Below are 144,179 nucleotides of genomic sequence, written 5' to 3' on the forward strand. Positions count from 1 at the left end.
AAGAATCAACATTGTGAAAATGACTATACTACCCAAAGCAATCTACAGATTCAGTGCAATCCCTATCAAACTACCAGTGGCATTTTTCACAGAACTAGAACAGAAAATTTCACAATTTTTATGGAAACACAAAAGACCCCAAATAGCCAAAGCAATCCTGAGAACGAAAAACAGAGCTGGAGGAACCAGGCTCCCTGACTTCAGACTATACTACAAAGCTACAGTAATCAAGACAGAATGGTACTGGTAGAAAAACAGAAATATAGATCAATAGAACAGGATAGAATGCCCAGAGATAAACCCACCCACATACGGTCACCTTATCTTTGATAAAGGAGGCAAGAATATACAAAGGAGAAAAGACAGCCTCTTCAATAAGTGGTGCTGTGTAAACTGGACAGCTACATGTAAAAGAATGAAATTTCAGCACTCCCTAACACTGTATACAAAAATAAACTCAAAATGGATTAAAGACCTAAATGTAAGGCCAGACACTATAAAACTCTTAGAGGAAAACATAGGCGGAAGACTCCATGACAAATCACAGCAAGATCCTTCTTGACCCACATCCTAGAGAAATGAAAATAAAACCAAAAATAAACTAATGGGTCCTAATGAAACTTAAAATGTTTTGCACAGCAAAGGAAACCTTAAACAAGATGAAAAGACAACCCTCAGAATGGGAGAAAATATTTGTAAACAAAGCAACTGACAAAGGATTAGTCTCCAAAATATTCAAGCAGCTCATGCAGCTCAGTATCAAAATAACAAACAACCCAATCCAAAAATGGGCAGAAGATCTAAATAGACATTTCTCCAAAGAAGATATACAGATTGCCAACAAACACACGAAAGGATGCTCAACATCACTAATCATTAGAGGAAGGCAAATGAAAACTACAACGAGGTATCACCTCACACCAGTCTGATTGGCCATCATCAAAAAATCTACAAACAATAAATGCTGGAGAGGGTGTGGAGAAAAGACAACCCTCTTGCACTGTTGGTGGGAATGTAAATTGATACAACCACCATGGAGAACAGCATGGAGGGTCCTTAAAAAACTACAAATAGAACTACCATATGACCCAGCAATCCCACTACTGGGCATATACCTTGAGAAAACCATAATTCCAAAAGAAGCATGTACCACGATGTTCATTGCAGCACTATTTATAATAGCCAGGACATGGAAGCAACCTAAGTGTCCATCGACAAATGAATGGATAAAGAAGATGTGGCATATATATACAATGGAATATTACTCAGCCATAAAAAGAAACGAAATTGAGTTATTTGTAGTGAGGTGGATGGACATAGAGTCTGTCATACAATGTGAAATAGTCAGGAAGAGAAAAACAAATACCATATGCTAACACATATATATGGAATCTTAAAAAAAAAAATGGTTCTGAAGAACCTAGGGGAAGGACAGGAATAAAGATGCAGATGTAGAGAATGGACTTGAAGACACGGGGAGGGGGAAGGGTAAGTGAGAGAGTGGCATGGACATATATACACTACCAAATGTAAAATAGATAGCTAGTGGGAAGCAGCCGCATAGCACAGGGAGATTAGCTTGGTGCTTTGTGACCACCTAGAGGGGTGGGATAGGGAGGATGGGAGGGAGGCACAAGAGGGAAGTGATATGGGGATATAAGTATATGTATATCTGATTCACTTTGTTTTACAGCAGAAACTAACACAACAGTGTAAAGCAATTATACTCCTATAATTTATTTTTTAAAAACAAAATAAAGAGCTATCAAAGAAAAAAAGAAATCTGGATCTATACTAAGGAAAAAAGAGCACCAGGAATGGTAATTATGTGGGTAAATATAAAAGGCTTTTATTCCTATCTTTTTTTAAAAAATAAATTTATTTATTTATTTACTTATGGCTGTGTTGGGTCTTCATTTCTGTGCGAGGGCTTTCTCTAGTTGCGGCAAGTGGGGGCCACTCTTCATCGCGGTGCACGGGCCTCTCACTGTCGCAGCCTCTCTTGTTGTGGAGCACAGGCTCCAGACGTGCAGGCTCAGTAATTGTGGCTCACGGGTCTAGTTGCTCCGCGGCATGTGGGATCTTCCCAGACCAGGGCTCGAACCCGTGTCCCCTGCACTGGCAGGCAGATTCTCAACCACTGTGCCACCAGGGAAGCCCTATTTTATTTTTAAGTTTAAAAAAGAAATATCTGTCCAAAGAAAAAACAGAAATACATACTGAGATTTATAACATATGTGGAGCATATGCACAAAGTCTGGGAGGGGAAAATAGAAGTATATTGTTAAGGTTTTTATACTACACATGAAGTGGTATAATATTAACTGAAGATACACTATGATAAGCTAAAAATACTCCAACTCTAAAGTAAGCACCAGAAGAGATAAAAGTTACAGCTAATAAGCCAATAACAAAGAAAAGAAAACGGAATAAATTAAATACTCAATCCAAAAGAAGAGCAAACAAATAAAAAGAACACAAAATAGATGGGACAATTGAAAAAACAACTGGTGATGACTCTTAAACCCAACTGGATCAGTAATCACATCAAATGGAAAGGGTCTAAACACCTCAATTAAAAGTCAGAGGTTATCACATTGGCAAAACTAAGCAAAACCCAACTATATGCTACCTGCAGTTGATGCACTTTAAATATAAAGACAGAAATAAATCAACAGTAAAAGGATGGGAGAAAATATGTTAACACTAATCAAAAGAAAGGAAGAGTGGTTATATTAATAAGAAAGTAGATTTTGGAGCAAAGATTATTACCAAGGATAAAGAAAGACATTTCATGATGTCAAAAGGAACAGTTCATGAGGAAGACACAACAGTCCTAAATGCTTATGTGCTAGTTAACAGAGCTTCAAAATGAAAGGGAAACAAAGACTGAAAGAACTGCAAGAAGAAACAGGAAAATCCCTAATACATTCAGAACTGTCAATATTTATTCCTCTCTCAATAACTGATAGAACAAGTGACTGAAACTCAGGAAAGATGGAAGACTGAACAACACTATCTAACAGATCAACCTAATCAACATTTATAGAACACTCCACTCAACAACAGCAAAATTGTACACAGAATGTTTACCAAGATAGACCAGTTTCCTACCCGTAAAAAACTCTCAGGCTTCCCTGGTGGCGCAGTGGTTGGGAGTCTGCCTGCCAATGCGGGGGACACGGGTTCGAGCCCTGGTCTGGGAGGATCCCACATGCCGCGGAGCGACTGGGCCCGTGAGCCACAATTACTGAGCCTGCGCGTCTGGAGCCTGTGCTCCGCAACAAGAGAGGCCGCGATGGTGAGAGGCCCGCGCACCGCGATGAAGAGTGGTCCCCACTTGCCGCAACTAGAGAAAGCCCTCGCACAGAAACGAAGACTCAACACAGTCATAAATAAATAAATAAATAAATAAATAAATAAATAAATAAAAGAACGTGAATTTCTTTAAAAAAAAAAAAACTCTCAAAAAATTTTAAGAGATTATGCTCTCTGACTACAATGGAACTGAATTAGAATCAACAACAGAAAGGCTTTTAAAAAATCCCCCCGCGACGAAGAGTGGCCCCCGCTTGCCGCAACTAGAGAAAGCCCTCGCACAGAAATGAAGACCCAACACAGCCAATAAATAAATAAATAAATAAATAAATAAGGAAATCAGTGGATTAACATATTAAAAAAAAAAAATCCCCAAGTAACTGGACACTTCTAAATAATCTGTTTGTCAAGAAGAACTCAAAGGGGAAATTAGAAAGTACTTTGAACTGAATGAAATTGAAATCACAACGTTTCAGAGTTTGGGGGATGTGGCTAAAAGCAGTACCATGGGGGAAATGTATATTGCTAAATGCCTACATTAGAAAAAGAGGAAGGTCCCAAATTAATGACCTTGGGCTCCATTGTAAGAAACTGGCTAAATCAGAGCAAATTAAACCGAAAGTAAGCAGAAAAGAGTAAACAATAAAGATCAGAAGGGAAATCAACTAAATAAAAAACAGAAAAACAGTTGAGAAAATTAACGAAACCAAGAACTGGTTCTTTGAGAAAACCAATAAAATTGATAAACCTACAGCCACATTGATCAGGAAATAGGATAGAAGACACAAACTGTCAATATTAGGAATAAGAGAAGTAACAATACTACAGATTCTATAGACTGAAAGGATAACAAGGCAATATCATGAACAACTTCATGTCAACGGATGAAATGAACAAATTCCTTGAAAAACACAGGCTACTAGAGTTCACAGCTGCCGCTTCTCCAGAGCATTGTTCTTGGCAGAATGGGACCTGTCTACCTGGGGGCTTATGTCTCCCTAGGGGGCAACCTGCAAATAATAACCGATACATGGGTTTAAAAAAATCATTCTACCCCACCTCACCGTTGCCTCAAGTTGGGACCAATTCTGTGGTGCAATTCATGCTGTAGAGGCCCCTGTGGGATGAGACTGAAGGTAGTCTCCAGCTTACATCCTTACTTAGCTTTGTTCTCTTGCCTTATCCTGCCTCCCTCACTCTCCTTCCCTAAGAGTACTCTTTCAATAAATTATTCGGCCAAGGATCTCTGTCTTGAGCTCTGTGTATTGGCAGCCCGACCTAAGACAAGGCACAGGAGGGAGGCTGGAAGGCAAAATGATGAGAGAAGGGACTTGTTCCTTCCTCCTTCCTTGCCATTCCTGTCTGTATCACCCCAGCGATGACCCTTTATCTTGTGTTATGAATTAAATTGTGTCACCCTAATAGATGTTAAAGTCCTAACCCCCAGTACCTCTGAATGTGGCCTTAACTGAAAATAAGGTGTTGGCAGTTGCGTGAGTTAAGATGAAGTAGACCTTAATCCAACATGACTGGTGTCCTTAAAAAAGGGGGAAATATGGACGCAGAGACAGACATGCTTGGAGGGAATATGATGTGAAGACACAGGGAGAACGCCATCTACAAACCAAGAAAAGAACTCCCGAGCTTTCCAGAACTAGGAGAGAAGCCCAGAACAGATTCTCCCCCCGAAGGAGCCAACTCTGCCCATGCTTTGATTTCAGACTTCTGGCCGCCAGAACTGTGAGAGAAAACATTTCTGTTGCTTTAAGCCCCCTAGTTTGTGGTACTGTGCTATGGCAGCCCTAGGAAACTAATGCATCCTGTCAGTGGCAGTTGGTTCCAGCCTTGTTTTCTCCCAGCACGCCCATAATCAACTTCATGTCACAATCTGGGTGGTATCCACACCAGCTGGGCAACGACTGCATCTCCACAGTTCCACCAGGGCTCTTTAGTCAGCTTCTAGGTTTTGGTAACCCCGACTCCGCTGGTTCCCCAATTCCCAGGGATGGGAGCTGCTTCCTGCAGTGGCTATTTTACTTCAATCATCTTTTTTCCCTTTTCCTGTTTCCCAACACCCATTTATCTAATTCCTTATGTTTAATTTGCTCTGTGGAAATAGGAAATAGCTACTATTTATTTAATAATTAATTAATAAATAGAATTTCTTTATTCCTGACAAGACCCCAGAGTGATAACCATTTCATTCAGAGGAAAAGCCAAAGTCTGTAACATAGTTTATAAAATCCTAAGCAATGCGGACGCCGGCTACTTGTCTGCCCTCATTTCTTGTCATTTCCTCTGTCACCCACTCTGCTCCAGCTGCATTGGTCTCTCTGCTAATCCTTAAACATACCAAGCATGCTTGCTTTGTGGCCTTTGACTTGCTGTTCCCTGTGCTTACAGACATTCGCATGCATTTATGTAAGTGAACAGAGGCTCACTGCTTCAAGCCTCTGTCCAAGTATCTATGCCCCAGTCTCTGCCCGTACCTCAGGAGACTCCTTTCCTGACAATGTACAGTCACCCCTGGTATCCACAGGGGATTGGTTCCAGGATGCCTGGATACCAAAATCCATGGATTCTCAAGTCCTTTATACAAAATGGCATAGTATTTGCATATAACCCATGCACATCCTCCCACAGACTTTAAATCATCTTGATTACTTATAATACTCAGTATAATGTAAATGCTATATAAATAGTTGCCAGCATGGCAACTTCAAGTTTTGCTTTTTGGAACTTTCTGGAATTTCTTAAAAATATTTTCAATGGCAATTAGTGGAATCCCTGGATGCAGAACCTGCAGATACGGAGGGCCAACTATATATAAAATTACTATTTCTCTCAACCCCTGCACTCTTTCCCCATGACCCCCTTTCTCTACAGCACTCATCATCTTCTGGCATACTCTATAGCTACTTGTTATCTGTCTCTCCAGTGGAACACGAGCTCCATGAAAGAAATTTTGCTCTCTGATGTGTCCCCAGCACCCAGAACAGGATCTGGCACCCAGCAGGTGCCAACTTTTGAAAGAAAGACTGAATAACTATAGGAAAACCCCTACAAGCAGCCCTACCATTGTCATCAGCGTACCTTAACTGTAACCAGTCTTTAGTTTTTAAAGGATGTGTATTTATTCTTTAGCTTTATTGGCGGCCCTTTCCTTGGTGTACTCACACTTCGGTAACAATGTCTCCTGAAATTCCTTGGTGAGAGTGCACTTTAAGTGTGTCTCCTCTTCTGTTTAACAATTAAAAAATTTTATAATGCAAATGTTTCCTCTATTTAAAACCTTTAAAAAGTATTAATTCAAACAGAATTGGACAGTCAGCAGCATTTATCGAGAGGTCGGCACTATACCATGAGACTGAACGAGATTGTTGAGATTGTGCTGGAGTGACCAAGAAGGAAATGTAATTCCTGGCCGCATGGAGTTTACAATTGCATGGATATTCAACTCCCACGGATGAAAAAACCTCAATTCCCGTTAACAACGCACAAATGAAAACAAACAAACAAAATAAGTGCTGATGAGATGAGAATCAATGGCTGAAATGCCATTCGAGCTAAAATCCCTAGAAGTTGAGTGAAAAGCCAGGATTTAAAGAAAGAGACAAAGATCAATGAGGATAAGTTATTTGCAAAAGGAAATGACAAATGCATGAATATAACTTCATTAATTTCCTAGAGTCTATAAACTACCCTATGAGTTTGGCCTGTAACCTCTCCTTTCTTAGTTATCTACTTTATCCTGTGCTTTCCCTTAAATGTATCATATTCTATTCTGAATTCGATTGTTTCTGTACTTTAATTCTTTTAATTGAAGTATAGTTGATTTACAGTGTTGTCTTAGGTCTGGGTGTACAGCAAAGTGATTCAGTTATACATAAATATATATGTGTATATATATATATATATTCGTTTTCATATTATTTTCCATTAGAGGTTATTACAAGATATTGAGTATAGCTCCCAGTGCTATATAGTAGGTTCTTGTTGTTTATCTATTTCATATATAGTAGTGTGTATCTGTTAATCCCAAATTCCTAATTTATCCCTCCCCTCTTTTCCCCTTTGATAACCATAAATTTGTTTTCTATGTCTGTGAGTCTATTTCTGTCTTGTAAATAAGTTCATTTGTATTATTTTCTAGATTCCACATTTAAGTGATATAGTATGATATTTATCTTTCTCTCTGTCTGACTTACTTCACTTAGTATGATCATCTCTAGGTCCATCCCTGTTGCTGCACATGGCATGATTTCATTCTTTTTTCTGTACTTTAAATGGCAGAGAGGAGTCACTTCATACACTCCTTCCAGTGCATCCTTGGGTCCCAGCTGAAATGTCATTTTCACAGAGAGGCTTTTTCCAGTCACTTAATCTGAAATCGATGTGCCTTGTTATTCTCCATCTTAGCATTTCTTTCATAGCCTTAGCCTTTACCGTAATTATTCAATCATAAGTTTACTTGTGACCTTACTAGATTGTCTTCCTTACTAGATTATTAGCTACCTAGAGGCAGGGTGTTTGTACTACTTTTCATTACCGGGTACACATCACTTAGCACAGTGGCTGGTGCTTAATATATGTTTGTTGAAATAGAATTAAATAGCACATATTTCTGTGAAGTCCAGAAATCCATATATAAAACCGATTCGAATACCCAAAATAGTTTTATTTTAAACATTTACCAAATTTAAGTTTTGCTAGCTTCTGATACACAGACATGTATATCTACATGACTGTTTATATATGCGTATATAAATACATATGTAATTCACATCTATGGTAATATTTTGAGCTTTACCTATGAAATTAATTTCAATTTGGGTCAAATATTTCATCTGTTGCAAGAAACCTAACTTGTTCATGAAAATCTTGAATCCATCCGAGGTAAGGAATAGAATCCCGGGTAGGACTGGGATATGGGAGTGGGGTGGTCAGACATGCCACTAGCCCATACAGGGGGCATTGGTGCAAATTAGAAAAAGGAGGCACATCATCTGGGCAGACACGGCCATGCACCAATAAACTCGGCTTGGTGAGTGGAGCAGGACTTCAGCTCCCATTCCCTGACACAGCTGGATGCCTTGCACTGAGTGCAACCGGCATGCAGGTGGCAGTCCTAGAGGGACGGCTCAGTGATGGTGCAAGCAGAAGATGATGTTCTGGCCACCCTTGTACAGCTCCATTCCTTGCTAGACTGATTTAATTTGTCTGGAGGAGGTTGGTCGGGCAGGGGTCTTTTCTTCTCACCACTTCTGATGATTTAGCTGAAGGAGATCTCCCCGATTGAAAAAGTCCATTTTTCAGGTTCAAGTGCGCAGATGGCCATGCAGCCTCCAAGTGGGCTTTCATGGTTTAATCTTAGGAAATAGCCCAATGTTGATTCTTGATTCCTAAAAAAAAAATATGCTGTGATCTGGCTGTAGATGAGCTTTGCAATTTCCCTCTGCAAAAAACGAATCAGAAGTTAGTTCACTTGTATAACAACACTGCTTAGTGACTATTTGGAAATTCTATCAGTGGCGCTGAAAATAAATGCAGCTAACTCATCAGTGACCCGATTTATGGACTGTCGTGACTAAGAGCAGATGGGATCAATTCTAGCTCCCATGGATCAAGAAGGAACAAGTCTGTCTCATTTCAGTAATCGTTCATAAACTCTATATCTTTAACTTAGGGGCACAGTTTATAACATCTGCATAATCTTTTAAAACCAAAATTAATTTACCTTTAAACGTCCTTAGTCTTTAAGTACGAACCATAAGGAAGGCCTGTTCCAAAACTAAGATGAATTCATCACTTGGGGTGGGAGCTCACAGCACTGAAATAGAATTTTTAAAGGATTTTTTTATTTTGGAAAAACAACATAAAACTGGTGTTTGGGAATAAAGCTTTAGATTGTGGAAAGCAACCTAGATTGGATCCCTGGTTTTTAAACTACCTAATTAGATGAGATTGTACAAGTGATATAATCTCGATGGGATTCGTTTATAGATTCGTTTATTAAATGAGAGTTTAAAGTCTTAAAGTCTTTATAGCTCTATGATTTTCTTTATATTAAAAAGTCTTCAAAGCAGGAAGAATGTCAGATAAAGCAGTCTATGGGATCAGAAGAAGCATTTGTGATCACAAGCATACAGAAGTCTTGTGTATACCCACAGCCCCTGGGAGAAACGTTAAGTAAGTCATAGGGGCCCTCCAATGAATGAGCTCCGGTCTGGACTGAATATCTCAGCAGATTCTTCTCAGCTATTCTAATCTGTCACCTCTTTTGGGAAAAACCTAGCTCCACTAGTAAATCCGGGCCCCGGAAGAGAAAGGGGCCGAAGCCTTCTCTAGCCACTGCGACCATTTTAACAATAATTAGTTTAATCAGCTATCCACACCCACCGTCACCAACTTTTACATTAGCTTGGCGAAATCTGTGCCTGAAGAGTGAAGCAAATCCAAATATGGTGAACGTTCCTCCATTGCCCAGATGAGAAAACTGCCTTATCTCCTCTTCAGAACCCATCTACCAGAAAATCAGCTCCCCTGTTAAATACTCAAGTGGGCAGAAAGCACATTTTGTGACGCAATCCCAAAGAGACTCCTCTTGATGCCAACTTGCGGGGATCCAGTCAATGCCAAGTCACCACTCTTGATAAGGCACAAATCACTTTAGAAACACCTTCTTTACGCAGACTTTGTCTAGCGGGGGTGGCGGGAGCGATTTAACTTATTTAGGTACCAGGGATACGTAGCGCACCCCACTCATAGACGCCTGCAAACCCACTACTAATTCATCCTCCGGAGCTGATGCCTCTGTGCTTACACCCCTACGGAAATCTCCCCAGGATTTTTTTTTTTTTTTTCCCATCTAAAATGAATGCTGATTCCAAGGCCAGCTTCTTCTCCGTTCCTCCACCTGGGGCAGGGGAACCTGCGTTCCTGCGTTCCCGGGGAGGCACCAGCGGGGCCCGGCTAAGTTCCAGGGCACAGGTGGGGCCCTCGAACGGGGCGTCCGGGGCCAGCCCACCCAGGACCCAGGCGAGAGCAACCCTTCCAGGAGGCCCCGACACCCCACCTCACGCACACGCGCTTGTGCCACTCCAAGAGCGCGCAAGACTTAGGCAAGGATGGCTACATCTTCTCGGCACAGTCTTCAAACCACCTCCACATACTCAGCGGCTTGCAGCATCTGGGCTGTTCCCCCCGTCTCTCAATCAGACCCCCAGGAAGATTTGTACCGGCTCGAGCTTCACTTTGGAAAACACCGGGGTCTGGGGGAGCCCAAGCGGGCCAGGGGAGGGAAAGGGGCCGGAGAGCTCCGTCCCGCCAACTCCAGCCCACTCGGTTCATCTTCCCTCCCGGGAGAGGCGCGGACCGGGACCGGGGCAGGGGAGGCCCTGGAAGGGTGCCCCCCCCCCCTTCTCGCCTCCCGCAGCCTCTCTTACTCACTTTCTCTCGGCGCCTCAGCTCGGCCGCCTCACGCCCGGGGTCGTACGGAGGGGCTGCGCGAGGAGCGAGCAGCGGGCGGGGAGCCACCGGGCCGCGCCCCAGTCCCAGGCGGGCCGGCCGGGGGACCGGGGCCGTGCACGCCCCCACCCGGACGGCGCGGCCAAGCGGGCGCGCGGCGTCCCGCGCCCTCCAGGCCGGCTCCGAGGACTCGCGCCGGGCCCTCCCCCTCCGCCGGCCGCCGCGGCGCGCGGCCCCTCCCCGCCGCACCCCGGAGGCCGCCGGGGCCGCCCCCTCCCCTCCCCCCAACCCGGGCGGGGGCGCGCGAGCAGCGGTGACGTCAAGGGGCGCGCGGTGGCAGCACCTCCCCGCGCGCTAGTTAAAAAGAAGAAGAAAAGAGGGAACGAAACATGAGAGGCTGTGTGAGAAGCTGCAGCCGCCGGCAGAGGAGACCTCAGCATCATCTAGAGCCCAGCGCTGGCCCTGCCTCCGCCTGCCCCGCCGCCGCCGCCGCCGCCGCCGCCGCTTCTGTTCCTGCTACTACTGTCTCACCTAAACAACTCCCGTTACACGGACAAGTGAACCTCTGTGGCCGTCTTCTCCTCCTCTTCTACCTCCTCCTCCTCCAACTCCTTCTCCTCCTCCCACTCCTCAGCCGCAGCAGAAAGCCCCCCACCCAACTGACACTGGCACCACCGCAAACGGTGTCAACCGCACTTTATCTCGGTCCTCGGGCTCCCCTGAGGCACTGGGCCCGTCGCCTCGTCTTTTATTTTTTGCCAAGTTGCATCGCTCTACATCTTCTCGCCCCCGCCACCTCTCTCTGCCTCTCGAGTGTCCCGCCGCCCCGCAGCCTCCTCCTGGAGCTGCGCCCTAGTGCCCCTGCTGGGCAGTGGCCTTGCGCCCCCATCCTCCCGCGCCCAGCCCCTGCCGCGCGGGGCAGGCGATGCTAAAGATGCTCTCTTTTAAGCTGCTGCTGTTAGCCGTGGCTCTGGGCTTCTTTGAAGGAGATGCTAAGTTTGGGGAAAGAAGCGAAGGGAGCGGAGCGAGGAGGAGAAGGTGCCTGAATGGGAACCCTCCGAAGCGCCTGAAAAGGAGAGATAGGCGGATGATGTCCCAGCTGGAGCTGCTGAGTGGGGGAGAGATGCTGTGCGGTGGCTTCTACCCTCGGCTGTCCTGCTGCCTGCGGAGTGACAGCCCCGGGCTGGGGCGCCTGGATAGCAAGGTAGGCACGCACCCGCCTCGCAGCTGCGAGATTGGCACACTGGCTGGGTGGGGTGCCTTGTGGCTCCGGCAATGCTGGTGACTGGAAGAGGGGCGCAACTTCTGTGGGGAGTTCTTTTTGCTAACTTTTCTAAAGCGCTAGCGTGATTCGTTTGTGTGGTCCTCTGGGGTGCGCAGATACCTACCTCCGCCCCCAAGAGTCCCCGGTCGGGATGCTGTGCAAAACTGCCTGTCTCAGAAAAGAGGAGCTTCTGTGGTACCCGCGTTCTGGGCTGGGTAAATATTTTATGAGAATCGCGATTAACAGTGTGTTTTGGATCGAATCGGGCATTGGTTGCGGTAAAACTGTAAGTGAAGGTGGCTGTGGTTTCTGGTTTATTTTTCTAGGGTAAAAAGATTTGTGCAGTTTTCTCCACGTGCTCGGTTAGAGAGAGGATTGAATCGTAAAGGATGTTGAAGCACGGTTGGTTTATGATCCCCAGCCCCGTCAGAGGGGGGGGGGTGTCTTGCATTACAGTAGTTAAACAGCGAAAAGGAACTCCTGGTACTCCAGTTGAGAACCCCAAAATTGGCGAAAGATTTTGCTGGGGCATGTTTATCACGTAAAACCGAGGCGATTCTCCTCCTGTCACGTTTTGTAACATTATAAATTCGGGTTTTCAATGGTAGTTAGTTGTGTAGGAAGATCTTCTCCAGAAACTTGTTTTAGGGGTAATGGCATTTACATTTTCCCGATGTTAATAAGTTTAAACAAATATGAAAAGAGTGTTGGTTGGGTGTAAAGACATGCTTATATTTGAGTTTGCAACAACTTTCTTGCCCTGGGTTGCAGTAATGTGTGTTCTCTACTGCATTCCAAGGAAAGACTCCGGGGATCAGTCATTAACAATCCCTGCGCGTGAAATAAACAATCAGGTGTCTTTGCCCACCCCCCCTCGCTTCCCCCATTTTAGGTTTAATTAAGAATTCCTCTGTTACAACACTGCAGTTGTCAAGGTCTGAGAGACTCGTGGAAAACTTGTGCTTCAGTCTTGCTGGCCCAGGCATTAAAAAAAAAAAAAAAAAAAAACCCAGGCTGAATCTAATTTTTATGCTCAGTTCACGGTAGATTTCACTCTATTCTCATGTAAACAGCTCCTACGAATCAACATATGTGTCTGGGTGGTATCTCTCACTTTGTTTTGTAACAAAAAGCCATATTGCATCATTTAATTTGCTCAAGTCATGCAAATAGGAAAAAATCAATAGGACAAAAAGGGGTCGACTTATCCTCCTCCCCACTAAACTGCTGCCCACACACAGAGTCCTGTTGCTTATGGCAAAAGAATAACAACAACACCATTGTGTTTGTTAGTTGGTTCACTAATGGGTGAAACTAGAGAACATCATTCTCTTTCAGTCCCCAGCTCTGTCCAAATGTTCATGCCTTTTGAGGGAGCATTTGTCCAACTCCCTCTATTCCCAGCTGAGTGAGAACTGTCTTGCTGCAGGTTTTCAGCTGTAACTCTCTCTTTATTCTTACCACATGCAGCAGTAGTCTGAGATTCAGGGAACAGATATTCCAGCATTTTGTTCCAAACAATGTCATTAAGCTCCTGTGTTGTAATTGAATTAAAGTACAAAATCGCTACGTTCACATCAGCTCCAGGGTTTTTACCAGGAGCCGGACAGAACCAGGAAATTGAGAGAAAGGATTCGAAATATTTGGCATTAAGCCTCCCCGTGTGCAATATATGCTATGAATATACCAATGATCCGAAGACCCCTGCGATACTGAACTCTTCCAGGTACAGGAGGAGTGAAAACTTTTTCTTAACTAAATGTAGTGGGGAGCTGAGGGCGGGGGGGCGCTGAGGCTGAGGGGAGTTATAACCCTTAAGAGAAGTTATATAAATTTTTTTAAAGAAATCATTCTTTAGGAATCATTCTGCCACGTTAGCTATCCACATTCCTTTCCGTTTTATGTGCTTCCAATCTCCAACAAACCCCTACTCATTTGGAAAACGTGTCTGAATTAAATTTGGTACACTAGACTTTGCTGGTTCCATTACGAGTGGTTTATAAACCAACAGTACTCAAATTGTTCCAATCAGGGATTTGATATAGTTATGCATATGCATTCTTGACCCATGTTAGTTCTCAAGTTTTAATAGTTTTTAAAACATGTTATTTTATAATAAACTTCAGTGTTTCCCTTTTTCCCGCCTAAGCCTTCCTGGCTTATAATATATGTTAGGGTCTTATTTCATAATGTGTGTGCAGGAGAGATGATGGCTATTTGAAAGGGCCCTTTTTTGTTCATGAAAAAAAAAAAATTTTCCCCAGAAAGATTTCTGCAACTTTTCAAGAAACTACAGGAGTAGCTTTTTCCTAAGTGAAGAAACTTCATAGACAAATAGATAGTCGCAAACTGGGTAGAATATTGATCATGCTTAGCTGTGCGATTAAGTCCAGTTTCCAGGCTAACCCATTTTCTTTAATATGTAATGAACTATTGAATGTAATTGAGTTCAATTCTTTAGCCATGGTATTATTCTTCTAAGTTATTCTATATTTGCATTTCTTTGTATATTTTAATAGTTTTGTGTACTGTAACGAGATGGTTAACTACTGTTACAAATAAGTACTGCGAATATCTAGGAAGTTATATGGTCTTAGCAATATTTTTGCAGCTCCTAAATACAAGATGCTAAAAGGATCTAATTCCCATTAGCCAAATTGAATCTGCAGCCAAATGAAATACCCCCATTTCTAAAACTTAACTTGTAGCCACAGAGGCATAGAAGCTCTCTCTACCTTGGGTGGTTTCACAGCCAAAGCTGTCAAGGAATGGGTGAAAAGTAATTGTTTTCAAGTGTGCCCTTTTACAATCATTTGTTTGCTCTGGCTCTTTCAGGGACAAAGGCTATTGTTGAACACATCCAACTAAACAAATAACTCATCCTGGGGTCCCTTTAACAGCTGCCTTAGTACAATGATCTATTTACATATTAGCCTAAAATTGAAACTGAACTCTTTAATGACATAATCCAGCACTACAGTCCAGAGACGCATGTGTTCTACCCAACAGCTGAACAACCTTGTAGGCATATGAGTTTTAGAAATAACTTTTTGTGTACCAAGTGATCTTAAGGCGTCATCTTAATATACTGTCCTGTATTTTCTCCTTTTGTCCCCTCATCGAACCCATGTGGGTGCCTTTTTATCCTCTCTGTTTAGTTACTTGATAAATAAAGAGAAATACAGAAGGTCTCTGTCACCCATTTTACTATTTGTTGATAAACTGTAGTTGTAGGCCACGCTTCACTGTGTATTCCAGGATTTATCTTACCTTCCTTGTATGGATTTTACTTTCATGTGGCTGAAGATTAGAGGATGACCTGCCAGATGTTATAAATTAGTCAGCAACAGCCACAATCATTACTAGGCACACTGTAATAATGATTCGAAGTTTTACATGATTTCCAAAGTATATTTAGTTTAAACCGCTATAATTTGATGGTTTCATATATGGCTTTTAAAAATTGAAACAGGATATTAGCTTAAATTTCTTCTTAAGATTGATGACATTGTCAGACATAAAGTTAAGGACCTGTATAGACACAGACACTTAGGCAAAAAAGAAGAAAAAAATACCCTACACACAGCAGCACTCATCTGTCTAAAACAGCGCTGCAGCTTGGGCTGAGTCAGTTTAATTGACTTCAGTAAGACTATTGGTTCATTGAAACCAAAGCCAGAATGATGGCTCTATCTATCTTCAAATAGGTATTTACACTGCAGACCTCACACAGAGCAAAATGTTACCATCCTGCTGGGTTGGAACAGCATGAAACTTTACAAAGAATAATATTATACTTGATTTCAGATAATTTATTGAATCCTATTTCTGCACTTTTGATGAGAGATCTTGTGGCCAGGACACATTCCAAAAATTGTAAAAGACAAAATTCTTGAGGCCCTAAAATCAAGCTCTTCCTGGATAGCAGCTGGGAGAGTATATGGGGATCATTTTGTTTCAGCTATAAAAAAATCTAAGCATGCATGTTCTCCATGAAACCAAAGGTAATTACATTCCAGTTTTTCAGCCAGCAAAAGCGGTGGCTTGAGCATCCTGCAGTTGTTTTGTTCTTAGTGGACTGCCGTATGATACACAAACAGAACAAAGTTGAACAGTATTAATATTGAATAGATCTGGTGAGGTCTGCCAGAGTATGGACAACAAAAGACATTTAAAACATTCTTGGAATGCAAATTCTAAGTGTCTGGTGTATGTTTCCCCTTAGAAAACTTTAACCATTTAAGCCATTGTCATTTAAATAAATTGATAAAAATCAAAATGCAAACATAATTGTGATTAATAATAACTTTTCTGAATATTGTAGATAGTTACGACTCATCATATTTATACACATATATTTTTTTTCCTAAACAGGGTAGCTTCTATTGGACTTTTAAAATTTCAGCATGCCTTGTATTCAACGATTTTTTTTAGTTGCTTTGCTCTTTCAGATCCAAATTTTGTGATCACTTAGAGTATCTTTATCCTAAAAAGTAGAAGCCATATGATTCACTCAATTTACTCAAATTAGAATCTCAACTGAAGAATGAAATATTTGCTTTAAGCAGTGATCTAGAGTTTAAAATGTTAATTTCAGTTCATAGTTCTAAAGAAATAATTAAGTATAAACATAGTTGTATAAACTGGGAAAACATAAAATTCAATCCCATTATGGTGTTTTTTAACACCATATGGTGTTTTTTAATATAAAAAATTAATGCTTAATTTAGACAGCGCTACATTTCACATCTCAATTATTGTGCTGATATTCTATATTTATATTTATTAGAGGAGGTCCTGAAGTCAGTTTTTAAAAGTTAGTTCTAGACACTGAAACCTATTTTACCTGCAAATTACTAACCTCAATGAATCAGTAACTCTCAAATTAGTCTTATTGATATAAAAGACATAATAATACTGTATAAACAAAGATAAAAGTATGCCCTTTTTCATTGAAACTCACTAAATACTATACAAAATCACTTTTATTAAACTCTTGTGTTTTTCGTGCATATAACATACCTGAGGAACTAGTTAGAAAATTTTTCCTGGCTAAAATACAATGAATTATAAAAATTGGTCTTAAACCTGTTTGACTCAGCTTCAGATATTATTTTTATAGAACATGAAAGGGTGATATTTCCCCCACTTTAGAAAACTTTCCCTATGCAATCTGTATATTGAAAATTAATTAAAATGAGAACAATGTAATTCAAGTAATATCTTTGAGAATGTCGTTAGGAATTTCAGGAGTGAAATAGATTTTTACCCAAGACACAAATAAGCCATGTCTTAAAAGTTGCTTTACATACAGTTGTATAAAGGTATTTGGAGTTTTAAAGTTAAATTATCAGTCAGTGTATACTTTGAGGCAGAGTAAGAAAAAGGGTTCAAGAATCTATATATAATTGTCATTTAATTTTTCACACCTGAAGGACAGATAAACAGACTTGGATTTGCAAGAGTAAGAAGCATGTCTGTGCCTTCCTACCCTTTGCCCTCCCATGCCAACCCAAGAGACTGCACTTGTGTCCTTATAAAGACATACTGTATTGTGACTTGGTGATTCTTTGCAGACAACAGCTAAATGACACTTTTCTCTTTCCATGATGACCAAAAAACATAACTAAACCTAACTTCATGGAACTAAAAAGAGGTTTGTTTCTAATTTATGGCTTTCAGATGTTTTCTGTTACCAACAACACAGAATGCGGGAAGTTACTGGAGGAAATCAAATGTGCACTTTGCTCTCCACATTCTCAGAGCCTGTTCTACTCACCTGAGACAGAATCCTTGGAAAGAGACCTGGCACTTCCCCTGCTCTGCAAAGACTATTGCAAAGAATTCTTTTATACTTGCCGAGGCCATGTTCCAGGTAAAAAAAAAAAAAAAAAAAAAAGATACATTAAATCAACTACTGCAGAATAGCTTTCCAAGATACCTGTTCCTAAATGCTTGCTTAGGAGAGTGTAAAATTTATCTGCCTTTCACAGTATCTATTTTTACCTCATAATTAACTGTTCAAACTTGGAACCTTTTATTGCTGCTAAAATTGCTGCTGTCATTTCAGACTACAAAACAATACATTGTTTTGTTGAAGGGTTTAACATCTCTTGTTAAATAGATAATACAGTTGGTAATCTTTACACACGCTGGATTATCAGCACAAATTTCTTGTTGGTGTCTTTAGTCATCAACGTTGATATCAAGACAGCTTCCCCTTCTACACAGCTGATACATAAGGGCAGATTGTCCACCGACTTTTAAGGTATTTCCTTAAATAAAATATAATTCAAAAGGCCCCAAAAAGTAACACCTTACAAAGCACTTTCATATATAATGACTAATTTGCTCCTCATAAACCCTGTGAGGTAGATAGGAAAGGTCTGGTCATTTCCATTTGACAGATGAGGAAAACTGAACCTCAGGAGAAGTTAAATGCCGTAACCAAACTTGTACAATGAGAAAGTGATAGGCTAAAAGAAGTTCAAGTTCTTATGCTTATAATGTCCCAGATATACCTGGTCACTATCGTCTTTTGGACCCTAATAAACATATAGGCTCTCGGGCATTGATTAATTTTACCATCAGCAGCTTGTAAACCTTGGTGGTTGTTGCTTTAGGTTGGAAGAATCAACACAGAGGTAGAAATGAATTTAACGAGACCGATTCCATTTAGTTAGGCAGTGTCACACACAAACAAATCTACTGAAACTAACAGTTTATAAAACTCTATGGCACTGAAGGACAAGACAAGCTTTAAGAACTGTAGGATGCACTTGGAGAATTTTTTTTAACTGCTATGCACATTTTACTTTTTTCTCTGACCCAGAAAAGTGTAGATTTTTGTATTTTTTATAGAGCTCTCTTAATAGCCTAAGAAAACATTTTGACTAGGGTTGCTTGCTTCCTTTGGTGTACCATAACAAGTATCTAAACCCATTCAATGTGAAAATATTATTATTGTTTTTTTAAACTGCAGCCATGTTTCTAAGGCTTTCCTTAAACCAGCTGTTTCTTTCTCTTTATCACATTCCCCAAAGCAAAGTAGAATAGGTCACGGTTGCCTAGATGGCCTGCCGAGAAGCGATAACAGATTAGGTCCAATAAAGTTCTGCTGCAAATTTCCAGTCTGGAAGGTTTGCCTTTACCACTATAAATTGAAAATGGTATTGACCGTGGGCATTTTTATCTACCTTTATCTACTTGCGATAAATACCACCAGGCTGGAATTAGAGACTCATCTGTGGGGTGCTTCCTATATTTGAAGTTATTTTAGCTTCCAGAACAAACAACAAAAAGCAATATCCACTGAAAGAGAGAGCACAGCAAACAACTCAGGAGCCAGAGCTGCAAGCACCTCACTCCCCAGATCAACATATGTGGTGACGAATGACAAATTTATTTTTCTACAAAGTTTGTATATATGTAAAACTGCTGAAGTGCATCAAGATGTCAAGTGCTTTTGGTGGCCACCCAGGCTGCCTTGAAAGATAACCAGATGAAAGCTCCACTCCAGTGGTGGGTGGAGCAACAAGGGTACTTTTCAGGGCCAGGCCAGCAGGCTTTAGCAGCGAGCAGAGGGGGCTTCCTCTGCATCCATCAAATGCTAATAATTGCTCTAAATACTTGTCCCAAAAGTGAGCTGTAATAACACACTCTTCGTGTTACTTAGGTTGATCAATTTGTTAGCCAGACTGATCCTTGGCACGTAGGTTACCATTTCCTAAAGTGTGATGAATCAGATGATAATCCTCCCCTCAGCCCTGGCCCCCAGCACAGAAGGCTCTTTAGAATTCTAGAACACTTGTTTTTCAGAAATTGCCCAAAATCTGTAATAATTTCACCTTCTTAAGTCTATTTAATGACATGGATTGCTTTTCTCCGAAGTTCGAAATTGTGAAAAACAGCTACTTTGTGATTCTTTTATTTTATTTTTTTTTTACTATCCTCATTGTTAGCCTCATCTTTCTACAAATCAAAAACATGAAGAGGAAGGGACCTTAAGGGTTGTAGTTTGCTAAGAGATGGGAACTGCTGAAAGGGGTTGAAAGAGAGAAAATAATTCTAGAGACATCTTCATTTCTTCCCCCACTGCCCAATATGTAAAGAATTAAACACATAAACGGTCTATCCCTTTGCTTCACCCTCTTGGCTTTAAGAAAGTGCCACTCACTTTGGGATACATGTATACCTGAAAGACAGCTACTCTCTAGAAATTTTAATTCATAAACATTCATGGTCTGCTTATTTCCACAAAAATGAAAAGAGGGAAGTTAAAAATCACTACAGTGAGGATACACTAGAGTTTTATTAATCATAATATTCTCCTGTTGTGACTTTACTTAGGGAGATAAACTCTTAAAACTTCTTAAAAAATACCCAAATTTCATTAAAAAAACCCCCACAGGAACTCTTTTCTCAATACCATGGGTCTCGTCTTTTGCCTGAATTACGATGAACAGAGGAGATGCTTTGCTGTTCACTAAATGATGGCCTAATAAATACCCTCTGTGGAAAGGATAGGAAAGGACATCTCTGGGCCTTGCTTCTCCCTTTATACTTGTTATCATAGTGATTTTTATCACTCTTGGACCATCATATCTCAGCTGTAGGTTATGGTAGTGTGAAATATCTGTCTGTACACAATTAGTTCAATTGGTTTAATCCCATTGCTAAAGAGGCCAAGGTCAAGAATTTGATTCCACTGAGTTTCTCGAGTCCACAGCCACTCCTGCCCCAGTCAGATATCTTACACATGTGTCTCATTAGTGCCCAAGAGAGCAAACCAGAGCAGATATATGAATACACCAAAGTCTATTCCCTCTGCTAGAAAATGCTGTCTAGTGCAAGCCTTACAGATGGTAGGGTTTTTCCATTTTTTCCTTATCGTGATGAACAGCATATATAATGAGGAAAAAATAACTTTTCTGTAGCATACATGCTCAGAGAAAAGCTAGAGCTTAGAAGACTGCACAGAGAATATTTATTTATATGTCAGTACTTTATAGGGTGCTTTGTGGTATCGTAGGACGGGGTTTATGATCCAGGAGAAGAGTTACAGTACCAAAACATTTGATAAATTATCAGGAGTTGTAAAAAAATTACAGCTGCTGGAATCATCAGTGGACTTCCATTGTTAGCAGACTTCATCATATTATGATGACCCAGGGTGAGCTGCACACCTTCAGTAAAATGCTCTTCAGTGTTTCCTTCCAAACAGAAGGGTACCATTTGGTAAATTATATCTTCCCTGGCAATAAATGTTAGCCCCATGTCCTGAAACCAGATCTCTTTTAGTTCTTCACAGGAAAATATATCTTACTCATCCCTGCTTATAAAATCGGGTCATTTAAGGTAAAGTACTAACAAAAGTATTAGATGTTTCAATTCAAAGTAACATAATTGTCAGAACAAATGCCCGTATTTTTATGTAAAAGTCTTCTGAGTTGGCTCCCTTCTTCCCACTTAGATTGTTCAGTTTGTCTCAATACTGTAAAAAGCTCGGAATAATTCATTGTTAACATTCTGGTTTTGTTTTGTTTTGTTTTGTTTAATTTGCTAAGAGAGCATAGTATCTCTGGAGCGACAGAGTTTATGAATCTGTACTCATTCATCTTCAGATGTTCCATTTGAAAATGATTTCTCATTTCCTCATGTTTGTCCCCAGCTAATAATTCCTTATAAAATGGAATTAGCCACCGGCATTGTTCATTAATTTTCCCGTAAGATGGTATTGGTTTGCAGACTGTAATGCTGGAAAACAAATATTTTTTTAAAAAGCAAACTCAAGATTTCCTCTGAATTGCACTTTGGAATTTTTCTGTGACCCCTGCAGGCAAATAATCACATTAAAACAAAAGTTCTCCTTCACACATTCAGTTATAAATAGATCCATAGTATGACAGTCTTCCTGCATGCATCAGATTGACATGGAGAACTCCCTACCTGAAGGTTATATATATATATCTACATATCTATATATATTTATATATAAAACACCTAGCCCCCAAAAACTTCTAGCCCCAAACTGTGAAAAGTCTGATTTAGCAACTCAGTTTTCCTTCTCTTCTTTTTACCTCAACCAGAATTATTTCACACTACCGGGCAGTTTTTTTTGTTGTTGTTGTTGTTTTTTGTTTGTTTGTTTTTTATTTTTGGCTGTGTTGGGTCTTCGTTTCTATGCGAGGGCTTTCTCCAGTTGTGGCACGTGGGGGCCACTCTTCATCGCGGTGCGCGGGCCTCTCACTGTCGCGGCCTCTCTTGTTGCGGAGCACAGGCTCCAGACGCGCGGGCTCAGTAGTTGTGGCTCACGGGCCTAGCCGCTGCGCGGCATGTGGGATCTTCCCGGACCAGGGCTCGAACCCGTGTCCCCTGCATTGGCAGGCGGATTCCTAACCACTGCGCCACCAGGGAAGCCCCAACCGGGCAGTTTTCATCTGATGCTTAGCCATTAAAGAATGGAGGAGAAAAGTTATCTTTTGCAAACAGTGAATTGCTGAAGATGAGTAAAAGCTGTTGCAGCCGTCATTCCTCTCCCCAATTTCTAATCCCTGGATTTTTTCAAAGAAAGATAACCTCCTCCCCAGCTGACAGCCTCCTTGCCTCCTCCCCAGCTGACAGCCTCCTTGCCTCCTTATTCTGCCTACCTCCCCCACAACACACACACACACTCCCAAGGACATCTGCTTTTACTTGCCAGTTTCCCAAAGACAAGATGTTTCCCAGTAGCTGAGTCAGATATTGGCCTTGAAGAGTCTGTCTCAGAAATTTAGCAGTGATCCATTTCACCCAAAAGTTAGGTCAAAATGTATATTATGTTTTAACCGTTTGGGACCCACGGATTCCAAGATTAGCTTTAGGTTTGAAGGGGACCTAGGTCAAGCTCACAGAAAATCAACTCTTTAGGGTCTTTCATGTTCCATTGATGCGCCTCACTTGGTTGTCCCCAAATTCTTGTTCTTGCAAATCCTTGCAAACTTGCATCCATTATACAACTTCTAAACCTCACCTGAGTTACCAGGTGCCTTTGTGACAAAACTGATTGGGAGTGCAATAATCTAATTTGTTAGGAAAAAATCAAGACCTTGAGCATAATTAAAGGTATGAAACCAGAAGCAGGAATTTGGGACATCATGTAAAGTCAACTCTAATAGCAACATCATATTTTAATAGCAAAATCATCAGAATATGGAAGTGAATCTGATTAATTAATATGCCCTCCCCCCAATAAAAACCTACCTTATTAATTCAAATTGTAAAAGTAATGTCAAAATTTTTTTTGTAATAGGATCTTCTTTCTTATTCAACTTTTTATTTGATAAAAATCCTTACTATGTAAGAAATAGAAAAAAAAGGTCTTTCAAATCCTTTTAAGTCTACCCTGCATTTTTGTTTTGGCTCGTTTTAATATTTTTTTCATTGAGGGGTAGTATGTCAGCTATTCTGCTTGAGAATATCGAAAGGATATTTTAAAGAAAATTTTTGTATTACAAAATAATCATTGTCTCCAGTAAGTGAGCAAGAAAAAGGCACCAACACATTTGAATATAGAGGCTCTGTTACTGGCATCAATTCATTGCTTGATCATTGCAGAGAGTCAGTCATTTACTGTAGCATATAATGAATGACCTTGGGATAGTAACTAGATTTATTATTTAATCATATATGAGTGACAATACAATAAGAATTGTAAAATGACCCAAACTGGCTCCCGATGGTCTATCTCTTTCCTGATCGCAATTTGTTCTTCTTAGGAAGTTAATAGTACTGTGGGAAAAAAGTGCTGAATAGTAATCAGATGAGCTTGAAAGTACAACATATAGTAACCAGGGAGGCTTGAAAATAGAGTCAATGCAATAACAAGATTAATGCTGTGTTCGTATCAATTCTGTTTCATATGAGCCTTTTAAGACATCCAACACAATATCATTTCACTTTTACTGCAATTTTTAAATTTCGGTTAAAAAAGAAATGGAAATCCCAAGCCAAAAAATATGTTCTTCTTTCCTTTTGTTTGTTGTCTATATATTTCCCTAGAATAGTCATATAGTTCCTAAAAAATTCTTTACCTATATTTTGTCTTTCAAATGCGCTGTTTTTACCATGACACTAAATATTTCTAAGGCGTCCTTTTACATTTTTAAAGGTTTCCTTCAAACTACTGCTGATGAGTTTTGCTTTTACTATGCAAGAAAAGATGGTGGCTTGTGCTTTCCAGATTTTCCAAGAAAACAAATCAGAGGACCAGCATCTAACTACTTGGACCAGATGGAAGAATACGACAAAGTGGAAGAGATCAGCAGGTTCATAAAGATAAATGTTCTTTAATCTTAAAAAAAAAAAAAGAAAAAACCCGACAAGTCTTGTGGTTTTAACAATGAGTCAACTGGCTATGCTCATGTCCAGCAGCTATATCCTCCAGATGCTTTTTGTTTTCTTTTTGGTAGTTTGCTTCTCTAAAATCATATTTGCTTAAATGCTTTTAATGCTGAGACTACTAATCTTCTGTTATGAGCTTGGCTTCTCTCTGATTCATGGGAATTTTATGAGTATAGTTTTAAACTTGAATTTTATGATAGTTGTTAGCTTATGGCACTGTGGAAACATTCAGCACCATTATTAGTAGCAAACCAGAGTTTTATAAATAGACCTTAGAACTTTCTCTCTGAATGCCTTTCTGTAAGGTTTAATTATTATGAGTAAAGTCAGTTTTAATTAGAGTCACTGAAAGATGAGATAGTGAGCTGGTGAAATTTTAAAATACATGTGTTTTGATTCTCTCCTTTACTTCCTAATAGAAGGCTTTTTTGGTTTTTTGTTTTTTTTTTTTTTCATTGAAAAGAATTTAAAAGAATCAGAGTGTGACCTTGGGTTAGCAGCCCTTCGTGATTATCAAAACCGTTGATTCCTAGAGGAAATATATTTTGAAAAGGATGCTAAGTGCATCTCTTACCTCCTTCATCTCAAGAAAAGCTTACTGGTTTTCTTTAATTTGTTTAGAAAGCACAAACACAACTGCTTCTGTATTCAGGAGGTTGTGAGTGGGCTGCGCCAGCCCGTCAGCGCCCTGCATAGTGGGGATGGCTCACACCGTCTCTTCATTCTGGAAAAAGAAGGTTACGTGAAGATACTTACCCCTGAAGGAGAAATTTTCAAGGAGCCTTATTTGGACATTCACAAACTTGTTCAAAGTGGAATAAAGGTTGGCTTTTTAAATTTTATTTATCTTTGCTCTGGCTATGTTAATTTTATTTTAGTGTTCTCCTCACTAAAGGTATTTCTTTGTAATAAAAGAAATAATATAGGAGAAAATAAGGAGACAACATAAGGGAACAATAATTACGGCAACTAAATCGGGACAATGACATTAAATTTTTAATGTGATTTGGTGACTATTAAGCAGTGCAATCAGATTGATATTTTTGACATGGTTTCCCTATGTAATTTACATACTTAAAATGATTATTGGTTTTATAAAGTATTTGTTTAAATATTGTTTAACAGGCATTAGAATTGTATATCAGCATTTGCTAGCAGAAACAAAGAGGTCTTTGGGTTACTTTGGCAATTGCAAATCATTCTTTTACCGCATCTGTGTTCGAGTCTGTGTCATAAAAAAATGCTACTTATACTGTGATTTCCTTGTACACTATTTTTACAGGTAAGTCAGATATTTTTATCTATAATTAGCCACCTTTATAATATATAAGCACATCTATTGCCTTCTTTCCCACTTCTCCAATTTGAATTCTCATGCTCAAATAATCTAGTAGATATATAAATAAAATTATTGTCAAGTTTATTTCACAAGAGAGTAACACAGTACAATATTAGCAGTACTAAGCTATAAGGCAAATTGTGGCAGTCTAAATTAAGACATTTAACAGCTCATGACCGTTTTAGAATGAAACGAATTAAGTATGACTGGGGAAGAACTGGTTATCTTTTTCTAAACTGGAAAAAAAAAAAAATCAAAGGAGGATTTATACTCTGCTACTCATATCGAAATAAGCTCTTCTTTGCTTTGTTAAGCTCTTTTCAAAGGTAAGAACATCAAAACCAGCAGAAACAAATCAGAAAAAAATATAAATATATTCCTCATATCTATCTATGCAATATCTACCACATGAAATAATTAAGGTGACTCAGTTAGAGCACAGAGAATGCCTATTGTTGGGACCACCCAGCCTCAAGGCCATGTTATGACAGCATCACCAAGACATACTGCATAAGACAAGTATTTTATGGTACTTGTGGTCCTTTAAGGAAAAGGACTTTGGCACAAAGACACAGATCATTTGGAAAAGCTGTTTAAGTCAGTAGTTTCAACTTTCTCCCAATAAAATTTTTCATTACAATTCACAGCAAATAGTCCAAAGCCTCTTAAAATAAAGCATTAGTGTTTTGCACATCAGAGTTCAATAAATACATTCTGAAATGTGTTCTGATAACTCATTGCAAGTGGTACCTCATGAGGAAGGAATAAAGATGCAGCAGCAAGTGCATTACTCACTACAAGTGTTTTACTTACCTTGAAAGTTAAACATGCTCTCTATAAAATAAAAAATTGGGGAAAGTAAAGTATTTTAAAAATCATCACCTATTATCCCATCAATTAAAGAATATCACTATTAACATTTTGATATACTTTCTTCCAGTTTTTATATTAAAATTAAATGAATTTTTCCTGACTACAAAAGTAACACAGGTCCATATTAATAAATGTGGAAACACAGAAGAACATGTTTTCTGATAGCTTTTTTCCTAAGAAGTGTTAAAATAAAATTGAAATCAAACCATATATACATCTTTTTAGCCTTCTTTTTTCACCTAACAGTATGTCATGAGTATGTTACCAGATTTGGAAACTTTTCTCAAAAACTTAGTTTTTTATCTTTTTTGAGTGTTCCGTTTCCTCATTATGAGATATTTAGGAAGACCCCCAGTATTTTCTTTTTATCATTGTAAATAATGTTATTTATCATTCTTGTGTATATTATTTAACCTGATCATGGATGATTTCTTTAAAATTCACTGATAGAAAGAGCATTACTGAGTTGAAGGACATATGCCACAATACACATTGCCAATTTGCTCTAAAATTTAATATATCTTTGGGTATTTGAGAGAATAACACATAGTTTTCAAATACCATTTTACTTAAAATGTTGGTATTAAAAATCTGTGTATGATAAAATGTAGGTGAAAGAAATGGGCTCAGAATACTTGAAAATTTTGTTGTAAGAAGGAAAAAACTGATGTTCTTGTTTCTACTTCAATTTAACTGCCTAAAGAATGCCCTGCTTCTAATTAGAGTTACTTCAGACACCCTCTTCATTTACACCCATTCATTGGGATATGAATGAAAGTTTATCTTCTCTGACTTTGAGACATCTCAACATGCAGTAAAATTATACAGACTCGGTTATGACAGTGCCATGATTCTGCAGTACGTTCTGCAGGCCTCTAGGAATTCTGCAGAACCCTTTTTGGGCTTCCTTTCCTAGGAGAGCTGCAGGGCTTCTGGGGCTTAAAATAAACTTCAGAATCCATTCTTCTACATACGTATTGATAGAATACATATTTCTAAATTAAAGACATATTTCAAAGTGTATATTTTGGATTCCCTTAGTATTTGGCACCAGTGATATCAATAAGGTAGGAATCTATCACATGGATATTTGAGTGTATACTGATAAGGGAGTAACAATACCACATCCTTATCACATCGACTAGCTTATACAACAACTGGCCTTTATCTCAGTCTCCAAGGAACTCCTGTCACAAGTCACAGATTGGAAGTGTTAGAAGTGGCTACTGTTGGTTTGATGGGGCAGATGCCAACACATTCATGAGTTGATTAGGATTATGCCATTGATTTCTGTGGTATGCCCCTCAGAGACTTCTGAAGTGAAAACGTTATCACAGTTACTTCACAGTCATTTTTCAGGCTTCTTGACATGTGAATAGTTAGTTGTTCATGTTAGTGTACAGTTAGTGTATTCTGTGTTTGTCAATGATCATTTTGCATTAATAATGCAAATAGGAATTTTCATAAATTATTATGCATTATCACTTCTCTAGTCTTTCAGTTTTAAAAATCCTAAGAGAGGGAATAAAGCTGTTTTAACAGACCAAAGTATTGATTGCAATTTTCAAATCACACAATCAATAATTATATGAAACCCAACCTTGGTATGTTTGAAATAAATACAGGACAAACCACAGTGATGATCCCCCCATGATATTAATTAATGACCAGTATGAGTATATTAAATCAGACATAAAGAGGAATTCTTGATTATAAGAATTTCTAAAAGCTAGTGCTGGCTATAAGGGAATTTGGAATTCCTTTTCTGCTAATTGTCAATTAAGAATTGACAGGGATATCTGTCACCTGGTTAAGGACTGGCCTTTTTTGTGGCAAAAAGCTGGACTTGATTGATCTCCTTAAATCTCTACCAGCCCTGATTCTGATACCACCAGCAAAGAGCCAGTCATTTGGGGTACTTGGAAAACTCCTCCCTAAATGGGTCCTGACTGAAGCTAAAAATATGGCATCTGGTTTTTATCTAACACCCAGACTGTAGGAGATTTCGGTACCCTGTGAGTGTAACTAAGTTGCAGCGAGCAAAAGTTATGTGCAAAAATGCAAAGCACCCGCTAAAGAATTGACTTCTTTCTGCTATAGGAAATAAATTGTGGAGTTGGATTAATGGAGTAAACTCTATGCCATATGAACTTAAACTGCCATTTAGGAAGAGGTGATTCCATTCACAACAGCTCAAATCCTAGAAGACCGAGCTTTGTGAAATTGCCAAGAGTAAGTCAAAAATAGGTTTTAAAACTAGACAGTGGTTTGCTAGATCTTTGGTGGTAGTGCATTGTACAAGCTGACCACTCATACTGATGCTATGAAGAATGGCTCAAGTGTCCAACTGGTGAGCAAACTTTAAAATCTTCATTTTGTGTGTCTAGTGTCGGGGGGAGGGCATATACCTTGTTTGTTGTTGATATTGTTTTGCCCAAAGAGGGAAATTCCAAGATCCTGGTGATTTGAAATCTTTAAATTGAGCTTATATCTGAATTACTAGTCAGAACTTCTGGAAGTACTAGAACCAGCCTCATCTACTTGAAGTCCTTGGGGATGATGGACCAGTGGTTTTCAAAAATGGCTGCAGAGTAGAACCGCCTGGGAGCTTTAGAAAATTCTACTGCCCAAATTAAATCAGACTATCTAGAGTTAGGACTCAGGCATTGGTACGTTTTTTAAAGCTTTTACAGGTAATTTCAGAGGCACTGGTCTAGACTGAGCCAGACCCCTGGATCAGTTGAATAAGGAATGAGACACATTTTCTCTGCCCATCCATGGCCAGGTCATATTACTGAAATGACCACTGGGAGCAAACGGTTGGACACCAGTTGTCATTGTCCTGTACCTTCTGTCACTTACCTGACCTACACATATTACTTGCCCAGTCTGAGTGAGGAGATGAGCAGTTAACTCTGTCAGCATTGTAAGATTCTTGATAGACAGTTTCGGAAAATGACATTTAGAAATCTCAACAATTCATTCTAATTGGACAATTGCTTTACCTATTACATTTTCCTATTTTTGTTCCTTTTGGGAATTTGGTATTCAGCTAGTTGGCAAAACTGTTCTCATTCCTGTTCCTAAAATATGTAGTTTGCTATTATATCTGAAAACCCTTGTTACACCAGAAGTTACTCTAGTCTAATCTTACCAAACTTCCCCTGACCACCAAGGATCTGAAAGTCAGCCTTAGCTTTGCATGTGTGTGGCAGTTAAGACAGGCCTGCGCCTGTCACCTACAGGGTGGACCGCCCCCCCCCACCCCCCGCCCAGGGAAGCTGACACACACCGTTCTCTGCACCCCAGTTCTCAGGGACAGTCAGAAGACCAAGAGGCTCACACCCGCAGCAGACAGAGCTAAAGACTTGTCGATCATTGGAACAAGTGTGCCTGGGCTCCTGTCCCTCTCTATCTGCTTGGATCCTCATTTCAAAAGATGCTTTTCGAAGCAGTCCTTTTACCGAGGGAGGAGAGGACGTAAGGCTGAAAGCTGCTGATTGTCCGGGTGACTGAACCCATTGACTCTGGGGCTCTTGAGAGACAGTGGCCCAGGTGCCCAGGAGCCACAAGAGCATGTGGAGGAGGACGCAGTGTGCGCCGGGGCAGGACCCGGCCGGGCAGCCTCTGATTTCACATGCTTGTAAATCACATGCATAATTATGAGCAGCGAAAGTTCAGTGAAATCCATTGCTCATCATCCCATTGGGATTGATGTCCTACTTTGCTGAAGTTTGTCAGAGACCCTTCCTTTTACATTTTCCTCTATCCTTAACTGGTGATCTTATGGCAGCCCATGCAATGTTAGTGTATTTTTTTTCAAGTGAAATGAGTCAGAACATAAATGAGAAGCAATTTACTTTTCAAAACTGATGTTGGAAACATAGCACGCGTGTGTGCACACACGTACACATGTATATGGCAGTGATTGGGTCCCATATCAAATGCTTCCTCAGGAAAATTGTTAGAACTCCCCTTTAAAGCATGCTTTAGGTTGAAAGAAAGTGTGTGTTCGGTTGAAAGAAAACAGCAATATATTTAATATATTTGATAAATATTACAATACAAGAGTCACCATTCTGCAATTTTTTGTATATGTGATATTTTTTAAGTTGGTGACCTATCAAACTACTGCATTAGAATTTATTAAATCTCATCTGAAAGAGAATTGCTGTAGTGGTAGAAATAACCATGAGATAAATTCATTCTAAAAGTGGTAGAAAGTTAATTGAAGAGTCTTCCCTCAGATAAAAACTTTTAAATGCCTTCTTTTGGGGGGAGTTTAACATTCTGGTTCCAAACCATTAAAATATAGATCTGCAAGTAAAATTTTTTACTGCGTTTTTTTTAAAATATATATCAAGGTAGTAATGATGTGGCATTAAACCCAACTTTATTTTATTGAGTGTTGCTGATCCTACATCAGAATGCCCTGTACTCTGAGATAAATGTTGTTTTCAATTTTTAAATAAGTCTAATCTCATTTTAAATCTAATACAAAAGTCCACAGAGAAATAATATTTTGTCCCTTGGTCATGTGAAATAATCTCAGTGTAATTTCATTTGGTTAAGTTAATTTCATTTCTGGTGCTCTTTTTTATTTTGGCATTTGCAATTCTATTGATAAAGCATTTTAATAAATGTCAATGGACATCGTATGGTGTATGCCAGTATAAACTGGTTTAATCTATAAAGTACTCTCCAGCATGCATCATGTTTTTTTTTTACTGAAGTCGAAACTGCAGTATGCAGGGTCCCTCCAGTTGAGTAAAGAAAAACCTGCTTTCTCCTACATTTCAGGTCCTGTAAGTCACAGCTGAGGTGAGGAAAGCTTTTACATGAATGTCTTTATATTTATCTAAGACTTGAAGGGCAAAGGAAATAGAGCCTATAAATCTCAGAAGTCCTATGGTAATCATTTAAAACAAGTGAAAAACCAAGAAATCTGGACCCTAGAGGAGGTCACTGCCATCTTTCAAAAGCATCTGTCTGGACGTGGCAACCACCACCTCGCTGTATCTGACTAGAAAGAGAACAGAGAAGGGCTGCTGGTGATATCAGTTGGCACGATTTTCCAGTGGCTCTATTATCTAATGAAAAGGAAATCACAGGTGTCCCAAAACTGCCTCTAAATAGTAGAAGGTAGCACAGTACTCCCTTTTAGAGACAGGCAATAGCTTTTCTTTCCCAGTACTAAAGATAGTCTTCAAGCCAGCCATGCTGTTAGCAAGGATACAGTAAGTCCCCTACATACGAACGAGTCCTGTTCCGAGAGCGCATTCATTAAGTCCAATTTGTTCTTTAGTCCAACAGAGTTAGCCTAGGTACCCAAATAACACAATCAGCTCTATATACTGTACTGTAATTGGTTTATAATACTTTTCACACAAATAACACATAAAAAACAAACACAAAAAATAAAGAAAACATTTCTAATCTTACAATACCTTGAAAAGTACAGTAGTACAATACAACAGCTGGCATACAGGGGCTGGCATCAAGTGAACAGGCAAGAAGAGTTACTGACTGGAGGAGGGAGAGGAGGTGAGAGATGGTAGAGCTGAAGGATCGTCAGCAATAGGAGATGAAAGGCAAGCTGCAATTTCACTCACACCTGATGTTGATGGAACGCATGTTTGCATCTTTCAAAATTCGCAGCTTGAAGGTTCATATGTAGGGGACTTACCGTACTCTAGTCGTCTCTCTTACTAATCATAACCACCATTCTTTTAAGCACTTACTTTGCTAAGCCATTACATAGAGTACCTCCGTAATCCTTCTGGTAACCCTGTGAGGCAGGTATGCATACCCCATTTCACAGATGAAGAGACTGAGACCCAGAAGTTAAGGAAACTGCCCGAGAGAACACCACAGAGCCAGTAGCAGAGCCGGATTTGCAAGGCAGTTGTCGGACGCCATGCTGTCAACCACGGTGCTGTGCTGCACTGTGCTTTTGATCGGCAGCCACTGCACAGGAGGAAAGATTGGGTAGCACGTTTAAGAAGCAGAGATGGGTGACGGTTGGTGTAGCCATGCTCAGTGCTGCTCGTCCTGGCTCACAGGACAGTGGGGAGGCTGAGGGCCTAGATCTAACGTCAAGCATACGGACTTGGGTGCTAGTCACTGCATTCATACCACCTGCTGGTTGTTTGACTCTGGACAAGTTATTTAACCTCTAGGCTTGGTTTCTTCATCTGTAGAATAGAGATGACAAAAGGTTGCACCTACGACTTTACGTGTACAATCTCACATGAATCCGAAGTACTCTGTAAGCATTAGCTGTTATCATCATCTATTACACTAACATGAAAAGAAGAGGAAGGAAAGAAAGGAAAAGGTGCCCAGCCCTCAGAATGACTTACAAGCTCCTGTGGTCACAGTTAACTATACTCTGTAGTATTTAACAGTCCCCCCTCAAATGGGATTGGATGACAATTTATGGAAATTCCATGATAGTGTTTGCACCAAAATTATATGGCAGTCTTATGGAAACAAAGTTATACTGATGTATGTATGTGGGTTTTCTTCCATTCAAAAAGATAAACCTAGAATATATTTTTTATCAAAATGTGTAACTGAAAAAAAAAAATGTATAACTGGAGGAAGAGAACATCTTCATTTTTAGATCGTCACCTCTTGGCATTAGGTGTAGGGCGTTGCTACCTACCTCATTATGCAAAACCCCCCAGGTCTGGAGTTTCTCAGAGCACATGCCTGACGATGATTAAGCACAAAGCAGCTGACCCATGAGTACGGCAGCAAGCTTCCTCAGCATTTCCTTGCTTTCAGAGTAGTTTTTCTCAACCTGGATATTATAGTAATGTAGGTCTTTTTGTGTGTTTATTTTGGAACATGGTTTGTGTCACTCTGCCATAGAGTTAATAAGTTGTAGGATTTGCAAAGGAAATATACTGAGACTGAAAACTAAGAAAGCACATATTTTTGCCCACCAGCAACAATTGCTCAAAGCACAGATTAAGAATCTCAGGATTTGGGAGGGGAGCAATTGGGCAAAGTTGCTCTGAAATTAACATGTAATGTCATGATACAAAGAGTGTATTACTCAACAAAATATTTTTGTAAAAGAAGCAGATGAGGTCAGGGAAGAGAGAAGTTTAAAGGAAGGTTTCAGAATTAAACAACATAACAGACATCAGTTAATTTATCATGAAATGTGCTAGAGGTCAGGTGCGAGAATATATAAATGAAATGATCTCAGCTACCTCCCTCTCAGACCCCAGGCTGGAGTAGACCCTTTTCCTATCACATCAACTCAGTATTTTACAGAAAGCTTCCTAAATCTGTAAGCATGTTTGCTCCTTGATTTGTCTTCTTACCTAAGACCAATTTTGGGAGTTTGTTTATGTAGCATTTGCCTTTTAACAGACTTCTTTCATCTTTACATTTATATACTAAATATATATAGAGATTTATGTATATAATATATAATACTTATGTAAAATAAATATGTACGTAAATATGTTATCAATTACTATAATACATTTTAATTTATTTGTTGGTAGTATTCGCCAATTGACATTTAGTTTTGTTTTGTTTTGTTTTTAAAATCTGAAAGTCTGCAATTATGTTGAACTATCATAATATCAAAGTGGCCAGACTGAGGACATTTTGAAAAACTGGGTCACTGACTAGAAATTAAAATCATCTTTGGAAATGCTATTTATTGAGACCATTCTGTAATGTGTTATAATGAGAAAAGTTCGAGAACATCTTTTTCTAAATCATATCATTTTCTGTCCCAGCTTGTCTTTGTGATACTAGGTGACAATACATATGGCCACAGTGGCTTTCGGGAATTACCATCCAAAAGGAGTAAAATTTGACTCTTTTTCCTAGTGAATTTTCATTTTACTCTATCTGGGCATGTTGTATACAACTAACTTTAAATTCATCCATTTACTCATTTTAAAATGTTGTGCAGTTCCACAGGCCTAAATTTCAAATCACAGAAAATCTGTAAAAAATAATTATTTGTTTAAGAGAAAAAAATATGAGCTAATTATTCTATCATACATATATGTAGTAGCACAAAAACAGAAAAAGAGAACATCAATAAATTTGATCTAAACTAATACCATGATTGCTTGCGGTTGACATTATATTTAATCTGCTTGTAAAACTGAACCCAATAAGCTGAAACTAATATAAAAATAAAGCATGATGACAAAGGATCTTAAAGGTTTATATATTGTCACAAAATTCTTGAGAAAAGAATATTCCTTCCAAATATTCAAATATTGAATATTCTGGCTTTCTCTTTAAGAGTAACTAAATTCTGTACTTTAAAAAAAAAAATTCTAATAAGCTGTTTCCAAACCAACCTCTTATCCTACAGCACCTTTGATCCAAATGGATCACACAGTTAAATAAAATGACATCTGTCCTCAGGCTATTTCTAGATAGGGAAAACACATCTGTTCTAAGAACTCTTAGCCAACAGTTTGAAACTGTTCAGAAGAATTCCTTAAAAAAAGAAAAGACTATGTACAGAGAGCGGAGGGAAGATGCTTGAGGTTGGAAAAAATTAGGACAGCACTAACCCTTAAGAGGATAAAAGGATAACCGAATTTAATTCCCATTAAATTCTTAGCCTTTCTATGAAAGATTTGGTGATGAGATTCCCACAGTGCAAACATCTTTGTGGATGGATGTGAACACACCTGTTCAGGAAAAGGGAAACAAAACTTGAACTGACTCCCTTCCCACACAGGTCACCAAACATCTGTCATAAGTTATCAATTACGAGCCTACACTGGACTCAAGCCTGTGACCTGAGGTTGAAAAAGCCACGTAGCTCATTCTGTCTCTTACCTAGTCTGTGGTTTTACCCTGTACCACTGGTAAAGCTTCTGTTGAAATCTCCAGGGGTTTGGAAGACCAGGTTGACCCCGTGACATTAATAATGTATTTACGCCCAGGGTTTCCACGCACACCACCCTGGGGCTGATCTTAGTTAGGATTTTGTGACTTGCAGTAACGTAGGCAGCTCCAAAAAGATTTACCCAATAGTTGGCATAGTTCTTTAATTGCATAAGTTCCTTAATTGCAACCTAAAGACAATGTCTTCTTGTCCAAGGAAGGTTGTGTGTGTGTGTTTATTTTAAGATTTTGACTTTGATTAAATGCCAATACATATAAAACTTCTGCATAAAAGCAGAGAAACGAAACAAAGAAAGAAAAACACCCAAAAAGGGCTTATGGGCATGACTAACTAGGTGAGCTCCTTCCCTTGTAATTATTAAAACTTTGGGCGACAGCAACACATCGTCAATGCTTTTGATCCCTCTTGTGTCTCTTTCCTGTAATATCCCACCTCAGTTGGGTACGTGTGAGAACTAATCTCTGAGTGGCTATGGCGCTTATCCACGGAGTCTGCCAGTGGTTGTGTGATTTGGAGCAATCTGCTTAACCTTCTGTGATTCTCTATGTCCTCATCTTCGAAATCAGAGGACTAGGCTAAATGATACCTTAGGTCTTTTCTAACTCTAAAATTCTGCGAAATAGAAAGCAGTGCAAGTCTCCAACATTTTCCATGAAAATTATGGTAAAGAGAAGTGGTCAGTGTGGTTCAGGCATTGGCAACTCCACCATTGCCCGGGCTCAGAGGGCATGGGGCTCACTTTGCTTTATTCTGATTTTTTTTCCTTTGCACTGATACAGAAACACAGGCAGTGTCTCCCAGTGCAGAGCCCACTGGGCACCCTACCACACTGACAGATAGGTGCACTCAGCTTTCCGGAAGGTCACCATCACTCCAGTTAATTTTTAAAAGCTGCATAACTCAGCGTGAAGTGAGACTTCAGGTTTCAGTTAATGGAAGCATGATGTCTTTAATGTGTAGGGATAACAGGGTGGTAAGTTTTCAAACCTGGGTTCGAAGGTAAAGATACACCATGACCTTGAAGTGGGCAGTACTTGGTGTGCTGGGGAGGACACACTGTGGAGCTGAGTGACGGAAGAGGAGAATCATCATAGGAGATAAGATTGCAGAGCACCTATGTGGTGCTGGCGGGGTGGAAGGTGTACATCAGATAATGCAGGGTCTTACATGCTCTCCTAAGGTCTTTGGCTTTTCCTGTGAGTGAAAGGGGGAATCCCTGGAGGATTTTGAACAGAAGACTGACATGGTCTGACGTAGGCCTTTTTTTTTTTTTTTTTTATAAATCTATTTATTTTATTTATTTATTTTTGGCTGCGTTGGGTCTTCGTTGCTGTGTGCGGGCTTTCTCTAGCTGCAACGAGCAGTGGCCACTCTTTGTTGCGGTGCGCGGGCCTCTCATTGGTGGTGCAGTGGTTAAGAATCCGCCTGCCAATGCAGGCGACACGGGTTCAAGCCCTGGTCCGGGAAGATCCCACACTGCCGCGGAGCAACTAAGCCCGTGCGCCACAACTACTGAGCCTGCGCTCTGGAGCCCGTGAGCCACAACTACTGAAGCCCGCGCGCCTAGAGCCCATGCTCCGCAACAAGAGAAGCTGCCGCAATGACTTAAGCCTTTTAAAACAAGACCAATAGCGGCGGTGTAGAGATAGCCGGCGAGGCGGAGCAGGAGTGGAAGGAGGGACACAGGGGAGAATATCGACTCCTGGTACTAGTTCTGCTCTGAAAGTGCTTTGTGCCAACGGGCAAGTCATTGACCACTTGAGCCTCAATTTTTCTCTGTAAAATGAGCGAATCAGGAATAGCTGAGCTTCCTTTCATTTCCAACTTTCAGTGTGTCAACACTTGGAGAAATATTTAGAAATTTACCCTATTAAAGGTAAGCATTTTTACACATGGTGTTTACCAAATGTATACATTCTTTCCCATAGTTTTAAAGTGCAGATTTTAAAACTCAGTACATGAACAACATAGGACATTTAATTGGTTCCGGTGAAAGGTTGTGAATTACAGGAAAATATCAGTTATGGTATTTAATATAAAGAAGAGGGCTCACTCTATACCAGTCGTAAATGTTAATTCATGAAAATGGTAACCACAACTAAAGACTATCTGTGTACTCACACACACGTTCCTCCTCGGGAAATGTACATTTACATAGAGGAAGGGGGTCAGGTGATTATTTTTTAAAAGGGTAATTATAATTGGATTTAGTATATAAGAGGCCAAAATCCAGGTATCCTTAAGTCAGAGAATATTAAAATAATGATGGAATACAAAACTATGGCCTTCTAATAAGGAGGATACACAAATATTATTGTAAGGAATTTCTAACTATTTAAATTATAAAATAATGACCTAAAAAATAAAAATAAAATAAATAAAATACAATAATGACTTGACTTCTAAAATATCCGTAATTCACTCTCCAAAGCAGAATATTCCCAGATATAGTCAGTGAGTTTCTTTTTTGTTTATGCCAATGGAACCTTATTTAACTCATCAGTCTTTCGTGCTGTAAATTAAGCTGGTAAAAAACAAAAAACAACAAAAAAAACTGGCTCCTTTTCTACCCGAGTGTGAATCTACAAAAGTTAATTTGGTTGTGCACAGAGTAACTAGATGTGAAAAATTGAAAAGGGAAAGAGGGTACGCTGCATCATTTTACTTGCACGTGTAAGGATTTCAGTGCTCTGTGTTTCCTTGAACGAAATCCCATGGTGCCAATTAACCTAACGTATTCCAAAACAATTCTCTGTTTAGAAAGAATAATTTTCATTGTGGGTGTTCCTTGAAATCGTATGCCTCATCCCCTGTTATTACCAAGATGTGTGCTGGGCGATTCAAAGTACCAACTTCACTTCCACGCACTGTGTAGATTAGAGCTGTATCCCACACACAGTGTCAGATAATCTGTTTTAATTTTGTCCAATGCACACATATTTTCACCTTTAGTAATTATTTTAATGTGGAAAATCCCTCTCTACCTAGTATGAAACCAAATATTTCATGTCAAAATTATCAAAAACAAAGCAGGAGATTTGTTTTAATCGGGAAATCGCTTTTTCTTGCAAAAACTTTGCAATAAGTCAACTTTCCTGGCTTGGTTTAAATAGCATCTTCATTTTTCTTTGAAATAACGTGAATACATTTTTCCTCCAGCGTGAGACAAAACTGGACTAGAAAAGGATTTAACTAACTTGGTAAATACATTCTCCATTTTATTAGGCTGTGTTGTCTATTTGGATTTCTGGAGTATTTGTTTTAAACCTAATAAATCAATTAACCAGTATTCATTCTAAGATTTAATTTGGTGAATAGAATATATGTGCTTTTCATCAGGGCACACATCATTTTTAAGTCTGAAACCACCACACACAAAGGATTTAATTCTGACAGACATTTGTTCTCAGCATAAATACTTTAGGGCCAATAGTTGTCCCCACTTAATCATGCTTCTTAAAAGTGAATTCCAGAAGACTTGAGGCCCCAAATGACCCCTGGTAAGGTGAGTTGTCAGTAAATTACTTTTATGATGTGCCCTAGGGAAGCAAGTCTGCTAGAAACTTGGTAGGGAGCTGGCCCCCTCTTGCCTGTAGGGGGATGACCTTTAACTTTATCTAACCTTTGCATTTCTAATTCTAAATTTCTAGGAGGCATTTAGTCACATTGTTGGATATCTTATGAAAAGGGAGGCCTCTCCTGTGCCCATAAGATAGTGTTGACCACACATTTGTTGCTAAACTTGCCAATGAAGCATGCCAGGACGCTTTTTTATTTCTACAATTGACTTTAAATACCAAACATTTAATGAGTTGAAATATAAATGAGTTCAAAACGGACTCATAGTTAAATTATGACTGCCTTGGGAAACACTGTAGAAAATTTAATCCCTGTAATTTTGCTAATTTGAATTTATCGTGGCACTTGAAAATTTATAAGAGCCATTAAGGATGATTGAAGATATTGCATCAGAATACATTTCTTTTTCACGATCTATTTAGTTATTGAAAACAAGTCTTGTCAATTTTTGTGTTGTCTCCATTATGAGAAAGTTTTTATTGTGCTTTGGGGGATAATTACATCAAAATTATCAAATGTAGGAATTAAGATTCAGTTTTAGATGAAAAAATATATATCCTTCTTTGGCTGTCTTATACTGAAAACATTGGAAAATAATGCTCTTTTACAGGATATAAAATACAAAGTGATCATTAATTTCTTGTTAACGATCAGGGCATAAGTTAGGTAGACCCAGATGTCTATGTTTTAGTTCTGTGAATGTCTAATTTTTCTTCTTTTCCCATTAGTTTTGGATGACATTGAAGAGACCAGTATTTTTAATTCTTTCCTGAAGCAAAGTACTTCATTGCTCAGTTTTATTGTTTATAAGTGTATTATACATACATGTAAGTATGTATGTATATACATACATACATATATAATAGAACACTGTGTGGCTGAATGCAATATTGCTAAAGATAAGCTTTTTCCAAAAAATTATACACCTAATTTTTAATCAGACAATGTTTAGGTATTTAAATGCATAGACTAAATGTAGAATATTTCTATAATCTCTCTGACTTATATGTCAGATTGTAACATAAGCAAAGCCAAGTGGTCTAAGCTTTGCATGTGATGTCAGCCCTTCGAGGAGTCCAGCGATATGCAGTCGTAGAAGCAATTAGTGTAACTTCAGTAGTTTTTTAGTGGGGAAGGAAAGAGATCAGCAAATTCTTTCCTGTAAACCAAAGGTTCTGGCTCAAGAGCGTATATAAACAAGATGTAAGTTTTAAATATAGTTTAAATGCCACCCAGGAGAGAAACTCAGTGGTAAAGAAGTTGTCAAGACACAGGGAGCAGTCTTTAAATGGTGAAGAAAATATTAAACCGGTGACAATACTTTAGGAATACATAGGCACGTGCTTCCAAAAACTGCAGCACGGAAGGTCCTCTTCCTCCTACCCTACCCCAGTTGTTTATCTTTGGATGTGGGAGGAGTAGCAACAGTAAAGTAACAGTCAAGCAGGATGTAGATGTAACTTGTTGATAACCCTAAGAAGAGTTTAGCTGAGAAAATGGCCATCAAACTCACAATTTTGAAATGAATTTGGAAGCAATAGTTAGAATACAATAAATGGCACATTATGACACTAAAATTCAAACTATCTTAGGCTGTTCGCTTGTTTTAATCCTACCAAAAGCATTTGTTTGTCATCATGCATGCTCCTACTGAGATATGGCTGGGCGTTTTTTTCTTCGTGTGTGTGCTTGTTTTTGTTTTGTTTTGTCAAAAATTCTGCACGGAAGTATCTTGACGGTTTTGACCGTTACAGCCTGTTCTGCTTTATTATTGCCTGGAGACTTGCTGTTCGATTACCATTGAACATGGACCAGAAGACACATTCATGTGTTAGGTACTGAAAAGGGCCCATCTCTGGAGCCATCTCTGGAACCCGACCAAAAAACACAGGACCTGGTGTGTGGAAGGTAGTTCCGCAAAGGAAAATCAGAGTGCTCTGACCAAAAGGAATGGATGGTGGGCGGGAAAAGCAATAGAGATCTGAGAAACTCAAGTTAACAAGGGAGAGGAAACAGAAAAAATTACCTAGTGCATGCTATAACGAAAGTCTGAGCTGAGTATGGGAGATCCCAGGGGAAAGAACAGGGAACTCCTTCCATCTGAGGATGGTGGCGCCTCACGTAAGGAATGACTCTTTAAGGGTATGGGCAGAAAAGAGGGATGAGGCTTTCATGCAGGAAACATCATGAAAGGATTGAGATGGGGCTAGACATGTAAACTGAGGCAAGAGACAGCCCCCATAAAGGGTCTTGTATACTCAGGGATTCTGAGTTTCTTCCTAGAGTAGACAGCAAGGACAGTTCTGGCCAGCCCCCAGTGATGTATTAGGCTCTCGTGTAACCAGCTGCCTTCTTTAGGCTGCTGTGACCGCCCTACTTCCCCTTGTAGGGGCTCTGGGAGCTTCTCCTTTTCTGGAGGGCAAGGCAGCTCAAGAACTGAATCTAGAAAGAATTTAAAAATGAATGCAAAGGGAGAAGATCCTAGGGAAAACAGAAACTCAATTCAAATGGGCTTAATCAAAAAACAAAACAAAACAAAACAACCCCCGGCTTTGCTTTCCCCTGTGTTAGCTTCATTCTTTGCCAGGCTTTCTTCCTGTGGCACAGATTGTGGTAGTTCCAGGTTCATGTCCTTCCAGTTTAGCAAATCCAGGGGAACAAGAGCTGCTTTCCCATAAGAGTTCCATCAGAAGTTCCCTAAATGATGCTCCCATCTTAGGACCCACACCCACCCTGGGGCCAGTCATGTGCTACCGTGGTTGGCCTGGCCTGGGTCATGTGGCCGCCTCTGGAGCCAGGGGCAGAGATCAGGACAGTCCAAAGCACTACGCCCCAAGTGTGGAAGGGGTAATACCCCAAAGGAAAATCGGAGTATTGTTACCAGAGGAGGAGGGAGTGGATTCCGGGCACTCTACACAACAGACATCCACTACTCATTGGGCAAAGAAGACTACTCTGGATCAGAGTTCAGACTTTTAATATTCAATCCTGCCTTCCTTCCTCCCCATGCTTCCGATTACTGGGCTTTCCTCTGGGTCATATTTCAAGGACATTCGAGCGTTGTAAAGCAGCCCAACTAAAGCTTTCTGTTGGTACAAGATACCTAAGTAGGTGGTATTTTCTTATTGTTCACATAATACTAGTTTCTTGCTTATGTCTATGTTTATTTTTAAGACACGTAGCTCAAGATACCTTCGTTCGATATACCAATAAAATATGCATCAGGAAGCATTGCTAAATCAGCAGAAACAATGAGGCCAAAAAGACTGACTTAATAGCTTTTAAATCACAGAAAATGACCCATCTCCAAAACAGGGTAGCTGAGGCCCCATAAGAAACACATCTACACAACCCACAGTCCTGTCCTTATTTTGAAAGGCTTTTGTGAAATTTCTATTTCAGTTCCATCCATTAATCATATTTATTAGTGAGTCACCGTAGAGTTTGCATCCAAGCCTGCAAGAATTCCAGAAGCGTGTAGGGAACTGCCTTCAAAATGCTTAAATAGAGAATATGAAACATTTGATGATAATGTTTTGTATTTTGGCAGCATGTAATTTTGGAATATTTTGCACCCTATGGCTCTAAAGTTCACGTTTTCTTTCCAATGATGTTGAGGTCATTTTGTGCAATTTAATTAATTTTGGTAAACAAGTATGACATGTTTTAATTTGTCTTTAGTCATAATGGTGTGATTAATGTGCTGTAGACTACTTAAAGAGTAATATTGTCATTCTTTTTTTTATACTCTGAATACTCTCATGAGTCTGTTAGTATGCCTTTGCTAGGTATTTAATAAGCACATTAAAATCTGTTCTTGTTTACTCACTTAAATGAAAGCAAGAGAAAGTTTGAAAAACACAAATCCTGACTACCCAAGAATGTGCATAGTTTTATCTCTAACATTAGGAAAATCTTTAAATTAGTTATTTGTTTTCTTATTGAAAGCCTTTGTCACATTTAAACATGTTCTTCAAATTAATGCTAACTACATGCAATAAGCATTCAAAAATTAAAAGCTAAATTTCTTTTTAATGGAAAAAAACTAGTTTATGTCTCATATATCTGAATTTTAAATAGGAATAGTATTACATAAGTATATGACAGACTTTTCTCTGCCTAAAAACATGCCTATGCACTCATTATCCCTCACTAAAAAAATTAACTTGTTTTCCTTAGCATATATTATACCATTGTCTGTCATATCCATTCTTTCTAAAACCAGTGTTTAATTTGCTTATGTAGAAAGTGGCAATGACTTGACCCTTCTGTTTTATTTCATCACCCTGACCCCTTGTCAGCCTTTTCATTCTGCCATTTGATTATGTCAAATGATGGGAAGGTATTTTTCTTTGAAACTGGCTTTTCACCCATGGAAGGTTCAGGTGGAATCCAGCTAGAGGACTATTACCCAGAGATGGTAATAAAGCTACCTACTGTTTGATCCAAAGGGCGACAGAGTTGTGGAATTCAGCTCAAAGGAATAATCTGTTTTTCGAAGTTCTCTGTGTAGGAACTTACTGAATGTTTTCCCTGTGTTTTATGGATCTGCAAAAATAACACGGCTCTGCTCCACATGGGGGAGATGGCTATAGGTGTGTCATCCATTCATTGACCGATTCATTCATCGACTTAATGTTTATTGGATTTCTTCTATTTGAGCCGGGGGAACTGGGGAAAGTCCAGAAATTCTGTCTTCATATGTTGATGGAATACAATGAATTGATTGTAAACATGAAGATAGAGATTTATAGAATTAGAAGGAGAGAAAGATGGAGGAAATGAGGGCCTTTGGATTTGCATTCCGGGGTTACTTTCGAAGCAAGTTCAAACATCTCCCCATTTACTTGTTCACTTATTTCTTATGAGATATTCCTAATATTGACCTGAAAAATACTAAAATGCATAAAATTTCTATTTATAACAGGGAATGAGGACTTCTTATTAACTGAATACTTTTAAATTTATTTATTGAAGTATCATTGATTTACAATGTTGTATTAGTTTCTTAACTGAATATTTTGATTAATAATTTAAAAGGTACATGGTGAAAATGATCAGTTTTCAAAGAATGTACATGAACGTATCACGAAAACATGTAAATAATGCCAAGGACCATTTATTCTTAGATGCAAAATTTGAAATATTGTAGATTTCAGGTCATCATTAGAAGTACATCAGGTTCATCATCTCTCATCACCCTTTACACGAAACCCTTGAAACTAGATAAGTTTCAGAATTCAGGGATTTCCAGATTTATACTTAGTCAATATGGTTCACATATTACATTTTATCTATTTTATCTAACAACCCTGACGGGGTCTGGGATAGCACCATGTAAAAAATATATTAATATATATGCAGAAAAATCTGAATATTCAAATTGAGTGGACTAAAGGAAGACTGTAAACTTCTTCCCAACAGTTCAGATCTAGTTTTGCGGGCAAATAAATTTTACACAAAACTTATAAAAGAGCTTTTGCTTATCAAAGCTTTTTGGATTTCAGAACTGCCTAGGAGAAATTCTGGACCCCTTAGATCACAGCACTGTGATTTAGCATCTCATTTGTCTGGCCGTGAGTTTAACATCGACTTTTAGGGACAGATCTGGGAAAGCATAATTAAGCAAAAATGGCTTCTGAGCTTCCAAGAAAATAGCTGTCACTGAGTGTCATGTGCTTTAGTCATAAAATTATAAAACTTTCGAAGTCGAAGGAACCTTTGGAATCATTCAACCTAGCTCTTTCATTTCACAGTTGAGGAAACGAGAGCCTGGAAAAACAAAATCATTTGTTTGAGTTTGGTTAGCTACATGGAGCCATGTTGACATTGAATTATAATATAAAATTAATCTTCATTAGTTAAAAAGGCTGGTGTTTTGCTGTTAGTTTTCCCAGAATGTTCAGGTTTCTGAGTGACAGTGGACAGTGGATTAGAAATACGAAGGACACACAGGGCACCCTAGAGGCTGATTTACTGAGAAGTGGAGACTGAGAGCAGGATAGGAAAGCAGCACATTTGCAGGGCAGAAAAAAACTTTATACATTCCCTGAAAGCTAGACAGCACGGCCAGCAGATTCATGTCAGGGTGGCAATACCTGTCTCTTGTTCAGGTGCTCTTAAAGGAAATGCGGTGTTTCTCCATGAATGCAAAGTGAAGTTCCACATGGCAGTTCTTGTTGCCAAACTATTCACCTTGGGTTAGATTTATCTCTTTCGAAACATCCCCCAGTATCAAAGTGTAAAAAGAGAACTGCATTGTCTTCTCTATGATATTTCAATTAAATGGAGTTTCCTAAGGAAAGAGAGACCTGGAACAGCATTAGCGTTGTTGATAATTAGAGTTACCTTCAGGAAAACAATCTCAATGTGTGAAAACAGAATACAGAAGAGATCATTTTTTTTAAAGGAGAACACTAAGACGTTAAGAAAATGTTAAAATTGTATTTACAAAAGCAAGGATGTGTGAAATATATTTTGTAAAGATTATCAGTCAGATTTTTACTAGCTTGATTTTTGTTAAAATTCAGATGTCCCTGAGAAAGCTGACTGTTATCCTTACCAGTCTTTTTGGTTTAGTGGGAACAAATTTCAGCTCTTTTCTCAAATGCAGGTTTTGGTGGTGACAAAGCTTGGGAATCTTTGGGTTCAGAGAAGAAGAAATAGTTTTAAAGAGAAAAAGACAGGGAGAAACTGAGAGAGTTTAGACACTGAAAACAAATCTCTGATTTTGTCATCTGTCCCACATTAAAGTAGTAACTTCCAGAATCAAGCTCCATTGTCAGATCATAGGATTTTATGTTCCTGTCCAAGAATTTTGAAACCTTCTTAATTTGCTTAGACGACTGATATGCAATCCAATGTTTCTCACTTTCTTTTTAAAATAAAGAACCTCGGATCAGAATGACCAGAGCAAGTGCTATTTACTTTAGTCTTAATTTTTGTAGAAGAAATAAAGAATAAGTGTGATTATATTTATGAGGAGTTTAAGTATAAAAGTTGATCCATGGTTAAAAAAACAGGAGCTAATTACATCATTTTCTTTTTGTTTTAGTAATGTTAAAGAATTAACAAAAGATCACTGTGGTTGTAATGGTTGGTCTTTGGAAATTAAGATTCTAGTTAAATAATTGAATTTAAAGCATTAATAAATTATACCAACTGCCTCTACATATGTGGATATTATACCACTGGCGGGCCAAAGTAAAGTGTACTTAAGACATACTATGTGGTAATGACTTAGATTAGGGGTCAGCAAACTACAGACCAAATCTGGCCTGCTGCCTGTTTTTATAAATAAAGTTTTACGGGAACATAGCCACACCATTTCTTTATGTAGTATCCATAGCTACCTTGGTGCTACAACTTCAGACTTGAGTAATTGCCACAGAGAGACTATACTCAAAAGCCCTCAAAAGCTTAAATATTTACTATCTGACCCATTAAGAAAAAGTTGGCTGACCCCAGATTTAGGTGGTCAATTAGTTATTCTCAATACACTCCTCTCTTAGAAGTTAAGCTGCTTTCAATCCTTGAAGACACCACATTCATTTACACAATGATGTTTTAACAAAATTAGGGATATCTTGAAAAAGCATGTTTCTCTAAATGCACATTTTAGTCTTATCTCGAATCCTAATTTTTTTGTGTGGTTTATATTTCCAGGGCTTTGATTTTTTAGGACGTCATTACAAAGAACTGGTTTTGAGAGTTCTGTATTTGGAACTAGTGAAAAGAAAATGGTATAGGTGTTTTTGATTGCATTCTGTAGCTTTCTACTCTAAATGACTTAGGTAGGATTCCCATTAGTCATTGGCACCCCTGGGGCTTGTATATATACCTCAAATCCCAACCCATTATCTTGACTCCCTGGATACACTGCTGCTTCCTACCATTAACAGTGCAACCTTGCCTATGCAGGCACAACTCATTTTATTTCACTTCGCTTTATTGCGTTTAACAAATAACAGCGTTTTTTACAAATTGAAGATTTGTGGCAGCCCTGCGTGGAGCAGGTCTCTCGGCCGCATTTTTCCAATAGCATTTGCTCACTTCGTGTCTCTCTGTCACATATTGGTAATTCTTACAATATTTTCAACTTTTTCATTTTGATTATATTTGTTATAGTGATCTGTGAGCAGTGATCTTTGATGTTACTTCTATGACTGACTGAAGGCCAAGATGATGGTTAGCACTCTTGAGCAATAAAATATTTTAAAATTAAGGTATGTACATTGTTGTTTAAGACAGAATGCTATTGCACACTTAATAGATTCTAGTATAGTGTACACATAACTTTTATACACACAGGGAAACCAAAAAAATTGTGTAACTGGCTTTATTGTGATTTTTGCTTTATTGTGGCGGTCTGGAACCAAACCTGCAATATCTCCGAGGTCTGCCTCTATATAACTGCAGCCTTCTTTCTGCCCTATGCAGAATAGCCCAAGAGCACTCTTCGTAAGTTACACCCTTTACTGTAGCACTAACCACCTTTCACTGACATTGTCTCTCCTGAGGAACAGGGACTCTACTGATATCATCTTCCCGCATACCAGACTTTGGCGGCACCATTTGCAGTACAAAGAGCTGATGTTTTCATCTAAAAGTATACTTTCCAAATTCTCCTCGCGCATGCTCAATAATTGAAGTACGTATTAAATTAAGCATGACCATTTAATTTATCATCCAAACTGGGATACCTCTGCGAGTGAAAGGAGAGTTTTGTTAGAACATAGACCAGAACTGTGTCCAGGCAAATTAGGACATATAGTCACCCTAAGCTTTATAAATTTCTAAATTACCAAATTTCCTTAATTATACCATGGCTGATCATTAACTCACTCGTTATCATAAAATAGACATAAAGATGACCTTGATGATGGCAACAAAGTAACTAAAAACAAAATGTTTTAAAAATTGAGGGAATTTCAGTTAACTTGAGCTTGATATTTTGTGCCTGATATAAGCAACATGATGACCGAGCCTCCTTCTTTTTCTCTTCTACTTCCATAGTATCCTCTCCTCCTTTCAATCCTCTTCTTTTATTGTCACTTTGTCACTATAGACAGAGTCCAATAAAAGAAGAAGGAAAAAAAACCCCCAAAAATGAAAACAGGAGTAAGAAGGGGGCTGATCAAGGGTTGTGTCCAGGATTTGGAAGCAATATCTTGCACAAGCCATCTTGTTTCATTTTTTATTCCTTTTTAATCACTTTTTTTTTTTAAAGAAAAAGCATAACGGAGCATGCATTGATCTTACAATAAGCTTTACTTAAACAGTAACATTTGAGCACATGGTAAATTATGCAGTTCACTATATTAAGCCAGGACTTTCCAATCCACCCAAAGTTTCCAGTAAAGTTCTGTTTGACCTTTGTATAAAAGACCACCTTTGCTAGGTGACTTATTTTTGCTGCCCTCTTGGGTGGTCGAATGAGGCAGATTTCCCTGTTGAACAACATACAACCTTCTTTTTGCCAACTGAACATTACACTGGGATGTGGCTTGGAGGAACAGTTTCTCAATACTATAAACAACGGCTTTCTTGGAACAGCTTGTTGCTGAAGCATAAAGAGTGGTTACTCTTGGTTTCGCCTTCGGTAGCATATGAATTGGTTAAGAAATAAGTGTGGTTGAGCCACCAAAGTACAGTGGCCATAATATAATTAAGTTCCGTATCCTCCCTGGAGGCTCGGAGAAGTATTATTATGATACCGAGCTTAAAGAAAGGGAATTTTTTCAGAGCCAGGAAATTAGTGAGAAGCAGTCCTTGGGGAAACGTTGCAAAGTCAAAAAAAAAAAAAAAAATGAAAGAAATCAGTAGAAACAGCATAAAAGTTAGTCAAGGAAAAGGGCTGGTTAAAATACAATATTTTGTTATCTTGTGAGCCTGAGTATATTAAGTCATTATCTTTCAAAAGAGTAGTGTTTTGGGGATTAAAGATGCTATTGGAGTTAGGATGGGGAAGAAATGGAGGATTAAAGATGTGTTTGAAATATTGAAAACAAAGGGAAAAATAGGAAATGTTTCTAGAAGGAATTATCGGGAAGACTTTTGCTCTCTGCTTATGCATAATAAATTGTATTTAGAAATAAAGTTTTTAATAACAACTTAGACTATTAAGGTATAGACTTAATATAGACTACTAAAAGGTTATTAAAGATGTGAGTGACTCTGAGTGGAAAGAAGAAGACAAAGAAATGAGAATGTAGAGCTATTTGGCTATTTGCTGCCTCGCCCTAAGGCCACAACACTCAGCAAAGCAGCTCGTGTAGTTGTCAGAGCTTCCCTAGAAGACCTTAGTCGGGCCTCAGCAGTCACAGGGACAAAAAGTTTCTCAGAATACGTATGAAAGCATAAACACTGAAAAGAAAGATACTTAGCCTGGATTTCTTTCCAAATCATTCCTGTTCAAGGCATCACTCTTTATCTTTTAGGCTCCATGACAGATTGGCTTAAGATAAGCGATCAAGTCTTCAGGGCAAGGGTGATTTATTCTTTGGTAATATACCACAGCTTTGTCACTCTATAGATTGTTATATTCAGTCAGTCCTTTTATCATTCATTGGTTTTGACTGAATAATGTAGCGGGTAATCCTGCTTGTGTCTGTCTGTCTAGGCATCAGCCATCCGTGCGATAACTCCTTGGATAGCCTAATAATATTCTCTTCGTGTGTCCTGCCCAGGAAAGCTACCTTGTAATAAGCATTGCTTTCATAGAAGTAGAGTGCTTTGGGGTGGAGGAGAAGGGCTGCTGCTCGCTATAAAGTACAGCCCCACAAATGGTACTGGTCAGACAAATCAAGGGCCTGAATGTGGAACAAATCCATCTCTTAGACAACCAGTCTTCTACCTAGAAGTAGAAGAGTTCAGGGTAAACGTTAGTGCATTGACTGTAAACAAGTACAAACTTAATGCTTAGTTTCTACCAGCCTCAAGGAGGATATTTCAGTCTCCTACAAGTAGGAACCAAGGAAATGTATTAGATATGCTCAAGAATCAGTGAGCATCTTCCAATTCTTTGGCTCTAGATGTGGAGTAGCCCTAGATTAAACTGATGCTTTGATGTCTTCCTTCTTCACACAATCGGGAATTATCTCCCGACCATAAAGCTATAAAAGTCATTTGATCTGCCGAGTGCTTTTGGTGTTCCAGGTGCCTAGTAACTTTTTGGAATCCTTTTGCTATTGGTCTATAGGCCACTTCAGCATTATCAAAGTTGAATATACCACCTTATACTCTACTTACATACACCTTTTAACTTGATAGGGAAAGGGATGTACCGTTTTGAAGTTTCACTCTATTTCAGAGACTTTTTAAGGTACACCTCCTTTAATTCTGGGTGTTATTAATAGCCCTATAATCTGGGTATTTTTATTCCTATTTTATAGGTAAGAAACTCATGTTCAGAAAAGTTAATAATCTTCTCAATGATATATATCTAGAAACTGGCAGAACTAAGATTCAAATTCCTGTCTGTCTGACTCTAGTAATTGTGCAATAACCATCCAAAAACCAACCTGTGAACATTTGAAGAAATTTTGCTCCAGAATCAGCACTGATTTCCAACTCTGCTCTCTCCACTGAGCATTCCCTAATGAACTAACACAAAGCTAGACTCAGATCATGCTCCCGCTCCCATCAGCCTCTGTTCCCAAGTATGGGTCAACCCTGGAACATCTTGTTGAAGCAGAAAAAGAAGCTAAGCTTGATTTGGCCTGGAGCAACATGATTGTAAAGGAAGTTAAGTGTGGTTTGCTAGAAGAGTCCGTTTGATGTTGGTTGACAGAATGTCCTTCTGTAGAATTAATTGGAGATTCTTTTTTTGAAGTCCCAAGCAGCCAACAGGTGAAAATGCATTATTCATGCAAATCTTGGGGAAAAGGCTCACCTGTGGTGAGATAAGGCTTTCCCTATCTTAGATGAATGGGAAGTTTGATTCTTCTGCCAAAACAAATTGGGAGTCTAAATATTAGAACTTACAGAGAAGGGTTATGCCCGTCTGATGTATTTGAAGAAACCTGAGGCTCTTTTGTTCTGTTGTTTCTCCAAGTCCATTTCGCACACCAAAAGACACATGTCATGGGGAGCATGTTAAATGTCAAAGAGACTGTGTCAAGTGGGTGAACATTAATGAACTCTGCCAGATGAAACAGTTGCAGAACGGGAGAAATGAGGAAATGCATCATCTAAGAAGCTGTATGCAGGAGTGGAAGAATTGGGAATTCTTTCTCATGTACACAAAACTTCTCAATTCTCCTGTGTCTCCTATTCTGTGTAAGTTGTCCTTACTCATAAATTGGATGTGGTTAAAGGCCATAGACATTTTATGGGTTTAAAGTAAGAGCACCAAAAACTATAACTATAAATGTCATTGGCACACTTATTTCTCCAGCAAGTTTGGTATGTTATAAATGTCATCTAGGGCCCATGCCATACCAGTAGGCAGATATCATTTAGGAGCTCCTTTTAGATACTTAAACCATTTCAATGACAGATAAATATCTTCCAAAGAGTTAGGGTCACAAAAATGAAAAAAAATATTTTTATAAGTTGTTGGATTAGGTCATACAGTTTAAGCTTAGTCCATAGCGTTTAAGCTACTCCTGCACACGTGCAATTCACAAAGGTAGTTTGACTTTAGAGGGCTTTTAGTAATGTATTTTGTTTCATCTAGAAGATGTTCTTTATAACAAACAGAAAATCTCACTAAATATAACCCAAAGTTTAAGCAATGGAAAGGCACATAGATGATGTCGTACATTATAAATATTTTTTGTACTTGCTGGTTTATTTCTAAGGAAATTATGAGAATGACATCATAATGATGACTGACTTTTATTAGTGTTTTTGCTCTGAAGCTCTAAAGCTCTAGACCAGTAGTTATAAAGAAAAACAAATTGTCTGGCATTATCCCTTAATACTTTACCTGATGTTTTCTAGTGACATTAATTCTAGGAAGTAATTCTAGGACCACTATATTATCATCAGTTCTCTTTTACACATTTATCATGAAAACCAGCATGATAGTAAACTCGTAATGGGAAATAATTACCTTGTATTTTTGTCTGAACTACTGCTTGGATAAGTCTACAACTTGAAGAACAATTTTAGAGTAATATTTTACAGACCATTACTAGTTGCAATTAGAGAAAGGCTTTTCATAACCATCCAATGTAAATTTTAGCAATATGCTCCTTTGTTCTACTAATACCAAGTGGAAGTTAACTTTCTATTTTTACTGAGGCTTTACTCTAATACCTTTTCTAGATAAATCCTCTTAAATGATTTATTTGATAAAATTGAGCCTTAGAAGAGCATGGGGCAAAGATATATATAATACATGAGATGGAGCTATAGGTCTTATAGTCTTTTATTCATATAGCCAACTATTTGAGTGCCTATTAGGTGTCAGCCATTGGGTTGAGTGCTGGGATACAGTCAAAGAATAATCAGATTTGATTTCCATTCAAGGTTTCTTCTTAATGGAGTAGGGAGACTGGTAAGTACAATCAACACAACATAATAGGCTAGTGATATGGTGTCCTAGCAATATGTAGAAAGTGCTAGGAAGAAAAAGAGAGAGACATGCTCTGGGATCAGAGTAGACTGCAGAAGAGCTGGAGCTGGGTCTTAAAAGATCTATAAGTTCTTCCCCAGCAACTAGATGGGGATGGTCTTCCAAGCAGAGGAAATAACCACGTGCAAAGGCATCAGGATGTGAACACCTAGGTAGCATTGAGATAGCGTGGCAGAAGCTGAGGCTGGAAAAAGAGGTTAGGGCTGTCTTGTAAAGGGTCTTGTGTTCCCTGTCTAATCCCTTGAACTTATTTTTTAGGTAATGAGAGTCAGAAAGCTTTGTTTTGTTATTGTTTTAAGGAAGCAGAGTTAAATGATCAGATGAGCTTTTTATAAACCTGTGTGTAGGAAGTGGGGTAAGGCTCTTCTTATCGTCAGACACAGCCAACAGAAACAAAAACCTCTCATAGCCGAAGAAGAAAAATGAGCTGTCCTTTATCCTGTCCATGGTTTTCTTACCTCCGTTTAGATTTATATCAGGAAATTACTTGATTCAAAGAAAACTTAGCTTGATCTGTGTTTTCAGCAGCTCAACAGCAAAGGATGGATGCCAAAGGCACCCCAGCATCAGTAAGGGCAGTTCTGTCTCGGGCCATTTCCTGCTTCTAGACTACTCTAGGATCATGTGTGGTATTATACAAAAGAATGTTCCTTGTATATTTGAGAGTTCTCCAGACAGTCTCACATGTATCTGTGATAGTCTGCTGTTTATCACACAATGAAAAGATTACCCATTTTCCAATAAAAGAAATGACTTCCTTTATCATTTTTACAGTGATAAAATGTGGGTTTCTGGATACTTGGATTTCTAATATTCACATCAACATGGCCTTACATTTTGGCTATAAGTGTAAGAAAAAAAATCCTTAAAAGGTTTTATATTATGCATATTAATTTTGATTGGTAATTTCACATTTCCTGATTCCCACTCTCTAGGCTTATAGGTGTAACATAAAAGGCAATATATTTTGTGTCTGGAAATATTTAAGAAAGAGCAGAACAAGACAGTTTGTGGATATTACTGATATTTGTGTCCATAATTCGGCTGATGAACTGCTGCTTCTGGAAATTTGCTTTTTTAACCATATGATGATTCTTAAAGTATCTATGTAGTTTTTGCTAATGTGTTTGTGTTTATATTTTCTTTTTTTTATATTCACACGTTATGTATAAATACAAACATTAAGTATCTTTATTTATGTAATTAAATAAGTAAGTAGATTTAGATTTCCTTTATAAAGATGGCCTTTTAAAATTGGTTAAGGAACCAATCAAATTAAGGAATTTGATTTCACATAATTACAAATATACAGTAAAACAAGCAGCTTTACTGCAGATGCCACACATGAGAAAACCAAAGGCCATCAGCAATGCCCTTTCCAAAGTCCTCACCCTGAAAGTCACTTTGTCACACATGCCATCAAATGAGAAACAAATCAAACATTTTACCCAACCGTAGTTTTCCACTTGAAACCGTCAAGACAGAAAAGATAGTTTTCCCTATCAAGATGAAAAAAACTATAAGTGCTTAGGAAGAATAATCGAATTATCATTTCTTTTACAGCTGATCTTATATTGTACATTTTGGTTTGAGGTTATAGCTCTGTTAGAATAATTGATGAATGAATAAATGATTATTCATCCCTGGATATAATCCTAAACTCTCAATCCTTCCTTACATTTAAGGATAGCACTCTGTTGCCTACTGTCATGTACATGAACTACAAGCCCATCGCTCCATCCCTCACGATGAGGTAGAAAAGAGCTAATTAGTGAGCAGCTAATATGGACCAGTTGAGTGTTAGTAACTTAAAATTTTTATTGTATTTTTCATTAAAAAAGGAAACCTGATGAAGTAGAAGTTATAATTCATTTACAATAGAAAAAAAAAAAAAAAAACCTGAAGTTCAAGTGTGTTAAATTACTTCCCCAAAGTCAAACAGCTTGTAAGTCACAAAGCAGGGATTCAAACCCAGCTCTCATATTAAAGACCCACCTTTATTTCACTCTATTCATCCGTGACCTCAGATCCCTAAAACTCTCCACGGTCAGAGAGCAGGAATGGAAGAGTGTGTGTACTTTTGTACTCTTTCCTTACATTTCTCTTTTCCCAAAGAATTATACCCAATATTAATGAAGTGTCTCTCTGGGAGATGCTATTCTTTCTTTCCTTGGACTTTTCTTCCCTTTCGTTGTCTGGCTCCTGAAGTCTCAACTTGAATGCATGTCTTCAGAGAGGCCTTGCCTGACCCGCCCTAGTCTAAATTGGATTCCCCCTGATATGCATTCCAATAACACCCTATTCTTTTGTTTTTAGTCCTCTCCAACATTGAATTATGCATTTGTTTGTAGGCTTACTTGTCTAAAGACTCTTCCCCCAACTAGAATACAATAGCTGGCCGTGGCGTATAGTAACATTGGATGACTTCTGACGAACATCATCTTGTGTCAGAGCCCACTCTACACTCTTTCAATTAACTACCTCCCAACAACTTTTGAGATAGCAAATGTCCCTGTTTTGAAGGTGAGTCAACTGAGTAACTTTCTCATGTAAAAAGCTAACAAGTGGCAGAGCCAAGTTGCAAACCTAGGCTGTCTAAACCCCTGGGCCCATCCTCGACACCAACGAATAGGAATTTGATGCCTAATGACCTGGGAGCAACTGACTCACCATATTTGCCCCCCGATGATTGAGTGGAGTGCTGGAATCTGAGAGCAAAGCTGTGCAGTGAGTGAGCATAAATGGTAACCGCACTGTGGATGATGGGGGAGGGGGGGCGCTGGCGGTTGGGAAAGTGGAACCTTTGTAAACACTTCATTTGCCCCATGTTTGAGAACCAGGAACTAGTCTCTGCATGGTTATTCTGTGAATGAAAACGGGGCAATTAGTGTGTCATCAGTTCTGTCCACATTGCTACAAATGTCGAATTATAAACATATTAGAAAACTCTGCTCTTTTTCCTGTTTGGCTCTTCCCTCAGTTCACTAAGAACACTAATTCAGGCAATTTGAATATCAGAAGTGTCCTCAAGTTCTGCCTTTTGGTCCAAAATTATATTATCCCTAAATATGTAAAGCAAATTTTCCATTATATTAAGAATTATAGGGAACAGAGCTTCTTTCGCACTGAAAACAGTCCTCCTGGTGAAACTTCCCTGGAAAAGGTGAACAGCTAGACACTGCCCTCCTTAAAATAAATCTTCATGTATTTGAAGCAAGTTATGTGCACTCAGATTTTTTTCTTTTGTGAACTTAAGAAATACCAGCCCTCCCTTTAGTCTTTCTTCATAAGTCCTATTCTGATTTTATAATTACTTTCATATCTTTAATCTGGACTTCAGATTTTTCAGATATCTGTAATATATAGTTCCCACACTTAATGCCATATAGTATCATACGTTCCTGATTATAGAAAACATGGAACGGCAAAAATTTATATTTTAAATTGTTACCTAATTTAATATTCAAGATGCATTTTTCCAGAAATATATATTCATTACTTTTATTCAGATTACTATAAATATGTAATATATCAAATTTCAGAAAGAGTTGCTTAATTTGGATATCTGAGGCATAGCAAATGTTTGTTTACTAAATGTTGATTTGTAACTAATGATATTTTGGAGTAAGAATGACTTTTTAATGTAAAAATGAAGGTTTGGCGTGATCGTTTTTTAATGTTGCTCTGTTGCTAGAATTTGATCATTTTGTAAAATAGTGATCAACGAAAATATCAGATTCAAAGAATTTCATTTTACTATTTGGGTAAATTGCAAGTTTAATTGACATCTAAATGATGTAAATGCAAACTCTACTCAGAAAGTAATCTCAAAAGTACCATAATTTTTATATGACCTTGAAGTTGAAGCAATCTATTGCATAACTTTTCAAGAGAAGTCACGTAGAGGAAACCTCATATTTTCTTAAATTTATTAGTGCTCCTTGGTGGTCTAAACTCTTGGGGGTTTTTTCAAGGTTTCTTTTCAAAGCAATAATCTTACTTAATTGTTCAATGTTTGTTCTCATATAAGTCAATTTGAGTTCTTTCGAGTAACAATAGGAAATATATAATGGCAAAGAGCAGTGAAACATGACTAGGAAACTCAAGTATCCTAGTGTTGTATTTCTATCTAATGATGTGAAGATAATGCTTTTAGCGGCATGACCATCATATTAGCCACACGTCATAAAAAACCAACTTTATAAAAGCAAGAGGTCAAATTCATTTAAAACAATTTTGTACCCTTAGCTAGAGTGAGGCATTAATCCTTAATATTGTGATTTCTTTTCTTTCATTGGAAGGACCCTGAATCTTCCATTTTCTGACAGGAGACAAAAGATTTTTCAGACTACAAAGGTATAAATCAGATGAAAATATCAAGTGAAACATGCTTTATAGCCTTGGGTTTAATGTTTAAAATAAAATGGTCAGACTTTATGCCGCAAAGATTTTAGCTTTAAAGATGGTAAATGAAATCACGTGAGTTCATTGTATTTCTTTAGCTTTCAATACGAAAATTTAATATTTCTAATAATTTCATTAAAATTTTTACTCTTTTTCTTATAAAAGTTAATAATCCTTACGTCTGTTAGACCTTTATTAATAAACTATGAAAAATTATTTTTCTTTATGACAGACCAAGTCATTCTAAGAAAGATATTTCCAAGCTGTGAGACGATAGAATGACACTTCTTCTTACCCATTAAGTAAAATACAGTTTTGGGGTTTGAAGGAGTTAAGATATTTTCTAAATCGTCTTCCTTGTTCCAGAGGAATTAGTTGCTTTTCTAATAAGGCTTGCCCAATATTTGTCAACTTAATAATTTTTTTTTAAATATTTACACTTTAAGAATAATCCTACGAAGGAAATCCTTGAGGGAGTGAGATAAGTAAAAATTGAAACTCCCCAAACATAAACAAATATTTCCTTTATTTGTAGCATAATCAAATCTTTGGGGATATGTATATTTTTAATATTTTTATATGTATTTTTTTTAATATTTTATTTATTTATTTATTTATTTATTTATGGCTGTGTTGGGTCTTCGTTTCTGTGCGAGGGCTTTCTCCAGTTGCGGCAAGTGGGGGCCACTCTTCATCGCAGTGCGCGGGCCTCTCACCATCGCGGCCTCTCTTGTTGCGGAGCACAGGCTCCAGACGCGCAGGCTCAGCAATTGTGGCTCACGGGCCCAGTCGCTCCGCGGCATGTGGGATCTTCCCAGACCAGGGCTCGAACCCGTGTCCCCTGCATCGGCAGGCAGACTCTCAACCACTGCGCCACCAGGGAAGCCCTATATGTATATTTTTTAATGGATGTACATACTCTCACATACTGTTTGAATAATTTTAGATTCTTAGTTCATAACTGGATATGCAAATTTGCGTCTAAATTCAGTGTCTTTTATCTGTAATATTGCTCTGAGGTAATTTTCCTAGCTGTTTGCCAATATCAAGAATGCATATTTTTCTATCTTAAATCTCGGAAGTGCATTTTTACATAGAGTTTGTTTTCAGAGGGGAGAAAATATTGTGACTTGCCATCTGTATTATTAGAGAACAAATATTGGGGTTAATTTGTTTCTCCCATTCCTTTTGCTTGTTTACTATAGAAATCACTTTATGTTTAACTTTAGAGTATACAAACACTATATATATTTTTAACTGAAAAAAAAAAAAAGTAAGATTCCTACAGTAGCCAGGTGTATATGTTTCAACGCTAGGATAAAAATTCAGATTACCTCGAGTCTTGCAAATCATTCATTAATAAGCCACTGGTAACACATACCATCTAAATCTTCTGAAGAGATATAGACAGATCTTTATCAAAACTATGTGGTAAGCCTGGTGCTAAATATAAGTATAACTGTGCCTTTCCATGCCTGCAATTTTCTGAAGTCCAGAAGTTCTTCAGATGGTAGCCGGCAAGATAATACTCCCTCTACATAATTTAAATGCATTCCTCATCTGATTCAAATGTAGGGCTACACATTCTCTACTTCAAAATCACATTCCCTTCCAATATCTGATTGTTTTATGGATCAATTGAGTTTAAGGATGGCTCTTACCTCTCTGTCCATTGTAATAGCTGTATCTTCCATTCAAATTGCACATTGGAATTTACAAAATGATTTTGCATTTATTGTCTTCTTTGATTATCTGAGCAACTTTATGAGAGGGAGGAGAGATTTTTACCAAGGAGTTTTCCGTTGCCTTTCTTGCCCCTGAAATAACCAAATAAACTCCTTGAAAGGATTGTTGAGCGTTCTACTCTATTTTTTGGTGGTATGCTAGTTTTTACGTATAGTTTCATCTAAAATCCAGTAAAAAAAAGTACCTCCTCCCTCATCTTAAATTAATGATTTATTTAATATTTTGAACCCCGTTTCAATTCACAAAAAGATTTGAGTGCTTCGCATTGAAAGGAATAGGTTTGATAAAATTGTAAAGCAGGAGATAAAAGATAAGAGCCCAATACTAGTGGGGAAAAAAATAAAAGAGGCTTGAAGGAGAATAGAAATGTCCTACAGTGGTGGTCCAGGGTTTACCAGAGCTGATGTGCTCACCTCTTCACACACCACCGTCAGACATCAAGTTGCCAGTTTGAAATTGGCCATGGCAAGAGTATTTACACCATGGAAATGTACATAAGTCAGGATTTTTTTCCCAGATAGTCGGTTTATCAGCACCTTGCCTTAAGCCTAAATTAACCTTTGGGTTAAAATAACTGATATATAAGCTTCATTTTATTCTCCCGCACAGCTTTGTAAACTTAAGTAAGACTGTTTCAGTACTGCCTCAGTCCGTGAACAATGGGTGCTGATGAGGGAATACTATCTATTTTGTGTTTGTTCATGTTTTCATTTAGGAAATATTTGGTGAGGTGGTAGAACATAACAGTTTACATTATTTCTCCTCCAATCAGATAATCTCTGCTTTGCCCCTTCTAGTTGCACATTTGGAGCAAGTTACTCAAATCCTCGTGCCTCTGTGTCCCTATCCAGAAAATAAAGATAATAATAAAATAGTATTAAACTCCAGAGTTGTTATAAAGTTTTAAACAGCATAATGCTTGCAAATCACTTAGCGTGGTTTCTGGCGCATAGTAAGAGCTCAATACATGTTACCTTTTATGACAAGCCTTCCACTGTGAGACACTTTGTCCTACTTTGTAAGACACTAGAAATACCAAGAGGAAGTCCCTGCCTTTAAGAAGCTTACAGTCTAGTGGAGAATTGGTCTAGTTCCTAATTTACATATCTGACATTTTGCTGTGACTAATAATGTAGCTGCCCAATATTTTACTCATTTATAATTCAGTCTAAAAATGTGTGTTTTTAACATTTTTATTTGTTTATTTATTTGAAGTGTAGTTGATTTACAATATAGTGTTAGCTTAAGGTATAAGCAAAGTGATACAGTTATATACATATAATTTTTATATCTATCTATATAATATTTTTCAGAGTATTTTCCATTTTAGTTTATTACAAGATATTTGAATACCCTGTTTTATACAGGAAATGTGTACTTTTAAAAATCTAAGGTCCAGCAAGTATTAAACCTGTAGATTGCAATAGAAGAGTTTAAGGTAGTTAGTCTTTTTTAATTATCATTTTTATTCATTTTTAATTCCATGAATATTCTTGTAGTTTTTGTCAAACTTTTGTTAATTTCTCAGGTACCCTAAACATACAGCGTAAGAGCTTTGCTTTCGTTAAGTGTTGCCAACGTCTCTATACATTTCCTTCTTCAGAAAAGTGTTTAGTGCTAGGATTTTGTTTTTGCTTTTGTTTTTGCTTTGAATTTTATTTACTGTTTTATACAGAAGGTTCTTATTAGTTATCCATTTTATGCATATTAATGTATCTATGTCAATCCCAATCTCCCAATTCATCCCACCACCACGACCCCCCAAGCCCGCTTTCCCCCCTTGGTGTCCATACGTTTGTTCTCTACATCTGTGTCTCTATTTCTGCCTTGCAAACTGGTTTAGGATTTTGTTTTTAAGAAGAGTTTATTATACTTTTTGTAGCTTTGGTATTTTGTAATCATTTCAAATAGATGTTCCACACTGTTTAGTTTTATTGAAGCATTGTTTTCTTTTAGAGAAGATGTTTTGGAGAACTGAACTTTGGAACATGACAGATATTATTAACACTTGACACATATTGAGCCAAAGAGCCCTTAGTGCTCAAGCCATTCCCTGATACCATATTGGATTCACTGGGCAGCATATATTAAAGGTTCTACAGCAGCTAATTGCTGCCTGGAACAATGTAAAAGGGACAAGTCAATCCACTCTCTAATGTGCCATCCTGTATCAAATATCACAGTTCAAATGGTAAAAAGCCTAGGGAAAAATAGAAACATGAAAGTTGATTCCATTTGACAAATATAAAGTTTGTATAAAATAAATCATGTACACCCATACATAAATTATTGTGACCATAACAGTTTTTACATATGTAACTGAATGTGTACATACTTTTTTCCCCATAGGCATGAGATGTCAAAAGAATATTAGTACCTGGAATAAGAAGCAGCTGGGAAGCTGTAAATTCTAGAAAATAACCGCTTCTAGTATCTTCCCTCTGTGTAGGTCATAACTTAAACCCTTTGTGACTGATTTATTTTGTTTATGCTTGAAAAGAGTGGGGAAGAGAATTGTTGAAGAGGGTAGTGTGACTTTGAGATAGCTGGTCTCCATCTAGGGTATCTTTTATCCTCTCATTTGTACTTTTCTAGTCTGTTTTTGCATTTGCTACCTTCAGAAGATAAATTGTACAATCCTAAATGTAGATTTGACATGGACCAATTGCTACATACCAGAAGTTATACACCCCATAAAACACTTCCTAAAAGCTCTGAATTGCTGGGTATCTCCTAGCAGCTCTCCAAATTCATTTGAAGCAGGACAGACCTCTTTGTCAGGCGGGTATGGTCGAGGTAAGCATGGGTCCTGCCAGCATTTGAAAATTATAAATACTTTCCTAAAGAACTAGAACAGTGGGTAAATACAATTAAGCAGAGAAGAGGCCTTACAGAGACAAGACAATGCCGTGAAGAGCATTCAGTTATCAGGAAACCAAAAGAGTAATTAGAATAAGTTACAGACTTATTTAAAAGAAAAGCCAAATGTGGAAAAATAGAGGAAATGTTAAAGAAAAGGGGAGAATTAGTACTATGAGTGATAGGTCCTCAGTATTTTGTGGCTGGTTTCATGCTCAGAGAACAGTGAAGGTAAGAAAAGCCAAAAGAGTGAGTAATAAAATGGCACAAGATATTTTATTAAAATGTTCATTTCCAAAGTAAAATTTGTATGACAGGAAGACTACCAAATTATTCCAAGTCTAACTTCAACTTCTTCGATAGAGTTGACCATGACCTCCTTCCCCCTAGAAAGGAGGATGGGCTAAAGAACCTCTTGGATTTTTTCTCGAGTGTTTTCTGACACCAAATGACAGAGGTGTTTTGTTTTGTTTTGTTTTTCTCACATCAACCAATTCTCCAGTACCAACTGGGTGTCCAACAACTCAGTTCAATTCTGACACTATCTGGAGTTAGCCCAGACTCCACAGATGATGGGCTCAGTCCTACAAGACTGTCTCCCTTACAGGTACCAGCTACAAACGGGGTGCCCACGCTACCCACATTTCTGCTTCCCACAAGCTCCCCGTCAGGCTCAATAACTCATAGAAAGACTCACAGAACTCAGCAAACTGCTTTACTTACTATTTACAGGTTTGTTATAAAAGCTATAACTCTGGAGCAGTTGGATGGAAGAGATGCACAGGGCAAGGTATGGGAGTTAGGGGGACATGGAGCTTCCGTGCCCTCTCTGGGCACCTCCAGCACTTCCACACCCTCCAGCACCTCAGTGTGTTGACCAACCTGGGAGCTCTCCGGACTCCATTGTTTAAGGTTTTATGGAGGCTTCTTAGGCAGCTATGATTGATGAAATCATGGCCATCGATGATTGAATTCAACCTCCCGTCCGTCTCCCCTCCCTGGAGGTTGGTGGGTGGGACTGAAAGCTCCAATCCTTCGATCACATTTTTTGGCTCCTCTGGCTACCAGCCTCCATTCTGAAGCTAGCTGGGGGCCCACCAAGAGTCCCTTCATTAGCATAAACTCAGGTAAGGTTGACAGGGCTCATTATGAAGTACAAAAGACACTCCTTTCACTCAGGAAATTCCAATGGTTTTAGGAGCTCTGTGCCAAGATCCAGGGCCAAGGACCAAGTACATTTTTTGGTATAGCACAGACCACATCATGCAGTCCCTCCCATAAACTAAGTCAGGGGCCTCAGGGGATTGACTCCTTTCTGAGACCAAATTAGACTTTTGGAACTATTGAAAAGCAATGCTTCTCATCTCTTCCAGGAGTTGTTGGAGAAATGAATACCCTACAGTGTGTTTCAAAACTTATGAACAAAGCAAAATAACACAGTTTTAGTGAGTTTAAAATCCTCCATTTAAAATCCTCCAATCCTCCATAGAAATGGTTTGCCCACATTGAATTTTACCTTCTTTGCATCCTGTGATTAACACAGGAGTTTTGCTCTTGACTGAATTCATCTATGCCCACATGTTAAAAGATGGTCTCCGCCTTCTCCTCCTCCATTCTGAAAGGTGCTTTCACTTCACTCTGAAGAGTGTTGGTTGTTCTTGCAATACTCACAGCTGAGGGAGAATGCTTGCTGTGAAAGCGCTCTCCTTAGGTATCTCTCTGTGAATGTATAGGTGAAGTTCACCAGCCCCCTGTTTCAGGGTGTTCACAGCAGGGCACGGCCAAGATGGCTCAAGTCATCAATGCTTTGGATCCTTTTAAAAAATAGATTAAAATAGCCATGTGGTAGGCAGGAAATGCCCCTCCCCCAAAGATGTCCTCATCCTAATCTCCAGAACCTGTGAATACGTTACTTTACATGGCAAAGGGGAATTGAGGTTGCACTGGAATTAAGATTATACTGAATTATCTGGGTGGGTTCAGTGTCATCACAAATTCTTAAAAGTGGAAGGGGGAGCGGAGGTCAAAGTGATGAGATATGAGAAGGATTCATCCTGCTGTTATTGGCTTTGAAGACGGAGGGGGGAGGACATCAACCAAGGAATGCCAGATGGCTTCTAGAAGCTGGAAGGGACAGGAAATGGATTCTCCCCTAGAGCCTCCAGAAAGGAACACAGCCCTGCAAACACATTTATTTTAGCCCAGTAAGACCCATGTTTGATTCTAACTTACAAATTTTAAAATAATAGATTTGGATCGTTTCGAGCCACTAAGTTCGTGGTGATTTTTTTTATAGCAGCAAGAGAAAACCAATACACCTGCTATTGTATCTGAGCTAATAATTCTCAAACAAACCTATCTGTCATTTCTAAACAGCAAAAGGTTCCAGTCTAAGAAGCACAGGTTTGCACTAGGAGGGGCCCACATTGGTTTCCAAGTCCCCTTGTTCCTTTCCTGAGAGTGTGCCAGTGAAACACAGACGTGTAAATGACAATTAATAAATGACAATTAATAATTTATCTGTTATAAAACCAAGATTTTTTTTCTTTTTCTTACCAAGTTTTAGAGTGGAGAAACCTCAGTGATACTGTGTCAGAAGTTACCCAGAGTTGGTATTTACTCTCCTTAATACTTGTGTTTGGGCCATACATATTTCTAATCGTGTAGCACTGTTTAAATACCCTCACCCCAAATCAGCATCGTAAAGCAGTTATGGGAGGAATGAAACAACTGAAAACTTACTTTGCTATCTGCTTCCATGGGTAAGTTCCTGGAGGGTAGGAATTGGTTCTCACTGATTGTCTTATCCCTGGTGCCAAGTACAATGCCTAACACGTAGTAGATATTCAATAAATATTTGTCGAATGAAGGTTAAATACACAATTGTTTTGACAAGGGGGTAACAAGGAATATCTTGAATTCAGCAGTGCATTAGTTACTTTAATCTATGTTTCCTTGCTTTCGCTATACCATAAGGCTGTTGTCTAGATCACTGAACTTGAAGCCAGTCACTTGCCAAAGGGTCACTAAGCAAGCTATGGAAAAATGAGAAATGATGCTCCCAGCTCAGTACTGCCCAGTCCTGTTTCCTAAAAGACACAAGTCAATTGCCAAATATGAAATATGAAGGCACAGAAATGAAAAAAATGTATATATATTAAGGCACATTTTAAGGAAGTTGGAAGTCAGAAAAAATTAACTTTAACCACATTGAAAGTATGAACACACTGGAGTGTTTTCTTTAAAATATCATAATGAAAGGCCATGCCCCACAATTTCTCTTAAAAAAGAAAAACATACTTCTTGTTACAATCACCTTATGATTCTCTGTGTTTTTCAATAGATGCTTCATTTTCTTCAAAGAGGAATATTCGTAGTCAATTGGTTAGAACGTCCATGTGTTCACCAGGGAAGAGTTTATCTCAAAACTATAGGACTAGACCTGATCTTGTACTTACGTGAAAGTCATCAGTACTCTTTGTTTTGGGGTTTTGTCTCTTTTCTGCTGACCCTGTGGAATTGTTCCTGAGAGCTGAATGAGAATTAGAACGGCTGTTAACTACTTATTAAAAGTCCCTAAGGAGGGTTTTAGGATTTACTCTGAAACATGGGTTAATCTCAAGGTTCCAAAGTGTAGAGGGACATTATTTTCAAATCATTCAGCTACCTGATTTTGAGGAGTCATTGGTGCTTGGTGAGGGGCTGTCCAGAAGTTGATGTGGTATTGAGAGGGCTGAGCGCAGGGAAGAGAGGGGCTCATGGTAGCCTGTGATCATGCTTGGTTGAGGCTTCAGTCAGTGAGCTTGAAAAAAAAAAGAAAAAAAGCATTACCCAAACAGAGGCAACCCTAAAGTATTGCTTGTAAATTACTTGTTGCCCATTTGGTTCAGGCAGTGATATACACTCCTAGAAGCACGATGTGCACACAAAGTTATCGGTATTAGTAACAAAGTACAAAGTATAATGTGAATATTTGGACACATTGCTGCTTCTCACATGACTAAGGACAACATTTTGGACATTGGGTTAACCGTTTTCAAAAGTATGATGTCAGAAGTCAGTGTCTTTTTGAAAGGTGTGGCTCCCCACACCGCAGATCTTCCATTTGCCGTTCTATGAATGTATCTGTCTCCCTTTTAAGACAGCTTGGCTGAACTAATTAAATTCACTAGAGGTTCATTCTCTCCAGATGCTCAGCAGAAACAATTCAGTAATTTGACATTTCTGGAAGAAGGGCATGGTTTCAATTCCATAAAGCTACACATAACGAGGGGAAAGGATGGGAAGGAATAAGAAGACAGTCTAACATTGACACAAGGGCTTTCTGCTGAGCCTGGGAGAGCTGGGCTGCTGGTCCAGTCCTGACTCCAGGGGCAACACTCAGGCTGTCAGGCGGCCATGTGCCCGTGAAGGCCAGGGTTGAAGCCACCACAGAGGGTCTGGAAGCCTCAAATGTCTAGTGGTGGTTCTGGCATTATGGCCTCTGACCCTGGTCCAAAGTTAAACCTTCTTTGGAAAAAAAAGAAAAAAAGCGTTAGGCAAACAGAAGAAACCCTAAAGTACTGCTTGTAAATTACTTGTTGCCCATTTGGTTCAGGCAGTGATGTACGCTCCCAGAAGCACAATGTGTACACAAAGCTATCGGTATTAGTAACAAAGTACGAAGTATAATGTGAATATTTGGACACATTGCTGCTTCTCACATGACTAAGGAAAACATTTTGGACATACTTCTCCATCTTTATGATTTGTCAGGAACATACTTTAAATGGACAGCATAACTTGCAGGCTAATTCAAGCTAAATCTCCTGAGAGCAGTCATATATCCTTCCTTCCCAGTCTCTGAACATTTAAGAGTTGTGTTATACGATATAATTTTAAAAGCTAGTTTCGAGAGACACTCTAGGATATTTACATATAGAACATTAAAGTTTTTCATCAATATAGTTATGAAAGTGAGTATTTCTCTGAAATGACTTGAGTCATTAGTCATGTTTCTAAACCACCCAGAACACTACTTCGCACCTGGAAGTTGACTTTAAAAAAATGAAATCACGTGTAATGATTACACAAATGTAAATCCTATAACCTGAAAAATTCAGGACATTTTAAAATGACTTTTTTGATTTATATTCTTGTCATTCAGATGTCTCATTCTGTTTCCATATTTGGCCCTTTAATAAAAGTCAGTGATGTCCCTCTAAATTCATTCGTGTGATAGGTGAATCTTGAAGGTAAACGACTGTCTTCTATCGCTTGTGGATTTATTTCAATCTCTTTTCCCATCTGTCTCTCTACAGTGCATGAATTCTACGTTCCTAATTCCCAAAAAGCAACCAGCACAGTTTTAAACGATGTTGCTAGCCAGCTCAAATTGTCTTTCAGATGATTTGATTAAAAACTACAAAAGAACTACTTTCAACAAAAGGCTTCTTATAGTGGAACGCAAACATTTGTGAAGTGGGTTTGCAGTACTTACCCTGCATTCACAGCTTTAGAGGGAAATATATGCGGAGAGGAATTAATCACAAACTAAATCCCACCCCTAGGCCTCCTTACACATCTATCAAGGAGGTTTACATGTGCAGTGGCTTTTCTACAATCGAATCTTAGTTATACATCCCTGTTTTCAATATCTCATAAGAAAGGCAAGAGATGTTTATTTACTGAAGATATAAGAAGAAAAACAGCACTGTTGAGTCAATGTTAAAATCATCATAACAAGATGACCCAAAAAACCAAGGCTCATTCATAAATCCTAGTCATAGAGACTTACCCTTCTTGTTCTTGTGCTTAAAATTAATCATGTCGTGATATGCAAATGAAGAGGCTGCCTTTTTTGACATTTGAATAATAATTTGGTAGGTCTGGGATATTTGCATCCACTTTATTATTTACACATTCTTAAAGTTTGGATGTTTTCCGCTTTGGATGGCATACCTCTGAAAGCAGTTTTTCTCTAATCTGGGAAATAAAACAAACAGTGTTTATTAAAAGTGAACTTTTATGCCTAAAGCTTTAAATTCACAAATCCTTGTAGCACACAAACTACAAACAGTTCTGTGCTTTGTTAGTAACACATGCTATTCTGGGGGACAGAGGCAGGAGAGCGTTTCCATGATTGAACACAGCCTTGTGAAGAAATGGCAGTATTAGAGACTTTTTTTCCTCTAACACTTCTAAGGAGTAACTTACAGCTTTTTGCCATAAGAATGTTGTGCTGTTGAATGAAACAGCGTGTATAAGGTGATGTCCTAGCGGCAGTCGCAACCTTCAATTTCTGCCACGTTTTTCGCCGCTGTGCATAACTCAGCAGAGTACAGAGGAAGTGCTCCCTGGCTCACCAGAATATGAACTTGAAGTCTCTGATCTAGATAATTTTAGATACTTTGATTTCATTATAGAAATTCCTAGACTACTTGTGGGATAAAACAAATGCTAAGACCATATTGAGTTTCATCGAGCTGAATTAGCAGAAAATAAAGATAAAATGCCTTTCTATTTAAGCACACGATGATGTTTTAATTGTTACAGCATTTGGCATGCCTAATGTATACAATTCTTGACATTCATACAATAACAAAAGAAGGTTGTTTGGGATTTTTCTTTTATTTCCTAGTGTCTCCTTTCCTCTCTAGGATTTCTCCCACCCCCATCCCAGCCCTGGCTTTTAGCTCTCCTTTCATTTCTCCATTTTTCTATAAGGAAAAAAACTCTAGGCAGCAAAGGGATATATGTAAAAATACCTCATTTCCATGTAGAGAGGCCAAGGCTGCTTATTACCTAGCTATGATGAACAGACCACCACGGTTGTGACAACTGATGTAGATGCCTCCAGGGTAAAACAAAGGTTTACGTATTACACAAGCAATTTAACTGTTTTCTAAACAGATTGCCAAGACAGTGGGAGTTGGCAGCCCACACTGTGTTTTAGGTTTTGGAGACTTGGATTAGAAGTCACTGCTGATTATGAACCTTTTTATTTGTCTTCTGTGAACTACAGGCAACCTAGTAACCCAGCAAAGAATTCTTCACAGCACTTAAACTTGTCTTCCTAGCTTCCCCAGATTACATACACAAATCACTTGACAAAAGTGGTGTAAGGGTCTTGCGCATAGATAACCACACAAGACAATTGTCTTGTTCTAACCCTTAAAGAGTTCCGCAAAGTGAAATGTTTTATAATCCTTTTTGTGCAGTAGGCAAGGAAGAAAAGAAAAGAGTTTGGGCAAAGATTATCCAGGAGAAAGAAAGAGACTCTTTTGGGGGTTCCAGTTGAAACACAATAAAGAACATAATTAACTTCACAATTCTTTGTGTTTTTCATTTGACTGCAGGGAGGAGATGAAAGAGGACTACTAAGCCTTGCATTCCATCCCAATTACAAGAAAAATGGAAAGCTCTATGTGTCTTATACCACCAACCAAGAGCGGTGGGCTATGGGGCCTCATGACCATATTCTCAGAGTTGTGGAATACACAGTATCCAGGTACCAGTAAAAGACATGTAACCTTATTTTCTCATTATCTCTTTATAATTTTTTGTTTAGAAGTTACAAATAATTAACCATCAGGTGGCAATAATTAAACCCCAATCTCCATCTGGCTTAAAAATCCCGTGTGTGTCTTTAAGGAAAATTGCGAAAAATGGTAGCTTTGGCACTTTTCCACAATTCTCTTTCAACTTAAATGCCACTTTGGAAACCTAGAAACTAACATAATTTTTCAGTAATTTTTATTGGCTACATTTTCAGTATGTTTGCTTATTTACATGCCACGTGTTTGCTTCCCCCTCTGTGCCCTATTTACTTTCTGTGGGTTCACCTTACATCTTTCACAATCATGGTTTGTTTCCTCCCCACCACGTAGAAAAAATCCCCATCAGGTTGATCTGAGAACAGCCCGAGTGTTTCTTGAAGTCGCAGAACTCCACAGAAAGCATCTGGGAGGACAGCTGCTCTTCGGTCCTGACGGCTTTCTGTACATAATCCTCGGTGATGGGATGATCACTCTGGATGATATGGAAGAAATGGATGGGTTAAGGTAAAAAAATAACACAAAAACACAGGTGCCCCTTGATGGTAAAATGTTTTAAGTGAGTTATATCACTTATGTCTTTGAATTATATCACCTCGGTTAAATAGTCAACTTTTACTATCAGCATCTGCATTTATAACATGAAGAGGAATTCAAATAAATATGCTGTTATAATATTTTTGAAAGTCGCTCTACTGAGATGTCCTAAAACGAGTTCCTGCTGTGGGGTTTGTGCAGTAGCTGCCCTGCACACCCCTGCTGCCTTCGACACTCTACCTAATGGACCAACATTGTCCAGCGGAGCTTCCTGGGGGACGTTAAGTACGTGGTTTGGCAAAAAAAAAAAAAAAAAAAAAACATTTTAGAGGACGGATGCCAAAAGCGGCGCACCACCAATGAATGCTGCAGCCTTCAGCCACTGTCGAGCTGTGTCTCGGTGCTGCCACTTGTCTGGAACCAAACTGCCTCTGGTTTCATTTGCCACGATATGGAATTTGGAACTTTAATAATTTTGTCTCCAATGGGGGGGCGGGGGGTGGTTTTTTTAGCCATAGGGCAACTCCCCTGCATTGAGTGTAGGTGCAATACGTAACAAAAACGGAAGGCACTCACGTTGTCCTCCGATTCCTCAGCGACTTCACAGGCTCCGTGCTCCGGCTGGACGTGGATACTGCCATGTGCCACGTGCCTTATTCCATACCCAGGAGCAACCCGCACTTCAACAGCACCAACCAGCCCCCGGAAGTGTTTGCCCACGGCCTCCACGATCCAGGCAGGTGAGAACACAAGCCCGTCTTCTCTCCCGCCTTCCAGCAGGGCCGGGATTCGCGAAGTGGGGAAAGAAAGAGGGTTTCCGGGCGCGGAGCAGCCAAGACTGGTATCCAAGGTTATGCCTCTCAAATTACACTGGTTCATTATCTTATCTTACCCAGTATTTTGCCCTCTTTCTTCTATTAATGTGTGAAGCAGATGGAGAAGGCAGATTAGACAAGGCAGAGGACAAGTTCACAGAGAAATATCGCCTTAACATTTTGGAGAGTTATTATTGGATAAACACTGGTGGATGGGTGTCATGATGAAGACTTCAATCTGAACAATTCAGACAGATAATAAACTTGGTCCCCTTAAACCGCTCTAAATGTTCATTTCCTTATAAATACATTAAATGAGGATGGTAATAGCCACCTTGCAAGGATGCTGTAATGATTAAATACAGATCTGTAAGTGAAGAATCAGAGTATCTGACACACGTGATGGATTTGAAATAAATTATGGTTCTTATTATCATAGCTTCACTTAACAGATGATGACGCAGTGTCATTTGGAAGGAATTGAGCTAAATGTTAACATTTTTTTACTTGAAAGAAATTACAAATACTAAAGGAATTCAGATCGACTGTTTACTACAATGAACCATAAAGAAAGGACTGCTAAGAAGAATGTAGAATGAGAAATTTGGGGTATACTTGAAAAATGCTAGGAAGTGTAATATAGCAATTCTATGGTGAAAGCTTTATCTAATCTGTGGTCTGTTATTCATACTAAGGGGTATCTGGCCACATTTATTCATTTACTAGTTATTATTGCTATTTAATATTTATTGAGTGTTCACTACGTGCAAGGCGAGTATTTCTCGAACTTTTTCTTTTTATAATCCCGCCTGCCCTTCATCTCCCCTCCATCAAAGTCCAAGTCTACAGTTCATTTCCTTTTTGGCATCTCAGCAGATCTTAAAATCTGGGCGACAGGGACTACTTAAGGTGGCTTCAGGATGTGGATGAAACTGTCACATTCCATTCCTAGAGCTCAGAACCGGCAGATACCACCACAAAGCAGCACTTTGAAGTCGAGCAGCCTGAGTCACCACAATCCCACTGGAGGCTTCATGCAACCTTCCCGGGGGGTCCCGACCCTCAGCGTGAAAACACAGGGCGAGGTGCCTTACAGACCTTACGTGTGGCAAGATCCCCGTGCTGTGGAGTCTTACCTCTTCCCACGGTAGAGGGCTGAACAGTCCGCCTCCCTCCAAGAGTATTTCAAGCAAAGGAGGATTTAATAAAGCAGAAAGGAAACTAAAATCATTATTGGCTAAAAGTAAAGCTGGCTTTTACTAAGCACCTTGGTGCAGAGTAGCAAACCACGTATCATGTGCCCACCATCTGATTGATGACTGTCAGCCAGCACTCTGAGGTAGCTGGCATCGGGCACCTCCCCCCCCCTTTTTTTTTAAGACTTTAATCTTTAGATCAGTTTTCAGTTCACAGCAAAATGGAGCAGAAAGCACAGAGATTTCCCATATAACCCCTGCCACCTCACATACATAACCTCCCCCGCCCAAGTGGTACATTTGTTACAATTGATGACCCTACACTGACACATCATTACCACCCAAAGACCATAGTTTACATTCGGGTTCCCTCTTAGGGTTGTACATCCTATGGGTTTGGACACATGTATAATGACATGGATCCATCCTTATAGGATCATACTGAGAAGTTTCACTGTCTGCGCTCTTTTTTATATGAGACTAAAGGTTAAAAAAGGCAAAGCCCAAGTGGTTCTTGGTGGATTTGATATTCAGTCAGAGCTAGACCTCATGGTCTCCAGCAACTCCACCTTTGGGAGACCTAGCCAAAGGTCTCTTTGCTCTTTCTTTGTTAGAAACACAAACTTTTTTGGTCATAAGTTTCTCCATTTTCAAAAGAAAAGCAGTACAGGAAAAATTTCTCACCCTGTATGGACTTGTTTCCACCTTAAGTCACAGCAGGGCTGTGTCAGGATCCCTGCCAGACATGGTATCCTGCGAATCATTGAATTAATGAGGACAAGAAAGTGACCGTGGCCACAGAACCACTGACCCACCTTTGGCAGGTCAGGCTAATATGAATAGGATCATTTGGAGCCAACAGGTTTTGTTTCACTGTTGTTGTTGCTTAATAATTGCTGCATACGACTCTTATGTCTCTTAAGCCCCAGAATCTACTCTCAGATTATTTTTGTAATTTTGTAATTTATTTAATAGCCCCAGTGATTTTGTTTTTGTCATTAGTGTATTTTATTGGCCTAAAACAGTGATTCTCAATGGGATGATTTTGCCCCCAGAGGACATTTGGCAATATCTAGAAGCATTTTTGGTTTTCACAGATTGGAAGGAGGAGATCATGCGACATCGAGCGTATGGAGGTCAGAGATGCCGCTAAATAGCTTATAATGCTCAGAACAACCCCCGCTTCCCCCCAAAAGAAAGAAATATCTGGCCCCAAATGTCAATAATGCCAAGCTTGAGAAACCTAAAAACAGTGCAAGACTGTTTTCCAAATTTGTGAGAACTTCAAAAATGTTATTCAACTTCATTCTTCCCCCAGCCCAAACTCCCATACCTAGTCACTCACTGGCTTAAACATTCAACAAATACTGAGCCCCTCTTGTATTCCTGGGTTTGAACTAAGGAGTAGAAATACAGTGATAAAGAGGTCAGAAGTGGTTCCTATCCCCATGGACTTTACAGTCGGTGGCTTAAGTCACAGAAATATTCTGGCCCCAGATTGGGGGGGTGAACACAAAGTCAGAATCCACGTGACAGACCTCAATGGTTGTGGGGATCAGCTTTATTTTATTCCTTGAACTGGAGTGCATGCTTTCCTTCGTTAGAGCAGCCCACACTTTAGAACGTAGTGATTCTACGTAAGAAACACAAAACTAATACTATAACTATTACAGGTTATCCGTGACTTACGATGGGGTTAAGTCCCGATGAAGCCATCGGCAGTTGAAAATACCGTTAAGTCGAAAATGCACTTAACGGTCCTCACCTACCGAACATCATAGCTTAGTCTAGCCCACCTTAAACGTGCTCAGAACACTCACACCGGCCTACAGTTGGGCACGGTCTTCTAACACAGAGCCTGTTTGATGTTGAATAGCTCATGGCATTTATTGAGTACTGTACTGAAAGTGGAAAGCAGAATGGTTGTGGGGATGCAGAATCGGTGTCAGTGTATCGTTGTTTCCCCTCGTGACAGAGCGGCTGGCTGGGACCTGCAGCTGCCACTGCCCAGCATCATGAGAGAGGATTGTACCGCGTGTCATTAGCCCGGGAAAAGATGAAAATTCACAATTGGAAGTATGGTTTCTACTGAATGTGTACTACTTTCACAGCGTCATAAAGCTGAATCATCGTTAAGTTGGAGACCAAGTGCTCTGTAGCACGTGTTGCAGATGTGAATTGATGGTGCCACCTTTCTTACTCTTATACTTTACCAGTGTACTATACATGTGCTATTCCTTAACAACAGACTAACGAATGTTCTAAGTCAGTGTGCACATTCATGATGGAGGTAGATACCAGGAGAAATTAAAACATACACTCCAGAGATCATTAAACTTCAGCAGAGTAAGCAAACAGGATGTTTCCTTTGGTGGTTTCTAGAGGTTCCAAATTAAATTGCCCATAGGATCCTTGCCAGCCCACAAAGGATTCCTATGTCAGGAATCTCTGGTCTGAGCTTAGAAGATACCCCGGTTGGAATTCATGGGTATCACCCCCATTTTGTCGCAGATGTGCTGTGGATCGACACCCCACTGACATAAACATCAATTTAACAATACTTTGTTCAGACTCCAACGGAAAGAACAGATCATCAGCCAGAATCCTACAGATAATTAAGGGAAAAGATTATGGTAAGTAGAGCATAATTTGTTGATTTGGCTTTAGTTTGGGCTTTGTTTTATTTTAGTATATTAATTGAAGAGAAAAGGATTTCTGCAAAATGAGCTTTTGAGAAAGCATCAAAATACTGGCCTAACCATGGTGAGGGCGTCAATTGCTCACTTTTTAAAGGTCCAGTGACTCTTACAAGCTCTTGGGGTTCCATTTGGGTAATTACCCTTCCCGTGGATTGAATGGTGCTCTGTAGGTCCAAAAAATTTAATGGACCTTCAAAAGTTAGCAGTTTATATTTTGCTCATCTGAGAATCGAGATGAATACCTTCTATTTATTTAATATATAAGGGAGAACTTGTCTTAACATCTTATATACAGAGGAAAAAAACAAGTGTTGAAGGTAAGAAATTTCTCAATACCCAACGTACTAGTCTCAGCAATTAGGAAAATTATAAGTGTTTCAAATAAGAATGTATTTTTTAAAGGTGTTTATTTTAGAGAAAGCAAAGTAATAGACTTATAAAAACATGACTTATTTACCCAAGTCATGAAGATAGAATGTTTAGATCTTATTTTTAATAACATGATTACTAGAGTATTTAGAGATACATATTAAAATATAAAGTTAATATTTTTCAGTGTTTTTGTATATACTCCTTTTGGAGGAAACAATATATCAAATATGATTATGATTCAGGGAATATAGTAGATGAAGATTATTAAATTGATTGCTTCTTCTATTTATTCATTCAATACGGATATTTACTTAGTACCAGGAATGAAGCAGCTGTGTTGGTTCATGTGGTATTCAGTTATTTTACTTTATTTTTTTTCAGGTATTCATGTATGTGTGTGTGCATCTTATAAAAGCCAAACCAAAGAATAATGTGGTTAGAAAGAAAATCTAATGAGTCACTAGCTTGTGGGAATTTTGGCTATATTTGTAGATTGAACTAAATTCTACAATCACATTAATTGGGATTCAGCTGAAACTGGTTACAATATTGATGGCCTTACATTTCTGTATTAAACACACAGCCACGGAATCCTTTTACAATGTGTATATATAGACACACACACACACACACACATATATATATATGTACATACATATATAATTTTATTTGTTAATTATACCTCGATAAATCGGGGGAAAAAACCCAAATAACCACATCCACAACGCTTACTACATGCCAGCTCCTGCAGTAAGCACTTTGCAAACTTCACTCATTTCATTTACAGAGAAACCCTATGTGGTAGGCACTCTTATTGGCCACATTGTACAAATGAGGGAACTGAGACACAGAAAGGTTGCCTGTCACACCACGTAAAGTGACAGGACCTAGATTTGAACCTGACTCCAGAGTTCATGACCTTAGTCTTTCAGTTACGCTGCCTCTCAGTATCCTGGTTATTTAAAACATATCTGTTCTACTTTTTATAATATCATATTCACCATAATCACATGGGGAGGGGGAAGGACTTTAGAATTACTGTCTTTCCACAGAAGCTTTTGCCTAAAATACTTCCTGTTGATAGTGACTTATTTAAGTACGTAATAAGTAATTTTCAGATTAATTTGCAGCTGACTTTGTTATCTTTCCCATTGCAACTGGCATCCCTGTATTCAAGCACATAATGACATGCCTGGAAAGACTGAGATACATGTCTATCCACATGTAATTCTGAAGGAATGACTGAAATAGACTTTGTTAACCACATGACTCTATAAACAAAACTCTTAAAACATTTTAAATGAAGATATTACTTGACTAAGTGACAGTGTTTTAAAATATGCAACAAATGTGCTTTTGAAGACCTTTTATGTACCATACCTTTATTTTCTTTAAAGCTTGAACTTTTAAACATTTTATAAAATTTGAGGTCTGGCTCAGTTTACTAGGCATATGCAGAAGCATTTCTACAAAAAATTCAATATTAAAAAAATTAAGTATTTTTTTTAAGTATTTTAGTTCTAAAGTCCATGATTTTGCAAAATATCCAGATTCTAATGTCATTGAAAATTTGATATGTCTTGGCAGTTGTAATAACAACAAGCATTTGCAGAGCATTTTTATTTCATTCTGCTATGCATGGAAGCCCTTTACATTATATTTAATTACGTTATATTTATGCAAAAGGGCTAATTATTTTCACTAAATATCTACAACAAGGAGCCATCTTACGCATCATGGAACACATTTCAGAGTTAAATTACTGTAATAATTGTGGTGTGGCCTACATTACTTTTCCTTTATGAAAATACGTTTCATTTGATCTAATGTTATGTTTATTCATTTCCAGAAAGTGAGCCATCACTTTTAGAATTCAAGCCATTCAGTAATGGTCCTTTGGTTGGTGGATTTGTTTACCGAGGCTGCCAGTCGGAAAGACTCTACGGAAGCTACGTGTTTGGAGATCGTAATGGGTAGGTTTCCTGATACCACGGTTTGATAGATCAAATGACATATCCATTGATTATTGGGCACACCATCATAAAATATTCAAATGATTGCCTCCCTTTGGAAGTCAGGTGTGGGACACACATAAATATTATTATTTACTTTTAGTTCCACCATATTTGGTGGGATAATTCAAGAACTTCCTAAAACATGCTTTTTAAACATACTTGATCCAATTCATAAAATAATTTTTAAGAGCAGAGAGGTCTTCAGATAGACACTTCATATTATTTAGAGTCTTCCCTTCATCCTTAACATAAATTTACCATGATCATGAGTAAATTGAAAACTGTGGTTTTACATGAGTTGTATAAATATTTTAAAAATTATCTGGAAGGCTAAGAATTTTTGCTTTTGCCAAACTTTTGGGACTTTTGGCAACAGACCTTAATTTGTCTCTATTCATAGGAATGCTACAAAATTGAATTTTAGCCTAACGTTTAGAGGTCACATTGTGCATAATTATAAGACACTCTGTGATGAAACCCAAAATAAGAATCTTGTTCCCCAAGTCACTGGCATTCAGGCATATGGCAGAGCTGATATGCTTGGTCGCTGAAAGGAACTAGAAAAGAGTACTGACCCCATGATCTTCCCCCATCCCTGTCTCTGATTAATAGCACAGCATGGAGTCTAGTCCTGGAGAGGCAGTATCATTCTCTGGATGAAGGGGAGGGCTTTTCTCAGACTCAGGTACTTTTAGTACCCCGCCTCCAAACAAAACATTATCTTAAGTACTTTCTCTTCACATGGGAACTTCGGCGTATTCACACACATTATGGGCTATATTATTTTTCCCTTGAGAAGCCAGGTCTGTGGCACAACGATTATTTATTATGACTTTTATTTTAAACATTTTATTGTGTTTTTTAGGCAAAAGCATATTTTCATCATAGGTTTCTGGTATGTTTTGTTGTAGGAATTTCTTAACCCTCCAGCAAAGTCCTGTGACCAAGCAATGGCAAGAAAAACCACTCTGTCTTGGCAACGGTGGTTCCTGTAGAGGTTACTTTTCAGGTCACATTTTGGGATTTGGAGAAGACGAATTAGGTACTGTACAAACTATTTCTGTTAAGTTCCCTTCTCAATCTTTGCCCAAGAGGCTCTGTTCTGCTCTGAAAAATAAGTATAACGATCTCATCCTCCATTTGTTGGAAATGTAATCTACAGCAAAAATGACCAATTCAGTATTGTCTTCCAATAAACTTTCTCTGGGGGTCTTTAAATCTTATTCCGCCCCCCCCCCCCCAGAAATATGAAAGTAATAAAGCAGAAAAATGGGAGTCAGGAACAAAAGAGAATTTTTGAGTTTTGAAGACAGAGAAAATTTTAAATGTCTACTGATATTTTTGATGCAGCTGAGTCATTTGTTTATATTCTCTATCTGAACCTTTGCACTTATCCATGTCTCTTGGAATAAATTAAAATTTGTTGTAATCTGAATCTCGCTTTATCTCTTATTTTTTTGCCCATCGAGGCATGAAATTTGTGCAAGATAATCTGACTTTGTAGATCTGCTTTCCAACAGAATGGAAATTATCTTCTCATTGATAATCTCCGGGATAACATACAATTTATTTGTTGGTATGTTATCAAACTGTATGCAGCTTAACAAGCAAAAAGAAGTTGATATTGGAATGTTACCAATCAAAGGGTGAAGTGCTACCAATTTTAAATTTCAGGGATAATTGTAGTTTTCATAATGATTCCCTTTAAAGAATAATATCCAAATAAACTATGGCTACCATGCTCCTTTAGCCTTGGAGATAAATTTCTAGGTGTTAAGAAAGAAAAGTTGTGTTTCTTTCTAAATCAGGACTATTAATAATTTTTAAATTTTTTAAATAAATTTATTTATTTATTTATATTTTTGGCTGTGTTGGGTCTTTGTTACTGCAGGCGGGCTTTCTCTAGTTGTGGCGAGCAGGGGCTACTCTTCGTTGCGGTGTGCGGGCTTCTCATTGCGGTGGCTTCTCTTGTTGCGGACCATGGGCTCTAGGCTCGCAGGCTCAGTAGTTGTGGCTTGCGGGCTCTAGAGCGCAGCCTCAGTAGTTGTGGTGCACAGGCTTAGTAGCTCCGCGGAACGTGGGATTTTCCCGGACCAGGGCTCGAACTCGTGTCCCCTGCACTGGCAGGCAGATTCTTAACCACTGCGCCACCAGGGAAGTCCCTAAATCAGAATTATTTACTCTAAACACGCAGATTTGGTTTTCCTACATCAAACAGAGAATTCATCAGAAACACATCCATGCCATTCACTTAGGTTACCAAGGGACTCAGACAAGTTTCCTGAAGCACAACGCACAGATTTCAAAGCCGCAGGAATATAAGGATTCAAAGAAGAGAAGTCCAATCTATCTTTTTCTTGTTCTAGCATTGAAAGTATCTTGCATTCAATTTTCCCTTGAAATTCTCCTACCCCATTCAAATGAACCAGAAAGATACCTTTTCTCGCTTAAATCTTCTGTAATTGTAATTTAAACGTCATTGGCAAACTCTGATTTTAAAATATAAATTAGGATCACATTGTTTGTGGCAGAGTTAGAGATGAGTATTTAGAATCATGTTGATGAATCATTTTGATTTCCCCAGACCTTACTGCCAGTGACTCACCATCATTCATCCTATTACCATCACCCCCATTAAGATATCCAAATATCTGTCCACACTTAATACAGTGCTGGGAGGAGAACAAAGAAATGAAGCATATACAGTTCTTACTGTCCAAAAGCAACAACATAGTGTATATTTCATAATTAAAAATAAATATACTTGCACTCTTTAATGCAAACCTCTTTGGTTTTTAATTAAGAGTCATATAAGAAAGTGAGTTAGAGTTTTCATTTTTTAAAACAAAAAGTGTTGAGAGTCTTTTTTCTATGTGTGTGTGTGTGTGTGTGTGTGTGTTTTTAACTATAAAATTAGGATGGTTTGTTGTAAGGACTAAATGCGGTAAACTACATAAAGTACTTGAAATAAATATGATTTTTTTTTACTTAAATTCCTTTGCTTTTTAACGTCATTTTTATTTTTTCTGTTGTGTCTGTGTTTTTAATGTAAATCCCATAACATCCTTTCCAGAAGTGAGAAAGCGGTAGGGTGTGCTTAATACACAATAATAAAGTAGAAAAGAGAAATATAGACTAAATCAAGACCTATTTCATGAATGAGAATCAAATATAAATTTTAAAGCCTTATAAACATATAATCATAAATACAGCTTCTAATTCCCTATTCATATGATCAGTTCTATATATTGAATTATATGGAAGGAGTGGTAATAAACGAGAGCGGTTCTCTCCTAAGAGGGTAGTCCATCTGTTGTAGTTCATTTTCAGGAACACAGCCTGGCGTCAGGAATCAGAGACATGGAGCTGGGATTGAGCACAAGGGTCTCTCTCTCTCTCTCCCCCCAGCTATTTATTTTAATGTATTTTGTTTAAAAAGCTAAAAATTAAAAAGGAGTACCCAATGCCATCTGGCCTCAAATTATCAATTAACAGTAACAACTTGGTAACCAAACCTTTGAACCTTGGGTGGAATAAATCAAGATAAAACTTGCCATTCCACACTCATTCTACAGCTATTTATTGAGCACCTATTCTATGCAAAGCTCTGTTCTAGGAGTTGGGGATACAGGAGCAGATAAAGAGATAAAAATCTAAACTGTTTTCATGAAGTTTACATCCTAAAGGAGGACAATAAACATAATTTTTTAAAAATGTATTGTACATTAGTTGGTAATAAGTGCTTAGGAGGAAAATCTAGTTGTAAAGAGGGATAGAGATGGCTAGGAGTTGGGACAAGTGTACTTTTAAATAGAACAGTCAAGAAAGATGATATCTAAGCACAGACCTGAAAGGGGAACAATGCATCTAGTGGTGGTCTACTGACAGGAGCCTGAGGTAGGACCTGGGACAGATGCTGAGGCAGGACGAGCCTGGGACACCGGGGGCCTGAGACAGGAGGCTGGGACAGGAACCTGCCTTGCACGTCCAAAGTCAGGAGGTGAGGCTAGACACATTGCAGATGGGGTCAGAGCAGCAAGGGGGGACATTGTAGGCCACTGTCAGGGCTTACCTTTGCTGGGAGAGAGATTAGATGCCATTGGAGGGTATTGAAACAGAGGAGTGCGATCCAATTTATATGATCTAACTTGCCTTTTAAGGAATCCCTGCGGCTGGTATGTTGAGAATAAACATAGAAGAATAAGAGTAGGAACAGGGATATCAGTTTAGGAGGCTGTTGCCATCTTCCAGGTGAGAGATTAATATCTGCTCGCACTGGAGTAATAGTGAGATGTGGGGAGAAGCGACCAGAATTTGGATGCACTCAGGCAAGTGATCTTCTGAGGATGTATGAATATATTATATATGTATATACATACACACACCTACATACACATACATATATACATACATATTATATATATATAATAATCTGCTAGGCAAGGTAAGGCTTTGTAATACTGTGAATTAACTTTTTGTATTTCTCTCTTCATAGGTGAAGTTTACGTTCTATCAAGTAGTAAAAGTATGACCCAGACTCACAATGGAAAACTCTACAAAATTGTAGATCCCAAAAGGTGAGGTTTTTTTTTTAATATTCCGTTAAGTCAAGTAATATTCTCTTAGTTATTCCAGTGCCTTCAAATTAGTGATGGAATTGCAATTAGCCCTCAACAAAGATGAACATTTCCGCCCTGTCCGTCTCCTAAGTGCTCTCCTGAGAGACCCTCAGTTCCAGTCTCTGAGGCCTAGACTTGAACACCCTGAACTGTAAAGGCCTTATTTCGACCACGTTCATGGCATCTTTGTGGTCATCTGAAAGCAGCATTATATTTGTGGAATCAGGGTCCTCAGTTAAATGTCCCAGGAGGACCCTGATGAATGAGGCAGCGGCTTCCGCTCTCTTGTTGGAAGCAATAAACCCTCCTTTCCTTTCGAGAAAACCAGGAACATTCTGGCAGACCTCAGTATGCTTAGTATGACTTTTGTTAGGTAATCAGGATAAGTTATTTCGGCAGCTCAACGTTGGAGCCTCATTTTATAACTGGATGCTCACAGCTGTGACTCAACAAATGAAAACTGAAGAAATATTTTGTTACTTATTTCAGCAAAAGGAAGATGTGAATGTTTTAATCCTTTAGAGAATATAATTATCCCTCTCCTGCTCTTCTCTACCCACCCACCCAACTTCAACACACACACACAACTTTCAAATTATCTTGAGTCATCATTAGTCAGTTGTTAATTTCATGGATAAAATCAGAACTCTCGGAAGCTGCTAAAATTATCTACTGTCAAATAGATATTAGCCATAATTTTAGAAACAATTATTATAGGACTTCAGTATCCTCACAAATACGACTACTGTGGAACGCCAGTAGTTGTCAGAGCCTAGCTTCGCCGTGCTGTGAATTTCTAATTCTTTCTATGCTAACTTAGCTTCATGAGCCCATCTGCAAATTTCAAGTCCCTTTTAGGAGAAAAAATTCCAATAATCTGAAAAGTTTACTAAGAGCATTCATTTAATTCCACTTTAAAAATATTTGTAGGTTATAAATTGTGTATGTTTTTCTGAAAAATTCACTGACTAACAAATGGAGATTCTTGTCCTTTTTCCATACCCTAAAACACTATCTTTCCTGAGAAAAATATAGGTTGACATTGGTGCTGCAGAACAAAAAGAGACCAAAAATGGTCTCTCTATGATAGAAGGCATCACATACACCCATCTATCACACAGTGATAATGACAGCTTTCCTTCTCTATTTAACAGTACACATTTTCTTTCACAGTAAGAGAAGTACCCATCTACACACTGTAAGGGTTCTTTTCTTCCTTGAGTGTGAAACCGGTGTCCTTCTGTGAGAAGCAAAGTAATGAATGAAAAAAAAAAAAAAATCAGACACTTCGGTGATTGTTGAAGGTGGCAATATTAAGAACAAAAATCAAACCAGTGTTAATTCATAAAATAGCATTCTAACGATTCAGAATGAGGTCTACGGATTTCACTCAGATCTAATGCCATTAGTTTCAAAATAGCCATTGTTATTTCATTATATTTGTCAAAGTTGATGTGCTTTTGCAAGCTTTCTGGTAGTGTTATTATTAATTCTCGCTGCTTCTCACAGAAATGTTTCTCTCTTCCTCTGGATTGTTTAGTCTGTTGGTGGTGAGTTGAGGTGAATTTTACACCTTCAGTCCATTATTAGTGTCTAATTACCAGGGCTGCCATGAGGGACCTTGGCTTTGTGATCATGGGGCCTCCTCTCGTAGGGTGGTCTCAGAGTGACATACCTGAAAGGCCTGACTTCTCATTATGGTGCCTGTTTCTGGTGAGTCGTGTCATGCGTGCGGCCAGGGTTAAGATGTGTGTTTGGTTTTCAGAAGGTGGGGGGATTAACAGAGTCCCAGAGACACAGTCCTTGTACACAGGCCCAGGCATACATTTCAAAATTAAACTGACTATAAGAAAACAAATGTTTTCATAAACATTCGTTGGGAGCCTCATGCTGTTTCGATTTGGATGCCAACGTTTGTTATTATAGTAGTTCTTCCCAGATGAGTGGAAGTTCTGTATAAGCAGACACTTTTTAGTATATGTGAACGGGATTATTTTGGAAACACGAGCTAATTACTAACCTAGCTGTGTTCAGGATGTCTGCTTCAGAGCACAACGGTTTTCCTAAAATGTTTGAGGGAGAAATTGAAGAAAGAGCCTCATCAACGGAAAAAAATAATACACAGGCATTTCTTGTTACATCAAAAAACCTAACTCAAATTAAAATCTTAGATTAACTGTATTCTTGTGGAAGAGCCCCAGACTTGTTAGAATAATGTTTTCAGAATGAATTTCAAACATTCAGTTGACTCATGACTCTAAAAGAGAATAACTACAAATCATAAAATTTTTATATTCTGTATGATGTATCACGGAAGTTACATTCCTACACACCATAAGATTTACGTTTTTTCTCTTTTTTCCTACACACACACACTCACATATAAGAAAAATGAGGGAGTTTTGAAACCATATGTGATATTCTTTGGTCATTTTGACAAAGGCAGACGAGGTCCCAGCATTACCAGCTCAGTCTGTAAGGGCAATCTGGTCTCAGGCTACATGTTACATAATCATTTACATAAGTTTGAAATCATTTACGGTGGGCATCCTTCTCAGAAAAGGATGGCAAGATAACCTGTTATAAAAAACGAATGCCGTTGTTTGCAATCAAAGAAACGAAAATTCTACGAGAATACAACCAGCTTTCTCTATGGCTTCACGAGAACTCAGGAGTTTTTAAAGGAAAAGCAGAAAAGGGAGGAATTTTGCCTCCCTGTTAGAACAGGGATACCTTCAGAAGTGGAAGAGCCTCATTTCGTGGCAGAGTGGAGTTAGAGGCGAATCAGTACAGTCAATCACTCAGCTTGCTGGGTCCCCCAAAGCCTCAAGTACTGGGTTCTGCATGCCCTGGTCTGGGATGTTCCTTCAGCCAGCAGATGTCAAGGCATTGAGGACAAGATCTGGACACTCATTTCAGTTTCACTTAGTAGAGCCATCTGAAGCCTGTCAAGATGAGGAGGTCTATCCTGGCAGGATAGGCAGTCAAACGGTCTTGTCTCGGAATCTTCCTTAGTGTGGTTGCTGCATTGTGTCACCATACTGTGCTCCTTCGCCTGTCAGTAAAGACCAGGTAATCCTTCTGCCTCTGCTTCATTTCTGTAGAGCGCTGTGAAGATAATTAAATAATGTATTTAAAGCAGATGCAATTCTTTGGTACCACTGGTGTTCATTCCATGCATTCAAGAATTATTTTCAGGTGATCTCTCAACTTTTGAGGTAGTGTTCGTTTCAAAATTGGGGTCAAGGTGTCCACGGAGTTTTAAAGAGCCCTGAGTACCTAGTTTTAGAATATCCAAGTCATGTCTTAGAGGCTTGCTCTTTGTTAAATCTTTTCAGAATCACACAAACGCTCCTGAGGGATGGAGATGAAAGAATTCTAACAGAGTTTTGAACTTTCCAAGCTTTAGTTTTATAGCACACAAATATTTTCACACTATTGAAAAAGATTCTTTAGTTTTTGTTTCAGATGGACTTAAAACTAAATGACCTTTTCTGACCTGGAAATGTTTCCAGGGTTATTTCTCCAGGAATTCGTAAAATAAAATCATTCTTAAACATGTCGATTTAATTCCTGTGTACCCAGTCTTACTCTATTTTAACATGTTGCTTATCTGTTATCCCCCCTAAGTCACACAACGCATTCCCTTAAGAGGTCTATAAATTAACAGTGCAAATTCCCAGCTTCAGAGGTCATTTTGCAGAAATGTCCTGTCCCCAGACTCTTGTGTGACCAACATCAAAAAACTGCCCTTCTGTCTCCTCCCTGCCCCTCCCTGTGATGACCCCACTTACTGCTCTTTGTTTATTTATTTATGTATTTAATATCTTCATCCTACTCCTTAGTCTACTGGATGCTGAAGAGTGCTTTTTTTTTTTTTCTTCACAAAAATCACTTCATGAGAGGAAATTGGTTCTGTTTATCCTTCGCATATGTCTCAGGGAGCCGGCAGGCCACTCTGCCATCCTAAAGAAAGCCATGCATAATGGAGAAGGTTTAGCCCAATAAGCCAGTCTAGTCCCAATTCATCAGTCAAAGTTTTATGCAAGTGGCCTCCCTAGGTTGATAAATCCCCACGGTGCCTGTTGACCCAGCTGCCAAGTCCTCTTGCTGCAGGCGGTGTTTTCATGGCCACCCTGACAGTAATACAAACTGTTTAGCAGCTCCATTGACCTTTCAGCTATTAACAGGGACACAGGCTCGACGAGGGACTAGTTTTCAAACATGACAGAATTTCTTCACACTAGAGGTCATGAACAAGTATATGCCCTATAAAAATTCATTCAGCATGGTGGATTTGAAGTCTAAAGGACAAGGAAGCATGGTCCACATTTTTGCTATAATTTTTCTACATTTCCAATAACTAAAAAGGGTATACACTTAGGTGCCAGCTTATATTTTATTCTTAATACGCTATAGTTTACGTGGTGGTGCACAATACTTTTAGTGAACAAATCCTTCCTATGCTGTCAGATACCATCTGAAATTTTAAAGATATATGGCAAAAGAATGAGATAAGATCAAAAAGTCAAAACTTCTAACAACTGGATGAGCATGCATGCATAATATATGGTAATGGCCTAAGTGTAACTGGAATTTTATTCGTACTTTACCAAGATTTGTGTGTTTCTGTATATACGCACACAAACACACTTAAACGTACTCAGGTATTCCGTACAAGGCTAGGTAGAGCCATCACCTATTTCAAAATATACACAAAATATTATACCATAATTTATGAAAAAATTTTCTCTAAACGACCATGCTATTTTAAAAGTCTATACTACAAAGCTTCTCATGTTTATATCCTATTTTCTGAAGATGTGACATATGACCACAGCATTCAAGGGAATTTTCTGCTTTATACTAATTCTAGTCTTTCTTAAATTATCAATTTTAAACGTTGGAATATCAGTTCCTAGAGTAATTGTACAGATTGCTATGAAAACTTGATTGAATTGCCACTTACAAATGGCATTTGTTAAAAAGGCATAAAATGGAGAATATGAATAATTAAAAATATATCCTTCAAAAAGAGCCTCATTTGTTAAGAGCCTCTTAAAAGCATTTCTTTTCAATACCCATGTTTCTCCCCCACCTGGGACAGTGGTGGAAATCTGATATTATTAGAACTTCTGAATATCTTCTACTTTTATTGTGACAGTGTATCATCAGATGTTACAGTTCTCGAGATAAAGGCAGATTTAATCTTGCATAAAACAGCCACACAAATTTGCAAAAAGATGGTTTCTAGAGGAAGATATACTTTTTAAAGAAAAAAAAAACTACCTTAGCATCAGTTTTTTACTAATTCATTTTAGTTGAGCTAAAAAAATCAGTTGCTTAAATGACTCGTTTTTCTCATCATTGACAAATGAATCAAAAGGTGTAACATCAAAATTTGGGAATCTGTCATCCTAAATAGTCTTCAAAGAGAATTTAAACTGACATTTTTGTGCTATTTTAAAGGACAGAAAATCATTTCAAATTTTACTTCCCATTTAAAACATTTAGTGGTATTTAAAATTTCTGCCTTCACAGAATATAAAATTAAAACACTAGTAGATCTAGTTTTTTAAGTGGGAAAAAGATTTATTTTTTAGATGGCTTCTAAAAGAAAAATACTATAGGCTTTAAGTCTTTTGAATTATGTTGTAATCAAAGTGTTACTTAAAATGTCTATTTTCCCGGTCACAGACATTTCTTATTTAGTGTCTAACATTTTTATCAATTATGGCTTATGAATCAAGTTTTTAAGTTAAAAAAAATTGGTTTTGGACGTAAACTTCTGAACAGAATGTGGTTCCTTCTTTATATTAGGAAGCAATGGCATTGGCTTTTTATTGTACCCTAATTTTATTTTTCTGTCATATCAAAGTACAGTTATACAAGATTAAGTCATGAGATTTAATCAGTCTGCAGGTATCTTTGGCTTGTCTCCTGTGTTCAAGATATTGTATTATGTGCTATGGAGGGAGAATATACATGAGAATTTAGTCCTTTCCTCTAAGGAGCTTATTTTTATCTTAAATCAGGAGATTGCACACATTACCTAAAACATGAACAATATTATCTGAGATAAATATTGCCACTTTGGGACAACAAAATTATGCCAGAACATAGTACATTACAAATTGCCAGATAATGGTCCAGCAGGCGAAGGGTAAAACTCACCATAAGTTGGCTTCTTGGTCCAGGCTGTTCTACCAGGGGGAACAAGACCTCAGCCCGGCTGTTGTACAGGCGGAAGGAGCCTTCTCAGTTGACTGTTAAAATGAGAACTAAGTGCCTGCAATGAGTTTCCCTCCCCCAGGAGACATGGCTCCAGATAGCCCTCCAGCTTTGCATGGCTCTCTGCAGGTTTCACTCCCTCCTGAGTTCAAAGCGTCACATCCATCACCATTTTGGTTTTGTGTGCTTCAATCTCCCCTGAGCAAATCTCTCCCCCAGCTACTGCCGACCTGCTCCCTGGGCCGCCCTCTCCCAAGGTACCAAGTTTTATTTTTGCTAGTGCTTCAGTTACAAAGTTGCATGGATCTCGAGGGGTCTGCCCCAACTCTATTTTTCCCATAAGCCTTATTTTTAGTACGCGATTTTGTAGAATACAAGATTTTTCAGGAACAAGTCCACTGAATTAAAGTGCAAATGCCTATTTTTCTGATAATTGTAGTGGACCAGTTTCTGAATTAAGGACATTGCAAACAGAATACAAGAAACACCTAAGGCAATTTAATAAAATTGGACTTTGTCCTTTTTTTCCCTAAAAGCAGACAACCTCATCATCCAGTTTCATTAGTCATTTCTCCTAGGTTTTCCTTTTAAGGCAGTACATAACTTTCCATTTCCTAATCTTCGCCTGGAAATATATAAACTGAGGTAAGCTGATAAAGTTGAATGAAGGCAATCCACACACCCTTTTAGATACTTGTGTATAGTGGTAGTGATGTTTGGATAGGGAGATTAATAAGGCCTGAAACACAGGTGCCTAGCTCCCTTTTTCCTAAAAAGGACCAGTTGAGTAGAAAGCTGTGCTAGAAAAGAGTTCCAGATTATCTGGAATTAGCTGTATGAAAGCTATTTCATATCTTCGTCCGTGTTCTGATCTTCTAAATTTGGGAATAACAAGGTTGGCCCCGTCTCGTGAGGATAAAGTTTAATATGAAATTACTGGAAAGTGTAAGTGGCTTCATTATCTGCTTTCATTCTGGTTGCATCTTTAACCATAGAACAAAATTGAGCAAGTATTTGTGAAAGTTCTAATACTTTCATTAACACTAGGCGGTCCAACTCACAGCTCCACCAAATTGCCACTGCCTTTGTCCTCTTTGAGTTTAGCACCTACTCAATCCCAAACTGCCGTATTAAAGCCAGTCGACACTATCTCTGAGTGAGCATGTGCTCAGCATTTAAATCACAGACCTCAAAATGAAGGCAACCTTGGTCACAGAGAAAAGAGCCGAGGCCCAGCCCCACTGTTCAGCGCATTTCAGAACAGAGAAATGCAGTGGTTTGAGAAATAAGATAGAGCACTGGCTTTCCCATTCTAAATTTGAATTCTAGAAATATACAGTACAAATTTAAAATGTTTAATATGACCCATAGTGTATATAAGTTCAGAGGTATTCTTGAACTTGTTTTCTTTTCCTTCACTTAATATATGTTACTGAGGACATATGTGAAAAGATTTTTCTAAGCAGCTTACATATGATATAATGTCAAAGAAGGCATTCCTTAAGAATGAAATGAAAGCAAGTAGCTCTTAATTTTTTGGTATATCTCAAATGGTACTTGAAAAATATTCTTAGGAAATGTGTGCTGCTACCTCTACAGCCACGAAGTCCTGTGAGACCGATATTGCGTGGTTACGCAGAAGCAGATTCCATTTTCTCTGTTCTCCAACCTGGAATAGGATTGTATTATGAACGTACACGATTCCTCAGAGCAAAGTTGAATTTGTATGATGTATTATCCTTTTACCAGGTACTACAAAATGGTTATATGTAGTCAGAATCCAAAATTCTACTCCTCATGGGTAAACTGACCCTGCAAAGAGAAATGTCAACATGAGTAAGAAGCATTTAGTGAACATCCAGACTAAAGAAAATTATCCAGACTAAAAAAAAAAAAAAAAAAAAGAAAAATTAGTTTGTGTGTTGACCTTGGAGAAAGGCACTAAACTGAATAATTTAAAAGATGACATAGCGCTAATACACTAGTGCTCATTCCTATGCCTCAAGCTATACAAATGGGAGAAATTTTCCATTTTCTTACTTTTTTTGAGGCAAAAGTGCTGAGTAATGGTTTTAGGAACACTGAGTGGTTATGGATTATGGCTTGTATATCGAATGCTTACCGAGTGAGGAAATCCATGAAACCACAGAATCTGTGGTGGCACAGTAAGGCTGCCCCCTCGTGTAGAGGCCGTACTCCATCCAATCACAAGATCCCAGGATATTCTGTACTTGGAAGCTCCTGACCACACTTATTCATGGCCCCATTAACCACTTTTGGCTGGGCATGGCCCTAATTAGGAAAGGGGCCTCTCAGACTTGAACAGGCCTGTGAGTCACTTGACAAACTGACTGAAGTGCAGATTCTGATTCTGTACGTCTGGGGAGGGCCTGAGAGTCTGCATTTCAGACAAACTCCTGCTGGGGCTGCTGCTCTGGGACCACACTGAGTGATGAGGATTTAGATTTATCAGTTTTTCCTACCTCATGACAATAGGAAAAAGCATGGAAGAAAAATCATTTTGCAAAGGTTACAGTTGCAAGGGAACACTTTTCCATGTGTCCCAATGTGACTATGGATAAAGGAATAAGGGAATCCCCTGGTGGTGCAGTGGTTAGGACTCCGAGCTCTCACTGCTGAGGGCCTGGGTTCAATGCCTGGTCAGGGAACTAAGATCCCACAAGACAAAAAAAAAAAAAAAAAGAATAAGACAGTTCTTAGATCACGTCCTTAATCACCTCAAGCAGACTGTCGTCTATGAGAAGCTATAGAATTAGCACATCTTCTGAAATTTCCAATGAGTCAGGATTTTCATAAAAGAGTATTACTCATGATCGACATACCTTGTTTTACAATAACATGAATTTAAAATCTGAACCCCTAACAAAAATTTCAGAATGAACCCCTTTACTTTTCATAAAGGACACAATAGATCGAGTTCTGCAAAACTCACTCCGAAAGATCAGGCCTGCTAAGACAGAATTTATCCCTGTGCTTCCACGCAAATGCACAGAAGACTTCTCATTTATTGATTGATTCATTCACTTATTAAGTATCATAAAATTAAAACCATTCTTTAATCCCGCTACCCAGAGACATTCACTGTTGGCCTTAGCTATTCACAAAAAAGTCATCACAGTATCATGTGCGTTATAAATTACTCAGGCTTCTCAACTTCCTCCTTTATTTCAGGAAAGTATCTAAAGCTTTATGCTGCTACACAGAACCCGCCAACGTAGGCTTCTAAAAGAATGTCTTGCATTTCTGAAAACAATGCTTTATACGTTAAAAAATGTTGGGCAGTTTTCTACACTATCCCTTTAGTGTTTCATTCTCTGTCATGTGCAAAGGGATTAGAAAATGTGTTTTTCTGATTTAAATTAAGTTTGAGAACTATGGGGATAACTGTCAACAAATGGGCACCATATATTCTTTATTAAAAACCTGAATATCCTCTTGGGTAAGTTTTCTATTTTGAAAGCTATCTCAGACTTCATTCAGTAGACCTAAGAGTCCGAAAGTTTAAAAAGTAATTGTTTAAAAGGAGAGCAAGACCATTTAAGTAATTTTTATTAGGCCTACATTAAGATGCTCAATTCCCCAGTGTAATAAAAATAAGAATGAAAAATGAGTTCATCTATCACAAGTATATACCCTAGATTTTTGTTTAGATCCCATCTAGGTGTGTATATGTAGTAATTAGGAATATACAAGATGGTTTATTTCAAGGTGACAATAATAATAAAGTTCAAATTTACTTGTTTTATTCCCTTTTCTTTCTCCTCATTCCATGTAAGGGAACCTTACTCTTTTCAATGGAAAGAAGAAATGTCCCTAGAACAAATAACGAGTGGAGAGGAAAGAGATGGTTGGGATCACCAAAAATCTTTGTCAAACTTTGACAAATGTATTACTAGAAAAATGAATGTTGATATGTTGACTTACTTCCCAGCTGGAGGAGAAAGTAATCCCATCTCTTTATGTCATGCTTACTTCTTAGCCTGTTGTTTATTTATTATGATTATAATTAGTGTAAAAATGCTTTATTTAAAATGAATTTAACTATGCCTTGGAAGAATTTTGTAATACAATATTAAAAATTTGTAATTTGTAATTACAAATACTTGTAATTAATACATGTTAATTTAGCCAATAGAGAGAAATACAGTGAGTGTTTTTAGTTTTATGCTTATGATATAAAAGTATAGTGATTCGATTTTATGATATCCCTCCCCTAAATGGTCCATATATTCCTAATATTGTCACTCAGTAGCATTTTAAAGAACCAAACACCCTTTTAAAATTCCACTCATTTCATTCATTCATTCATTCAACAGATTTTTAATAAGGATCTTCCATGTGCTGTACACTCATCTGGGTCCTGGAAAGACACAAGAGAAGAGAGGGAAATATTTGTCTTCATGGAATTTATATTCCAGATTTGAAAAAAGTTTCTGCTCTATGCATTCAATTCAATAAACGTTTATTGAATGCCTATGGTATTTTCCTACCTCCTATGACTATAAGTAGTTGAGGAGATAAAATACTTTAGTAGCTTAAATATCATCTTTCTATAACATCCCTCAATCCTAAATTAATTGCACCTTCATCTGTATTCCTGTGATACTTCATATGCACCTGTATCATAGCAAAGATCATACTGCCTTATACTTTTGTGTTTGCTTGTCTGTCTTCCCCGCAGTGGTCTCCATGAAGATCAGGACCCTGTTTTGTTTCTGTCTTATCCCCATGAAGAGCACAGTACCTGGCAGAGTCAATGACTAGACTTGAAGAGGATTAAATATATAGTTTTTGCCCTCAGAAAGCTTTTATTTCAATGGGGAAGGGAAAGGGGAAATAGGATTACTCATTCCTTAAGAGAAGTGAAGTCCTATAGGTGATGGGCTATGTTTTATGTACATTTTCATGTTCAAGGCTCCCCAATAGATTAACAGAGAGAGAGAGGATTTATTTAACATGCTAAGTGAGGAATGTTAGTTATCAACTTCATAAAAGAAAAAAAAAATTATTTTCCTAGGTAATTAAATAAAAATTTAAGGGAATCATAATGTTTATATATGACAGCCCACAGTTTTATATAAGCTAAACAAGCCCAAGCATGAAGCAGTCACATCCACAGATAGATAAGCATTTTCTCAACCCTAGGCAAAAAAAAAACAACTTAGAATTCCCTCCATGATCTGAGTTTCCACACATTTGAATGTTTGGTGAAAATCAGACCAAGTGTCTAATTGGAGGATCATCCGGGAAACAAGGATCAGATACCCTGCCCTGAAGAACTGAACTTCCACAGAGAATCCCTATTCGTCATACCCCCTTATCTGTTCCCAGTGTCGTCACACCCCCCCTTATTTGTTCCCAGTGCACATGAATCAATGTCCCTACACTTTGCCTCAAACAGGCAACATCTTCCGGTGGTAGTTGTTTGATCGAAGTCACCTACGTTCTTAATCCACATGGTGTCTTCTCCTCTTTAGATTCATCTGCTCAGGCAGGAACCATATCATCAAGTAGCATGTGAGCTATGTGCCTGCCTTTTTTTTTTTTTTTTTTTTAATTAATTAATTAATTTATGGCTGTGTTGCGTCTTCGTTTCTGTGCGAGGGCTTTCTCTAGTTGCGGCAAGGGGGGGCCACTCTTCATCGCGGTGCGCGGGCCTCTCACTATCGCGACCTCTCTTGTTGCGGAGCACAGGCTCCAGACACGCAGGCTCAGTAGTTGTGGCGCACGGGCTTAGTTGCTCCGCGGCATGTGGGATCTTCCCAGACCAGGTCTCGAACCCGTGTCCCCTGCATTGGCAGGCAGACTCTCAACCACTGCGCCACCAGGGAAGCCCCTGTGCCTGCCTTTTTTGCATTGCATATAACATGTAACATATTCTTGACACACTCTGCTTCTGGGCCTCTTTTCTTGAATGAATCAGAAGGAGCATGAACGAGTGAGTAACAAATAGAATTAGGTAAACAGAATCTCACTTACCTGTAAAATGGAAACAATACCTGTTTACCGGTTATCACTCAGTAAATGGTGGTGGCCTGTGACTCCGAAGAACGTCATGGCTACTGAGAAACTGCTCTTCTGATGGTCACAAATGCCACCATCGTCTCACAAACAAAATAAGAATTTTATATGAGGAAGAAATAGGCAGACTTGGGCTATTCAACAATAAGAAGGCCAAGGTCATGCCCTCACTTCCCTTGGCGTATCTGTTTAACATCTTCTCCACCTTATCACACTGCCATTACTCTCAGAAAGACTCCCTTGGGGGCACATAGGAAATATTTGCTGGTGTGTTCTGAGTGAAAATATGGAATGCCTTAAGTACCTTTCACATAAGCTGACCATTTCTAGATTTAAATAAGAGGTTGAATAGATTTAAGGGCGTTTTCTGAATTGTCACGTTAGTTGCAAAACAATACTTTCTTTTATTTTTTTCAGTTTTTATTTTATATTGGAGTATGGTTGATCAACAATGTTATGTTAGTTTCAGGTGTACAGCAAAGTGATTCAGTTATGCATATACGTGTATCTATTTTTTTTTCAAATTCTTTTCCTATTTATGTTATTACAGGATATTGAGCAGAGTTCCCTGTGCTATACAGTAGGTCCTTGTTGGTTATCTGTTTCAAATATAGCAGTGTGTACATGTCAATCCCGAACAATGCCTTCAACAGAGAATGGGATCTTATTGGAGAGAGGAGCTAAAGAAGTCATTAGATATTTTAAATATGGTTTTGAGTCATTGTAGAAACAGCCTGAGGTCAGGCTCTAAATTATTATCACTGTTCGTATTGCTACAGGGGCATAACAAGATAACCTGTCTCAAGAAAACTGAGTCTGCAGGGCCTAGTTATTTGCTTCTTTTGGAAAGCTATATCATTTACCTCCGTGGTGGTTCTGACCTATAATTATCACCTTCTTTGTTATGGTACTTAAGGACTCCAACTGATTTGCCCATCCTCCTGGTGGTGATTTGACTGGTGATGAAGTGTTTACTTACATTCCTTCACTGAAAAGAGCTTTCTCACCACACTGAGGCACAGGTAGCAGTGACTGATAGCAAAGTACCACTGCACATTCTTTCCCAAAGATTAGGTAATGAGCAGGTGTGATCATGATTCCAGCATGAAACAACTTGAAAGACAGCCTCCTATTCAAAAACATTAAGAACTATAACAACCATCTTCTGAAGGCATCTTGGTCCCTCTCTAAATGATGGCAATCGTAGAGCAATTAAAACAAAGTTCTGTGACATTTAACATGACAGATAAGATGTTTTTGTTTGCTACTATTAGCATTCTTTTTCTTCATAGCGGGACAAAATCAAATTATAAAAATAGATATGTACATATATACATGTATGTATATAAAATCTCTCTATGTAGATCATTCTTTGCATAAAGAGTTTAAACTTTGAGTCAGTAGTAAACGCACGCATGTGTTATGACGTCCTTTTAAGAACAGTCATTCTGGAAAAAGTATTTCAAAAGAAATGTAAAAATGAAATAAAAAATGATTCCCAAGCTTTTTAGGCTACAACTGTTCATTCTGATGCGTGCCTTCAGCCTCGTGATGTTGCCAAATATGCCAATAACAAGTGAAACCTATGTCAGGTGCTATTCCTAAAAACTTCTGGAGTTTTGAGGGGGAAAAAAAAAAAGCTTTAAAATATCTATTCATCTTTATTTTTAAAATTGTAATTGCTAGGAATTCTTAGCTACCAAAATATTGATGTAACGTAATTACATTTTTAATCAATGAATTTTGATCATGATAAAGTTTCTTACCATGTTTGATCTGTTCCCTTTGGTTCAAAACTGGTTAGTTTGTTTCCTCATGGGTGTGTATTTTCTCCTCTTAGAAAGCTGTCGACCTTTCTGTCTGAGTGGCGTAAAAAGAAAGGTCTCTTTGGAAAGCAAGAGACGTGCTTTGCAAGCTACGAAATCACTAGATTTCATTCCAATATTGATTTGCAACCGAAATGCACTCTTGACGGTTGTCTTTTGATGCAGACCTCTGATGCCTGAGGAATGCAGGGCCGCGGTCCAGCCTGCCCAGACCCTGACCTCGGAGTGCTCCCGGCTCTGTCGGAACGGCTACTGCGCGCCCACAGGAAAGTGCTGCTGCAGTCCCGGATGGGAAGGGGACTGGTGCAGAGTCGGTTAGTGTTCCTTCTGCTTGGGGGGGATGGGGCCTGCAAGAACTTGACGTTAGTTACTTCTTCTAGATGACCTCGTGTTCCAAACTGTAGCCGTTTACAGTAGTAATGCACGGTCTGTTTCTGAACTTGCACCTGAAATCGTTGCCATTTTCCTACTGGAAACAGTTCACGTATGTAAGTTCATCATAAACATAATCGAGTTCTTTCACAAAGTCACACGTGAAAACAGCCCAACTAGATCATCCCTGTGGACTCTCAGTCCTGGGTTTGAGCTTTCACACCAGCCAATGACCTGGTGCTTGCAAAGCCCCTTTCCGAGTGCCAGCATTTACCAGACACTCCGTAAAGGCCCTCCCTAAATTTGCTGCTTGCTTTCTTGCTGCAGCGTGCTAAAAACAGGGGTTTTCAGTGGGTGTTTTTATAGAAAAGGGGAAAATGCAGTTATCTAGAGGCATATAATGAGATTTTTCCATTCTTTTTGCCACTGCCTTGTTGGACCATCAGGTGGTGTGCAGCTGCTCAGAGAGCAAATGAGATTCAGTCCAAGGTTATTCTATCCTTTAACTTGCGACTTCCGCAGATACACGCAATCGCATTTAAATTCTACTTGGTGTGAAGTAAGACAATTAGATTAATTTAGATACCTAGAGTTTAAGATGTGTATATTGAAAGTACATTTTTCAACAACCAGCATATACATATTACTTGCAGAAGATTTTGGTCTCTGCTATTTCAAATATTAAAGTATCTCTTGCCAGAGAAAATTCAAGTCCCATATTAATATTTAACAGTATCTTTAATTCATAAATGCCTTCTTTCTTTATTCTAAACATGTATTTGTTTCAAAAAACTATAACCATACCTCGTTTACCTCATATATTGTCAAAATAAAGTAGACATTTAAAGTCACAGAGACAGTATCCATTTGAAGCTTAAATTGCTTCAGCACTAATAACATTGCGTGATTGACTGATATCATGGTTACATATCTAGGAAAAAGCCATCATAACTGAAACTCAGCAGAGATTAAGTAATTACATTATTTTTAAAAAATGCTTATATTCTATTGACCCATTCTGTCTCCTTTTTCATCAGTTGGCCAAAAAATGAGAAGCAGTGTTTAAATGCAATAATATTCTAATTCCTGATGATGTATCTTCCCTCTGCTTCCTTCTATGCTTGACAATATCTATTCTCTCTGCTTTTACGTGGTGTGCATTCTGTCTTATTCCTTACTTGTATTTTGCCTAACCTTTTAAGTCACCTCAAGTCATCAGATAACAAATATTTATTGAGTGCCTGCTAGTAACAGTATGTTAAACTGAGGGTAAACATAATTTTGAATATAGGCGGCTTAATACATACTACAATAGATATTGATAATGATATATGATATAAATGAAAGTTTATAAGCAGGGATCCCCAACCCCCGGACCACAGACTGGTACCGGTACCGGTCTGTGGCCTGTTAGGAACCGGGCCACACAGCAGGAGGTGAGCGGCAGGTGAGCGAGGGATGCTTCATCTGTATTTACAGCCGCTCCCCATCAATCGCCATCACCACCTGAGCTCCGCCTCCTGTCAGATCAGCAGCGGTATTAGATTCTCATAGGAGCGTGAACCCTACTGTGAACTGCCCATGCGAGGGATCTAGGTTGTGCTTATGAGAATCTACTGCCCGATGATCTGAGGTGGAGCTGAGGCGGTGATGCTAGAGCTGGGGAGGGGCTGCAAATACAGATCATCATTAGCAGAGAGGTGTGACTGCACAGAGACCATAATAAATCAACTGCTTGCAGACTCATACCAAAACCCTATCAGTGAGTGGCAAGTGAAAACAAGCCCAGGGCTCCCACTGATTCAGCATTATGGTGAGTTGTATAATTATTTCATTATATATTATAATGTAATAATAATAGAAACAAAGTGCACAATAAATGTAAGGCACTTGAATCATCCCGAAACCATCCCCCCACCCCGGTCCACGGAAAAACTGTCTTCCACGAAACTGGTCCCTGGTGCCAAAAAGGTTGGGGACCGCTGTCATACAGTACTTTAGTCTTTCCACTAAATCAACTAAATACTTTGAATATATAAGAGAAACCAGAACCATTTTATTAAAGTAATATATTTGTGGTATTTTTGACCCAAGTACGAACTTTATTCGTATACTCACATAGTTTGCTCATCTCCCACAAATTTAAAAAGACTATTTCGGTCTATTTTCTCCCTGTTCTTTCTCTCCCGTGTATCAGCCACAGACCCCTGGATTTTGATTAACGCCCTGGAGAAGGTTATAATAACTCTGTCCCCTAAAATTATAAGGACACGTATTCAAGGAACTTGATTCTGTCTACAGTGGCCGCACACCTCAGATTCATCCTACCAGTAAGAGACAATTAAGTTATAGACCCAATTTTATGTCTCCATCTCATTTTAGCAATAAATCTTTACATTCCCTACCTATATTATAGTGGTAAACATTCTTTTCTGAAGCAATCCTGCTCTGTAGAGCAGCCCTGTAAAGGATTGCTCAGAACGTCTTTCGCTGGGCAACTGCACTGACCCCAAGAAGGGGCTTCAAGGTGTAATCAGAAAGGGGCATATGCACTACACCCCCTGGGAACAAGGAAAGGGAGGAATCCAAGGGAATCCACGTGGTGGATCCTCCTTCCAGCCAAAATCAAAAACGGACCGTTTCTTTTTTTTTTTTTTTAACTCTAGTGTGTGTTTCTGTTTTAATTAATTAATTTACTTACTTATTTTTGGCCGCGTTGGATCTTCGCTGCTGCAGGCGGGCCCTCTCCAGCTGCGGCAAGCGGGGGTCACTCCCTGCCGCGGCGCACGGGCCTCCCATCGCGGTGGCCTCTCCCGTTGCAGAGCACAGGCTCCAGGCACGCAGGCCTCTGCAGTTGTGGCACGTGGGCTTAGCAGCTGTGGCTCGCGGGCTCCAGAGTGCAGGCTCAGCAGCTGTGGCGCACGGGCCCAGCTGCTCCGCGGCACGTGGGATCCTCCCGGACCAGGGCTCGAACTCGTGTCCCCTGCCTTGGCAGGCGGATTCTCAACCACTGCGCCACCAGGGAAGCCCAAACAACTGACCATTTCTTGCTGTTACATTGACGATGTTCCAGCCACTGGGCCTTTCTCTCTGGCCGCGCCCTTCCCACTGTGAGGTCCGACCCCAGAGGGATGGAAACAGAGCGGTACTTGGCAGGCCCTGTGTTGGAGATGCCCTAGGGAAGCAGAGGTTTTAAAGAACTGAAATCCTCGTTTGACACAAAGTCAGTTCTGCAAGGGATTGGAATTGTTTCCCATCATCTGGATGATCCGCTTCTCTCGAAATGTCTCCCACTGTCTGTTGCGTTCTGGCCCCCAAATAACTCGAAGTCTGAAAGCCTTGTTTCTTTGTACTTATTAACTTTGGGATCATTCTGGGACTGGCTTCCTCCTCCTCTCCCTCCGTTCCCTTACTCGTCAGATGTTCATTGGCCTCATACTCAGTGCTGTTTCCGACTTACAGAATGGAGTGTGATTGTATTGCTCTTTTTTTTTCTCCCAGCGAAATGTGAGCCGGCGTGTCGCCACGGCGGTGTCTGTGTTAGACCCAACAAGTGCCTCTGTAAAAAGGGATATCTTGGTCCTCAGTGTGAACAAGTGGACGGAAACCTCCGCAGAGTGACCAGGGCAGGTATTCTTGATCAGATCATTGACATGACATCTTATTTGCTGGATCTAACGAGTTACATTGTATAGTTTCTGGGACTGTTTGACTATTCCTTTCCAATGGGCATTTATTTTTTATCCTGTCATTAAAAAGAACGACTGTTATCCTGCTACACACTCCTGTGACTTCATTTTCTTTGATTAATTTAAAAGTCATTTCCAGAAATGTGCAGACCCTGTGTGTGTATATAGGCACGTTTGTTCACATATGCACGTACGCACACACACTCACAACCCCCGTGAGTGTGGTTGCGTAACAGATGGGTTTTTTAAAGTGTATATTTCCTTGTGTGGAGTAATTTCCCCAGAAATTCCATTGTAAATTGATAACAGAATTTTTATGTCACCAGAAGAGATTATTTGCCTTCCCAGGAATTTTCTGTCTGTAATCACTAAAGTCAACTTCAACGGAGTTTTAAAGCATTACTGTGCAATCTGATGGATTGAATTTTAAAAGGCCATATTTTTATATTAAAGGACTATAATATGAGAGAATGTTTCAGAGCTCCCTGATGAATTTCCAAGTGGGCAACTTGATATAAAATTGTAATCTTCATTTTTATCAGTGTATCCAATTGCAGAATGTTAACGCACTTACCTTTTTATTGGCAGAGAAATCTGGTTACTCTAGCTTAATTTCAAGATGGTTTTCAAATTAAATCATAATGGCAAAGTCTAAAACCAATCTTCCTAAAAGGTCTGCTTTTATTGTATAGTTTATTTAACAATAGGCACTGGGTTTGTGTTACATATTTATATTTTTTATTTTATTTTTATAATATAGACATCACCTAGATGAAACACCTTTACCCTGTCCTGTAAAATACTAAAGTTACATTTTTCACCAACTTAATTGGAAAGAAGGGGAGTGAGAAAGCAAACAGTCTTTAATGTGCTGAGGATCTAATCTAGCAGTGTATCCTTGTGCCAACATGTAATCATTACCGACGGATGAAAAAGCAAGAAAACAGCCACTCCTTATAAAATTCCAGCATTAAACCTTTGTAAAGTGCTTTTCACCATAGCAAGACTGTCAGAGTATATGTGATGGGAACGTTGCAGGTTTCACCCTGAATCGCCTCACTGGAAAAGAGTTCACTCGTTTTTAACAAATCTTGCCTGTGTAAGCTGTCACTTGTACAAATTTTTAATATGATCATTCTTGCCAAATATGACTTTCAATGTATACGTTCCTTCGGAACTCAGTGAAAATCCTCTCTGGTTCATTTATGAATAAATTTCCTGTAAATGTTCTGTTCGGGTTTTTCAAGAAATGCCACGTTCTAAGTTAAACTGCAAGAAGTCTGGTACACGTTTTTCCTCATGGTTTTTGAGGCCATCCTGCCACGTTTGGATTATAACGAAATTATCAGGCCTCTTTGCCCCACTGAACAAACGTCGACTCATGACATGTGGGCACCTACTATAGGTTGCCCTTCTCTAAACATCTGTTCCTCCAGAATCTAAATTGTAGAGCAGGACAGATTATACAGCACAGACTGACTTCCCAAACCTGCTCCTTACCTTTACGAAAAGGAGCCTCGATTTCAAAAATAAACAAAATCTTGTAACTAATATTTGTCTATTGTTTTCAAGCGAGAGATTTGCAAATAAAGCACAGTGAGAAACCACAACATAGAAAGGTTGGTTAAGTACTCTGCTCTTGTCTCCCATATATGATTACTTAAGTTTCAAGTGACCTCATGCCCAGTGGAGATGGGTTGACAAATCTTGGTGCAGTGCTTAGGGAACAATAGCCTGCATTAAAAAGTGCATGCATAATTTTGCACAATTTAGATTTCAATTGACGGTCTATTCAAAGAAGTCTCAGGATTAAATGAGCATGGAGACCAAATTGCCCTCTTACCCCAGAAAAGGGGTGGTCCCTTCTAGTCACACGAACACTTCATTGGCCCAACGGTGTGACAAATCTTGCAGTGAACCCTGTACTAGCCCACATCTGTAGGTTAATAGCAGTCTTTTGTCCTCTTTGCTTTCTCTTCATAGCCCTTTTACTGAATTCCATCACAGAAAGTTTTACAGTTAAAAAAAAAATGTCCTGACAACCATTTTTGTAAGTGGACCTTAACCATCTCATCGTCCCTTATTCAACGTGGGTGACATTCACAAAACGTGAACTTCTTGTGAGGGAGCCAGTTGTCTAAATCTGTCAAATTGTGCAGTTTTATTACACATTCTCCTGTACATAGTTTCACCGAAAACAATAAGGATACTGCTATATATTCAGCCAAATCTGAAAACGCCCAGCATTTCTTCTTACATCTTTAATCTTTCCATGTTTTCCAAAAGAATCTTTCCAAAAGAAATGGTGTTCTATTGCCATTTGTTCTCCTATTTAAAAATATCTAGATTAAATTCATCAGACCCAGCTTTTTTTTATACAGCCCTTTCACAAGTGAAAGAGTTTCAAATGACTTAGAAAAACATATGTACCCCAGGTATCATTGCCTTTTCTATTGTGAGTCATTAGAATAACAGATCAAAATCTTCTAAAAAGAAAATCGCAAGATCCAGGGATATTAAACCCCAGCAAAGACAGTCATTGGAGTCATTTCTCTCTGTTCTTAGGAGAGAAGTAACTAGCAATGGCTAATTAATAGCTACCTTTTTAAAACTCAGTGGTCATTTCAAAAAATCTTTTGACCTTTCCTTTCAAGTAGATTTTTAAAATATGTAACTGGAGAATGATCTTAAATAATTCATGATGAGAGGCAAGTAAGAATTGGTTAAAAAGTATGAGCTAGGGGAAAATGATTGTTTCATCACACGAATGGTAACATCTACTTGGTTCAAAAAACACATAATCAAAATGGAAGAAAATGTCCTTGGTATGGATACAAATGTGTGAGATAAAGATAAAATAAAGAAACAGAAAAATGTAGATTATTACCCCTTTTTCCATTCTAGAGCTTAAGCTTTGGGTATCAATTTAATGTGAAATGCTGTTACGGTAGTTTTAAAGAGTTGGGAAAAAACTTTCTGCCACTGCTTCTGCCAAACTCTTGCTCTGGTTAATAGAACTTCGTTTTCTTGCTAGTTATTTAAGGCAATGAGAAGATAACTGAATTGGCACATCATTAAAGTGGAAAGAAGGGAAGATTTAAGACACTTGAGTGATGATAAAAAGTGCTTCCATTCGTACTTTTCTTCTTGGAATTTCCTTTCAATGTGGCTATTGTAAAATATATCTTTTATTTTATCACAAAGAACACTCAGAAGTTTTCTCAGGTTAACAGACTATCTCATAAAGAAAGAGCAAAGAAACCTACCTACACATGCAACATATACATGCAACCTAAATAGAAAACCATTCTCTTTTTCATTTACATACTTCAGAGCAGGCACTTCTTCTCTATTTCTTTCTTTGAAAATAATTACATGATAATGTACTAATAATGTTTAACATTTTTGTGATGTTGTTTTTATCTTCAAATCATAAACTATACAAGAACCCTACTAGGTTTAGGACTTAAGGTTAGATGCTACATCTAGGGACTTTTAAAGAACACATTTATTTAAACTTTTATTAGTCTAACTTTTTTAGCTTGGAAACATAAAAGAGAAACCAAACCTAAATTTTTAAGAGGAAACTAAGGTGTATCATAGGCATTTGTAGTTGGCTGATCAATAAATTAGAGTTTCTGGGTGTCTCTATAGAACGTCACCTGAGATATCTATCTTTCTTTTTCTGTTTCTCTGTCTTTTTGCCTCCCCACCCCCATGTAGCCCTCTTCCTCTTAACTTCTCTCTTCTCTATTTCTATTGGTTCTGACGAAACAGACATGTCTTCAGTACACCCATAATAAAGATACCCTGGGGCAGGTTGCTATTGATTTTGCTGGTTATGATCTTTTCTTTATTATTTTCCTGAAAACACCTTCTCCTAGTACCACATTTGCTCAGATGCTATATCATAAAGAACAGTAGACAAATATGAACATACTAGACTGACCTATTACAATCGTTGAAAGAAGTAACAAAAAGCATAAATGACTCCCAGCCTGGATGTCCCAGCTCAGCTGGGGTTCCATCTTGGATGCTGAAAAGAATATCCCCAGTCAAGAGCGCAAGTTAACAGTAGGGAAAGTTAGTAGCTATTTCCTGTTCAAGCAACCACCATCTCGGTGGAGTCTATTTTAAATAAGATTATCCGAAATTGATGAGGACAAAATAAGTAGTTCCTCAGTGGAGACTTCAGAATCTTCTTTCCCCACCCTTGAGACTTGAACTTGCAGAGAACTCAGACCAAAGTTCCATGCCCAGAAAACGTACCTATTTCTTTATTACCCACAGGAAGGTAGTGGGCCTGTTACTGTGACAACTGGCAGTACGTTCAGAAAGTTCTCATTAGAACATCCTAAAGAAATCGACGTTTGCTCTCTTACTTTCTTTCTCGTCGTCACACCAACACAAATCAGTCATACCTCTAATAATTAATATGATGACAAAGAAGGTGGGAAACCTAAGAATAGAAGCATTTTGATATTAAAAATATTAAAAACAAAACTGTAAAACCTGCCAAACACTAATCCTAGCCAACTTCAACACTTCTTCCTCTTAAATAGCTACTCATATATAAGTTTTGAAAATTGTCTTAAAATAACTACTTCAGGGAGTATGATGTACTCATGAGATTGTAAGAAGGTGTTGTGTTGTTTTCTTCTGAATCATAGTTGTTGTTTCCCTAGTGGCTATGAAGAGATTTACTCACTTACCAGGTTAGCTCTTTTTCTTCAATTCTTCATTAAGTGAGAGCCCAAGATACACCCATCATTTACCTTGCTTTCTTTTGTATAGGTCATCTATAAGTTGGTTGAAAAAATAAATGAAGAATAAATAATGATCCCTTGTATTAACATAAAGCCTTAGGCCTAAATCTTATCGCTGCTTTTTTAAGCCAGAATACACAAGAGACGGACCAAAAAAAAAAAAAAAAAGGTACCAACTCAACAAGAATTCTAAAGTTACATCTCATGTATATCACAAAGACAGACCTCACATTTCAGTCAGGATTTTTTTTTCGCATATGTAGATTATGTATTACTTAAAATACATGTATACATATGCAAGCAAATTAACAAACATGTTTGGTGAGTTATCTCAATTGACTATAATCTTTTAAGTTAAAAAAAAACATTTTTAGCACATAGGATAGAAAAAAATGGAACATTAACAGTGATGGGAGATTCATAATGGCTAAATAGAAAATACGCTTCGTCTTCACAGTTAGAAACTAATTGCTGGACGTTTCCCTTTGCACTAAAAAATAACTAGCCAAAAGTTTCCATTCATAGGAACACCGTGTGATCAGATTTGGTAGTCTGTGCCCCACACGTGCGTTGGATATTTCTTTACTTCATATTCTTAAAATCAGAAGCATGATTTTCATAGAATAAATTAGGAGTTCATGTACTGTAGAACCTAATACTATTAACACATTAATACATTCTGTTCATAATACTATTATTGAGAAATCAAACTGACGACCTTATAAGATATCAGGTATTTCCCACATCTCATTATATTCATAGGACATTTTTGGACGTGCATCTCACCAAGAACCATGTGGTAACAAGATAAATGATACTAAGGTACTATGGAATTTTTGGAGCTTAATTCGCTAGGACATGCTAAAGAAGACGATTTTAAAGAAACCCATCTAATTAGAATGAAAAAATTATCAAATCATTATAATTAATAAGCAGAAAACAAATCAGTACAGAAACCCCTGTGTCTTTCCTGGCTTTATCTGTGATTAATTTTATCCAGTTTTAAAGTATGGTTAACTTTATCATTCTTCTAGCACGTTTTGCTTTTCCTAGTTGTTCATTTTCCTTTAGATTGTTGACAGTTTGGGCAATCTGTCCATAACCTTATTCACAGAGGATACCTTCCTTGGATTTCTATTAATAAGAGGCACAAGTAATTAAAGCAGGTACACGTTTAAGGGAGCAGAGTTAATATATGTACTAGTTGGAATTTCTGTAAATCTTCTTCTGAAAAGTAACATGCAAAGTCATTGGCTCAGATAATCCTTCTAAATTTGAATTAGTCTGACTTACTTAACCAAGTTATTATAATATTCAGTACTCTTTGCTTGATCTATTATTCAGCCATCCATCCATTCAATAATTCAACAAAGATTTATTGAAGTGCCCAGCACGGGTATGTACTATGGAAAAGGCAAGGATGTTTATAATGGGGGATTGTGAGCCCCATGGGTATGATGAACACATTTGAAGCAAAAGATAATAATCACACCCATCCAGCTCCAATTCAGTTCAACATCAAAATCCAGCAATAATAGTACAGATGGCCTAAAGTACATCTGTGTGTATCTGTATGTGTGCACACACCCATGTATATATATTTATCTATCTGTACAAACACTACATATGTATACACACTATCTATGTAATATATAATATATGTATAATGCATATAAATTCTAACAAGTGTATTTGTGTTATCTTTAAAATAGAACAATTGTATCTTGAAGTGATAAATGCAGAGAATTGGTTTTTATTGTTGATCTGTGGATTTAATGATTTTTAGGTGAAAAGGATGTTTAAGTGTATAATTTCTTTTCTTAATTTAATATATTTATGTAAATGCATGCCTGAAATTTGGTTAGATTGGCTGTGTTTTGTGTCCTTTAACATGATCAAATGTATTAAACTTTATCTTATGACCTGATGTACATGTGCTATTTTAAAATTCTTTTTTATTTTGGAATTTTTAAAAGTTTTCCCTAAGTACCCATACTGACTATATAAACACTAATTTTTAAATATTCCATACCCAAACTACTTGTTCAAAATATTCTTGCCTTTTGTCATTTTTCATGTTCTAATTTTTAAATTTACTCCCCCAAATACAGGCCAATGTTAAGGGTCAGTTTCACGGTGTACAAATATTGACTTAAATTTATTCTAAGTTGTAAATGACTTAAATCTGATCCTTTCAAGTAAGTAAGAATTAATAAGTGAAGAATGCAAAAGAGCAGTTGAGAGTCCTAAGTGCCCACATTGAAGGAAAGAAGCACGTAGAAGGGGAGAGACATGAAAAAAGTGATTGCAGATACCATAAAACCTGGTTGACCTTGCCATTTTGCTTCCAGTTAACTGTATCAAGAGTATTTGTACAAGGTCAACTATGCTATTTTGAACATGAATTTTAAATCTGCCAACATTCTTTAGAAGAGCAAAATGCTTTCATCTAGATCTCCTTCCTTCCGGAACAAATACGTCTCTTTGACTCGTTGAGAGGAAAAGCTGTTTCCCTAGAAGAGATGATTGTTCTAAGAGAATAAAACATGTTACAGATGCTTATTCACAGACAGAGTCCCTAAACTCAGGTTACTCTCTGGAGTGTTAAGTTAGGCAAAGTGACACCATGAAAAGTGTCCCTTAGCACATTCCTCAGTGGCCCAGGAAGCACCAAAGGTCTCTCTCCCTCAGCAACTGCCTTTCCAGTTCTGAGACTCTGTCCCTGTGGTTTAGCCCTTAATCACAATCTGTTTTCTGTGCATGCCTAGTCTCTCCGACCAGATTATAAATCTCCTGAGGACATACCTTCTGCTTAAAATCCCTGACATCTAGAGCAGCTCCTGCCTACTTGCCAGAAGGAAAATAATAATACGTATATAACAGCCTAGAGATGGAAGTGGGTTTTTTTTCCTGATGCTAATAATCTCTCTGGGTTTCTTCACTGTCCCTTGATTGGCTTCTCAGCTCTGCCATCACCAGTACAATCAATCCCCTGCATTAAATACCCATTGTTGTAAACAGGAAAGTGGCTTCTGTTTTCTTTTTTTAGATTCCGATTGATACATATGTTAATGAGTGACTTAGACACAGATGAGAAGAGAGATAACAGGGTGGCATTACAAAGGGACTTGATGAGATCTCCTTTAGGAGAACACCTTAAGGAACCACTGCCTAGAATCCCAACGTGATTACAGCAAGATGTAGTCAGAGGGATCCTACTGCCAAACCTGATATATAACCCTTCAATTACTTAGGCAGCTACCAAGGGAAAAGGCCATTATTCCCACAGTTGTCACTAAGAATTTTCGTAATGCACATTTGTACTATTAAACCTATCAGCTTCCAGTTTGTCCAGGAGTCTGATGGCTAATATGAGGGAGAATTCTATGAACTTGCTTCTTTACACTCAGTTTTTTCTTTTTTAGAATTGTATACACTAAGGTATTATTTCCAATGGAAGAACAACTTAAAATGGCAGCTACATTGAGTATCTCATCAGAAAAAAATACATTCTTTTCTATATGGAGGTCTGAAAAGGTCTCTCTGGAGATTAAATTCTGCCATCATTCAAAGGAATGAAAGGATCAAAGAAAGAAAGACAATTTGGATGCAATATTTCTTCTGTATTTTCATAATTTGATTTATGCTTTATTTCTCTATGACATTTTCTATGATTAAAACAAACAGAATTTAAAAGGGGAAAGGAGGGGGCCAGGAGAGGCGGAGAGAAGCCTGGATAGCACTTGACTATAAAACTCATTCTTCTTGGGACTATGCCCACATCAGAAACTACTTGAGCTCACTCTTGTAATTTAATAAGATGTCATCAGATCCCTTTGACACATTTATAGCCTTATAATTAAAACTACTTGATGCAAAATCCATGTGCTTCATGTAAAGCAATTTAGATTATCATAGATGCCCTGTTCTATGATCTACATACAGCTACCAAAAGTCACGTACGCCAGGTGTGCTGGCAGGAGCCCTGGGCTACGGCTGTGAGATGGGGATCCTGGGCTTGTTTCTCCAACTAATTAGGTGGACTCAGTTTCCTTATGTGTAAAATGAGAGACAGGTTCTTTCCAGCTGTAACAGGTATTGTTATTAGATATTCCTAATCCCAGGATCCATGTGAGTTGCAGATTGGAAACTGCAAATCTTAGATAGGACTCCATTAACTACCCCATTGCATGAATTTATGGTGTCTAAATGATTAGAAAAGACACTCTTACTCATTTTTTTCCAGTCTCCCGGCCTCCTCTCCTCCTGCCCTCTGTGGTTCTTTGTTGCTTTCTCTGATGTGTTCTCCAAATCACCTTTTTCTGTTCCTCCCATCCCAGTATGGTTCATTCTTGAATAATCCTTTCATGTCTCCTGCAGCTCTTGCTCTAAATATCTAAAGCACTCTCTGATCTATGGCCATTATTTTCTTCATGCTGAAGAAGCGCACTGTTAAAGGGTTAAAGGGAGGCTGCCATTCCTTCCAGGGCCCTTAATATCTAGTTTTGCAACTGTTAGAAACATAATTGTCTCTTCCATGATCTGTGTTCCCAAGAGGACTGTTGTAGGCACCCTACCTGACTGATAGATACCACATTCTGGGCAGATACAAGAGGGCAAATGCCTGGCAGACATCATCTAAAAGGCGGACAATTCATGATACAAAAGAAAGAGTAACATGTGTCCACTAGGGTTGCCCTTACAAATTACCACAGACTGGGTGGCTTAAACAACAGAAATTTATTGTCTCATAATCCTGGAGGCTAGAAGTCTGAAATCAAGGTGTTGGCAGAGTTGGTTCCTTCCGAGGGCTGGGAGGGAAGGACCCCTTCCAAGGCCTTTCTCCTTGGCTTGTAGACGGCCGTCTTCTCCCTGTGTCTTCACATAGTCTTCTTTTCATACATGTTTCTGTGTCCAAGTTCCCCCTTTTATATAAGGACACCCGTCATATTGGATTAGGACTCACCCTAATGACCTCATTTTAACTCAATTACCTCATATAAGGACACCAGTCATATTGGATTAGAACTCACCCTAACGACCTAATTTTAACTCCATTACCTCTGTAAAGACCTTGTCTCCGAATAAGAACATATTCTGAGGTACAGGGGGTTAGGACTCCAACACAGGCATTTTGAGGGGAGACACAATTCAATCCATAACACTGTGCCTCAGAAATGGCATCAAGTGTACTGAGGTCTCATTTTCAGTGTCTAAAGCAGTGCTTCTCAAACTTCAGTGTACCTCCCATCACCTGGGGAATTTGCTAAAACCCACAATCTGATTCAGTAGGTCTGGGGGTGCCTGAGATTCCATATCTTTAACAAACTCCCAAGTGATGCTAATGCTGGTTCCTGGGCCACATTTTGAAGAGCAAAGATCTAAAGGATGGTTTATAGGCTGTTCTCACTTTAAGGACAGAACAGTAATATTGGAAAACCTTGATGGAAATAATGGCTTTCTGTCACCAAAAAAGAAAAAATGATACGTCCCATAGCTTCATATCAGGCTTGTGCTTAGTTGAGTAGAATGTACACAACACAGGGTGAATACTTGTACCTGGCAGTCAGTTATTCCTGTGATGCTGGGGCTGCTTGCTGTTGTTACTCAGCTGCTGTGATTTTCAGCAGTAGCGTCGTAATCACACAAACAGGCACAATATTTTTAGGTACATTGCAATTCATTTATCTGTTCAGAGTAAACTTAAATTGGGTTGCTAAAGCAGTATGCACCATAAATAAAATACATGCTAGTTTTAAGCTGTGTAAATTGTGCCAAGATGGTATGTAGTCATATCAAAACTGTGGAAGATTTCGGTCAAGAGAAAACATTTAAAAAGGAAAATATCACTATGAGCAAATAGATTTAAATGAAGATATAACCCTCGACACAATAGCAAATGAATTCTGTGTTGTGTTGAATTTTTTCATAGCTAAAGTTTCATGTCTTTATCTTAAAACCAAGATATAATCACATTACTTAGAGTTGTAAACATATCTAGAATTATGTCCAAAATACCTTGGATGCAACTTTTAATGCTGCTTGCTGAAGAACAATACTTACCATCTGATTCCAACATTCATGTAATTTGAGAGCAGGAATCCTCAATGGAACTTTCTGTGATGGAAATGTACTATATCCACACTGTCCAATATGGTAGCCATGAGCCACATACGGCTATCAAGCGGAGCAACTGAATGTTTAATTTTATTTAATTTTAGTTAAATTTAAATGTCTGTTGCCAGTATAAAAATAAGGTGTCTTTTTATATTATATAAAGTAGGTGTCTACTTTAAAAACCAGAGCTAAAGGCAATTCAGAGAGTTCAGTTAAAACGTTTTAGCGATGCGTTTGTGTGATAATCCCTTATACATCATTCACAATGAAAGGTTTCACATTCCCTTTAACTTTGTTCTGTTTTGATCCTGTAGCTTATTCCAAATAGCATAACGTACATACTCTGCTCTGAAATTTTTTACATTGGCCTTTGACGGAAACCAATAAAATTGTTAACTCTAGGTATATTGTTATAGTACAGTCAAAATCTATTATGCTTATGTGGAAACTACACACCGTGATCGTGTGTCTGCACGTCTCTGAGTGTAAACAAGTGAAGAAGTAGCACTAGACACATGGAATTGTTGGTGGAGAGAAGTGGTGGCGGCTGAACTTGTCATGTGCCAAACTGTCCTCTGTATTAGAGGAAGTACAGTCAGAGGAACAGAGGGCATAAATTGCCACTCTGTGCCTTAATACTTATTTCTAGAAAGTTCTCCTGGAAGAGAAGAATTTTGGAGCAATAAGAAACAATATTTGGAGAGAGAAAATCAAATGCATTAGGCTGATCTATAAGATTCAGCTCTAACAATTAGACCACATGCAACCTGACATCACCATGAGGAGTGAGCGATAAGGTACAGCCAATGGGAATGCCAGAGGTCCAAAGAGAGAGTGAGGAAATCTCTCTCCCTAAGTGGAAGCAGACACAAAAGGCAGAAGATGGTAGTGATTCAACTAAACTAAATGGAAGTAAGAGGGGGTAATAAAAAGTAACAGTAAAATAGTAATAAAATCTAACACTTACACGGTGCTGTGTGCCCGGCACCTATTCCAAGTACTGTCCAAAACTGTGAAGGGTCTGAGTTGTTTTTTTTTTTTTTTAATTTTTATTTCATATTGGAGTGTAGTCCATTAACAATGCTGTGTGACTTTCACTCTACTTAGTGGAGTATAGGTGATTAACAATGTTATGTTAGTTTCAGGTGTTCATTTCACTCTACTTGGTGAAGTAGACAAGTCAGCCTGCCACAATTTCATGGATGCCGGCAGAAGACAGGAGACTCCTGGTTCAGAGACAATGGACAGTTTATTATTCACAGTAATAGCCATGATCGGTAACTGGTTCTCTGAGCTCCAGTTCCCACAGGGTGACGCAGAAAGGCCCAGATGGCACCTGCTCGTGCAGTGGGTTGAGTTTCAGAAGAGGAACTTTGCGCTTAGGGTGACCAAATCGTTTATAATAGACAGCAGGCAAACGCACCTGATCTTTGCGTTAGAGGGAGAAGCTACATCTATTTTCCAAGGCCGTTTGCTATGCAAGCATCCTTGATAGGATAGTTCAGAACAAAGGCCTTCAGGGCTTCTGCTTACCAGAGGTGCAGAAACACAAAAGGCCCATGGAGAATTGTCACCCAGTGAGCACTTTCCATATACGGAGTCATTAACCGTCTCAACAACCATGTGAGGTAGGTACTTTTACACCATTTTACAAATGAAATGGGAAGCCACAGAGTTCCCACAGCTATTAAGCAGTAGAGTAAGGGTTTGAACCCAATAATCTGGCTCTGGAGCAGCAGTGTCCAATAGAAAGATTACGTGAGCCACATGCATCGTTTCAAACGTTCTAGTAGCCGCGTTAAAAAAGTAAAAAGAAACAGGTGAAACTAACTTTAATAATATATTTTATATAACTCCATGTACCCAGAATATGATCATTTCAATGTGTAATCAGTATATGAATTATTAATGAAATATTAATAAATACATTCCTTTTGTATATTGTCTTTGAAAACCAGTGTGTATGCTACATTTACAGCACATCTTCATTCAGACACAAATTTGTTTTCATCTCTTTTCTCTTTTTATTGACGTATAGTTAACTTACAACATGGTGTTAGTTTCAGGTGTACAGCAATGTACAGTTATACATTTTTTATATATATATATTCTTTTTCAGATTCTTTTCCATTATAGGTTATTACAAGATATTGAATATAGTTCCCTGTGCTTTACAGTAGGTCCTTATACAGTGGTTGCTTATCTGTTTTATGTATAGTAGTATGTATACGTTAATCCCAACCTCCCAATTTATCTGAGATACACAATTTTTAACGAAAAAACTTGACAGTTGAAAAAGTAGATTCACACACCCAAGCTGTTCCAAACATACTTAAAAGCTTTCCAATAATCAAGTATCGGATTTTAAAGGTAAGCTAATTAAAATTAAGCAAATTAAATATTCGTTTCTTCCATCACAGCAGACACATTTCAAGGGCTCAATAACCATCCCTAGCCAGTGGCTTTCATAACGGACTGAATAACTTTAGAGCCTGTGCAATAACCTTTGTGCTCTCCTGCCTCACAAAGAAAGTGCATTAAAAATGTACAGAATTTTTATTTAATTCCTTGTTCTTCTATTTCAACTGTTTAAAGGGATCACCATTGGTTACTGTGATGCCTGCCCTGGAGGGCTGTGGAGAGGAGCAAAGAGAAGGCAGCGCAGGGCGGAGGCTCAGACCTCAGGCTCACGGTCAGACAGACAGACCCAGCCTGATCCATGCTCCATCACTTCGCGTCAATTCTCAGCTGTGTGACCATGAACGTGACCTCCTGAAACCCTAATTTCTTCATCTTTAAAGTAGGTCAATAATAGTACCTCTGAGGACTCAATGAGGCCATTCATGTAAGCGCCCTGGCACAGTGCTTGGCACATAGTTCATGCTAAATAAATGTCAATCATTATTTGGTAACTGGACTAAATTTAATACGAGAGACCAAAAAAAACTTTAATTGTACATCATTTCAAGACACCCATTTGCTTCCTGGAGAGAGGCCCTGCTCACTTAGCCATGCAGCCCAATGTCACCCTCTAGTGCCCAAAACCTTGAACATCAGGCATCACCAACCAAAGCCACCAGAACACCGAACGTCTGAAAGGAGGATGTGCTTACTTCTTCTACCTCAGGTGCTGTGTCTGACCCAGATCGCCCATCCCCAGCACCGTTAAGTGGTACCCTGTCTTTCAGGCCAGTGCTTCTCAAACCTTTAATGTCCTTTCTTACCAGGTATCTGGGGAATCTTGGCAAAATCAGTTTATGATTCACTAAGTATGAAGTGTAGCCTGAGAGTCTGCATTTCTAACCAGCTCCCAGGTCACTCCAAAGTTACTGCCCCACAGACCCCTCTTTGAGTAGCAAAATTTTAGGAAATTCTATTTATCGTTCCAACTCCTCCCAAAGTAACCTCCAAATTGGTAGAATAAGAAATTACAGGATAAGCTGAATGTTGTCTTCTTTCCCCGGTGGACATGAGCAAGAGGAAAAGCCCTAAATGGATCCTGAGGTTGAAATCTACCTGAGTTTGAAGGACGGCCTCAAAGAGGGCAACAGCATTCTTCCGGGAAGAGCCTCAGCCAGAGAATATGGGAAAGATGGGCCAACACGGCCATTCTTATATCCCTTTGACCTCATAATGTAACTCAAGGTCGTGTGCTATTCTAACTAGACATCTATGAATTAACAATGACTATGTAAATTAATCTGTGTTCATAGTTTGAGGCCCAAGAAAATTTGGACTGGATAATAGCATGTTGGTTGGGTTGCAGGACCAGCAATGAAAACTGAGTCCGAAACTCAGCAGTCACTGATCAGTGGTCTTTCCAATGTCACATTCAACAGACACCGGAAGGCTAACATTTGGAAGAAATCATCATCTATATATATTTCATATCTGATAAAAAGAACATAGGGATAACTGCCACATTTTTGCAAACGTCAGAGATAACATAGCGAAAGTGCTTTGAAAATGGTGCTTCATGGATGTAAATACAATTTATTAGCAAACTGATAGACCACACAGGCCCGGTATCTCTTTGGAATAATAGTTACCACATTGGTGGTTTCTAGTAAAGAGAAAAGGGAAAGGAGGACATGGAGTTTATTGCCATTTGTCTATCCGCTTTTTTTAAAAAAAACTAAGATTCCTATGACCTAATCACTCCACACTTCTAGGTATTTGGGTTGCCTCCCACAATGTGACTACCAAGTTAATAATAATATTTATTTTCATCTTGTTTTCAAACATTTATTTCGGATGATGAGTTTAATACACTACACTGCAATCGTGCTTTGTTGGTAAGTTTGCTCATTATCTAGCTTGACTCACTACGTTACCAACTTTGGTAAAAAGAAAGTCCACAGGGTTTTTCAAAGGCATGCTGAATATCCAACACAGCAGGTGTGGAGGGTCTATGCATTTACCTCATAAAAAGCATTGTGATATCATTTTGGACATGAACTCACATTTTTTTACCGCTTTCTGTCCCAGCATGGATAAATGTGAAGACTGGCCTCTATAGTCCCTTGTTTTACTGTGAGAAATGACTTGATTTGTTTCTTAGAAGTTTGTTTTAAAGTAGTAGTTCACCTCTTTTTGTTTTGACTTAGGAGCTCATAGTGATGTGTTTCCCCTGATTGATTCCCCTACAATATTAGATTTCAAAAAAAGGTTCATATCAATGTACTATACTGACTGCAAGTGTAAAGGGAGATAGAGAAGTCTGGTCACCAGAGTCTGAGAAAAAAACAAAAACAAAATAAACCTAGCCCTACATTTCTATAACGAGAGAAAAATCAAAGAATGAAAATGGAGGGAGGGAGGAAGGGAGAGAGGAGGGACAAATCGAGAGGTTTCCTTCATACATATTCTCTCTTTTCATTTACACAATAAAACCTGACATTAGGACCAGGAGACACTGATTTGTCAAGCATAGTGTTGAGAACACAACAATCCACCAATCCATTGATCAGTAATTACTGAAGACTAGTCCAGGCCCTGTTGGCAACACAGGAAGAGCTCAGAATGTCTGTGTCTTTCAAACGAGAACTAAATAGCATTGGAGAAATGTCAGCTTAAAAGGAAGAAGGGGTAGGGGAGACATCTTACTGCTGCTGTGTAGTTACTACTACATCCTTTAGAAAGTGGGTGGGTCAAAGGGGAAAGACCATTTCAAAAAGGACGTGTTTTAGTTTCATGAAAGAGTTGAGTTGAAGCATCCATTTATCCTGACATTTGGGCATTCATTCAACTTTCAGCTAAACAATGAATGCACACCCACTTTGGGCTAGTGGTACAAGAATAACCAAACCCTGTAGAGAAGAGGGTGCGTGGGCTGTGGCAGTAACGAGCAGAAACTCATGATTGGGGTTGTGGATGTATGGTCTCTAGATGTCACTTAATTTTGGTTTCCAATGGACGCGGAAGCTTATTATTTGGACTAATGATCATGCATGAAGGGAGTTGTGGCCTGTGGAGAGAGAGCCTTGGAACCAAGGCAGCTGGAGTAATGGGTATGGATTGGGGTTAGCTAGTGGCCTTAAGTCACCCCAGGACTTTCCAATGCACTTAACATAAAACCCAAATTCCTTACCAGTGCCTCCAAGACCTTGCATAACTGTCTCCTGCCTACATTTCCAACCTCATTCCTTGCTTTGCTTCCAATACTCCAGCCCAGCTGGCCTCTGTGACCATGACCAGACCTTTCCCCCCCTTCAGGTCTTGGTGTTTTCTTCTGTCTGTGATGCCCTCTTCCAAACTCTTCACATCTTCCTCCTGAGATGGAATTTCTGTGCCCCTCCCCATCCTGTTTAAAATAGCTCTTGTTCCCGGTTACTCTCTATGCCATCAACCTGTTCGTTTCCTTCTTAACTTCTGTTTATCAATGATTAGGCAACAAATCACTCCAAAGCTTAGTGGTATAAAGCAAAAGCAATCATTTTATTATATCTCTAAGTTTCTTTAGGACAGGAAACGAGGAAAGGCTTGGCTGTGCGGTTTCTGCTCAGAGGCTCTCGTGCAGTTGCAGTCAGGAGGTGACTGGAGCTTCCCCAGCAGGCCTGGCTAGACACCACTCTTCTTCCTGTACTCCTTGTGGTCTCTCCACGGAAGCTAGTTTCAGCTTTTTCACAGCCTATTGGTCCCAGGGTGGTCCAACTGCTTACCTGGTGGCTGGAAATTCGGTTTCCATTGGAAATCAAAATGCAGTGACCTCAAGAGACAGTACATCCACAACCAAAGTCACCAGTTTCTGCTCATACTGCCATGGCCCACGTCTCCTTTATCTCAGAGATTTGTACCCTAAGATTCTCTCCCACCCCGTGAGAGTCTCTGCTGGGTTTCCCGAACCCTCTCAACCTTGCATTCTACTTTTTTATCTTCACATTTATTTCCCCTACAAAGAGCTGCATTTTCATATCTCCCCGTAGGCCCTACCACTGAGTATATACTTCTTGAATGAATGACTTGCTAGAACAAACCCATGAAATATGCACCAAATGTTTGATTGAGTAGCCCAATCTGCCCATTTAGTAAACTGTAATCTGCCAACTGTGTCCTTCACTGGATAGTTCGATGGGCTCTTCTGCCTGAAGTCCTTTGTGCCCAGGACCTTCAATTCATCTGCCCTGATTTCTGAGGTTTGTGAAGTTTGTTTTTTCAAACAGCATTTGAAATTATGAAGACACTCCTGTCATTTCAGCTCTGTGAGCAAAGAAGGGAGGTGGGGGGTTGGAGGGGATGAGTTGGGGGAAGGGTGGATGGGGTGGTCGACTGGCTCTTATCATAACTGTTTAGTTTCATTTACATTTCTCGCTGGGTTGCTCAGGTCCGGGGCAGTGTTATTTGATGTTGAACACCTGTCTTCACACAGGGAGAGCTGCGGCCAGCCCTGCCAAGAGAGACATTGACATCTCTACTCTACAGAATTGTGCGACAAAGGTAAACACCCATGAGCTCCCGTCTGGTTCAGGGGAGTCTGGCTCAAAAGGAGTCACCCCACTGATGATTTCAGAAGTACAGAGTCTCTCCTTGGGCTTTGGTGCCTGCAGCAAAAGCAAGCTTGTCTGTGTACTGAAGCCAGTTGAATTTGTTCATTGGCCATTTTTATAGGTCCCAATTCATTCTTTGATGTAACATGAGTGCGAGATGAGTTTTCTTTCTATTGTGCTAAGCTGATTCTCCTAAAGTCCTTGGTCATGTTCAAGCAGAGCTGTATTCAAATGGAAAGTTACGTGACTCAGAGAGATTTCCGTCCTGAGAATGCAGAACAATTCACGGGTTACTGGATAGTAACAAGTACATATGGGGAGCTTGAGAGTGGCGCTTCTCAAACTTCCATGTCCATACTAATTACCTGGACATCTTATAAAATGCAGATTCAGATACAATAGGTCTGGAGTCGGGCCTGAGACTCTCTGCACTTCTAACAAGCTTCTATGAGATGTTGACACCCTGGTCCAAGACCATACATAGTGTAGTAAGAGTCTAGTTTAGACTCCAGATTCTATAGCCCGTGCCCAAAGCATGGTCCCCAGACCAGCAGCACCCAGCATCACCTGGGAACTTGTGAAAAATGCAAATTCTCAGCTCTCACCCCAGACCTACTAGATCAGAAATTTCCGCAGTGTTGCTCAGCACTAAACACCTTAATTTCCTCCTGGAAATTCAGATGCATCCTGAAGTCTGAGAAGGGAGGCACTCTCAAGATTCACTCAGGTGAACGAAAGAATTTTAGCCACTGTCTCCAAACTTAGATCTAACAATCATCAAGTCTAGAATCAATAAGTTTGATGTATTTAACACAAATCTAGACTTTAGCACTTACATTCATTTCAAAAATGTTTCACTCTCATCATCAAGTTGCAACTGCCATATAAAAATCCTCAGCCTTTTTTCACATTTAAAAAGATTAATCCTTTCAACCTTCATTTAAAGATCTTCTGATTCAATAATATGATCTTTGGCCAAGTTCAAAATCATGAAAATCAAGCTCTTAATACCCTGGTATGGACACCAGGCCAAGGAGCACTGGAGTTCCTGAAGTCTAGGCACGTCTTTGAACATTTCCAGTGGCCTTGGGGTTATCCCTAAAGTGAGGAGGACGGATGACTCGGTAATATGTCAGACTGAAAAAGGGTGGACTCAAGATTCATTTCTTCTGTTTGAATGCAGTCAGCCAAATGGAGGACCGCCTGAAATGACTGGCAGCATCAATAGGCTGGTAAGAATTAGACTACCTTCCCAGAATAGGCTGGAAAAACATCTATGACCTCAGACCTTGAGGCAAAATTTCCAGGGCTGCCAGGACTCTGTTAACTGTCTATCACCTCTGAAAGGGCAAAAGGGCAGGCAGGTTGCCCCTCAGGTCACCAGAGAAGGTAGAACCTGGAGCCTGTCCAGGCCACAAAGCACTGCCCGGGATGCCTGTGAATCAGGACTAGAGCCTTCGTTACCTGCTCTGGTTTCAACTTTCACAACTGGGACCACTTTGCAATTTCAGTTTTAACAGTAATCTTGGGGAGAAATACATAAAGCCCCGACTAATACCTTCTCGACTGTAACTACGCTAGTACAAGAATGTACAGCAATTGAAGAAAGCTGACTAATAATATGTTGGCCTCCTATAGCCCTTTTCATCTGAAGACCTCAAAGCACTACCCACGTGACCTCACTAATCCTTAAAATAACTTCTGAGAAATATATGGGAAATATTATTGTCTCCATTTCTCAGGCGGAAAAAAGAGGGCATCACTGAATTACCCAGGTCTCACTCTGAGCTCATAACTAGGCTCAAGACTGAGAGCCGGTAGAGAGATTTGGGGCATTGAGGGGTCCAGGAAGAAAGGGGGTGGAATACGGCAATCCAGAGAGAAAACAACTTTGGTTGTAATGTAAGCAACATGAATCATAGAACCAATAAGAGTACTAGGAAACAGAAAGGGGGGTGGCTTGGGGAATTTTTTTTTTGTCATTGTTTTGTTTCACAATACATATTTCTCTATCTCCATGCTTTGCTTGAGTCTTTCCTCAGGTCAATGTAGGGTTTGGGAGGGACAGGGCTGCAGGGAGGTCATTGCTTTATCTCTCTCCACATTACTCAAGTTCATCTTCTGAAGTTCTGCCCAAAGGTCAGTGGCTAAGCTTCTACTTAAGACACTGATCCTTAGTTTCCTGATTGTTCCCTTGACTCCAACTTCTTTTTCCCAATACTGTTTTTGTAATCCACATTTTATTTATGCAACAATTGCAAAAATTTCCCAAAGGGGTCATTGAGAATATTATCAAAGTACCTCAGATTTCCTGAACCGTTAAGTGAATATTTAAAACTTTTTTAGAATGGTGCAACTGCCTTTTTTCTTTCTTCCTTCCTTTCCTTCTTCCTTCCTTTCCTTCTTTCTTTTTCTTTCCTTCTTTCTTTCTTTTTCTTTCTTTCTTTTTCTTTCTTTCCCTTTCTTTCTTTCTTTCTTTCTTTCTTTCTTTCTTTCTTTCTTTCTTTCTTTCTTTCTTTTTTCTTTCTCTCTCTCTGTCTCTCTCTCTCTGTCTCTCTCTCTCTTTCTTTCTTTCTTTTTTCCTATTTTAAAATGTCAAAGTCTTCCTGACATGCTTTGGCCATGGAAATGGAAGATATTTTCTCATTAGGTTAATTAATGGCTCTGCTTGGGTGGCATAATTTGGTGTAAGTTTCCTTTTAGAATTCTGTCATAACTAAAAAGGATCTTATTTTTGTTATGTTTTGTGGTGTCTTTAAATTTTTATGACGTCTACTTTGTTTAGTCTGCATGTAATCCTTCTTTTGAAACCTAATGTCCTAGAAAATTTACAGTTTTCTCTCAAAACTGGCACTTTTTACATTTTACGGTGATTCCTGTTTCTTTGGTTCTCACTAGAACTTCATTTAAGTCCTTAAGGTGTAATTCGCAGCTCAGGGAATTTATGATTACATCGTCAAAGTAAACTCCCCAAGTGCAATATATTAAACCTGACAAGATGCTGTTCATTAATCTTTGAAATATAGCCAGGTGTGATGTAGTGAAGTGAACCTTCCAACTCAGAACAGCTGAAGAACTCGGAGCTGCCCCCCACAGGGAAGGATTCCTTCCTCCTCACTGCCAAGGCCGCCTGGGTGGGGACCGAGAGGGCCAAATGCCCTTCCTTTGCCAACTGTGGTGTTCCCTGTCTCTGCTGGTGTTCCTTCAGCTCTGCAGCTTCTTACCTTCTCATGCATTTGTTCATTCAACAAGTATTTATTAAGAGCCTACTTTGGGTCAGGCAGCAGATGGGCCTGGAAAGCCTGTAGTAACCAAAACAGAAACAATCCCTTGCTTCATGGGGCTTATAGTTTGAGGTTCTAGCCATAAGCAAAGGTCTCAAGACTCCTTTACTCAATGCCACCAAAGCCATGTGAAACAAACTACATTATCTGAACAGGCAGCATTTCTTCTCAGCCCCAGGTGTAGTTTTAATGTTAAATAACTTCCAGTATCTGCCAGTGAGATTGCAGTCCAGCCTGATAAGTGTTCTGATAGAGGTTTGCAAATGGCACTATCAAGGAAGAACAACCAAAGCCACCTTGGGATCAATCAGTGCTTGGTCAGAAAAGCAGAGTCTACACAGACATAGAGGACAGGCTTGTGGTTGCCAAGGGGGAGAAGGGTGAGGGAGAGATGGAGTGGGAGTTTGAGATTAGCAGGTGCAAACTATTATATACGGAATGGATAAACAACAGGGTCCTATTGTATAGCACAGGGAACTATATTCAATAGCCTGTGATAAACCATAATGGAAAAGAATATTAAAAAGAATGTATATATGTATGTATAACTGAATCACTTTGCTGTACAGCAGAAATTAACACAACATTGTAAATCAACTCTACTTCAATAAAATAAATTTTTTTTAAAAAAGCAGAGTCTAGCTAATCACTGTGCAACACCACCTCCAGAACAATGGGGAAAATCTGGATAAAAGGCAATACCTCTTAAACGCATTGTGGGTCTTCCCCAGACCCTTCTGTTTGTCTCTATAAAACATGGCGGGCTAAATGCCTTGTGGGATTCTGGATTGGATTCTGAAACAGAAATAGGACACGAGTGGAAAAACAGGTGGAATCTATAGAGTCTGGAATTTAGTTAATATTAATATCCCAATATTGATTTCTTAGTTTTGTCTAATGTACCATGGCAACGTAGACATTAACACTAGGGAAACAGGGTGAGGGATATTTAGGAAATCTTTGTGTTTTCTAAATATTTAGAAATCTTTCCTATAATTCTAAAACTACTCCAAAATAAAAAGTTTACTTGAAAAATGTTTGGTTATGAAACAGAATCCTTAAAATGAACAATAGAAAGCTACTTTTGAGGAAAAAAAACATAGTAGGTGTGGGAAAAAAAGATACAGCTCCCAATGACAAGCTACAAATTTTTCTTGAAACTAAGGAGAAATAGATCTAGAAACGCCAAACTCAGAAACTGGTATTCTACTAAAGACAATATTCTCATTGGATTTTCCCTTCTTTCTCTCATGCTACGGTGAGTGTGCTCTCACTGGTTTTAAGATCTCCTTTGAAGGCGTATGTGAAAAGGACAAGTGTGCAGAAGAATCATATGTCCCAAGTTAAAGAGGCCAGATTCCTATCGTTTTAAGTTTAAACCCTCTGAATTTATAACACTCATTCTTTCAATCATTACCACCTTCCCTAATTCACACACACACACACACACACACACACACACACACACACACACACTCCAGATCGTTGCTGAAAAACAGCTAACTTGTCCTTTCCTTTCCTTGTCTGCATGCTCGCTCTCCATTTTCCTGTATTTGCCTGGCTGTATAGAAACTTCTTTTTAAGTAACACAACGAGGATTCATATGCGCAGACTGAAGATCTTTCTTTTTTTTTTTTAATTTTTATTTATTTATTTTTGGCTGCATTGGGTCTTCATTGCTGAGTGCAGGCTTTCTCTAGTTGCGGCAAGCGGGGGCTACTCTTCGTTGCGGTGCGCGGGCTTCTCATTGAGGTGGCTTCTCTTGTTGCGGAGCACGGGCTCTAGGCACGTGGGCTTCAGTAATTGTGGAACGCAGGCTCAGTAGTTGTGGCACACGGGCTTAGCTGCTCCGCGGCATGTGGGATCTTCCCGGACCAGGGCTCGAACTGCTCTCTCCTGCATTGGCAGGCGGATTCTTAACCACTGCGCCACCAGGGAAGCCCTGAAGATCTTTCTGACTTAGAATTACATTCAGGAAGAGTTGGCTTAAAGGGCAAAGATGGGGGGGGGGGAGGGTAAATTAGGAGTTTGGAATTAACATATACACACTACTATATATAAAATAGATAACCAACAAGGACCTACTGTATAGCACAGGGAACTCTATTCAATATTTTGTAATTACTTATAAGGGAAAAGAATCTGAGAAAGAATAGTTAAATATCTATATATGTATGACTGAATCACTGTGCTATACACCTGAAACTAACACAATACTGTAAATCAACTATACTTCAAGAAAAAAATTAAACAAAAAAAGAAATGTATTAAGATACTTTTAAAAAAGAGCTGGCTTATGGCATCCAATAAGGGATTCTTGCTTTTGTTAGACTTGCGACACTGTGAGGTCATTACACAATATGTACAGGACACGCTCCTATTCACATTTTTTCAGGGAGAATTTTTCATTTCAGAATAGAAGTGGTGGTGATGAAAGCTCTAATTTTTTTTTTTTAGCTAACTGCATGCTTAAAAAGATCATGGTTTTGTAAACCACGTGTAAACCTTCGGACAGACTGCTGACTGCAGTAAGGGACTTCCTCAAAGAGCAGAGAGAGCCTTGGAACATTCAAATGGTGCCTTGTTTAAGATGAAATTTTCTCCCCACCCAGAGAAATGGCTCGTAGAATTAGAATATTAGTGCTGGGAGGATTCCTAGACATCATCTACTATAATTTTATCATATTAAAGATGAGAAAAACAGGCCTGGGGACTCGTGCCTTATCCAAGGCTTTAATGTCTCAGCTGAGCAAAAACCATACACCGGATGCCAGGTCCACCGTTTCCTCCTCTGTGCTGCGCTGGCCCATCATCCTGGGGCCCAAGCTCTCGGGGTTTTACTATGAATCTTCAAAAATTTTGCTTTGTGTTCCATACTTTCTTTGTTTAAATGAAATAATGTGTGCAAAAAGTCATCTGTAAGCTGGGGCGTACCACACATGTGTCATTTGTAATTGATGCTTTTGTTATTGTCATTATTAGCTACAACGGGCTACAAGATAGACTGGACACATGCAAATTCTACAAATTAGGTGCTGGAAAGAAAGGCAGTTTCTGCATGCTGACGATCGGCTTCTGCTGCATCCCTTCTGATGCCCCTGCTTTCCCATGGGGTCCCATTCTCTTTAAGAATCTGCTTTTTAAAATTCCTTTCCTCCTTTCACATTTTCATTCTCTCTTTTTTTAATATATATAAGCTGACAAGGAGGACTCACCAGAGAACAGAGCCCAGGTTTCTAGAAAGGCTCTGCAAATAGGAAGTAAAACCACATCACACCATTCATCTGCCAAAAGTAATAAACCCAGCCAGCCTCAGCGCCCTCTCGACTTCGTCAGCAACTAAGGAAAGGAAAAAAACAAATGCCAGGCAAAGAATGCCAGGCAAATCAGACCATGGGGAAAATAACACCTTCAAACTCAGGGCAAAATGCTCCTTTCCAGTCCTCGCTGCCGATGCTGCGTCCGGTATGCTTGGCAGGGTGTGTCGCTCTTGGAACAAGATGCAGAACACAGGTTAGGGAGAAGATTTTGGCCAGAGACTGGTTGTTAATTTTTAATTCATGGCTGTAAAGCCTGAGAAATCTCACTATGATTTAGTTTCGTACAACAATCAAAACAAATCCGTGTAAGATGGTTCCTTACACAGCTTTAAGAAACACTCCTCTGATTTCCCACAAATCATATAAATTCGTTGCTCCTCAAATCAGTGAGTGTGCTGATCATCAATGAGTAGAATAAATGATGAACTCAAGGTTCAACGTTCCAATATTTGCCCCAAACAGAAACTGCTGTGGGGATTCCAACCTGGAAAGGCCATTCTTGATTCTTTCCTTTTTTCCAACTTGAATCCACCTGCCTTTTCTCTTTCAAGTCCCTTAGAAGATCATTTGAAGGTGAGTAAAAAAGCCCACCTTCTTAATATCGGCTTCTTTCCAGTTAACCAAGAGCAGCAACTGAGAGAAAAAACAGTTATGATGAAGCCCGGAAATATAGGGCCTTGGATTAAAAATCCAATAATCTGGATTTTAATCCTTTCTCTGCCATGAACTCACCGTGTGGCATCTCGAGGTTCCCAAATCCCTTCTGGGTCCATCGACATTCTGTTTTAATAACAGGGATAGTTTCTTCCAGCTCTAATATTCTTATTTTATTATCCCTGAAATTAGATTTCTATCACACAGGCAAAAATATCTTCACAAATGGCTGACACATGGGTGGAGAAAAGCCATGATTATATCTCTAGAGACGGGTTTAATGAGGAAAACCAAAGTTCTAAGAACAGGAAAAAAAAAGTCTTCCTGATTAGGACACTTCTGTTTCTATCCATTTCCCATTCACCAAACATTGTCTTTAACTGTTGCTTTCTGTACTCAGCATTTCTTCCAGGAGAGAGTGAAAACAGCAGAAAACTCAGGTGCATCCAGGGAAGTTTTTTCTACAGTGATTAAAAAATCAACCAAGGGGGGCTTCCCTGGTGGCGCAGTGGTTGAGAATCTGCCTGCTAATGCAGGGGACACGGGTTCGAGCCCTGGTCTGGGAAGATCCCACATGCCGCGGAGCAACTGGGCCCGTGAGCCACAACTACTGAGCCTGCGCGTCTGGAGCCTGTGCTCCGCAACAAGAGAGGCCGCGATAGTGAGAGGCCCGCGCACCGCGATGAAGAGTGACCCCCGCTTGCCGCAACTAGAGAAAGACCTCGCACAGAAACGAAGACCCAACACAGCCATAAATAAATAAATAAACAGAGCAGCCCTAAACTTTGGGGTGCCTGTGTCTTAAAAAAAAAAAAAAAAAAAATCAACCAAGGAGATAGATAACCTTTTGGAGTCATTACTTCAGTTAATCCTTGCTTTAAAACAGGTTCCATCACGAATTGTTAGAGGAGGGAGCTAGCATGCCCTGAGCCACCCTCTGCGTCAGAATGAGTGCTCCGTGGGTAACGTTCACGGACTCATCTATCACAGCACTTAAAGAGAGACAGTAGGGTATACCCCATCTTATAGAGGTAGGAAACTAAGGCACAAAGTATAACAACTTGTCCAAAGTCATTTATATGTAATAGATGCCGGAACAGAAATTTAAACCAAATGCGTCTAATTATCAAACCTTTCCTCTACAACATATGAGCTTGTTTACACAGTGCTTTGCCACTTAGAAAAGATTAGCTTACAAGGACCTACTGTACAGCACAGGGAACTATATTCAATATCTTATAATAATCTATAATAGAAAAGAACCTGAAAAAAAAAAGAACCTGAAAAAGAATATATATGTGCCCATATATATATAAAACTGAATCGTTTTGCTGTAAACCTGAAACACTGTAAATCAACTATACTTCAATTTTTTTTAATTTGAAAATTTAAAATTTAAAAAATTTTTAAAAGAAAATTAAAAAAAAAAAATTAGCTTATTAATGGTACCTAAGTTAAGTTTCCTTTCTTAAGACAAACTGCAGACAGAGTCATGTCATTCTAATGCTTTACTTAAACCATCAGGCACCACTTCTTGGATTCGAGGAGTACTAACATAAATTTAAAATAAAAGAGAAAAGACTATTTCGTATTTTACAAGCTGGGTGATGGACCGCCCTTGTGAAAGATCCAACAGATGTTTCAAAAGCCACCCAAGGGATTCCCCAGCAGACTGAGAAGACTTCACACTGGCTGTTCTTTCAAGTATTTCCCTACCTCACCCTGGATTCAACCCGGAGAGTTTCAAGGGGCAAAAGAAGCAGGAAGGAGCAGCATGGCAGGCAGGGTAGTAGGTCAAAGGCATGCCTTGTAGCATGGAGGGGCCACCCGAGTGAAAATCAAAGAACCACCCCTGAGAGCTTTGTTTTCAGTCGTGAGAGGCATTTTGAAGTTCACTGGTTGGGATTAAACTCCCCAAACATCCTTCATCCCATTCCCCCTCTATTTGTTTACTTCTCACCACCTCCCATATCTGACAAAACCCAAGGCTGTTAGGGGGACCTGGCAGGAGGAGCTTCCAGGTGTCCTGCCCCGAGGGATTAGAAGAGCTCAGGTTTCAGCTCAGGACTGTCCCACCCATTTTCTCCTCAGTACTGCACCCATCACTCACCCTGACAGGCACATCTCATACCTTTGGCTGTCTTCACAGGAGGAGTTTATAAATAAGGGCACCTGTCCGTGAAAGCCAGACATTCATAGGCAGAGCAAGGAGACAATAGATTACATGTTTGGGGAGTTTCTGTGCCTGAACTTTCCCAACAGCTGGATCTGCACTACAGAGGCTTTTGTGAGGTTTTGTGTTACAGGAGAAAGAGAGAAACAGGTTCCTTATCTTAGTATTAGAAACACATCTGCAAACCTGTCACATTCTCCAGCAAGTGAACCAAAGGTAAACATTTCATAGTACTTGGAACTCTACCCCTTCTCTGTTAAGGAAGGTTAAAACATGTTGGTTAAATGAAAAGTTTGGCTGAAACTAGATTCTTCGCCAAACACCAAAGGAGGTTGCAATTTCAAGAATTTTTCTCCTTGGATTTAATCATGAATATTAAGTATTGGTACCCAAGTGCTAGAGTAACACACTAAAGACCACCCATCAACTTAATTCCAAAGGCTTATTGCATGTAACTCAAGCTCCAGTTATCTGAGAGTAAGTGATGCTATTCGCAACTGCCCATAACAAAAGCCAAAGGTCAAATTATAGCAATTTGACCTTTTCATTTTTCACTTGTTTATTTTTCAGATAGCTGGGAAAATATTTTCCACTTCTATTTGATGACATGATTTCCAAAGCATGTTGACTAACTTAATTAGCCAGGATCACCCCAAATGCCACTTACAATGAATCATGGGCCCAAAAGGCCCTTATTCAGTTATAAAATTAAATCAAAACATAGTTTGAACCCAATATTCCACAAGGTTCTAATTCATATAAGCAATGGACTTTCTCTTACAGCTGTAGTGCTTGCTACATCCTAGTATCATTCCTTTCATTTCTTTTCATGCATTTTCATTCTATTCAGGCTCCAACACTCCAACTTTCTTCCAGGAGTCCCAGCACTGCATCCTCCTCCCTTGCCATTTTAGATGGCAATGAAAGAGTCTATCCTTTGTCATTTCAAAGTCCAAAGTGCATTCCTCTTTCTTCCCCAAAACAAGAAACCACAGATGGTTCAGTCGATGATCTGTGACTAAATATTCTGCAATTGAGACATGATGCCAAAAGAAAAACACATTCTTAACGCATTGTTTGCCTGGAAAAATAAACTGCATAACAGGGAGAAATGTAGAGCAAGGTAATCATAGAAACCCAGAGGCATAATCCAGTTAAACCCCTTGACCTGCATCAGATGTTGACAATTCTAATTTCTCTGTTCCAAGAGAACGTTCTGGGACACATTTGCAACATTGCTTAAAAGTCCTGCCACTTAGGGCTTCCCTAGTGGTGCAGTGGTTGAGAATCCACCTGCCAATGCAGGGGACACAGGTTCGAGCCCTGGTCCAGGAAGATCCCACATGCCGCAGAGCAACAAATCCCGTGCGCCACAACTACTGAAGCCTGCATGCTGCAACTACTGAAGCTCGTGCCCCTAGAGCCCATGCTCTGCAACAAGAGAAGCCACCACAATCAGAAGCCCATGTACCGCAACGAAGAGTAGCCCCCTCTCGCCACAACTAGAGAAAGCCCACACGCAGCAGCGAAGACCCAATGCAGCCAAAAATTAATTAATTAATTAATTATTTTAAAAGTCCTACCACTACTTAGTGGAAGAAGTAAATAAAACAGACCTCAGGTAACCTGCTAGATGGAGAGATCTTGGGAAAAAAATAACTCCTCTACCAATAAGACTTCCCTTAAAAAAAATCATACCGTGTTAGCGTTAGACCTGATTTTAATAAAGTGTCAAGATGCACCAAAATAGGTCATTTTACTCCTCACTGTTCAAATGCACGACATTCAAGATAAGAAAGACTTGAGTTCAAGCCCTCAGAACTATGGGTGAAATCCACAAAATAGCTTATGGTAATCGCTCTGTTAATCTGCTTTGGTTGACAGCTTTCAAAATGGATTCCACAGAACTAAGAAATAAACCAAATCCATTCCAGCTTTCCCTGGTAGAGGGCACTCAACTAGGCACTTAATCCTGCAAAAGCTCAGCAGGGAGACTCTTTATAAAAAGGATTTCTTTAGTTGGCTAAGAGAAGATATCCTGTCTGAATAGGCAGGTAGATCATTAGTGGCCGGACCTCCCAGATAGCCCCTAAGTTTCTGAGAAAACTTCCTGATGAGTCATGCTGAGAAGGAACACTCCAGAAAGGCTTGGAGCAAAGTACTATTCTCAAGTAAGATCTACAATGCATGCTTGGCCCCAGTGATAGCAAAGGATGTGGTATGACAACAATCAATTCCTCAGTGACTTGAAGGGGTAGACTTGCCCTCTGCCTACCTGGCCAGGGAAACATGAGAGCTGTGATGGACGGGGTCAGAAATAGTGTGTGATTACAGCACACTACAGATAGATGTGTTTCTATGATGTAAGGCCACTAAAAACACTTTCCACGTGCCAAGGCCTATTCTAGATTCTACTTTGTCTGTGATTAAATGAAAATGCTATTAGGAAAATGCCTACTAGTTCTTTCTAAACGTCCAGGGCTATTTGGAGGGGAGCAACATTTGCTTCTGGTAAGAAAATTATGACTCCAGACTTCATTAGTTGTATCTTCGATTCCATCTCCTATCTCTGGGATAAATAATCTACTGGCCAACAATTGTAGATGAATGATCTACCAGTGAACGCTTGTGAGGTTTAAATTAATATGTATAAAACACTTTGAAAGGAGTTATGAAAGACAATCCTACCACTCAATATTCAAGAATTATGTTCTGTGCCTTTCTCCAAGCTTTCCATTATTTGTTCAGTTTTGGGGGGTTTTTTTGGTTGTTGTTGTTTTTTGTTTTTTTTTTTCGCTGCGTTGAGTCTTCGTTGCTGCATGCAGGCTTTCTCTAGTTGCGGCGAGCAGGGGCTACTCTTCATTGCGGTGTGCGTGCTTCTCATTGCGGTGGCTTCTCTTTGTTACGGAGCACAGGCTCTAGGCACGCGGGATCAGTAGTTGTGGTGCACGGGTGTTGTTGCTCTGCGGCATGTGGGATCTTCCCGGACCAGGGCTCGAACCCACGTCCCCTGCATTGGCAGGTGGATTCTTAACCACTGCACCACCAGGGAAGTCCCTTGTTCAGTTTTTTAAACAAACACCATTGTTTGCAGATCCAGATTCGATTTCACAAAGAATTTATTTCATAATTTAAACTGAAGTGCTTTTCATAATTTAATTATTAGTATGGCTACAGTCAGGAAGCGTTTTTCCATCACTCTTATGGAAAAGTTTTTTTTTTTTCAGTTTTAAAAACGAGAACTTTTTAAACTGGTTTAAAATAAAAGGACTACAGTATTTTCCAAAGAACATGAAATATTTTTGTAATAAAGAGTCATTATTGTTTTATCATTTTATCAGTTATTTCTAATGATTCTCATAGCCATTCAGATGGTTACATGGTCTTCTTTCTGAAAGAAATAAATGAGAAACCATAAATGAACCTGAGACCTGCCATACAAGAAATACTAAAGAGTATACTAAAAGGAAATTAAAAGACAATAGACAGTGGCAAATCTATATGAGAAAAATAAGTGCCAGTAAAGATAACGACATAGGTAAAAATAAAAGACTGAATAAATAAAATTTTGTTTATAACTAATTTTTTCCCTCCTATCTGATTCAAAAGACAACTGCACCTAACAATGGCACACCAAAATACATGACACAACAACTGGCAAGACTGAAGGGAGATAGACAGTTCAACAGCAGTTGGGGATTTCATACTCCACTTACAATAAGAGATAGGACAACTAGACAAAACGTCAGCAAGTAAATCAAAGACTGGAATAGCATTATAAGCCAACTACACCTAACAGAGATCTATAGAACACTCCACCCAACAACAGGACAATGCACATTCTCCTCAATTGTACATGAAACATTCTCCAGGTGAGACCATATGTTAGGACATAAAATTAGTATCAATACATTTAAAAGAATTGAAATCATACAAAGTATGTTCTCTGACCACAACAGAATGAAATAAGAAATCAATAACAGAAGAAAATAGGAAAAATTCACAAGTATGTGAAAATCAAACAACACATTCTTTAAAAAAACAATGTTTCAAAGAAGAAATCATGGGGAAATTAGAAAATGCTTTGAGATGAATGAATACAGCATACCAAAACTTATGGAAGTAGTTAAAGCAGTTGTTAGAGGGAAATTTATAGCTATAAATGCCTATATTAAGAAAAAAGAAAGATCTCAGATCAATAACCCATCCTTCCACCTTTAGAGGAACAAACTAAATGCAAAGAAAGTTTCCCTTTTGATGAACCTAACAAGCTGATCCTAAAATTCATATGGAATTGCAAGAAACTCAAAATAGCCAAAATAACCTTGCAAAAGAACAAAGTTGGAGGATTTATGCTTCCCAATTTCAAATTTACTATAAAGCTACAGTAATCAAGACTTTGTGGTGCTTGCATAAAGATAGACATAAATCAATCATCTGGAATTGAGAGTCCAAAAATATACCCATACATCTATGGTCAGTTGATTTAGAAAAGGGTGCCAAGACCATTCAATGAGGAAAAGAATTGTCTTTTCAACAAATGGTATCCAGAATACAATGAATTCTTACAATTAAACAATAAAAAGACAAATAACCCCATTAAAAATTTAACAAAGGATTTGAATAGATATTTCTCCAAAGAAAATATATAAATGGCCAATAAGCACATGAAAAGATGTGCAACATCATTACTCATTAGAGAAATGCAAATAAAAACCACAAGATATCACTTTTCAACCACTAGGATGACTATAACAAAAGACTGATAATAGCAAATATTGATGAGGATGTGGAGTATTAAAACCTTCAAACATTGCTAGTGGGTGTTTAAAGTGATGCAGCCTCTGTGGAATACAGTAAGTCCCCTACATACGAACCTTCAAGTTTCGAACCTTCAAAAATCCGAACATGGGTTCACGTGTCCAATCACGTGAGTTAGTTCACGTCTGGCGTACATTGTCACGTGTGTGCATCCTCTACAAGTGGCTGTGCTTTTGTGTACTTTGCCGTACAGTACTGTATAGAGTACAGTGGTACAGTATCTTTATTTCAAGCCCAGGATGTCCGGAAGCAAGTGTAAAAGCAGCGGTGATGTAGTTGGTACTACTATACTTTTCGAGGTACTGTACTGTAAGATTAAAAATGTTTTCTTTATTTTTTGCATTTGTTTTTTATGTATTATTTGTGTGAAAAGAATTATAAACCTATTACAGTACAGTACTATATAGCTGATTGTGTTAGTTGGGTACCTAGGCTAACTTTGTTGGACTTACAAACAAATTGGACTTAAGGATGTGCTCTCAGAACCGAACTCGATTGTATGTAGGGGACTTACTGTATAGTTTGGCACTTCCTCAAAATGTTAAACAAGGATTTAACACATGACCCAGCAATTTTACTCTGGCTTCAAGAGTGACACCTCTAAGACCTGTTCTGTACCCTCTCCCACGGTTCTCTGGTGGGAATGAGCCCCAGTTAGTTGCCTACAATGGTAGCCTGCTTCCTAACACAAGTTTTCTGTTTCACTTCTCTACTCCCCTACCATTTATCCAGAAAAACACATCAAGCTGTATATGGGTGTATTAGTCTGCTAGGGCTGCCATAACAAACTACCACCGACTGGGTGGCTTAAACAACAAAAATGTATTAGCTCACAGTTCTGGAGGTTAGAAGTCTGAGATCAAAGTGTTGGCAGCATTGGTTTTTCTCTGAGGCCTTGTTCCTTGGCTTGCAGATGGCCATCTCTCTGTATATCTTCACATTATCTTCCCTCTGTGTCCTAATCTTCTCTTCTTAAAAGGACACCAGTCATGTTGTATTAGGGCCCACCTTAATGGCCTCATTTTAACTTAATTACTTCTTTAAAGGTCCTACTCCAAACACAATCACATTCTGAGGTACTGGGAGTTACGAATTTGGGGTGGAGGGATTCAACCCATAATAGTAGGTGTCTGTGTACTGTGTCATTTTTTGTCTTTAGAGGCAAAATGCTTTCCAAATAGATTTCTCCGCCTTCCTCCTTTTCACAGACGAATATAATAGGGACTACAGAATAGCATCCTTTCTTTAAAATTCAAGGCTCGGCATTGTAGAGTGGGCCAAGCTTCCTCTCCCAAAAGAACTAAAGGAAAGAGATTGCTAACAAAGGGGAATGAAAATACCACAACAGGAAGAAATCTGTGAGCTTCCTGAGAAACATGACCATGTTCTTGACAAAGAGTCCTACCACAGTCCTAACAGAGAAGGGAATTATGTCCTAGTTTTGAGTCTCCATGAGAAACACCAGCTAGCAGCTCTGGTGGTCCTCACCTCATCGTCCCTGGAGATTTGATATGACAGACTCACTTTGCATATGAAGATTGCATTACACACTCATTCCTTCGTGACTTAAATGAGGACACTGAGGTCCAGTGAATAATGCTGGGCTCTCTTCATTCTTCAGATGGACAGGGAGAACGTGATTGGCTCTGTATGACGGGAAACTGTGATGATAGTATGATTTATGACCAGCAGGGCTGATGTGGTTATTATTCATTGTTATGTTATAAACACACAGAGAAATACACATATGCCACATCACGAGCCAGTGTCATCTGAGCCATTTGGTGATATTGTGATCCAGGGCTCAAGAAAACATTTCATTGAGGAGATTGATGGAATGCAGTGATCAAAGAGGCAATGAAATTTACTTATTTCTGCCTAACAGATGACCTGTTAGCTACAGAGACGATCTCCACTCAACTCTGCACCTTTTGTGTTCTGCCATAGCAGTGCCATCTTTCCTTACCACTGGAATTTATGGCTCTTCTGGGCTTCCTTCCTGTACATATTTCATAACTCAGAAAGCATGCTGAGATACAGATAGAGATTTCTTGGTCAGGAAGCCAAGCCAAGTTTGTTTGCTTCCTGCTGCATGGCCACAGGGTCTTTTTTATTTTTTTTTAATAGAACTTTCTCTGCTCTCCTGATCTTTCCAAATCCATGGCAATCTGCATCCTGTTTTCTCTCCCCCAGATGCACTTTCTTCAGTTGTTGCCTTTTTTCAATCAATTTCCAGATGTTGTTGCATATTCTTTTTATTTTCAGCACAGTTTGTCCTTTCCTGAACTTCCACATAGTTCCCTTCTATACCACCTTCGCTTCCCTCCTCCACCCCATCCAGATGAATTCCAGAAACCTGATGCAATTACACCAAATTTAGTTGGCTCTTCCATGCACCAGCTGAGGGTGCCCCAGCCCTGAAGGTGAAAGGGATGATGGGTCTGCAGGAGAAGTCCCTTCTGAGTGAGTTCCCAGCTGATAGCCAGATGCCGTTGAGGTCCAGGCCCACAATTGTGTAAAGGTCTCTATAGAGAGGAAGAACGTTCACTGGGGTCCTGCTGTCCAAACTGCAGTTTGTTTTAGAACTTCTTTTTTTTTTAACACTCTCTTTGTGCAAATATCAAACCAGTAAGCCAGAAATGTTTTTTAAATTATCGTTGAACAATATAAAAATTGTAACGAGGTCTTGCCTTTCTGTAATAGTTCTTGCATTTGGCACGATTTGGAAATGAGATCTTCCACATAAATTAATTTTTTAGACAATTGAAACATGTCTTTAAGTCCCAAATCATTGCAAATCTTAACCATTTTTACATAAATCTTTCTAGACTGCATTACATTTTAGAGTGTGCTGATCATAATCTAATGTTTCCCTAATGATTCAAGGTCAAGGTTATGAATATCAGCAGCCATGCCCTAAGGTTTATGAGCTGTTAGTCTACTTTCCCTTACACCAGGGTTTCTCAAATTGGTGTTGTTGACATTGGACCGGATAATCCTTTGTTGTGGGAATACGGTCCATGTATTGTAGGATGTTTAGCAGCATCCCTGGCCTCTACCCTCTATATGCCAGTAGCACACCCTTTCCCCCAGTGGTGAAAACCAATAATGTCTTAAGGACAAAAAAATACACCATTATCAAATATTTTCAACATTGTTCTGGAGGCCCTAGTCAAGTGCAATAGGAAAGGAAAGGAAGGAAAAGGTATGAGTATTGGAAAAGAAGAAAAATGCTCTACTTTTATTTGCAGAAAACATGACTATATACATGGAAAATCAAAAACAATCTGCAAACTATGAGAATAAGTGAATTTAAAGTGTCACTAAAAACAAAATCGATATACAAAAATTAATTGTATTTTTAGGACGTAACAAACAACTGGTAAGTGAAATTTTTGGAAATACTATATACAATTTTATTCAAAAATCAAATAACTAGAAATGGATCTATTAAAAGATGTGTATGACCATTACACTGAAAACTACAAAATATTAAAGAGAAATTAAAGACCTAAATAAATTGAGAGACACAACATGTCAATAGATTGGAAGAATTCAGGATCATTAAGATATTAATTCTCCCCAAATTTATCTATAGATTCAATGAAATCCAAAACCAAATCCCAGCAGGGATCTTTCTTTTTTTTTTTTTTTGAAATTGACAAATGAATCTAAAATTTATATGGAAATTTAAAGAACTTAGTAAAACAATCTTGAAGTAGAGCAAATTTGGAGGAATAATACTACCAGACTGTAAGACCTAGTATAAAGCTACAGTAATTAAGACAGTGTAACATTGGTCAATGGAATAAAAAATTAGAATCACATTTAAACCCACCCATATACAATCAAATGATTTACCCAAAAAATGCCACTGAAATTCTGTAGGGAAAAATGAAAATTTTAGTAAGTAATGCTGGAGCAATTAGATATCCATATTAAAAAAAAAAGTGAAGCTTGATGCTTACTTCATTCCATATACCAAAATTAATTTGAGTTCTTCATGGACAAAAATATAAAAAGTAAAAGCATTAAAAAAAACTTTTGAAGAAAATATAGAATATCGTCATGACCTTGGAATAAGCAAAGATTTCTTAAGCAGGATGCAAAAGGCACTAACCATAAAAGAAAAAAAATTGTTAAATTAGATTCAATTAATCTTAAGGATTTATATTCATCAAAAGACATCAGTAAGAAATGAAAAGACAGATCATAGAGTGGGAGAAGATATCTACAATACAAAAATCCAACAAGGGACTTTTATGCAGAATGTACTTTTAAAAAGCAATTTAAAATTGAGCACAAAAAAAAAAAAAAAAAGACCAGATATGTTATAAAAGAAGAACACAAATGGCCAATGAATATATGAAAAGGGCCCCCAATTCATTACTCATCAGTACAAGCAAATTTAAACCACAAAGAGAGACATCACACATCCAGCAAAATGGCAAAATTGAAAAGACTGATAAACCAAGAGTTAACAAGAATGTGGAACAACTGCATTTCTGGCAGAAGTATAAATTGGTAAAACCTCTTTGGAAAACTGGCAGTTATCTCCTAAAGCAAAATATCTACCCAATGCATGACCCAGCAATTACACTTCCAAGTGTGTACCCAAAAGAAATAAATATATATATTATTAAAAAGATATGAACAACACTGCTCATAGCAGCTTGATTCATAATAGGCAAAAACTAAAAATAACAAAAATGTCCATCAACAAGATAGTGAATAAGTTACAAAGCATAGCCATATAATGGAACACTACACAGCAATAAAAAAAAACTACTGCAGTGATATGCTCAAAAACATTTAACAACTGGCTCCCCAAGGAGGAGAAAAATCCTGACTGGTATCTTACTCTAATTTTTGTGGTATAAATACGCCCAACATGGCCAATTTGAAGTTATCAACATGAAGTCACAGAATTCAGAAAGAAAGGCACACAATTGCAAGCTGGTATGAGTCAGCTTCAGCCCACTGCTGCTTTACTGATACAGGTAACAACATTGATGAATCCCTCAGAGGCTATGTTGAGTGAAATAAGCCAGAAACAAAAGATTGCATAATAATTATCTTTCTATTAATCAAAAGAACAAGCAAATTATTTGATGATGATAGAAATCAGAAGAGATCACTATAGGAAATTGGCATTGACATGGAAGGAACACAAAACTTCTTTCTGGGATGCTAGAAATATTCTACACCTTGATTTATCTAGCAATAAGATAGATGTGTAGACAGATATCTAGGGATGTAAGGAGGTAGGTAGGTAGACGGGTAGATAGATGTAAAAATTCATCAAGCTGTAAACTTAAAATTAGTGTTTTACACACTTTAAATATATTATACATCCATTTAAAATGCTTTAAAAACAGGATACTGCTGGGTAAACATGGCAAATTGAGCACACACATCTCTTTTTGGTTCATTCTGAAACCTAATTAAAGGAATAGCTTTTAAGGCAACAATCTACAAGCATGGGGAGAATATGAAAAGACACTATAAAATATCTGAAGCTAGAAAGCCACTGGACAAGAGTTAAATGACTGTACCGAGAAGAATAAATCCTAAGCTACCAGTAGAGAAAGCCAATACTAACCTAGTGTACACCACAGAATCTCCAAGAAGTTCATGAGTTAGTGCAGAAGTTACTATTGAAAATGGAAGCAGGTGAATGGTGCCAAACTAAGGAAGGTTTGTTGACAGATTCCCAGGAGGAAAAACAGGTCAAATATAAAAATTCAGGAATCAGAATGTCCTCCATGTTTTTATAAGCAACACTGGAATCTAGAGGACAATTGAGAAATGTTTTTTAAAATTATTAAGAAAAGGATTTATAACTAGGCATATATATCCAAAGAAACTAACAATAAAGTGTGATGGTAGAAGAAAAGAATATTTTAGACATGCAAGATCCCATAAATCTATCATCTCCCACAGATCCTTTCTCAGGAAGTTATTAGAGGCAATATTCCACCAAACTGAAGGGGTACACAAAGAAGAAGTAATACATAGGATTCTGAAGACAGGAAATTCAGAGCCAAAAGGAATTTTGAACTGATGGTGCTGGTGATCCTAGAATGACCTCTCTTCAGTAACAGAGGACAACCTGTCCATATTAGAACTTCTAAAAGGATTGAAATTCCTTCAAAAATGTGAAATTGTACCATACGTACCTATTATATCTAACATCAGGAGATGCTTGGTTGGCAGTGTTTGGAGCTGGAAATACACCTAGAAAACGAAGCAAATGATCTCCCACCCCAAAGAAAATTAACTCCCAGAAAACATAAAACACAAGTAGTTGTCTGTCATAGGTTATTTCATAGCCTTTGTAAATTCATAAAGACAAAAGCAATAAAGACTGCTCTCAACAACATAAATATACAACTATTCTGAGAAGGTATGCTGAGGATAGAAAGTATGCATGTATGTTTGACACAGGGAAAAGATAGTCAAAGCTTCATTCTCCCTTAAGAAAAATGAATAGTAATGCCTACAACTGGGGATCAAGAGGTAGCAGTACAGCATGTTATTTAGACACATAAAAATTAAATAACAAAAAAGTAGCTAAAAGAAATTAGTTCCCTTTGGGTAGGAGGAACATAAACCAGAAGGCAGGATCTGTTGCTGTTTTTCTATAACCATCTTTGTAGAACTATTTGATTCTTTAAACTACATAAATGTATAATTTTGAAGGACATGTTTTTTAAAAATGGTAAAAAGATTTGAAAAATTAATGTGCAGATACAGAATATGAGGCAGACATAAAAAATTGGAAATCTTAGAAATTAAATATAAATTATTTAAATAAAAAACTCTATAAATGCCCCCACATATACAGACAACTGATTTTCAACAAAGGTACAAAGGCTATTGACTGGAGAAAAGATAGTCTTCTTGACAAATGACGGTGGAACAATTGGACATCCGGATGCAAAAAAAAATGAACTTTGATCTATACCTGTACCACATACAAAAATTAAGTCAAAATGGATCATAGACCCAAAGATAAAAACTTGAAACTATAAAACTTCTTGAAGAAATCATAGGAGAAATTCCATGCTCTTGGGTTAGGTAAAGTGTTTTGTTAATATGTGACACCAAAAACATGATCCATAAATAAATAAATTGATAAGTTGGATTTCATCACAATTTAAAATTTCTGCTCTTTGGAAAACACTGTTAACAGAATGAAAAAACAAGCCAGAGACTGGGATAAAGTATTTACAAAATATATAACTGAGAATAGACTTGAATACAGAATAAATAAGGAACTCTCAAAACTGAATAATAGAAAAACAAACACAACACAACAAAAACAACAGCAAAAATGAACAAAATGTTTGAACAGACACTTAACCAAAGAAGACATGCAGATGGCAAATAAGCACCTTCAGAGGTGCTTGACATCATTAGTCATTTGGAAAATGTAAATTAAAACTACAATAATATACCACTATGCATCTATTATAAGGGCTAAAATTTAAAAGACTGATCATACCAAATGTTGGTGAAGATGTGGAAAAAGGGGAAATCTCATAAACTGCTAGAGGGAATCTAAAAAAGTACAACCACTTTCAAAACAGTTTGGCAGTTTTCTTAAATAATTAAACACACATCTATCTATCATTCAATCACCATATTTCACTCCTATCTATTGACTCAACAGAAATGTAAGCATATGCCCATAAAAAATTTGTACAGGAATGTCCATAGCAACTTTATTTTTAATAACCAAAAATGGGAAACAACCCCAAACGTCCATCTACAGGTGAATATATAACTGTGGTGTATCAATACAATGAAATGTTCTTTAGTTATGAAAAGGAATGAACTATTGATACACACTACAACATGGATGAACTTGAAAATAATTATGCTGAGAGAAAGAAGCTAGACAAAAGAAAAAAACAGTGTACATCATAATGCATTATTTCATTCATATAAATTTCTATAAAATTAACACTAATTTTAATTTGGTCAGTTAATTATTTATTAATCTAGTCAATCTACAACAAAGGAGGCAAGGATATGCAATGGAGAAAAGACAGTCTCTTCAAAAAATGATACTGGGAAAACTGGACAGCTACATGTAAAAGAACAAAATTAGAACATTCTCTAACACTGTATACAAAAATAAACTCAAAATGGATTAAAGACCTAGATGTAAGACTATACTATAAAACTCCTAAAGGAAAACATAGGCAGAACACTCTTTGACATAAATTGCAGCAAGAATTTTTGGATCCATTTTCTAAAGTAAAGGAAATAAAAGCAAAAATAAGCAAATGGGACTTAACTAAACTTAAAAGCTTTTGCACAACAAAGGAAACCACTGACAGAATGAAAACAACCTATCTAATGCAAGAAAATATTTGCAAATGATACGACTGATAAGGGATTAATATTCAACATATATAAACAACTCACACAAATCAACATCACAAAAACAAACAACTTGATTAAAAACTGGGCAGAGCTGAATAGACATTTTTCCAAAGAGGAAATGCAGATGGCCAACAGACATATGAAAAGATGAGCAACATTGCTAATCACTAGGGAAAAGCAAATCAAAATCATAATGAAATATCACCTCACACCTGTCAGAATAGCTATCATCAAAAAGAACACAAATAACAAATGTTGGGAGAAAAAGGAACTCTCCTACACTGTTGATGGGAATGTGAATCGGTGCAGCCACTGTGGAAAAAGGTATGGAGGTTTCTCAAAAAACTAAAAACAGAACTACCATATGACTCAGCAATTCCACTCCTGGGTATATATCTGGAAAAACCAAAAACACTAATTTGAAAAAGATACATGCACCCCAATGTTCATAGCAGCATTATTTACAATTGCCAAGATATGGAATCAATGTAAGTGTCCACCAACAGATGAATGGATAAAGAACATGTGATATATATATATGAATACTACTCAGCCATAAAAAAAAAATTTTGCCATTAGCAGCAATATGGGTGGACTTGGAGGGCATAATGCTAAGTGAAATAAGTCAGATAGAGAAAGACAAATACTGTATGATATTGCTTATATGTGGAATCTAAAAAATACAACAAACTAGTGAATATAACAAAAAAGAAGCAGACTCAGATATAGAGAACAAACTAGTGGCTACCAGTGGGGTGGGGGGAAGGGCACTATAGGGTGGGGGGAGGGGGAGGTGCAAACTGCTGAGTGTAAGATAGGCTCAAGGATGTATTGTAGAACACAGGGAATAGAACCAATATTTTGTAATAACTTTAAATGAAGTGTAACCTTTAAAAAATAAAAAGTACATTTTTAAAACGTAAAGTGACAGAGAGCTGATCGGTGGTTGTAAGGTCACAGGAGGTGAAGGAAGGCGATAGGGAAGGATTCTGACGTGGCACAAGGAAATTTTGGAATTCAAAAACAACGGATGTGTTCATTATTTTGATTGTGGTGATGGTTTCATAGGTGTATACCTATGCAAAAATATTAAATTACCCATTTTAAATATGTGCAATTTACTATATGTCAATTATACCTCAACAAAGCTATTTTTAAAAGTGCCAAGGTCATGAAAGATAACAAAAGACTGAAGAACTATCACAGTCTGGAAGAGAATAAGGAGACATGACAACTAAATGCAATGTGACATACTGAGCTGGATCCTGAAACACAACACAAAAAAGGACATCAGTGGAAAACCTGGTAATATTCACGTAAAGTCTATATTTAATTGATACTGTTGTACCAATGTTAATGTCCTAGTTTTGATAATTGTACTATGATTATGTAAGATGTTAACATTAAGGGAAACTGGGTGAAAATGTATGGGAACTCTATTTTTACAATATTTTTTTAAGTCTAAAATCATTTCAAAATAAGAATTTTTTTTTAAAAAATCTATAGATAATTTGCAATAGGACAAAGTTAAAGAACTATTGAAATGGAAAATGTGGCTGAAGAGTTCTAGCACACAGCAGAGAAATAAAATAAAAGGTTTTTTTAATGAAAAACATTTGAATGACAAGAATAGATATAAAAGTACCAACATTTGTTTAGTAGTACTTTCAAAAGGAGAGACTAAAGAGATTGTAGGACAGGCAACAAATAAAGTAATAATGGCAAAAAATTTTCTCAGAACTTAACATCATGAGTCCTCAAATAGAAAAAAACAACAGATTGCCAAGCCAGAAACAAGTGTGTTTTTTTTTGTTTTGTTGTTTTTTTTTTTTAATTTGCTCTCTCTCTATATTTTTTTTAATTAATTAATTTATTTATTCATGGCTGTGTTGGGTCTTCGTTTCTGTGCAAGGGCTTTCTCTAGTTGCGGCAAGTGGGGGCCACTCTTCATCGCGGTGCGCGGGCCTCTCACTATCGCGGCCTCTCTTGTTGCGGAGCACAGGCTCCAGATGTGCAGGCTCAGTAATTGTGGCTCACGGGCCTAGTTGCTCCGCGGCATGTGGGATCTTCCCAGACCAGGGCTCGAACCTGTGTCCCCTGCATTGGCAAGCAGATTCTCAACCACTGCGCCACCAGGGAAGCCCCAAAACAAGTGTTTTAAAATCTATACTTTGAGTACTGGCACTGAAATTCTAAAATATCAAGGATAAATAGAAAATACTAAAAGCTGCCAGAAACACAGATAATCTGAAATGGAAGGAAAATCAGATTTATACCCAACATCTCAAAAGTAACATAGGAGACTATTTTTTTAATGGAGTGATATCTTTAAATATCTGAAGAGAGATAATTTTGAACATAAAATTCTATATCCAGAAAAACTATCATTCAACAGTAAGGAAAAAAATAAAAATATGATCACATATAAAAAGATCCTCATGTATACCAGCTGTAATGTTACACAAGTACATGTAAATGGTTTTCCTTAGAGCCATTAAGTGCACAGCCTGTTCAGTGTATGTGGTAACCCTGATCCAAGATCCTTGTTGAAAGAACTCTAAATTCAAGGGTAACCACTAGAAGACCAATATAATAAAATTATGGAACAAAGAAAACTTAATTGCTTCAAAAGAAGGAAAGAACAATATAATTTTTAAATGTGGTTAATAGAAAACAAAAATATCATGGAAGGGTTATGAGAATTACCCTCCCATGGAAAATAACAAGAAAACTGGACAAAATATATAAAACAACTCTTTTCAGACATTGGGAAACAGGCAGCATTGGCCTACGCTCCTTGGGAAGAGGGAAGCAAATAAGATAAGCCGTATGATTTTCTTGGCTTTCTGCCACGTGGCAGTTTCTAGGCAGCTCAAGGAGGGGACTATACACACCCCAGTATCTTCAGTACCTTAACAGAGTTAAGAGGACAGAGATTATAGTTCAGGGAGGTCAAGGTGACCAGAACTTACAGAGCAGAGTACCAGAGGCAAGGAAACTGTAAAGAGACAGTTCTAAAGATCTGCAAATAGTCCTCTGGAGCAGCGGTCCCCAACCTTTTTGGCACCAGGGACCAGGTATCATGGAAGACAATTTCTCCACAGACTGGGGGGAGGGGGAATTGTTCAGGCGGTAATGCAAGCAATGGGGAGCAGCAGATGCACCTTCACTGGCTCACCCGCCGCTCGCCTCCTGCTGTGCGGCCTGGATCCTAACAGGCCCAGGGGTTAGGAACCCCTGCTCTGGAGCATTTGGCAGAATACCAATCTCCACATCCATGGGATAAAACTCCTTGAGGCTGGAAGTAGAAAAGCAGTGGGCTGAAGCATTCCCGGAATGGAGCTAGTTCAACAGTCAGAGCAGAGAAACTTCATGATATGAAGAGCATTTAGTAGGGACCTCAGAAAGATCAGACTTTATACTGGGGCTAAACTAGCACTAGAGTAAAGATTCTTCTAAACCGACCTTAGCAAATCTAAAAGAACCAAAAAGAGCAAACAGCACTGCATAACTTCACTGCTTGCTGGAACAAAGTACAATGCTTGTTAAAGGAAGACAACAAAATCAGGAGCTCAACAATGTAAATTTTAGTGTGTGGAATCCAATAAGAAAATAATCAGGCCCACAAAGAAGCATGAAAATGTCATTACATAGTCAGGAGAAAAATCCATAGATTAAAAATAGAAAAGGAACTGATGAATATGACACAATTATCAGACATTGAGTTATCTATTTTATTTTATTTTATTTATTTATTTATTTATTTATTTATTTATTTATTTATTTATTTATTTAATTTTTTGGGCTGTGCTGCGCGGCTTGTGAGATCTTAGTTCCCAAACCAGGGATTGAAGAACCCATGTCCCCTGCAGTGGAACTGCAAAGTCCTAACCACTGGACTGCCAGGGAATTCCCAGACATTGACTTTAAAACACCAATTATTAATATTACAAACATACTCAAAGATTTAAAGGAAAAATAAATATAATGAGAAGAATGAAA

General features: G+C 38.5%; 1 protein-coding gene and 1 long non-coding RNA gene across 5 annotated transcripts; one reads left to right on the forward strand and one right to left on the reverse strand.

Moving 5' to 3' along the window:
- Positions 1 to 7,992: 7,992 nt before the first annotated feature.
- On the reverse strand, positions 7,993 to 10,965 carry LOC137764023 (uncharacterized). Of its 2 annotated transcripts, none has more exons than XR_011073896.1 (3): positions 10,768 to 10,965; positions 9,056 to 9,148; positions 7,993 to 8,720 (listed from the first exon to the last, which is right to left on the reverse strand). It is a non-coding gene; the product is annotated as an uncharacterized lncRNA (long non-coding RNA). The 2 variants fall into 2 exon arrangements; XR_011073895.1 differs by having other exon boundaries at positions 7,993 to 8,773.
- Positions 10,966 to 11,101: 136 nt separating this feature from the next.
- Positions 11,102 to 102,996, forward strand: HHIP (hedgehog interacting protein). Of its 3 annotated transcripts, XM_068542557.1 has the most exons (14): positions 11,102 to 11,989; positions 17,732 to 17,924; positions 24,198 to 24,354; positions 25,052 to 25,253; positions 69,052 to 69,203; positions 69,583 to 69,756; positions 70,383 to 70,526; positions 74,309 to 74,430; positions 76,718 to 76,841; positions 77,795 to 77,925; positions 81,379 to 81,460; positions 95,767 to 95,915; positions 99,475 to 99,603; positions 100,423 to 102,996. In XM_068542557.1, the coding sequence occupies exons 1-14, from the start codon at positions 11,711 to 11,713 to the stop codon at positions 100,431 to 100,433; spliced, it is 2,049 nt and encodes a 682-aa protein (XP_068398658.1). In that variant the 5' UTR covers positions 11,102 to 11,710; the 3' UTR covers positions 100,434 to 102,996. The 3 variants fall into 3 exon arrangements, with proteins under 3 accessions (XP_068398658.1, XP_068398657.1, XP_068398659.1); XM_068542556.1 differs by lacking the exon at positions 100,423 to 102,996 and having other exon boundaries at positions 99,475 to 100,227; XM_068542558.1 differs by lacking the exons at positions 11,102 to 11,989; positions 100,423 to 102,996 and adding an exon at positions 12,125 to 12,264 and having other exon boundaries at positions 99,475 to 100,227.
- Positions 102,997 to 144,179: the final 41,183 nt, after the last annotated feature.

Source organism: Eschrichtius robustus, chromosome 4 (genome assembly GCF_028021215.1).
Source record: "Eschrichtius robustus isolate mEscRob2 chromosome 4, mEscRob2.pri, whole genome shotgun sequence".
NCBI classification, from domain to species: domain Eukaryota; kingdom Metazoa; phylum Chordata; class Mammalia; order Artiodactyla; family Eschrichtiidae; genus Eschrichtius; species Eschrichtius robustus.

What these genes read in the sequence shown, in the direction of transcription:
- HHIP (XM_068542556.1), top strand. Translation starts at nt 11,711, where the DNA reads ATGCTAAAGATGCTCTCTTTTAAGCTGCTGCTGTTAGCCGTGGCTCTG. An exon ending in GTGGAATACACAGTATCCAG is followed by an intron (nt 69,204 to 69,582) that starts GTACCAGTAAAA and finishes CCCACCACGTAG; the next exon opens with AAAAAATCCCCATCAGGTTG. An exon ending in AGGGGACTGGTGCAGAGTCG is followed by an intron (nt 95,916 to 99,474) that starts GTTAGTGTTCCT and finishes TTTTTCTCCCAG; the next exon opens with CGAAATGTGAGCCGGCGTGT.